Here is a 144179-nt window from a genome sequence, read left to right as displayed (position 1 = left end):
TTGTTGAAGGGTCATTGGCACTGAAAAAGGGACAATTTACCTCATTTATCATCCATGTTTTAGTATCAGTGTGTGTGTGTGTGAGCAGATGTACTAGTGATGCCCGTGAAACCAACCACTGCAAAAGAGCAGGTGACCACCCCCCGCGCCTTTGCCTACCAGTTGAAGAGTGCTCAGAACAAGGTCCTTCATTTCAGCCTCCACTGAGGTCCTGTTCATGATACTACTCATGCAAGGAACGTGGTTGCGCGCCCACGTGCTGACTCTGGGGAGGCCACCAAAATACCACCCACATACACTACAACACTGCTTGATATACTGAAGCCTCAGTAGTGCTTGAGGCTGTGCTTGGTCCATCGTACGACTCACATGAAAACCCCTGTGCTCCTTCTGCTAAGGATCCTGATACCAACGTGCATGCCAAGGTGCATTCAGGTTTCCTAAAGCTGAGCGGTGAAATGCCCATGGCCTGAAAAGTCTTAAAGGCCACAGCAGTAGAGATGAGGAGAGGACCTAAATTTTGTTTAGATACCTAAAATGGGCCCTGTTGGTGTTTCCATGTAAACTCTCATTGAAGTTGTCTTGGAGATCAAAGGCAAAAGGCAGACTGGGGTTCCTCTATCTTTGAAGGTGCTTAAAACAAGGAGGGAACCCCCTTATTTTAAAGGGAGGGCAGAAGATAATTTGAAGGACATTCACTAGAAATCCGGGGAGGTCCCTGAAGAGAGCAGAGTTCCTCTCAGGGCTCCTCCTGCTTTCTGGTACTGCCATAGCTCCCTCTCCCCCCTCCTCACTGCGTTGTGCCTGGTGCATTTGCATCAGAAGGGGAAGACTGAACCGACAAACAAGCTCAACCCCACAGGCTGGCTGAGCTCCCCATGCCCCTGCCAAACAGCATCTGTAGAAATAGGAAGGGTCGTCGTCCTTTCAGCCTTTCTGTGTTCAGCCCATTAAAGGAGGACTTGAGCCTCTGCAGGGTTAAGTTCACTTATGGCCTTTTCAGAGACCCCTACAGCACAGCCTAGCTCTGGGTGTGAATGAGCATAATGCACAAGGGAGGAAAATTTGGTCGTAAGAAAAGCTTGGACCTATTCCCATTCACTGTAGATATGATCTAGGTCTAGCTTTCGAGGCATGGGAGATACAAAGCATTGAGTATAACTATGTTCCTTGCTGTAGCTGATTATTTAAATTTTGAACTGGTGGTCTGAAGCTCTTTTTAACATCATTTCAACATTAATTACAAATGAACTGCAGTACTATGTGGTCTCTTTGTAACAAAATCTGTGAATCCACATTTTACAGGTCTGCTTCTTCTAAGGGAAGGCAGAAAACAGTACAGTCTGCAGACGAGGTACTGGAAGTAATTTTTCAAAATGTAAAGCTTACTGCATTAGGTATTTCTATCAGCTGCAATGCAGTTGCTCCTCAACATCAGCCCCACACCCGGTGGTTAGAATTTGCAGGGCTAAGCCACACCGTATTAACTGTACAGTCTCGTGATGACTAATAGCGGCACGAGAATGAAATATTACTCATCTGGTCCAAAATCTGCTCTCCCTGGGACATGTATGGCAGAAACAATAGTGGGAGTTGGCTCTTTTTTTCTGTGACTTGTTCAGTGCTTGTGCCAAGTCCCCTGGAAAGCTCACTACAGGCTTCAGTGTGTGAAAAGAACAGCGTTGACAGGCAAAAGTCAGGTCTGATTTTCATACCACAGGATAGTGACTCTGGTGGGGTTATGTCCAGGTAAAAATGCCTTTCTATTTCATTCAAAGGGTGCTGCTCCAGAGGCAAAATCACTGTGGAGTTTGGTCCAGCATCTTTCTTGTTTATAAGTCTGGCAGGGATGTACAGCTCTTACAGTCTTGGGGTGGACCCAGCTTTCGAACTGAGCTGATGTTGCTGTGTTGCCCGGCACAGAGGCCAGGAGTATGCTGGTTTCTTGAAGGCTTAGAAGTTTCCTCTCTTCATATTTTCCACTGACTGATTCTGTATTCCCCAGAGACTCCTTGTTAACAGCACAGACCATCGCCAAAAATTAAAAATAAGAAAGGAGGGGACATGGGGGCAGAGGAGGGATGAGAATAACAAGACATACCTGCAGCAGTCCTTGCCATATATTCCCTCTGTGTCCCACCGACAGTGTCATGCAGAAGGGAAATTGTTCTATCAGTGACTATGTTAGATTCATGACCCCACCACAACCTTGAATTGGCCTTTAGTTGTCGCTGATGGGAACTGAAGAACAGCTCCTGTCGACATGATTGCTGCTCTCCAATGAATCAGAACACGCAGGGCACAGAGCAGCACATTAAACTAGCAACAGAAATATATCACTGTACTTTTATATAGATGTATTGCTTTTGCCCAGGCATATAAATGATTGGGCTATCCACTTATTTTTTTTCCAAGGACTATAAATTAAAAATAAGCTAAGGGTTTTGAAATTATGTTCTCCCTCCCTCTTTCCCCCCTCCCCTTCTCTCTCTTTTTCTTTTAAGCTGGGTAGCTATTTTAGGTCTACAGTAAAACATTTTAAAGGTAATCTTACTGCCTATGTCTACTTGACCATCCTTTTTCTAAAAGAAATCTACTCCAGCAGTTCTGGCTCTAGTAAGTTAACACTTCAGTGTGATCACAATAACTGTATGTACCCCTGTGCTTCTTTAGCTGCTAATGAACACGTACAAGGCTGTATTTTTTAATTTAGTAAGACAAGTATCTCAAATGGCAAAATCTATGTATGTCATGTGCGTTTTTTCCCTAACAAATATTTCATAAAATAAGATTATTTCAATATACCTTGACCAAAGGTCACTTTGACTTGAAAGTTAATTTGATGTACAGGTGCGTAATTTAATGTAGCGTCTCAAAAATCGAAATGTTTCATCATTAAACTGCATTTAATTTTTGCAACTTTCTCTGCTCACTGATGGAATCACCTTTCTAAACCATCCATTTAATTCAGAGGTGATACCACCAAACTTGCAGAGATTGGGGTATGTTTTGTCCATTGCACGTTTCCAGCTCTTTGCAAACGATTTATCGCTTACAGTTTTGCAGCCAGATGTAGAAGGAATAAGCACGCTTTTTCCCTTGCATTCTTGCCCCATCTTAGGTTTTTCTGGGATGAAATGCAGAATAAGAAACCATCCAGGAGTCCATTTTTTTTTATGGGCTGAGGCTGGGGCAGGCATATATCACTGTGCTTGTTCCAGTGGAAGGCAAGCAGCCCTGCAGGTGAGCTTTGGAAACCCTTGCACGTGCGAGCAGCCCGTGGTCGTGTAAGTGGAACAACTGACTTTCATGAGGCAAATTTTTCCTACAAGAATCTGTGGGGTTGAGACTGCCAGATCACCTTCTGCTAGGTTGGGTTTTTTTAATGTGTTATAACAAGACCTTTACTTTTTTAACTTTACTTTTCTTGGACTGGCTGCTAAAGAAGTTTGGTGTTAACCACCTGTCTGTGTGTCAAATAAAACGAACTTGCCATCCACTAACATGTGACCTGGGACCTGGTCAAAGAAAATAAATGAGCTGGTTACAGCTATTTCCCCTCAACAGAGTCATAAACACTGTAATAGCAATTCCTATGTATCTTTTCACCAAGCTTTGGATGATTGAATCTCTAGCGTACACCATTTGCTATCAAAATTAGTAAGGTATAACAAAAAACTGGATGCATTATTATCTTTTTAAGACTGGTAATTTTCAGATCTAATTATAATATGGTCATTTGACATTTTGAAGCTTTTAGCCAAGCACTGTCCAGGACAGCAATGCTTCACCACACCATGGTCTTGACAATATTTAAAAATTAAGTCCTTTTTGGTCTTCTAAGCAGCAAGCATAGTCTCAAGAAACACAGATTTAAAGGCTTCTTAGTGGGAGTGTGGGGAAGTGCAAAAAAATACCCTTACCATCTAACTGCCTAGGAGGTAACCAGACATCGCTCCTCCTGCTCTGTTGCCACCTAGCCACTGTGCTTTAATTCCTTAGGTGTTTGAGTGCCTCCCAATAAATCTTTCTAAATGCTGTTGGCATAGCCAGAGTTTTCTGAAATCTTCAGAGCGCTGTGCACATCAGTACCTAGCCTGTGCTGAAATCCTGTCAAGACCTACAATTAACCCAGGGATTACTGGCTAATGGGTGGAGGGGAGTAGCTCCTCATCATTGTTTCTCAAGGAAGGGAAATGCAGTTGTAGGAGAAAGGATTTATAGCAATTATCTACATGGAGACAAATGCTTCGCTCACTTTGAAGCAAAGCACTGAGATGGGGACTCCACCAACCTTTGCTGGCCAGTTCAGGCAGTTCTGGCCACCTCTCCATGCCTCCGTGCTTTCTTCCTAAATGCGGGACCAGTGAGGCCAGCTGTCAGGCCTGGACTCCACTCTCGTGGTGCCACCAGCTAGCCAGACCAGTCTCCCTGTGGATTGAGTCCCTTTCAGAGCCTAGCTGAAAGCCTGTCCATGTCTGCATTCTTATGTTAACGGATGCTGACAATAGATTATTATTTAAAAAAAAAACCTTTCTATTTCAAGAAAAAAAATACTTCATTTGTGGCTGAAGGACTGCCCCAAAGCATCTGCTTCTCTCCCCAGTACACCAGCCATTTGCTCTGTGGCCGTAGGAAAGCCAAGTTGTTGGTATTTCTTTACTGAGCTGGGGAATTAGGAAGTTTTGGGCTCTCTAATAGCTTTATCACATACTAATTGTTTACAAATTAACTTTTGAGCATGACTGGTGCTAAATTCTAGACCTAATGAAGTTACATGTCTGAGGGTTCGCTCCTAAGCTGCTTTAGGCTGCAAGAATAAGTCTATTTTCATTCCATTCTCCCGTCAGGCTCAGAGAGGGACTGCTGGCTGCAAGGGCACTTTTCCCTCTCTGTGTCCATTGGTGGGGTGCAGTGGGGACAAAGCCAAGGGCTGGCTTTTGCTCTTTACCCAGAAAGGGACGATTTCTTGCTGAGCTGGGGACCAGCTGAGGAGTTTCCCTCTGGAGGAGGGAGCACTAAGACTAAGACTAAGGCTGTGGGGCCAGAGGGTGTTTGCCAGATGCAGGGGGAGCACACCCACGTGTTGTTTTCTTTGTTAAAATATTAAGTAATTCTCTAATCTGGTCTTAAAATGCAAGGGAGAAGCTTTCTTGAGCAGCCATGGAAAAGAAAGAAAATGAGAAACCATCAAAACTGTCTCAAAGTGGGGCAGTGGTAGCCAGTGAGCAGCACGGCTCCAAAGCAAGGTGCTCTGTGCCCAGAACTACTTACATCCAACTGTAACTCAAATCTTGCCCCTGATCTTAAGCAAGGTGAAGTTTAAGCTGTCTTGTAACCGCCAGTCCCCAAACCCAGATAAACCTAAAATACTTCCACCCAATAAGTACAGCTGGCACTTGAAGGACACATAGAAAGTCATTACTGAAAGGTGCTAACTTTTCTGATAATAAATGAGTTTTCTGGATTCTTGAATGCTTTGTCAGCTCAGACAGGAGATTGTTTTATAGCACAGGTCTGGCGTGCTCTTTGCTTATTGATGTTATGAATGTCCATGATTTTATTTAGGGTTTAGGTTATCACCAGATGTTGAGATTATAGAAGGAAAAAAAAAATCTTGCAATGTCCTCGCCTGATCTACTCAACTGTTCCTCCAGCAGCTCACATGAAGGGGAAGGTTGACAAATTTCTGATATCAAACCCAGCTGTCAGAACAACACGGGGTAATAGCTGTCCTTGTCAACCGCGCCAATTAATTCACCAGCGTGTCAATGTGGGTATAATTGATAGACTCCACAATCTGGCTGAGTAATGAAAGTTGAAAGCATTACTAAGACCATTTCACCTCCTCAGAGATCTCATAATCTAACCTGAGCTGTCAGCACTGCAGTGAGGGGGTGCTTAAAAGTAAAACCCGAACCAACGGTTTTCTGCAATAGTAAATAGAGGTTTCACACAAATCTTCATTTTAGGGTAGAAAAACTATGTGAAAAGAAAGAATATGAAAAAATGGCACCATATTTTGGAGTGATGATTTTATCCAAATACTCCCTAAAGTGGAATAGAAAATATAATTAGAGGAATTGTTTCTCTGTGAGAATCTGTGTATTCTGGAGGTCTTTCTTTTAATGAGTGAGTTGTTTTTAGAAGAAAACGTGACCATTGTCTTAAAAGCTGTGGCTGTGGGAAGGCAGTATCAACTCAGCAGGCTCATTAACATAATCCTTTGTCTGATTGAGAAATGTTTGTTAAGAACTTCTGAAATAATTTTTTTTTTTAATTGCTATTAGAGTTCCTGGAGTGCTGCGCTTACTCGTCCACTCCAATATAGACTTTGTTTTAAATAAATGGTTTGAGGTCTTCTGGCTTTAGAGGGTGGTTTTTATATTAGCCACTCATTTTATTTTTTAAGAAAAAGACAAAAAGCTTTCTTCTTCATTACCACAGCACAGGATAAAAGTGGTAGGACCTACAACCAGACCTACCACAGTGGCATGTGCAAGCCAGAACAGCTCTGTGAAGTCAGCTCTGCCAGCAGATGAGTACTCATACCTGTGGACTCAACATCATCATAATAAAATACGGAATAAAATCTTCAGGGATAAATCCAAAAGCCATACACACTAGTAAGAGAATAGCATGAAAAAGAAGGACCGACGTTCCCCAAAAACCTGAGCAGAACAGGTGCTGCCCTGTTGTGTGTTTGAACCAGACCTTTGCTCCTGCCCCTGTGGACGGAAAGGAGGGATGGCGGCATCCCATCTCACAGCCTCCCCTAACATACAGCCAGACATTCAGTGCAGGAATGTATAATGTACTTGGATTCCCCAGGGGAACAAAGAGGTACATTCCTATATCGACCCATGAAATTTGTCTCGCCCCATTCAGCACTCAGCTGGGCTATTGCAACTGGGGATACTGCAAATGTATCTGGACTCATCAGCATCATTTAAATGCACCTGAGAAATACCTGCTGGCTATAAAGAGCAGAGGGCAAAGTCAAGCCTGCTTCTCTGCACACAGGGGTGGCACAAAGCATGCCGAGGAACCCTGGGGAGGGAACTAAGCCACCTGGGATTTTAATGCATGTTCTGAGGGAGTCTGAAATAAGAAAATGGAGATTCTAAGAGAATTACTATGGCATTTTATGGGGAGGGACTGTAGTATTGGCTTTTCATGCAGTCCAAGAGATGATTGAAAAACATTACAACCACAGGCAATGATGAGAAAAGCAAGTGAAAAAGGGCTGTCGATGCTGGGTAGCTCTGCTTTCCTGCTTCCTAGGATTTATGTACTTATGGATGAATTTAATACTTGGTGATCAAAAGAGTTCAAATAGTGGTTGTATTAATGATTTCAGCACAACCTCTAAATCCCAGGATGGCAGTAGAAATCTTCAGCTTGGTCTTAATCTTCTGACACTTTTTATTAAAAGCTAAATTAAGTGCTGTTGCCTTATGATAAAGCAGCTTGCAAGAGTCTGAACTGTGGTATTGTCACTGTAGTGTATGTACACTCTGTGCTCTGATCTCAATTTCTAGTCAGACAGACTAGATCTTTCCAAACAGTGAATTACTGAAGGGAAAAATCTCCTGGTTTATATACTTTTGGCTTTTTTGTTGTTACTTGGTTAATTCTCACCTGGTCTTTTTATCTTGACTCTGAGTTTGCAGAGTCATGCACATTATTGCCTTCGTTTGTCAGTGTGTATTACTGTTGCATATGTCCCAGAACAGAAGAAGAGCCAAAGTCATTCCATCTATGCAGTCTATTTTGACTCCTGATTGCCACTCCTCCTTCCTGTTTTCCCGGTAACGTTTCGTATCTGTTAAAGATACCTACAGGGCTTCCAGCTCATACAAGTGTTATGCACCTTCTAACAAAGACCTGCTTTATTCTGGAGTTTAGGACACCTGTGATCTATGTTTTGTGGCCAAGGAAATATTAATATGCCTCAAAGAAATATGAGAATCACCTCACCACTACTCCTCTTCTCTTACTCCCACCTGACCCCTAAAGTATATTGATCCTGGATGTGCTTGTTTTCTTGAGCCAATACGAATAGAGTGTGTCTGAATCAGGGATGGAAATAAGCGATACTTGAAGCCATGCTCAACCTCGAGACAGTTTATTCTGGCTTTATCATGTCAATCCCAAAGACTACTCAGTTTCTAAGTTAGGGATAGTCTTATCTGCTAATTAAAGGTAATGCCATCCCCAAAGACCAAAACTGTCAGTCCTAGTCTTCCTTTTGGAGCTATAAGGTATCATAAGATATGATACTGAGCGCGTTCAATGAAGGAGAGGGACGTTGGAGTTGACATGCTATTGCACTTCCCTCACCTATTGTATTATCAGGGCTGTTGTTAAGGACACGCCTATTGAAGAATCGGATGGTAATACAGAAGGTAGATAAAATAATTTTTGTAGTTCATAGTTTCTTCATCTTCCTTACATCAGAGGCCCCAGAACTGGACACAATATTATAGGTGTGGCCTAACAAGTGCCAAGGACAGGAGTCTGACCACTTCATCTACTGTCTGTGCTCTTCCTAACACAGCCCTGATGCTGTGGGCTGCCTTTGCTGCCACGGCACACTGCTGGTTCACGTTCAGCTCACTACCTTCCATGACCCACAGTTTTTTCAGCGTGGCTGCTCCCAGTCCTATCACAACATTAGTCCCTCCAAAGTACAGGACTTTGCATTTGTCCTTGCTGAATTTTGTAAGGTTTCTGTTGGCCTGTTCCTCCCATCTGCTTCTGTCCCTCTGAAACACTCCAAGATCTTTGGATCTAAAGTGAAATGCTAATGTTATTTTAATGTTCTCACATATGCTGTAAGGAAGGCAGGATGTTACACTGGCAGAGCCTATTTTCTAAAATGCACCTAGGATAGATCTAGAGAAGAAAAAAAAAAGGGGGGGGACAAAATACAGGGTATCTGTCCATGCCCCCCTACCCTGACCTGAGGTTATTTGATTACCCATTTGGTATAAGATATGTGGCAATAATATCTCCATGTTGTGGCCTTCAGCGAATGCAAGGTTTAAGACTTAAAGGAAAGACATCCATAAATTCTCCAAGTGATGAATAGCTGGCAGATTCATTTGAGTACTTTCTGCTACAGATGTTTAACATTTTTTTTCAAGGGCATATGCCAGAGAACAGAATAAGGAGACTCTTTCATCTGAATACTTGCATTTCTACTACAAAGCAGGGATGGTCATCGTGGGCCAGCAGAGCCAGAGCAGTTGCATGAGGTGCACCCAAGTCATGAAGAAGAAGAGTGGGAACACAACCGGGTTATGGTCTTGGCAGAAGCCTGACAGTAATGCGATGTGCTTTGCTGGGCAAGGTGGAAGATGCGACGTTCCCAGCTGGCAACTGCTGGTAACTTAATACTCCCAGATGGAGGCTGAGGGCGATGTGATATTCCCAGCTGGTAGCCAAGGTCTGTCTCAGTGCGTTCCCTTTCGTACATGTGGCTTCTCTATACAATGAGAAGGGGTGGGCGAAGTGTAATAAAGCAGCTGGTCTATTAGAAGATAAGCTTTGTGGAGAATAACACAAACATCCAGAATCCCCTTAATCTTAAACTTTATTACCCTAGATAATAGGCTTTGGTAATGACAACAATCAGCTGAAATGCAGAATTGTCTTGGTTCCCGCGGCACCTGCCGTGTCAGTCAGTCAAAAGCCATCTTCTGCCACACAAAAAGGTGGCTGCTTGGTACGAGCAAGCTAAAAGTTTTGTTTGTTTATTTTGAAAAGGCAAGGGAAAGCTGGGCATCCTCCCTTTGCAGATTTAAGCGTGCACTCTGAACCTGCTATAGGGGAAAGGCTACAGCAGTACGAAAGCCTGCTTGGTTTCTTTACCTCTGAGGAGCAGGAGGAAGGCACCTTTTGTCCACTGAAGCCCACTTGAAAGAGGAAGAGTTGTTATTCTTGCTCTGAATTAGGTCAAGTTTCCCAATATTCAACCAGCAATGAGAAAGGTAAATACCATGAAATCTTCCTGTAAAATCTTTATCTGTGTCATTTGCAACATCTCTGACACAAAATTAATTTAGTTAGCTGAGACAAAATTCAGAAGCACCATCTCTCATTCTCTTCTTGGTGGAAAACACAGCTCCCCAAAGCCCAATGCACATGTGCAATTCCCTCTCCTTTAAGTGGGCAGGTAGAGAGCTTTCAAATGAAAAGGCATTTTACTTTTTAAATGGCCTTGGCTGTATTAATTTTTCTGGGATTTTTAAAGTTAAATTTTTACCACAGTCCTACGATCAAAATATGAGGCAAAAAAAAATCCGCTTACCACAAGCTGTTCTTCTGTTTAGAGGTGTTTCAATACAAACTTTGGTTAAAAGAATATCTACAAAGTGACAGAGGGTAATTTTTATGTCATGAGAGCTAAGAGCAGTTCTAACAAAAAAGCCCGTGCCAATTATTTCAACTTTCTAGTGCCCTCTAATAACAATTGCAACAGGTAGTGCAGCAGAAGCTCACAGTGCAAGATACATAGGGTAGGAAAAGGGGCTAATTTAATCTAATGTTTATACAGGTACAGCTAGTATAGTTAAATAAGTCAACATGTTACAAATATTAAAGCTCGATCTAATGCATTAGATTCTGATTCTTCGTTTTGCCCACAAATTCAGGATCTTTCCCTTTTAACGTCTACTATTTCACTATGTCCTCTGACAAAAGCGATGACTGGAAGCTTTTTAAAAAAATAAATTGAAACCAGTAGTATATTTTGACTTGCAGAACTATAAACAGAAAGGGTACAGAAGGTGCATTGAAACCTGCATCACTCTCTGAAGACAGAAGTTAAACCCGAGGCGAGGCAGCAGCGATTGCCCCAGCAGCCTGCCAGCTGCACGCCGTGAGCGGTGGAAAACCATCGTCATGGCAGACCAGATGCTGTCATCCAAACTGGCTGGATAAGAACTGGGAGACAAGGAAACCTATACGAGGAGCTTAAGACCGCCTTAGCAGAGCTTTACAAGAAATGCTGCTTTGAGCCTCAGCTGAGTTGCCTTTGAAACTCATCATGCGGTCCAAGCAATTGGAGGGTTTCTGACCAGTTCACAAGCTTAATTGCCCTTGTGGCTCAGTGCGACTGAGACAAACTCTCCTTCTCCAGATGGTTCCACTTCTTCTGGTAGACGTGACGAAGACACCTCAGCTTCCTTTGCGATGCTGTATTGATTTTTTTGCAGTCTCTCTTTCCCTAAGGAATTGACTGCACTAGATCAAATTAAGAACAATCTGAACATTTAATGGGGCTTCTTCAATATGATGAAGTTTGATTGCTTGGAGTTGAAGTTCATGATAATTATTTATGCTGACAGCACCCTCACAGGCAAAAAAGACTGACCCTTTCCTGAAGGCCTCAGCCTCTCCATCAGTAAATTATTTTGATCCTGCTGTATTTACCTAGTACACATACTTCTAATTATTAAATATGAGAATGATGATGAGGGAAGAAAATAGGTTTCCACCAAAAGCTGGTATCAGAATTCTGATTTTGTTTCTATTCTCTGCTACCAAATAAAACTATTGTGTCTGACTCGCCTTAGCAGTACTGGAGCTTGCCTGCACTTTTGAGATTAGAGGCAAAACCTTTGACTCCCCTGGGTGCAGGATTAGGCCTGTACCTGCTCTTCTGCAGTTCCACAGTACCTACTAAAATCCATTCATGACAAGAATTGTGGCATTTCTGTATTGTCTGAGGTTTGTCCTGAGGATTGCCTATAATCACAACTCTTTGAGTTAATAAACAGGTTTATCTGCGAGCAGTATTTTTCATGAATGACAGAGAAGTTGAAAATAAACCTCTCTTGCAACTTCTTGAGCCCTGTTATTAAAAACCCTCTCAGTTGAATATAATGAAAACAGTCCTCAAAGTCTGTGTGTGCACGCACGTATCCCACAAAACCAGCTGCCTTAACACCTGTGGATGCTTGTCAATGCACAAAGCCTCATCACGCATCCATTTTTGGTGTATATGTACACACACACACAAAACTGAAAACATTACGATGTTGTATGTATACCTGCATATAAAAATACACACACATGTAAAGTAGCCCTCCACCTGCAGCTGCTATAAATGAAGCGGTTTAGCTCCTCAGCCCTCAGCAAAGTGTGCAAATTCATAGCAGCTGATGGTCTGCTTCAAAAAGTGCATGAGGTAAGTATGGAAAGAAGGCAGTTTTCTGACTTCGTTGTTGTTGTTTTTGAAATCTCTCCTCCCACCCCAAAACAACAGCTACAGCCATCCTACTTTTCTCTGGAGCATAACTGTCAAAATATAATGCATTTTGGGACAGCTCTGGCCTCACAAGTATTCCAGTCTTTTATAGCAGGGAGAAAAGCAATGAATATGGCTTTCACACAAGAATATAGTACTTGCCTAGGTTGTTGAATCCTCCTTCTGTGCTGGAGAGGATGGCTACAGTGCTCTGACGCAGCGTCATAAAATCATCGTCTTTCCTTTGAACAGCCAGCCCAGGATCCCTGCTGTCCCTGTCCCACTCTTTCTCCCTAGCACAGGCTTCTTTCTCTGTGCAAGTTCTTAGCATTACAGCTTTCAAGTGCAGGAACAGCCGCACTGTTTTCATTTGTGGTAACTTTATCTTGCCTATATCTTGGTTCATCCATTTTAGACTACATCAAAACAGATCTTGTCTCAGTAGGTTGCTCTGAAACCTAATGATGGCTTGCTCGATATCCCTGAGAGGGCAGGCAAAAGGAGGATGGGGCTTCCAACCTAGTACAGGTCAGGGTTTGCATTTGGGGAGGGAATCAGCTACTTAGAGCAGGGAGGGGTTTCTCAGCAGTATGGCTTGATGCAATTAAAGAAAAGGGTTCAAACCTGCTTCTCGTTTAAAAAAATAAAAATAGAAGGAGGAAGGCTGGGGGCCAGAAGGCAGCTGCTCTGCTTCTTTAAGTGAAGAGCCTGTGCAGGCTGCTCTCCTGAGCTGTTCAGGCCATTCACAGCCCTCCTGTAAGTTTTTCAATAATACTGAACTCTGGGTGACCCTCACAGGCAATAATTGCTTTAGCATAGGTTTGACAACAACAGCAAGAAACTCTCTAAAAATAAGCCCAAGCTTAAAATAAATTTCAACCCTGGAGACCTGCTTATGTAAAGAATCCAGTACATCTCCCGTGTTTTCCTTGATTAGCATCACAGTTCTTGGCAGTTTGAAAAATGACAGTTTTCAAGGGATTTCCAGTGCCTCCTGCTCCAGTTTCTAACCTGGCAGGGAGCCAGCCTGCTCTGACCATGGATGGCCCTTAAAGGGACCTCACAGCGCAGCATCCCTGCTCATTTACCCCAATATCGAGCGTATTTAAAGGTGGGATACAGAGCAAACCCAATCTAATCGCAGTGCCAGGGATAAATATCTTTCCTTGCTTTGTAGCTGTCTGTAACATAGTTTGTTTAAAACAGGTACGTCCTTACTGGTAATGCTGAGTACCCAAAAGCTGCCCACCAAAACCACACTAGTCACCCTTGTGTGAGAAGAATGAAACAACTTTCTTCCCCTCAGAAGGAAAAGGGGAAATTTTGACTGCAAGTGCTGAAGGAATTGTTTTTGAAGAGGTGCCCACAGGACATACGCAGAACAGAGGCCTGTCCGCTGTTCCAGAGCACTTTTAGATTTCCTGTTATAATGAACCACCTGGAAATTAGGCACTTATCCTGCTTTAAGGCAGTACATATACCTTGCTGCCACACCGAATCTGGGGGCCAGAAGTCCCAAATGTTCATTAAATTTGTTGGAAAGTAACTCTTCTTTCAGTAGGGAAGAAGAAAGTAGAAGCTTAAAGTAGATAAAATTTTTGTGCTTTTTCTGGCCCATTCACTGGTGGCACAAAAGGGAGTCCTCTCAAAGGCTGTGGACCCAGAGCCAGTGAAGTCAAAAGCTGTCAGCTGTACTGTATAGAGGACAGGATTAATTTTGATTCAGTGGGTAATGGAGAAGAGAACCAAATTATTATTCTCTGGCTCTTTTAAAGGACATTTTTCCCAGTTTGCTGGGCTGACTTCTTGCAGTTCACAATATGAACTATTGAAAGTTAGAAGGTACCTGTCCACCTTGCATAGCCTCCTCTTAGTAATGTTTTAGAGGATAGTATGTTAAGAAAAGGCTGTTAGGACACTGGAGAGGAACAACAGAAACATGCACGGAATTGCACATGGCAGTCAGTGAGTAATCCAAGCTCCTGTGTTTTATCCTCATAGGAAGACTGAAGTATTCCAAATTAAGAATTCAGGAGGCATGGTGGTGCTGGGCTGACAATTGGACTTGATGATCTTAAAGGTCTTCTCCAACCTCAATGATTCTATGATTTTATGAATTTGTATCAAGTTTCAATCTTCTATAGCAAACATATAGAAAATAAAATGTTTCAAGCTTTAAATACCAGTGGGTTCCAAGACATGGCACGTGAGGCAAGAGGAGACGTACTTTCTCTGCATGCTATTGTCTGCAAACTGGGTTTATTTTTCCTTTTCCCCTCCCCCTCTCAGATAAAAGCTAAAGGTAGGTCCCAATCGTAAACTGAAATACTCACCTGGCAGCAGATGTTCAGATATTCTAGGCAATCTTAATGCAGCACTTTCTCCTGTGACAAACCAGAGATCTGACTTCTGGGAAACATAAATATGAAGAAGCCTGCATCCTTCTCTTGTTTTCTGCTTAAATACACTTCTACTCTGTCATCACTGATGGGGTTAATTTTATCCAATGACTTTTGATGATACGAAATGGTGGACTTGGTGTTTTTTATGTGCCTGCATCCTAGAAAAAATTGGCTATATCAGCTCACTAAATAACAAAACTCATGAAATTGCTTATTTTAGTCATCATTTGAACTTGTAGTAATTATGCCTGTAATAGTAAAATGAGGTTTTAATGCTGATTAATGAAACTGCTAAGCTGTCAAGACTGCTAGTCACACTTATGGGTCTCTGGAGACTGTCCCCTAAAGTAGTTGCCATCGTATGTGTAATATGGCTTTTTTTGTAGGACCAGATGTGAAGCATATGGTGACCTATTACAGTAGGGATGAGCTGTAAGTCCTGGCAGAATTATATTGGACAAACCACCCAAATGGAAAGATAACGTCCAGTGATTATTATAGGATCATAGCAGCTTTCTAGAGTGTAAGATACAATGATGGGCTTGGGAAACTGCCTAGCTCAGTTAATCATTCCTGCTTGATAGAGTAATACCGATATTCTTTTATGCTTATTTATATCCTGGAAGAATACCATTCTGCTGTGCATGCCAACATACTATAAAACATATTGCTACCGCCTACCACTTGTTCTCGCTCCTGCCCATTTCAGGTAGCTGTTCCCATTGCTTTGGGGAAGTCCTGTGGGGTGGCGGGTGCAGGCAAGGGGAACCCGTGGTGGCTCCCCAGCGCTCAGCCTGACGGCTGGCAGGAGCAGACCGCAGGGGTACTGCTGCAGAGGAGGAAACGTGCTGTACGACTGAAAGGATACTGTACCTTCTAGACCACAAAGAAGTCAGCAGGAAAATAAGAATGAATTTTGAAATGAAACCCGCTGCTCTTTTATGCAGAGACACAACTGTAGCATAATCAGGCACAGTTTACTTGCTTATGGCCAGTTAGTTGCTGGGGAAGGGTCCTCGCTTGCAGGAAACTGGTGAGTGGCTGTGCTGAGCTCTGGGGGGCTGTCATGAGAGCGCTCATGTCCCCTGGCAGGAGGAATGAGGGCAAGAATCCTTTCTGAATAACCATATTTCCCCATACCCATTAACCTGATCATTATCCAATACTGTACTCAGTCTTCAGTATGTTGGCAGGTACTATCCAGAGCAGAATATAATGGACTGCTTTTCAGTTTTGCTACTGCCACTTTGTAATACTCTTTGGTATGATTCTGTCATTTTATGAACAGTTTAACCTATTTACTCATGTGTAAATGGACAATGGTTAAAGATTAGAGAGGCTTCATTTGCTATGAAGAGCTACTATCTTGTCTCAAAGGAAAAAGAACCAGTTGACCTAGATGGCAGGTCATATACTTCTTACTGCAGATGTATCGAATTATCATCACAGCGTTGGCCTATGTGTATAGTAAGAAATGGGCAATAGCACAGCTACATGCTGATTTTTAGAGGCCAGAAAAGTATGCAGAGCTACTTCAGTAACTAAATATACAAATTAATTTGCAGGATGATTCATAGGCACGTGCATTGTGCTTCATAATAATTTCTAAAATCAGTGTTACATTTGCTGCTGGTCAGACTTACTTGGGACAAAACGTTCTTGTTTGAATGTATATTTGGAGGAGGGAGCAAATTTTGTGTTATCTCCTTCTAAACATATTTCCAGTATTTCTTGCTTTGCCGTATTCTTGGGCTTTAAGACTGTTCCATCAGATAGAACTGCTCATCTTATAACCCATCAGGTCTTGTTGTTTTGTCAGTAATTTCATAATCCTGCATCCTGAACCCACACAAGTTGTATCACCAATTTCATAAAATCAGATCCATAGAAACGCTGGAACTACCTACCGCAATTCTGCAATCACACAAGGCTGATTTATTGCAGTAAAAGTCCTCTTCAAATTGTCTGGCAACAGAAAGTGGGGTATTTTCATTATATGGCCAAGATTTCTGTGACAAATAATGCTACCACAGCTTAACTGGCATTTATACAAATATTCGGGCCTGTAAATGATACTAGTGAAAGCCACAGCTACAGCTGGGTTTGTCTGCATACGGTTACTACACTCCAGATAGAGAATTTGTTCCTTGGAAAAGTCTGTTTTCATAGTAATGTAGTTACAAAGCAGTCTCTCAAGTGCCACTGTGTCGGGAAAGCACATCACAGACAGAAGGTAATGACTGCTGACACCAGACCAGCTTTCCTCTTGTTCCATATAAAAGCCAGCAAACTCTAAATCACCAGCGCAACCATGCTGCTTACCTGCCCACATTGTTCGAGCATGTCTTTACAGCAGGGAGCTAAATCTATCAAAACACAGTTTAAGAAAAAAATTTACTGCACAGCACATAGAGGTCCGAGTGGCTGGTCTGAAAAAAATTAAACTGGGATTAAGATTTCAACACAGCCACTTCCTGCCCAAGGAATCGTGCCATGTGAACTACTTCACAAAAAAAAAAAAAAAAAAAAAAAAGCCCACCACAAAAACCCAAACAAAACACCATACCAAAAAAACAAGAAACAAAAACCCCCGAAACCAACACCCCATGACCCCAAAACAAACCGGAAAAAATCTGAGGTGGGATGGTCTTAAAATTGTTCCTTCCTGGGCACTTTGGCACACACCCATGTAAGCTTTACCAGAAGGAGGAAGATTTCCGTAAACAAGTCACAAAATAGTGTTTGTCTAACATTTGCAGTAGTTATAGCCTACGTACTTAGGCCTGCAAATCCAGTATGTCTTTAGAGTACCCTTTCTGGTATCTATTGGTTATCATTGGGTCAAGTGATAGGTGTGATGTGAAATGCTTTGTGGGTTTTTAAATTATTTTGTTTCTCCGAGTTAGGGTTAGGAAGCTGGCTCATTCTCATTCTAAGATCTTTCTAAACAAGTAGCTGTGGGGAACTGAACAGCAGCAAGCTGTCAGATCAGGAAATAAGTATCAATCCTTAGTTTGGCCACAGGTCACTGGTGTGACTGTGGCTGATTAGCTTAATTTTTGTCTCATGGCTGCTCCAACAGTAAAAATAGCATAGTTCCTGGGTTTTAGCTTTTCCTGATTCTTGCTTGACTTGGGCTTCACAGTAAAGGGACTCTATTACCATGTTAGACACGTAACAGCAAGTCAGGAAGGTCTTAGCCTTGCCTGGAGTGCCACTGTCATGCAAGTGAGAGCCGCAGCTTTTCTGAGCGGTATTTTCATCGCCGATGGTTTGCTGTGGGGCATTATATTAAGAACAGTAAATTCTATCTGCAACTATCCACTGTGCTTAAGTCTAACTGGTAACTGTAGTAGCTCCAAAGTAATCTTGGAGAAACAGGTAAGATTTTTTGCATACGACGTGTCACAAAACTGGATTTTATTTTTTTAATGTACTTCTAGGTAACATAAGGTGATGGACTTAAATGCCACCAAAGTGATGGTGTGTCCAATAGGATTTTTCAAATGTTCCTGGCAATGTAAAGATACCTGAAAATCTTTCTCAGTGTGACAATAGAAACCCAAATCCAAGATAAAAATAAACCACTTGACTTTCATTTTAAGCCAATACAGCTATTGAATTTCAGTTTTATGTATAGTAAAATTGGTTATGAATAATAAGCCTATGTATTTTGTAGTTTTAAGTCTATGGTAAATTCAATAGCACTTGGTACAAGAAGTTGTTCTGTTGATTAGGAGACCTTGATCAATACAATTTAGCTCCTCTTAGGAACTGCCATTCTCCCAGCCTGAGTTGGGCTTAAGCCAGATGCCTTGTAGTGTCAATACAATGCTCAAATACGTTGCCTCCAAAATTCTCTAGATACCTCATAACACAAAGCCAATAACAATGTGGTGTTACTGATAGGGCTGTAGTCTGTATCTTACAGTAATGTAAAGATTTTGTACCTGATTCAGACCTTTTAAAGAATCTATGATAGTTACCATCTTCAGAGTTTGGACTAAGCTAATTCATCACTTTTCTGCCTGCTGAAGAAAAAACATAAGTGCAACATAAGATGCACTGTAACACTTTCTGATGATTGATAAAGGTTTTGCTGTTCGTCTAATAGAGATTGCTTGTTCTGTTACCAAGAGCTTGGTTTTACCTGTTCATCCTCCTTCTATTCTAGCTTAATTAAAAATGCAGGAATTGGCTTTGATTTTTGTTTTCTGTCTAGCTGGAAGTCTCCCCTGTCACAAGCCAGTGTTCCAGGATCCTGGGATGATTTTCATAGCAGCAGCTTTGTTCTTGGGGCAACAAAGGAATTGGTTTCTCCACCTATTGGCAAAGGCAAGTGTACAAAAAGGAAAACTGTAATTAAAGAGCTAGAACACTGCTCAGGAGATGCAGATTCGGTTCTTAGGATTGTGAGATCTCCTGAGAGATCTTGGACAAATTGGTCACTTTTCTATCCGTTAACTCAAGAGACTCCTTTTCTCCTACCTTTTCAGCACCCTCTCCCTCAGCCTGGGAGATTCCTTCTTATGTGCATGATGAGCTCCCAAACCACCAGATCCACGTTGACTTTGGACAATACTACCTACACCGACAGTTAACAAAAAAAAGTTACACTCTTCCTCCAATTGCAGTGACGCTCAGCAGCCAGAAAAGAAAAAATATTTAGCTGAAACCCTTACATGGCAGTGATAGTTGAAAATGCTTTTACTCAGTATGCAAAACACCTTAAATTTTTTGTGCTGTTCCTTTTCTAACAGTCCATCACTGAAAGCCCTTGGCAACAGGCTCACACGTTTGAGACACATTAATCGTAACGGTAGTACAAAAATACATATAAATGGATTTGAGGAAGACTTGTCTTTTATGACTTTAAGTCTATACTTTCAAGTCTATGTTTGAATATTTTGTAGTTTATCTAAACTCCTAGGACTCTTGCAGTCCTAACTCCTCAGTTCATAAAGCTCACAAGCACTATTGTACCACTGAGCCATGTACTTAGATAGATACTACCCACCTTTTGAGGCAGAGATGGATGTAGGCCACTCATTCAGCTATTCTAAATTGAGATACACATTTTTCTCAGACCCTCTTCCATTAATGTAAACCTTAGGTACAATACAAGTGACTAAATTGTGTGATAAGAATTGCAGGGAGATGCTGCCTAGAAGAAATGAAGGAATCCTCTGATTCTATTCTATAATCATCAAAAAGCAAATTGAGCCTGAGGAAAACTTCCTCAGAAAAATTCAGAGGCAAAACAAAATGAGATGTATCCTTATAGCCACATCCTAATTGAATCATTACAACACTGGCTGGCTCAGGCCAGAGATGGAGGTACAGAAAGTGGTAACTAGATGGGGAGAAAAATAAAACAATGTGGATGACTGAAAACCAACTTAATGCGCCAAACGCACTCAAGAGTTCTCTTGCATTTTCTCTTGATTAGGCTGACAGGAACTGAAGACTAGATGTTAAAACCCGACTTTGGTCTTCCACGTTGCACTTAGGCTGTGCTCTTTTATTACGGTCCCTTTCTTTGTGCTTCTTCTGTAGGTCAGACGGTGCTTTCACGGCTGGGACTTCCTGCAAAAGTGCACAGGGTGTCCTGCAAGGGCTGACAGCTGACACAGTTGTCCAAGCCTGATCATAACATTATTCTGAGTAGCACGTGAATGTAAATTAGCAATGACAATGGGGCATGAAAGTCTGGTTACTGCAAATGAGGAGTCTGCAAGGAAGTTAGGATCTATATCTCAAAATAGAGGAAAGACAAAGTACACTGCTTTGTGCTGCAGGCTTTGTTCCATGCAGCTTTTACAATGCATTTCTCTTTCCAATAAGAAGTTATCACGTTGGGCAGGGAAAATCAGGATCCCTGCCTGTCTATAACTGTTAGAAAATATCAAGTTAAAAAAAAAAAAGGTGGGGAGGAACAGAGGAGAAGGGGTGAAAAGAAAATTCCAGAAATGTAATTCAATCAGGTGTGGTCAAAAGCAAGGTCTGAAAGAAAGCCCTTGGGTCAATTTAACACAGCATGGAAGGCCTACAGAGTTTGGAAGTCTCTCTGCGACTTAAATTACAGATGGTTTCCAGGAGTTTCCTTAATAAAATTTGTCTAGGGAGAAAATATTGGTGTCAGTGAGGGGAAAAATCTGATTCACGGAAAATGGAAAAGAGAAAGGCAGCTTCAACCACGAGTTAGCCATCAATCTGTTTCTTAGACAGAGTCTTGGCAAAACCCATTCTCCTGGTAGAACTTGCCTGGAGTAGACCAGATTGATTTGACAGTCTCTTAGCCTAATAAATGCTTGACCTCAAGGTCTGCTGAATTCACTAAATTCACTATGCAGAGAGAATTGGGAACCAATCACCTCTGGGGAACATCAGGGGAGCAGCCCTCCCCTGATAAAGGCCTTGACTGCTTTCAGCCTTATCGAGATGACTAGATGAAAGCTGCTCTCAGAAGAAGAAAGGTTAATCGACTACGCTGCTGTTAATCAATCACTTGGAAAGATTCAGCACTTACAATAGGTAGGTCCCTCTTCCTGCCAAGAGGTTCTTGCATGTTAACCAGGGACCACCTCCTCCAGTCTGAAGGATGAGTAATAGACAGAAACACAATCCAGAGAGATGCCAGGTGTCTGATCCAAAGCCAGCCGAAGTCAATAGAAAGACTCCTGGTGAGTTCAATGGGCTTGGATCAGACTCCAGAGAAAGACTAATTATCCAAGGTTGATTCTGCATACAGATATCGAGCTACTTTTAGTAGTGAAGGATCCTTGAAGAGAAGCAGATTCATCACACTTTTGCCTCGCTGTGAAATCAAACTTCTTCAAATCGTACTGTGTCCCATTTACCCTGATTGTCAGAGGTGGCTGACATCCAGCAAAGGAAAATTACCTGCCTGTGATAGCAGACAGACACATATGCATTTCAAAATTTCTAAAGAGTACATAAAGAAAAAAGTGCCAAACTGCTAATGTTTTCCTGGCCTTTTTGTAATTGCCACTAGCCAAAATGATAGCTTTCTCAGAAGAGAAAAAGCTACATCAGTTTCTGAAAGGATGAAGGAAAATTGAGGGAATAAAATTAAAAAGAGATAAATTAAAAGACCCTGCCATGGAAAAGAACAAGCTCAGTGCTAAATAACCAGCAGCATGCAAGGTGAAGCTGACAGAGCCAGGGAGAAAAAGACAAACCATACAAGAGAAAAACGCATGCTCAGAAAGTACCCCTGAAGATTAGGTATTTCTCTAAATTAACAGCTGTATTCACCACCAACATCAGCTGTTGACAAACCAGCGACTGTGCTTGATGCTTGTCTAAATGGAAGTAGAGAGTCTTTGCCTGTTGTTACAAATCCAGGCCCTCCGCCCCAGCGCAGAACCCCTTGATAACACAGCTGCTGCACCTCACAGCCAAAAAGCTGCATGGTGAACAGTTGAAACCAAAAGATACACACCTTTAGGACACCTACAGCTACATGAACTGGTTTATAGTTTATTGCAGAGTCTGGTACAGACTTTTGCTTCTTCAAGGCCTCCCTTCTAGTATGTTCTCACTACCGGTCTTACCCAAGGCAGACTCCTGGTTGAACTTATGCCAGCCTTTACTAACCTGGCTCTCTCTGTCTGCTGCCAGAAGGCTTTGGGCTGCTCAAATCCTGGAACAAAGCTGCTGGCTTAGAGTTTCTGCTTTAGGAACAACCTGGGTTTCAGTAGAGGCAGATACCTGAAGTGAAGAATGACAGACTGGTGCCATGGACTGTACCTGTCCTAGCTCGTGGAGAGGCGCCAGATCCTTCAGAAGGCTGGAGAGCAATCCATATGCAGTGGCTATTCTCTGCTCGCCTGGAAGTTCATGGGCCTACAAAGCACCCCGGGCAACGGATAATTCCTCCTTATGCAGTGACAATAAGCAACAGATCAATGAAAGAGAATGATCGAAGGAACGCTATACCCATGATTTCTATGTGCTCCAAGAGAACGCTTTATATGAGGAAGGACAGCCATCTTACATGTAGCCATGTTCTTTGTCCCTAAACAGCTGTGGTTGCCAAAACCAATTCCCTAGTCTTCCCATTCCTGGCTGAAAAAAACCCCGGAAGACAGATCCTTCTACATCCAAAAGGAAGGACTGATACTTGGTGACCACTTTCCCTTTGGCTCAATTGATAAAATAAACAGCACTGCAAGCAAAGCAGGGCAGATATTAAAAGAGTGAAGGTCTATATCATAAGGAAACCTGACAAATTCCATATACAAAACAAGAACAAGATTTAAGAGGTACAGCAGCTTCCTTCCCAGAAAAGACTCTTGTATAGCAGCCTTATAAATCTGAAAATTCCAGCCTAACTCCATAGTTACCTGTAACGCGCATTGCATCAAAATACACAAGCAGCAGCCATCTAGGTAGCACTCTGCTGTAGGAGCCTAGAATTTGTTGTCTATAACCTTTGTATCAAAATAATGTCAACAGTTAACAACCTGCTAAGATAAATGGGAATACTCTGTGGCTCTCCAAGTCTTGTTTCATGTTACTGCAGATTAATGAAAACAGTGCATTACTTCTCATGTTTGAAACTGGATTTTCACAGCCATAACTTCTATTTTCAAACAAGATTCTGTCACTGTGTACTTAACTGTATTGCAGCAATACCAGCAGGTCCTGTTGTGTTTGCCATTCTATCGGCAAACACTGAACCTCACTCCCCTACAATTCTCTTGCCAGTGGTGGATCCTGCTGTAGCCACGAAACTGAGAAGAGATCCAGATAAGAAGTGATGTATTTCACCCATGACTATTCATTTCTTAACCCATAGTGGATGAGCATAAGGCACCTGCAGCTCAGTACTAATGACCAAGTGAGGAAGTACAAAGGTTACTGCCTAATCAATTTTTCCTCATGCTGTCTGGAATAGCATCCTACAAGCCTTAACTGCGCAAACTTGGTTGCACTGAATTGTAACAGCTGAAGACAAAATCTCTTCTGTCTAAAAGGAATGGAAAGATGGATGGCAGAGAAACGGAAGAAGTCTGAGTGCTTTATCGACCCAACTGACATGCTATGAATAGTAAGCAATAAAAATTTATTGAGAAGTAGAAAAGTTCTTACTTACCCTTACCACTGCCCCCCCAAATGCCACCGAAAAATGCAAAATTCCCTTAAACCACATATTTAAAAATCTTGCAATTTTATTTGCATATAAAGGCCGCTAGATATAATATCACAATAAATTTAAAGAAACAACTGCTTTTCTAAATTCCATTAACAATGTAACATAAAACAGAACAAAGCTCAATAGCATTTACAGTGGTAGAACAGAAATACCTATCTGCAACAATATTTTGTGCTAGCGAGATTGCATTTACACACAGTGCAAAATAAGAAAAAGGGAATAAAAAGACAAGAAGAATATTTAAATATAAAGGACAACTAAGCCTTATTTTAGTTAGGCTTGATTGTATCCATTTGACTCTATACATGCCTGAACTACGACAAAGATTTAACTCGGGCTCTTGAAGGCCTTGAGCACTTGGAAAATGTGTCACATCCTTCATAATTTAGATGTGCTGTACAGCATAATTTTGCAGATGCTATACTGGCAATATTAAATCCTAGCTTAGTTATAATGCACAAAAAATACATATATATATAAATTCATATTTAAAAGGAGTCCGCATTTACATTTTTTTTTTTACTGCATGAAATACCTGCTCTTTGCAGCTTTCACCCCCCAGTCTTTTAAAGCTAAAATAATTTAAAAACACACAATAAAAGGTAGATATCACATACAGGCTGTGGCTATCTATATCAGTCTTTAACGTATAAAGCAGGTAGAGACAAACAACCAAGAAGTCAGTTTTCCCCTTGCTGCACTCTACTGTTAATAGAAACAAGTTTCAGTACATGCACACAGATCAAGAGGTAAATGGACCCCAAAATATTGTTTGTGCTACTAAAAAAATTTTGATACAAATGGAGATGAAAAGCTAACACTTAGACCTACGGAAAAAGAAGACACTTAAAAAACCCCGATAATAACATAAGTTGTGCAAATTTGGGTGTTTTTAAATGCTGCCTATTTTTTAGCTTATAATATAATATTAAAATAAGGTCTCTCACTTATTAAAAGAAAGCTTGGCTGTCCTTTTGAGAACACTATAACAATTTACAATGGCAAATTTATTGAAAAACAAAATTCATTTTACAAATTCACAATGCTTTATTTAAAATGAATGCTGCATTTCCAAAAAGCACAACCTCTAACTTTTCTTCTCATTTCTTTTGTACCAGCAATTTACAAAAAAAACCCAAAAAAACCCAAAACCCACCCCAAAACAAAAGCCCCATTGTTCCCCCAAATTCTCCCCGCCCCCCATTTTGAAACAAACATGTAACAGAATGTAAGTTTTATAATTAGAAAATGGCAGTTTATAGACCTTCCCCAGTTCCAAATGTGCAGTAGTGCTTCATGATCCTTGAGGGGTTGGAAGGTCAAATATAATTGGAGGGTTGGTTGGTTGAAAGCTGACTGTACATGTTGAAGCATTGATGTACGTTGTGTAACCGTCTGTCATAATGCCGTAACCTGTAGGGAGAATGTGTCACGCTTACTGTAATATAAACAAACGATACTGCCTGTGGGCAGCTGCACTGAAAACTTGTTGTGGGATCAATGCTTTGGAATAAAATTGAATTAATCCCTTCAAAATGATACAAGCTCCTGAAAGCTGCCACAAAGGCTTGATTGAAAAAAAAATACAACATATGTATTTGAAATAAGAACTGAGACTTTTGTTTTATGCACAAACTTTTCCCCCCCTTGGAAAAATCTTTGTTGCAATTGGATACAGCAGAAACAGAGACAAAACCACGCGTGTAGTTTTGCTAATTACTTAATTAGTGAGCTGTGGTTTGCATGCCTGTAACGTCTGTCATAAGAAAATGACCAATCAGGAGCAAAAGATTCAGAAGTCACTTTGGTTTCACCTACAAAAGCCTCTCTTGGCAATGAACCGAAGCCGGTAGCTTTTCCCCATGCTAGCACTTATCCAGTTCCTCATCACAGGACTGCCAAGCTGGTGCTCATGCTGGCTCGTGAAACCTCAGAAATTCATTAGCAGGGTAAAAATAAACATACATACATATCTACTTTTATATATATGTTTGTATGTATGTATGTTATCTACCAGTGAAAATCATGACTAAGGAAAGGAATCTCCTGCTATAAACACAACAGAGCACTGGAGGTCAATGGATGACCCCTTGCTTAAGCAGAAAATTAAGGTGAAGGTTAAAGAGATGACTGCTTTTCATTACGAAGGGATCTTGATAACTTGTTCCCAAATAAAAAAAGCAAGAAGTAGCGAATATTAATCACAGGTTTTTCAGCATGCCAAGGACTTGACTCCTCAGTAACACTGTGGCATCAGTTTCAGGATGCTGAAGACTCTTCTCAGCCTTCTAAACGTCTGGCCAGCAATGCTCTTCCTCAGAGGGTGTCTGAGGAACCAGCAGCAATGCCGTTTCTCTGCTGGCCTCTACCTTCTCTCCCCACTTGCTGCACATCAGACATAACTCTGTACTTCTGGGCAAGTGGAGGAAACTATAGCGACCCATGAATTGAGTCATACCTGAGCCTTCATTCAACAAATGTGATGTGAGAAAATTAATGACAACAGAAGTACAGAAACACTGAGGAGGCAGAAGCTCTCCTCTTATGGACATTCTCTGAAGGATAAGAGGATAGGGGCGCTCCAGTGCCACCAGTGCAAAAGGCGAGAGAGCTTTGCCATTGTTTTCAGCTGACATTAACAAAAAGCTAACAAAGGAGCTAGAAAAAAATCTAGGAAGAATTTGGCACCAGATGTACTTTAAAAAAAAAAAAATAAATCAGAGTTTCATGGAGGAAGAGAACTTCCCATCACTAACCCACAGGGGAAAACTCTTTTTTCTTTTAAACCATTATAATACAGTACAGATCACCACTGTCTGAAAGCCAGGATAAATACAGCTACCCACAGTGTCTATCAGAAAGAATAATCACTTCAGAGTTGCTGCATTGTCCACCTGTATTACTTTATTTATTTAGACTGGCAATTTTGATTTAGATCATCTCATGGTGGAAAAAACCTTGTTTGTGGTTGTTCTTGCTTATCAACCAGGAAAAAATCCTGCATCACCAAAACATGTGTATAGCCTCCGTTGATTGAACGGAATGTGGTGCACATTCATCTCAGCTGGAGTTGAATGAGAATTAATTGCACTGTAAGGTAATACTCTTAACACTTGGCTATTTGTTTCTGTACAAGAAACAAGCTGTTCTGATGTCCTCAGCGTTAGCAGTAAACATGATTTTAACTTTTTTGTCAGTGTTCTTCTAAGAATGTATTTGAATGTTCACTTTTAATATCTGCTACCACCTTTCCGATCAGATTTAAAGTGGTTCCTTGGCGCTTTCTCATAATAATCTTGTACATTAAAATACCTTCCTCTCCCATTACTTAACACTATTACAACCAGGATTTTCAGCGTCCAATGTACCTAATAAAGGCCATAGACAGTTTACATGTTTTAGCTGGAAGTCTTGCTGCATTTGCTTATTCTTAATATGCAAGGATTAATATTTATACAAAATATACAATCTTTTCCTGGATGCATTAAAAGCCTGCTATTCATGCCGCTATACTTCGGGTCATGTCAATATTTCGATAATAAACTCTTTATTTACAGATACCAGGCATGAAACTCATGGCATGAAGTCACGAGGGCTTCAGAGAAACCAACACCGCTAGTTGAGAAAGCTGTCCTTTTTTATTTTTCTTTTATGAAGTCCTCCAAATCTTTAAGCCTATGGAGAACCTAATTAGAGTCAATGGAGAAACCTCCAGGGGAGACAATATAAAGCATTTAATGTGTAATTTTGAGTTCTAGGGTCACATAGTCTTATACACTCTCTCAGGCAGAAATCCTAGTGTTTGTCTCTCAGCCACATGAAAGCTACAAAATTGTATTAAATATTTAAGTATCTCCAAAATGGATTTAATCTCTCAGTCTCTTCCACTGCCACAAACTAAGCTTATTAGTTTCTGAAGCTTCACACTCTGCCTCATCTGGTACTGACAGTGGCGAAATCTCTCTTCTAAAATATGAGACTGTTGGAAGGTAACATACACTGTACAAACTGTATTGCAGGATGCTTTTAGAAATGTATACAAAGTGAATTCTGACCCAAGATACCCTCCCTTTCCGATTTTCCTTATACGCTGAGGGAGGTGAGCTGAGAGAGCAAGTCATCTTCGATTTTGTTTTTTCCCTAGCACCCTTCCTGGCCTCTATGCTTAGAATAATGAGGATAATTTTCATTTTGCCTTGCAAGTGTGGGGAATGTCATCTGTTTCTCTAACCAAGTTTGTCAAAATTTGAATTGCTCTCAAATAACCTGTATAGAACAACCTTTGCACAGTCAAAGATGTAGGTGGCTAAATGTAGCACACATTCTTGAAACAGTCTGTTTTAATTCCGGCATAAATCTACAGAGTGGTGTGCGTGCAATCGCTCCCCTCAATTCCCTACCTACTTGGGTCCAATACTCCATTATCCATCCTTTGCAATACACCACTGAAACACACTTGTTGGAAACCAGCCCGAGACTGAAGAGAGGAGTAGCACTGCTCCTTACCTTCATGAATCCCACCAAAGACATGGAGTTTGGGCCTTACTCGCCTCTGAACCGTGTTCAGCAGTTCCACACAACCCACTCTCTGCAGCTCCTTTGGAACCCAGTCTCGAAAACCTGAAGGCAAAAATGCAATCGATACTATTAATTTTCTCTATTCAGGTAAGGTTTCACGTCGTCTTTCAGGAAGTCATAATTCACAGAGGTTTATTACATTATCTGTAGTCGTAACCTCTCCATTAAAGCGCACAATGGCTTTTAAGAAATGTTTCACTGTCATTTTGTCTTCTGTAAGATTTCCTCCCTCCACCTGCATTAATATTTTTCTGGATGTGATTTGGTTTTTTAAACTATAGGTTTAAACTCATCTTCCACCTTGAAACCCTGGGACATTTATTCCCGGCACTGCTGCAGATTTTTCTTCCTTTGTTCCCTTGCTCTTAGAGCAGACAGCTTCCCAAGCCAGCTAGGTGGTTACTCCAGAAACAAAATACCTCTGAAAGATCAGCTGATCTATGACCCAATACCTCTGCCACCCCACAGGTTTAAAATACAGCCTCCCACAACTTCCAGAGGACCACAGTCTGCAAATGTCAGGTTACTTCTGAGTCCCCGTTCAGCAACAAGTAATGTAGCACAACAGCCTCCAACAAGCTGGTGCTGACTACACATTGCCGCTCAGTCCTACGGATAATATGGGAGAATGCAAAAAACCTGATGTCAGTTATTACAGAAGTCTGCTGCCTGGTCTAGCACCGATAAAGATCAGCAGGGCAATAAGAATGAGGAGGAGTAAGAGGGAAATCAGGAGCCACATCCAACCGTAGCACTGTTCTACTAACTTTAAAGTAATTACACCCAGTGCCAAGTTTATCCCAGGTAGTAAAAACATGTTGTGACATGAACTTGACTGAATTTTGGAGAGAACAAGGAGTCCAGTTACATCTCTAACTCCCTTAATATTTACATAATTTAAGAAGCAGCATTTTGTCAATATTATCATGCAGGCTGAGACTTAGACCTCCCTCTTTTAGGCACAGTACTAACACCTAATCAGTGTCTGTAGTTAAAATATGGTGCCTATCTTTTGAAATTGAACTTCATTTCCTCCATCAGAACCAAAATTTAAGTATGCTTATTCAATTAAAGCACTCATTAGTGTCTGCAGCATCACAGTATTTCTATATGAATCCAGTTCAGAGCAGATGGATTAGCAACCCATTTAAAATAGCACCCATGAAACATTATAAACACGCTTGTGGGGTTTTTTGCTTCTTTGGGAAAATAAACAGATTAAGAGAGTGCTATTCAAAGCGTTGGTTTTCAATATCTCTGGTGTGCTCCACTGTCAGTGCATGGTGTATCGCTGCTTTATCACAGCAGCACACTGGTAGCTCAAGTAAGATGAAAAAGAATTTGCAGATCGTCTTACAACATTCTCTAAGTAGTATAAAAAGAGTAAGCAGGATATAAAAGGAGCAGTAAGGACATTACTGGCCAAAAACTTTCTGGACTTCTTTTTTCCTTAGCTCTGCTTAGATTGCTGGCTCTTAATTGCGGTACAAAACATAAGCACGCATTAATTCCTGACTGAGAAGCTCTGTGAGAGCACTGAGCCAACCAGCCAGCATTTAAATGCTTTTATAATGGCACCTCGCAATTCTCGGAAGTTTTTCTTATGTTTGCTACCATCTCAAAAGTCAGTGACTTCATGTGATCGTGTGATGATCTGACCCCTTGGACTTCAAGACTTTAGTAAAACCCTGACAAAAATCACAGTCTACTAACAAAAATGGTAATGAAGAAGAGGCTGACACACTTTCTTATCCTGATAAGCCATATTTATAAAAGGCAGATGCTCAGTTGTTGTAAAACCAACTGAAACATTTAAAACATGGTCCTACACATGTTGGACTAGATGATCCCTGAGGTCCCTTCCAACCTGAGATTCTGTGATTCTGTACGCTGCTTATCACATGTGTCTTAAAGAAAAGCAGTAAATAATACATAATACTGTCTTGTGGGGTACAGGATAGGGAAAAACTTGTGAGAATTTTCAAACGGTTTTAGTGTGGGCTTTAATGACTTTACATATGACAAAACTGAGTACTCCTGCCTCTGCTGAATGATCATCTCAGTGTCTTTTTGAGACCAGCAGAACTTAGTTTAGAACTCAGAATTAAAATGGGGATCAGTGAATTACATTTACAAGGCAAGCAAAATTTAACTAAATGAAAATTAAAACTACAGCTACTTAATGAAAAAAAAACCCCACAAATTATGCATTCATAGACTGGTGCTCACCTGTCATTAGTTTGAGTAAAGAACAATTATCTGAGAACATAATTTTATTCCATCACAAATTTGCTATAAGCCAATTAATATCTTTAAAACTACTGTTACATATTCTAAGTTTACAAGGACATTATCAAGGAGAATATATAACTACATATTCCTGAACTCTTGACTGCATACTTTAAAACCTTAAGGAAGCATGTCATTGTAGTAGAAAAATGTTCTGAAAGTTTTACTCAATCTCTGAAAAATCATACAAGATTGGAAACTGTTTGTCAGATAAATACTGTTCCTAAATAAAATGTCAAACTGTAACAGCTATGGAGTCAGATCTTTGATCTTCCCTAGCTTGAGTTTAACAAAAAATGTAATGAAGAAAACACCTGGAGCTCATAAGATCTGCTAAGCCTAAGCATCACTTTACACTTCTTCCAAAAAGGCTTTTTTAAATTCACGAGTTAGGGTGCGATTGCAGTATAGCTTATAGAATCATTAATTTTGCTTATTTTGAAAGTAAAATTCTCATGAAAAAAAAAATCACACACAGCTATTGTTTCACTTACCAAGGGGAGGTCCATGTGTCATTAGTATATCAATTCCCTCAGGAATAAGGTTCCACTTGTCTAGCAAAGACTGACCTCTGGGTAGGTTAAAGCCCCATCCATTAAACCACGGTGTCCTTTGGGGGAAAATAAGATGAACTGCATCAGTGTAAAATAAAAATATCTTCCCTTCTCCAATTTTTCAGAATTAAAACAATGTCTGTGCTTCAGAGATTACTTGCAGACAGCCTTTTTGAAGGGGATGCCTCTAAAAACAGACTGATTCAAATAAATACATACACTAACCTACACATTTGAATTTAGATTAATATCCTATGCTCCTTTTGTACTTCAAGAGTATTCAGCCCTGCGGGCATTTACTCGCTAGAGAGAAAGGGAAAAAAGTTAAAATTACACAGTCTAAATCTAAAGCTTTTTTTCCAAAGTTTGGGGATGTTCAAACCTAAGTCCTTCCTTATGTTACCTACCAAAACAAGCAGAAATCTCAAAAAGTTGTTTGGAGGCAAGAGTCAGTTTCTCACAGGTCAGGGCAGGGCAGCTAGCGGGTAGCAGCTCAACGGGAAGGCTGTATGATCCTGCAGTTACAAGCACCCTCTGTATACCACGGTATTTCACTAAACTCAAATTTGCTTCTTTTAGCACTTTTAATATCAGAACATTGTCACATAACTTGGCTTTGAACTCCTGAGCCTCCTAGATGTCCTGATCATACAACGTTTAGCCTCACAGTGACTTTTTCAATAGATCTTATAGTTTAAAAATAATTTAGTATTTCTTAAGGAAAACTGAGATCCTCAGACTCCGCCATCATAGCACAGCACTGTCTGAGGCATTGGTTTATCCATCAACCCAGGCACACAGTAATGAAAAGCAGATCTTCCAGGAGTACTTTTTCGAGGTATAACAGCCATATTGCATCATTTTGATGCAGGAATAGTATAATAAAGCCCTTCATTATCAGGTAGGTACACAGAGCAATCTTAAGAGATACTGTAATATTTACATCCGTTACTAACAGCTTTTTATACAGCTGTGAGCAACGTACTATTTTTAAGAGTTTTCATCCATGTATGTGTTTCCTACAGCTCACGCAACAGATTTAGACTGGGTTGCTTCATTTTCCTGGTAGGATACTCCTCTCCTAGCCCTAGTCATTTGGGGACATCTTTCTCAGAGTTCAAGCTACTCTTGCAGTCTTCTGTGTACCGCAGTTCTGAAAATAAAAAATAAGGACAGGGGGGGAAAACCCAACCACAAAACAACCTTAAAGAAATGCATCCCTGTTGAAAAGAGAGAGATCATTTAGAGTCCTACATAATTTCATTATGTAATCTGCCTCCTGCACCCTCTAAATTATGCCTTTTCAGCCTCAAATATGCATTTAAGTGGAAATTTTCTGCTGAGTTTACATCTCTAATTTTTTTTTTGTAATTAAAATATTTTGTTTTCCAGAGACAATAATTTGACCAATGAAGATTATACTCAGCTATACGTACAATCTGAATTCCCGACAAGCAGCAGGATGGGGAGACAGCAGGCGCTGCTAATGTAGGAACAGGAAGGTCACTGGTACCTTTAACAAATAATAGACATAGCCCATGCAGCCCTACTGAACTAACACTTATACTACACACACATAGGAACTTGTTCAACCTAGCAGACTTCCTGGATGCTGGATGAACGCTAACAAAAGATGGGGAAAATTAGATGTTAGCTAAACATTTTATGTGAGCTACGGGTTCCTAATGTGCACAACAATGAAACTTCACCTCTCACTGCTGGCTTACTCCGCACCCACTGAAGCACTTTTAAAAGTTCATACGCTGTGAAGTAAGGTCAACGTACCTCACAGGGGGTTTGTACGTAACTGAATTAAAACCGAAGCATGTGTCTTAGCTTCAACTAAATCACAAGTGTTTCTGCTTTTCTATAATTGACCTTTCTGAAACACATATCTAAATTTCCTTTCCTATAATGCTCCTAGGTTTTAGCATATCAAGATTAACGTAACCTTCAGGGCTGCAGCAGTTAGAAGTTAAAATATGGTTTGGCTAAACATTCAGCTGCTTAAAAAAACAAACACACAGCGCATAGGTTGAACTTTTCACTGTCAATTAATGATTCTTTCCCCACTTGCATTTCTCCTGCAGATAATACTGTAGTCATTACACCATAGTTAAACCTGAAATGTGAAACCACATCTGTGATCTCTCTGGAGCTCTTTGGAGACTACAGCCACAGAAAAACCTGGACTTGTCTGCAGGTTTTTTATTTTATTTTCTTCTGAAGCACTGGGGGAGGAGGAGGAGGGGAACCTGAGCTCCAATATATTCTTCATTCACCAGCCTCTGTAATTAGCTGTGACTAACAGGCACCACATGGGAATCCACTTGTAAGAAAATTTTGGAGAAACCTTCCCCATTATGCAGCGTGTGCACAAAAAAGACAGTCAAGTACTGCTTTAATATACTAAATATTTTCATACGAAATGAATAAATTGGGGAGAAGAGAGGGCATGACTGGAAAAACACCTGGATTACAGATTTAGGTTTCAGATGTTTAAAACATGACCCTGTACTGCCTATTGAATGAGAGCACTGTGCTCTGACAAGGCAAGCCGAGAGTCACCGGCCCCTGCCTCTCTGAGGCAGTTCAGGCCTTGCCAGAAAGCCAAGCAGAAGGAGGACATGTTCAGAACACCACCAGTAAGGAAAAATGGCTTTATGGCACAGATTCAGGTTTAGATGAGATCACAGGGAAGGTCATCCGATGTTTGCACTACGCTGTGTTGCAGTGCAGACAAAATGGAGTTGATGTACTGTGAATCCCGTGAGAGGACTGATGAATAGCTGTTTACCCCCAGCAAACCTTAAATGCATGCAGGAAACACAAAATAGGTAGGTAGCATCCTATCAAGGGATATCAGATAGGAATATTTCACTCCTATTAGTGCCCTGTTTTGCATACGTAAGGGTTAAACAGAGTTGCTCTCAACTTCTAAATAATTTAGAAGAAAAAAAACTATGCATGCAGTTATGTGCCTTCTGCAACATCTTCTCGAGCTCATTACTTCCTGGGAGAAACTATGTCACATCTAGGAAGAGGTGTCTATAATGAACTCTTGCTGCACCCATCTGTGGTAAGTTGCAATCAGGTGCAAATAATTAGTGAAGGCTACTTGGTCATTAGTAACTGTATTTAAGATCTGACATATTTTTCTTTCTTATACAGTTCTAAGTAAAAGATTTCAATTAGCTCCTAAAAACATTAATAGTATACTTCATTTTTAAGTAGCTGGCAAGAAAAGAAAGCAATCAGCTGTTGAATAATGCCACAAGGGAGTCGTAGATGTAAAAACCACAGGGATTAGTAATGAGAGATTACAAATGATTTTGTCATTTTATGTTTGACAGACCAGAACACTTCCTCATACATGATGCACACGGTGTGACACAGGTCCCACTTGCCCGGTGTGTCAGCCCACGTCCGGGAGAACCTAATTGAGCCTCTGCTTGTCAGAACCACGCTGCACTTCACAGCATCCTTCACGTGCCATCAAACAGTCATGATAATTCTTGATCCCCAGCTCACCTGACAGCTCAGCCCTCCCCTGACTGCAAAGCTTCCTTATCATTTAGGGAGAGCAGTTATGCTGGCACCAGATGTGACACAGGGAATATCCTCATGAAAGGCAGACACCTGGCCCATCGTTCCGTTCTTCATTTCTACACAGGAATCCCCACAGATCCCCCTCCACCTGGCATTTTGGAAGTTACATTTTCTATAATTAAAGGAATGCTTATGCAGTAGGCTGCATATTACCTTCACACCTTGTGCTGCAAGAGGCACGGACACCGCTTGACATAATACCAAGAAGGAGGGGATCCTAAGCTTCGTGACAAGACTCACCCTCCTTTTGGAGGTTCATTTCGAGAACCCCCGGCAAGACACACAAACCCATCTGCTTTTAAAGGCAGAGAGCTGCCCCTTCAGCAGATGACTGGATCACCCTTCTCCCAGGTAACTTTGTATGGTTTTACTATTTTACTATTACATTAAAAAAAAATACAAGCACAGTGACGGAGCATTATTTTATGACACAAAATCACAACCGCTCCCCTTTGTGCATTCACCTCAGAAGCAACACCGTCACACAGGGAAACAGCAGACACAAGGCCATGGCCAAGTTCACTCAGGTGATACAGGAATTTCAACTCCTAGAATTTTAACATTTTAAAGGATGGTATCTCCTACTACCTACTTTCATCTCTTCTCTGGCTCATTGATTTAATTACCTGATCCTCAGAGTTCAACAACTCAAAAGGTAAATGTACAATGAGACCTTCTAGATTCCACCCGTAAATCCATTTATTTCAACAGTTACTTCTAAACAGGATTAGAAAAAATTAATACATGAGATTAAAACCCATGAGGTAATTAATTTTTAAGGCTACACAGTCTTTTAGGAAAGCTTCAATTTTACCCTTAATCCAATGAGTAGAGTGCACAGGAGGCAAAAAACTCAGCCTGTTTCCTTCCACAGGACAACAGCCGAAGGGGTGTCTAAAAGGCATCGCTGCAGGAAGCACTGCTACACAGCTAGTAACGATAATGAAATGCTCCTTATTTTTGTCAGCATTCAAACTGCACACGCAGACCTAGCTCACGAGGGAGAGAGACAGTTCCATTAGCAGAACAAAAACGGTGGGCTGGACATCGATACGCACTCCTAGACTTGTTCAGTTACAGGACTCGCCTACAAACATATCCCCAAAGTACCTGTTACAGTCCTAGACGAAAGCTGCAGCAGTGCAGCGGAGCAGCAGAGAACAAACTGCAGAAGTGGTTAAAAAAAAAAAAAAAAGGAAAGGAAAAAAAAGGCCTTTGTGCACAGAAAAGAAAAGCCTTTCATTCCTCCTCCCTCCGCCCCAAACGCCACGCACAAATGTTTGCCAGGACAGAGCTGCACACACGTGCCCGTCTCCATTCAGTCAATGGACAGAGCGTGGCCACTGGGAATACACAAAACGGGACTGTAGCGTGGGGCAAGGGAGAAGGGCGCGGGAGAAGAGTGCGTGTAATCATGGAAACAAAAGGCTGAGCAGGGCAAGTGCACAATGTATCAGGGAAGCACATTTTACAAGATAAGAGCTTCTGTAAAGACTCTGAAACTTGCCTTCAGTGCTACAAAAGCTTTTTTTTGTTAAGCTCGTTCTTACAGTGAATATTCAGATGCTCTTTCATAATATAACAGCCACCAGGAAGTCTTAAAGTCTAAACAATTTCCTAAATGTGCTCGTTATATGTGATGTTGTGATATCAGTAAAAGGCACAGTCTGGTGGCTCGAGCTGTATTTCATTCCCACTAGCACTTACCTGCTGTGCCCTCAGTGTCCCATTTAGAAAGTGAGGACAGTAATACACAACCAAAAGAAGCATCACGGGGTCTGGTTCCTTGGGATTTTGCTTACCCTGCATCTTTAAACAGCTGAAGCTCTCATGAAAGTGGGTTACCAGTACTGTGATTACGTTAGCCATGTTACTGTATGTATCTCCTTATTACTGACCCGCACAGAAGTCAGCAAGTCTCTCAAACGTAGCTCTGCTATTTTTACGATGTTACAAAACCAGCTGCTGGTAATTTTTTTGGTAGGACTCCTCTCTCTTGCAACTCACATAACTACAACCTCTAAACACTTGCTGCTTGTCTAAATGACAAAGTATTTGAGAAACGCAACCCCCACACATCCAACCTGATTGGAGAGGAAGAGTCCACACAATGTCTCTTCTCTACGAAGCAGTCCTCCACAATGAAAAAGTTGCAGCAACCACCTCATCACCACAGGCTAGTGTGACCTGGTATACACCTTGTTCTCGGTTTCTACCTCAGGTTGTACAAACTGGTCAATGGAGATTTTAGCTTAGATGCCTGTCAGACAGAGACCCGTGGTTAGATTTCTAGTGGTAAGAGAGAAAAAGCTAGGACCTTAACTGCTGCCATTCAGCACGTTCCATGGATGTGCTGATCTGGGCCGGATTATTGCCTAAAACAGGGACAGATACAGGAGTAAGTGCAGCTTTAGCCATCCATATGGCTGGAAAACTACGTGAAGAGAATTCCCTTATGCATCTTGCAGTTCTTCCCACTCTCTGCGCATCTCTGCCTTTGCTGCTCCCAGGCTGCCCCAGCTTTTATTGACAGGTAACCAAGCTCTGGTCCCCAAATCTAAAGTCTGCTGCCCCTGTGGAGACATTTCAGTGCTTGGTTTCTCTGATGGCCCATACCAACCAAAGGCATCTTCTATCCTGTGTCTGGAATGATTAGTGCTGAGTTTTGGAGGAGGAACATAAGACATCCGCTCAGTTCACATGTTTTGTGTTAACAATACCAGCACACTACAGACCGTATTTAAGACCACATCTCACCTTCTCTGGAGAAGATGTATTTAGAATAAAAGAAAACAGAAGGAAGTTGTGTAAAGAAAAGCATAACAACATGCCAGGGTTTAAGAAACTTGAGGCCAGAGGAGAAGACAGGCAGGAGGTTAAAATGCCAGCGATGTCATGGAGGATCACAAGACACGGAGGACAACAGGACGCACAGCACAGGACTCCCTGAGGACAGGGAGAACAAATACACAACAAAGCAGAGGTGGGGATGACACCAGGAAGCCAGTGGATACTGGAAAGGAGAGGAAAGGAGTATATGAATTTTTAAAGTTTATGACTCAGACAACCTTTCCTTAAGTGTCTGAATTGCTCAAAGAGGAAATTTCCTCCAAATCTTCTGAGGTTTTCCAATCCCTAACTGTATTGCAATTATTTTATTTAGGGCTTTACTTAATGAGATCTGGGAGATATTTTAATATCCCCAAAATATGAAAATAATTCAAACTTGACTCAAGGGCTAATTTCATTCTACTTTTAAAAAGAACAGAATTACAAAGGCCTACTAACACAAGCAAGTATTAGACCTTGCATATTTCTGTGCTGCATATGGTTGAGGATGCCTTGAAGGATAGACCTGATTTAAGCTAGCATCAGCCTCAGCTGGGTCCATACAGTAAGTACACTGTGTTTCCCCGCACGGCAATGGGAGCACCGTGGCAGTACCTCAGGCCTACAAAGTACCATGCTGGCCTCATTTACAGAACCTCTTCTCGTTCTAGCATGGGCATATCCTCCCCTTCATTCCCATACCGCATCCTCTGCAGAGTACATGCACCTTTGGGATGCTGCAGGATTGAAAAGAGCTTGAACTCCTCAAATTGTTATGGCAGAATTTTGCGGTCTTTGTAGAAACATAGAGAATCATAGAATATCTGTCTGGAGGAAGGAGTTCTTGGCCTAAGACCTCACCACAACATAAACAGAATGTCCATTCTGAGAGACAGGCTTAGATGCTTGGTTTCTACTAGTAAACATGATCATAATATCCTAGTTGTATTACATCCTAAATTAATTTTCTACATGCCTCTTCTTAACCATGCAGGAAATGCGAATTGACAAAGCTTCCACCCCAGGTGGATCTGGAAGAGGGTTTTATTAGCAGCCCTGTTTCTGCAATGACAACACAAATTAAAGCAGAGCAAAAGCAAAAGGGAAGTAAAGACCTCTCCAACACACACATATTTGTGCATATTTCTTATTCACCTGGGGAGCATGTGTGCCTGTGACGCATAAGAAAGCAAAATCTGTACAGATGTAATCGCATCCCGTAGCTTCCGTTGAACAGTTTATATATTTCTAAAAGTAGCGTTTGGAAAATACTGATGATGGCTACCCTTCGAAAAGTAGCTTGCTTCTTCTATGAACTGTGAAACAAATGTTGCCACACAGAAGGTAGTATAACAAATAAAACACTCAAAAGTAGTTACGCCTGCCTGCCCTATTGGTAAATTTGGTTCTTGTTCCTAAGAAACAGCATCTAGAAACGTCATGTTTTTGAATGCTACTTAAAACAGAATTCTTCACCATCTCTGTAGTTCCTCTGAGAGGCTACACTGGTCAGAGGACAACATGATTGCTTATTCATTAATAAATGCCTAAGCCACAAACTAGAGGAATCCCAGATACATGTTTTTATGTAGTGTTTCGGCACCTTTACATAACTATGCATCTGCACCCATACTGCTCTTCATATATGTAACTTAATGACATCAACGTGAAAGGTGAGTCTTCCCCAAGATGATTAATTTTGGCTGGGGACTCCCTGAGAGCCGCCGAGCCAACGTACCCATTTGTTGCTGCCGAGAAAGGCCACAGCCCCTCGATACCGCTGTCATCAGTCCTTGTACTAGCTCCAGTTCTTGCAGGCCCTATCACTTTTAAGTCCTGACTAACAAATGAGGGAGAACGCTAGATGATGTCACTACTTCTAGAAGCCATGGAGCAAAACCCAGCCACAGATGATGGAGGAAAAGGCAATAATTGGGCTAACCTGAAAGAAAGTAACTTTTCTCAGTCTGTTGTTCTCTGAAGACAATCCTCTGTAAACAAGAGACTTGCCATTTTATACTTAGAGGAATACCTACTAGATACCACGTCTATGTTTTGAGCCACTTAGGAATGAAACCCAGTACTCAATCTCTCACAGTAAAACTGGTTAGTAGTACGCACCTAAAAAGGACTCCAAGTTATAAAGTAAGTGGGCTTACATCAGAGCCAAATTTAGCTCTTGTTTTTGCATTGCTTTAGAGCTTTCCATATAGCACACCTCCATGCTCTAGCACATGGAATCAAGAAGCAAAGATTTTGGTCTTTGTGCCTTTATGTTCGGGATACCTGGGTTGCCCTTGCTTTTCCTGATCTAATTACGAAGCTAACAAACCAGTCTGTTGTTTCTGAAAATTTAAGAAATGACGAAAAGAAAAAAAAAAAAAAAAAAAGGACTAAGCACAAACCTGCATCACAGGAATTCAAAGGCTTTCAAAAACTCTTTTCAAGTACAAGTAACAATGAATTCAGCCTCAGAACAGTCTAGATGGAGCGCTGTTCAGAGGTACTGTGTAGAACTAGATTGACTACATCAAGAACAAATTTGTCAGAATATATGCCTAAGTGACTTGCTTAAAGTGAATCAGATGGTAGACACAGAATGCCACCCTCCATGATTTTCACTATTAGTCTTTAACAGTAAGTCAATTATCTTTATCTACTCCAATGACTTAAATCAGTCACTGAGATTGCTTATTGCCAGATGGTGCTGTTTATCTATAAATACCATCACTATTTTTATTTATGTTTTGCTCAAAATGCTGCTTAACATTCTTCAAGAAGAAACTGAAACTTTCCAGAATACCTGGTAGGAAAACCAAACAAGTTGCACATGTATTAGGCTTCCATGTACACATACCCCATGATATTTAACTGTAGGAACTTGTAACATAATCTTCTGAAAATTTACAGAAAAGAATGGAAACAGTTAGTTATAATTAGGTCACAGGATGCTCCCAGCACTTCTTGTTTGTTTGAAGTCTGTGCTACCTTCCGTTTCAGCTTATTCTTGAAGCTGGATGTCAAGTCGCTTACCCTCGCTAACCAGATGAAAACAGCCAAAACAAAGAGTTTCCAGTGTCACAACACATGCTTATTTGGCATTCAAGTAAAGTTTAATATATCATGGCTTGACTTTTAGCAATAATACTGGTTTACTATTTAATTTTAAGTTTTAGGAAATGTCATTTATTGAAAAGATATGCAGATTTGCTGAATTTTCTTCATTTATTACAGCCTTTGCTTTGTGCATAAATTTAACATCTGGCCTACTCAAAATTTCACCTTTACTGAAAACTGTGATCCCACTTTGGAATCTGCAGGAAGGGAAAGTTAGCAATTCCTGTCCAATCTTCATCCAAAAACATTGCTACTTAATTTGTCAAATTCTGTCAACGAAGAAACTAAAAAAAAGTCATCTAGGGAAAGGGGTGATCACAGATCTCCAAATGCATATCACACCTCCTTCTCAGCTCAGGAAACCTCAGGAGACTTGTATTCAAACAAAGTTAACACGTAGAAAAATCCTATACCCAGTATTACATGCCTACAATGTGTGAGAGAGAGTGTGTGTGTATATATATATATACACACATATGTATAAAAATACATTTATCTCCAGTTGCTCTGCCTGTGGCAAAGAGTCCAACAAATAACTTGAAGAAATGGCACAATGCACTCCCCAACCAATGAAAACTCCAACTGCTGTAGCACTCAGGCATGACCCTAGTAATATAAGCTAACATTGTAAGGTTATTACCTGGAGGAGCTGTCTTATGTATGAGCCAATTTAGCAAATCAATTCAAGTAATACAGTTACATGATCAACAGATGAACACAAAGGAAAAGAAAAAGACACAAGACGCTGAGAAAAAAAACTACGAGAGTCATAAAAGAAGCAGAAGCTGCTTAAAAGACTGTAGAGAGCGTTTGGCGTCACAGAGGTAAAAGGAGAATTATTTTAATTGAAAAGGATCTGTTTAAGCATGGGTCACTCACTTTTGTTGGCTTCAAGATCATTAAACAAGGAACTCGGATTACATGCAGGTCAATTTACACAACATTTAATTTTAGGCTCACCCACCTTCATGTTGTCCCTTCAAAGAGGTTTGTGGGAGATGCAGATTACCACAGACTGAATGAGAGTTAATTTGACTCTTCTGGTAAAAAAAAACCTAACATGAAAACTTTAATTAGAAACCAATGTAGCAGAATTTTTACCTCAGTATCAGTGACTCCACCTGATCAACAAAATGCTATTCATGTTCTTTCCAGTTCTCACCTTGGTGGATTTTGACCTGCACACCTCTCCAAGGCAACACATGCAACACCTAATTCCCCTCAAGAGACTGTTGACGGAACCTAATCAAGTGCAAGCAAGCAGCAGGGAAAAAAAAAAAAAGGTAAATAAGTTGTCTTTCTTATCAACCACCAGTCAAAACTCCAGGTTTTATGGAAAGCTGAGTTGCCTCATAGTTGAATTGCAGTGTAGGTCCAAAACATCTGTGTAGCTGCCTGACCAAACTGCTTCTCCTGGAACTGCAAAGCATCAGCCCCAGTCAGGGGCACAGTCCAGCAAGCAACGTGCTGGCAAGATCAGATGGTTCTGGTGCTGCAAATGCTGTGCTATAGGTTCACAATTACATATTCATCCCTTGGGATCATATACATTTATATTTTAAAAAAATACACTTGCAAAGACAAGTTGTGAGCTCATATTCCAAGTTCTCACCTGAAGTAAATTTTTTACTGATGAGTTACAAGCCTGTGAACTAGTGGTTTATAATAGAAAGGCAGACTGACATTTAGAGTGGCACTAGAATAATGGCTTTATATTAGTATTTTATGGGAGGCTGAATAACCACAGAGTTAACATACCGTATTTTCTGGCAATAAAAAAATCTGTTGAAAACAAAAGGTCATTTTATTTGATAATGTAAACGAATTAGATTTGTATTGTATGGTCAAGAGAGTAAAGGAAAGATTAATTTTTATAGGAGAAGCCAATATATCAGGATGGCTAGGATTGGTTTGGTTTTAATTCTTTAACCATGTTGTAAAGCCTGCGGTTCATAACCCGCAGCCATATATTGCTGTACCCTGTAGGTTTTAATACAAGCCCCGGACTTCAGTCTGATCTGATAAAAATCTGAAACTTGCAGTAGGCCATTATGTGGGCAAACTATTCATTTTATATTCACCTCCTTGTCGTGTCAGTGCAGAGGTCATCTAAAGAGGGGGCCTAATTAATCAAGCTGTCAGAGCCAATGAGGAGGAGCATGTTAATAGGACTTTTATTTCACCCAGGAAAGCAGTGGTCTGACAGAAACCAGAAAATATGGCCTTGATGTTGCTGTTTATTAGCAATGCTGAGATCAGTGGTAATAGGTGCCAAGCAGCCTACGTTTGATAAAGCACTGAATGTCAAGAACCTGTACCAACTAGAAATTAGACTGACAAGAGGGAAGAATCTCAGCATATTGATAGCTACCAGAGAGCAGGTATGGTTTGGATGTGATCACAAAACCAGAGCCTGCACAGGATGCATTCTTGTTTCTTCAAAAGTAAAGGGGAAAAAAACAAACAAAAAAACACCCCCCCACCCCCCCAAAAAAAACCCAACCAAAAAACCAAAACGAAACCAACCCCCTACCCCCAAATACCAAAACCCACCAGCCATTTTCCTGCACTGAAAGGTGAGGCTGTGCAATACTTAACTCCATTTGGCATATATAGGCAAACACAGCGTCACTAGCACAGAAAAGCCATGAGTTTGGTACTACAGTGCTGAAAAAGGATTGCCTTGATGGGATCCCGTGGTGGCATAAGGCCAGCACACCAGCATGGCCCTACATCTCCGTTATCCCTTGAGAGAACTGGCAGGATTGTGAATGGTCTAAGACTAGTTTAACAGCTGACACTAACTGATCCAGATCAATGCAGATGCTGCACCAGATGAAGGAAGCACGGCACAGGTAGCAGTTAGGTCTGTGCACCTCTTGACTGTGTTCGATTGGGCACTCAACGAGTAACACCCTGGCCCCACAAAACACAATGATAATGCTAAAATAAGTGCGGTGAAGATTTAATTTCTTACCCAAAGCCTTTCCACAAAATAGATGTTCTTAACACAAAGTGCATGCCCATAGTAAAGAAGAAAACAAGCATATCTAAAAGGGACTGAGTGGGAGATACAAGAGATGCTCACAGTTTTTGAAGGGCACTGGACTCATTTTAGCAGCAGCCACGGCATTTGCTGTGTGGGTGATATATGTAAAATTTTAAATTAATTATTTTAGTAATGCACCCCTACATGATTTCTCAGTCTGCAATGTATTTTATACTTCAGGCCATGGTAGGCTTTATAATTAACTACTTTCTGAAGCCATTTTAATTAATTTTTTTTCCCCAACACCATTATTTCCAAATGAATAGAGAGCTAACATTAAATAGCCTTCTAAATAGAGAGCTGCAGGAATCTACTCTTGTAGGATAAAGCACTCAGAATCACCCCCCTAGCAATGCGCCCGGAAAGGTTTAAGCAGAGAATGTAGCAGCTGAAAGGAAACGTGCTGCCAAAGGGGAACGTTGGACACTGATGGGGCATGCAGGTCCCTGGCTAAGTCGAAATCGTTCTCGGTGGAAGAGGAAAGCTGCTGTGCTTATGGCTGCTGCCATGGATCCAAATATCCTCATCCTGAATGATTTTTTTTTTCTTCCCTGAGAATACTCCATTGTCTGGATCTTCCTCTTAAAGGCAGCGATACTAAAATTGGAATCAAATGATGCAGAACTGGGTTCTGTGCCTCTCACTTGGGTGAGTCAGGCTGCCAGGCAGCCGCGCTCCATCCCAGGGCTCGCAGCAGGCTGTCGGAAAGGCAAGAGCCCAGGGTACTCCTTCCTTCTACGCTGTGGACAGCTGTCCCTTGCGAGCCGACTAGCACAATTTGATATACAAAAACTAGAGAGACTTGCAGTGAGGTGTTTATCTGTCACCCATCTTGACCGGAGGTTAGAACACTCAGCACTGAAGTGTACAACATTATCAATATTTGGCAGCAAAACCACTTGGAAAACCTCCTGCCTCTCTCCCGAGCCTTCCCTGCTCCTCCATGCCACAGGCACCGCTCCCTTCTGGTAGTACTGGTGAGACTGAGATGGGGTCACTGACTTCACCAGTGTTTAAAAAAAAAAACACCTGGAAGAGCTTTTCAGTTATTTGGTTTTACAGGATTACAATCTTCAACAGCACAAACAAGGGACTGGAGAGTGGCAGCACTAGGCTGAGGACTGGTTATCCAGGGCAGGGACTGCTTCCCTGATGGCAAACTCACTTAAAGCTTTACCATCAAACGACAGCTTTACAGAAAACAACGCACCCCCCTACTGTAAAAGAAATGAAGAATAATTAAGACACTCTTTCCTTCCTAATCTTCTGCTGTTGACAATGTCCTTTTGAATAGTTAAAATTACATTTATTTCCCCTTACAGTTTCATACTTTCTAATTTAAGCAACATAAGGCACGTCCCCTATATGTCACAGAAAAGATGTCAGATTGAAAATAAATGTAGAAAGCTAAAATGTGGTCCAAATGACTACCTTTTGGAGCTTTAGATGGCTGTTTTCACAGCTACAAGAAAAATAAACGTTGGTGGGTAAAATCTTAATGGTTATGAGCCTCATTTTCACATTGCTCAGTGGCAGCAGTGGTAAAAACATGTATTAATGTCAGTTCACCATTAGCATATGAAGTGGCACAAAAATTTGGAAATATGTTAAGTATCTTTTTAAAAAGTAACGAAGAGGATTTTTCTGCCATTGGCAATATATTACTTAGCCATTAACATAGTATATTATTAGTGTTAGGATTTTATTACCTAGATTATACTATTATGGGGGGGGGGAGGTTTGAATTTTTTATAACGTCACACCTTCATTTACTATCACTGTGCAGTCAGAGTATGACCTTCCTCAAAGGCTTTGTGAAAGTGTAGTCTTTAAATTGCTTGCCTAACTTCATGGACGTATTGCTCTTATTTTGAAACAAAATAAAACTGCATGTTAATCCCAATGACATTGCTATAGGAACCTTATTTACAGTATGATAAAAAAGCAGTCCTTTCTTAGAACCTCATTAAATCTAAGCCTCATTTAACTACTAGGACATTTTTACAATGGGTTTACTGACATACTATGATAAATGTCTGTATAACATTCTTCAACAATAGCCCCGACTACAGCCATAACCACAATGTGTATAAATACCGCATCAGTTTTAACAATGTGTTGTGTCCTGAATAGTAGGAAGTGAAGTAACACTAAACACATTTTTACTAACCCCCACATCTCCAGACCTGCGTTTGCTCTAGTTTTTTTGATTGGTTTCTGTTTTGGATTGGGGGCTGCTTTGTTTTGTCTTCTCAGGGAAAAGAAACATTCCCCTTAAAATGATGAGAATTAAGATGCTAAACTTTTAAATATTACAGGATCCCTTTGAAATTTTGACCTAGGCAGAAAGGTTTCCTGAAATTTGATTCTTTAGAGATAAAAGGGTTGGCAGCAGGATGAAAGCAGCCCTACCCTTTTTTCCATGTCAGAGAAATGAATGGAACGGCTTATGAATACATGTAACTCACCCATTCAGGAGCCACACTGGTGCCTATTTGTCCTGAAATATCAGTGTTAAGTTACTGTGCAAAGCAAAATAACTGTTAGCCAGCAAGAACTCAATCCACAAGAACAACGAGGGACAGAACAAGTTTTTTTAGAGACTTAACAGACTTCAAACTTCAAGGTAATCCAAGGAATTAAAAAGATATTTCTGTGGGAATAATGCTTTCAAAACACCTTTATAAACGGCGAGCCATTGCAACTTACTCTTGCAAGGAACCGAGATCAGGAGTACCAGAATTGTACGACAAACTAAAACTGAACAGGCTCAACTGCCTTCCTGTTCATGGCTGGCCTCTGATTTAATTTCACATCAAATGATATCGCAAAGCTGGACATGGTAAACCTACAGTATTTTCACTGGAGACTAGGGTCTGACATTCTGTCTAAATGAAATTTCCCAGTTGTCCCAAGCACTTTTTATCTTATTTCCATGCTAGCAGTTTGAAATGTCACTATGTATTGCCACAATGACAGATAAGCAAAGGCACAAGAAAGCAACAGAGCTGGTTTCTCCAACGAACCATGCCTGGCAAGCATGAAAATTTACTTTTGCCCCTGGCTCCTGGTCCACTCCCAGGTATTGTTGCTAACAGAGGTAAGCTCGTCAGTGTGACTTCATGCAGGCTGAAATACAGAGCAGTGGTTAAGAAAACTTGGTATGTATGTACGTACATAAATACGTACTTAAAAAGCACCACTAAGGGTCACATCTTGGAAATATTTCTTTTACTTTACTACCACAAGTTATCTCACTAAGGTTAATGAGAGACTGACAGCAACAAACCCCCTGTAATACAGAAGATTGAGCCATGTGGCCATAATACATATTTTATATGTATTAATAGAGCAAGGCTTGGATGGTATCAATTAAAAAAGAAAAAAGACGACATCCTTCAGAAAACTTTCGCACACAAGATGACGCCTCCTGCTCACTGGGATTTCAGAACCTGCAGACTTCCTTTCAGTGACAGTGTGGAGAAGACCATGGTAATATTTATCATTACTCTAGCTGATGTGAGTGTTTCTATTAACTACAATGAATTGTTCTAAGGATCAAACTCTGAACTTAAGTTTCTTTTTTCTAAATCTCTTGCTGTAATGAAATAACAATCTTCTGCCTTTAAAAGGCAACTTCTTTATATAGCCTTGCTCATGTCATAGAGCTGGTAACCACTAAAAGAAAAATAGGTGGGCTTATATTATCAATTAACACCTAAAGATTGCTTACTCACTCTCTCTTCCATTTGAGTAAGTGCTCACTCTGAATAACGCTCCTGTGTACCTCGCCTCAATGAGACAGGAAGACTTGCCACTCATGGCAATGACTTTCTGAGCAATGCTAAAAAAGGAGCAGGGAGCATTTGTATGCCGCAACCTCCATCTAGGAACATCCAGCGCCCGTAGCAGTGTGTGTGAAATGCTGGTCTCAATGAAGTCAATATTCAAAATTTCACCCATGATTTATTTTTCAATAAGTCATCTCTCACTGTTCTGCTCTTTGATATTGCCCTGCTTCTGAAAGCACAGAGATATGAAAAGGTGCATTTCTATTAGCAACATCCACTTTAAAACTTCACATTCTACCCTCTTTATAAGGCCCTGCTGCCATCCATTCTCTGATACAAGCTGTTATTCAGTCTTCACTAGCCTTTATCCTCAGAAGAAATCATTTTGACTATCACAATACCTTCTGTGTAACAAAAAACAGAGGTCACCATGGTCTCTCTTATAAGCATTAGGAAACAAACTTTTGAGTAGTAGAGGTAGGGTAAAAATAGGGTTCTGCACCACGTTTTGGCTAGATTCCCCTGAAGATGTAAACCTATACAACTATTTTCTTTAGCAGTACACAACTGTGGCCCCAAATGATGAGAATCTTCCATGACTTAGATGATAGGAGTGAGATATACTCTATTTTGGGGATATATTTTCAGAGCTCAATAGGGGAAGCAGCTGAAAACTTACTCTTCCAGCAATGCAGGTTACCTGCCCCCAGGAGACCCATAGCTCAGGCCATTTCCTTAGCTTACCATTCCTTTACTACAGCTAGAAGATAGAAGGGGGAAGGGAAGCAGAAGACCGTGGGCAGTGACTTCAGTTAATTCAATACTGAAGTGGCTAAAAAACTTCCTCAGAAAGTCCTCCTCATTCAGGGGACACAAATTAAATACTGTTTAAAAAAAGAATAATCAAACAAAAAACCCTAGAGGAATAGCCTCACCATCCCCTACAGGGAAGGCCAGTAAGTCTATGCATGCGTGTGCACACACACACGTAATATATTCCATATATTTTTTTTTCCTATATATTGGTATCTGAACGAGATATGCTACAGTACATGCTACGCCATTACAATAAAGTAAAAAAGTGCACAGAAAATGAGCATGATTTTGCATGTTAGATTGACATACTTGCATATCAAAACACATGAGTCCTTATCAAACTTTGTTCATCAAATGTTAGAGCAGTTCAACTTCTGCCTGTAAACAAGACTTTTTAAAAGGGAGGGCAGTATTTACCTTTGTTTCAATGTTTAATTGCTTAACTGCAACTTGTATTCAGATAGATGAATTAGCAAAGCATGCATAATACAAGCAATTGCTGGCTGTCATAAGCAGTTTTCCACAATGCTTAACATTTTTCAGTGTCTCAATCACTGTCACGATATCCTTACTGAAGTCTACCCCTGCTGTAGCTTTATTTCTTACAATGCATTGGGAACAAATATGACCTGTTATTATTAGGTACAGTGAATGCATGTCTATTAATACTAGAGTCCTTGTCAGCTAAATTTAGCCATTCAAAAGTCAAATGTTTGGTACAAGCTAGTTTGCTGGGCTCCTTTATAGACAATGGAGAGGGCCAAGCCTTTGCAAAGTGTAATTCAACTTGTCCACAGGCTGATGTTTAAAGCAGCTGGGATGGATTGCAGGTGCTGCTTTAACAAAAAAAAAAGTTGCTTAGGAACACTTGCTTAGCTTTAACTCTCAGCTTTTAAATAATAATAACAATTACAATAATAGCAATAAAAAATAATAATACTTTAAAAAACCAAACCTCCAAACCTAAAACCAACAAAAAATAATTACTGCACCTTAAGGAACATGATGCATTATATAAAATAAAGCTTCCACAAAAGAACTGTGAGAAAGGTGTTTGTTCACATGAGCATGCATGTATATACACAGCATATAAAATCTGACACCTAAAAAATATATATGCCAACTTCTGGCAATATTGAAAACCCTTCAGCATGTTTCTTCTCTGGAAGTGCAATGCTTATAAGGCGGTAACTGTGATACTGCTTTTAAGCTATTTTAGTAAGGGCCCTTGACAAGCTTCACATAAAATATTCAGCTTTGATGCTTTCAAGTCCACCCAATTTAACTTAAGAAGCTCTACGTTTTCAGCCCACATTATAAATAGGGTTATTATAAAGGTGGTGTGTGGATTAGATGCTTTCCCTTATCCTTCCCATCTGCCTTTCTAAAGTGTAATAGTATTGGACTGCATCACAATTTAAATTTTAAAAAATTTAAAATTAAAACAAATTTCTTTTTAGAATTAAAATTATTTAGTGACACTTTTAATAGCTTTAAAGAAATTTGCAAGAATTTAACATACTGTTTCAAACAGTTATGTTTACATCTCCAAAAGTAGCAGTACAGCTGAAAAGCAGTTGGAATTATAAGGGTCCTCTATTTAGTCCTCTAGTATGAAACTATACTGGTCATGCCTTCTATTGGGAAGGCTTTTTGTCTTCTGAACTAACTTTTAAAATGAAATCCTGCATTTACAGAACTGAGGAGCCAATGCTACTGATTTCAGAGGGAGCTGGCTTTCATCCCTAATCTTTTATTTTCATCTGCATAACGAACTGATACCTGCTGAGTGTAAGGAAGTTCTTAAAATAATACGCTGAAATGTTGGAATACATCTACACTGTGGAAAACACAGAACCCCCATAACTTTTCAGACTACAGCTGCAATGAAGGACTCTCTGCAGCCACAAGGCAAAAGCCATTTTCAAATTTTTACAGGCCTGGAGACTTAAATATGTTTTTCTAAGTTATTAAGATGTCAAAGCTGGCATCAAGATGGAGATATGGTTGAGCCTGTATGCTGTATGTCATAATGTAAATCCTTAATCAGGCGGAATTCCAAGTACAGTATTTAAATTTTCCTCATCTGTTTTCTAAGAACTTTGGGATCAAGCAAATAATTTAAAGCCTACTGAGATCAGTGGAAAAAACCCCACTGGCTTCAATAAGCTTTGGGTCAGACTCAGAGGACCACAGTCAGAAAGTTATCTAGGACCTAAAAATGCATCTATTGAGTTTTCCAATAAACCGATACAGCCTTTCTGCAGATGCTGAAGATGCTTTTATGACCGAGTGCTTTCAACATGGATTTTTCAGATTCTCAGTTAAACTACACCAGTTTTGCCAGCTCAGCATCAAAACTTCTAGTTATCTTAGATTTCCTCTCAACTTTTCTACGTTCCTATCCTGAACTATAGTTATCAGACATTTTCTTTGTTCTTTGTAAATCTGGTGCCTCTTTTTCACTCTCCACTCCTTCCCCCCCCCATTTGGTACACTTGGGATTTTATCTTTTTACAATAAACCTTAGTGATAAAATAGAGACTAATGACATTTTTAACTTCTACTCGTGTTATGCAAAGATATTTTAACTCCTGTTGAACTCAAGCTATAGGAAAGGGTGACTTCAAACTGGACTTGATCCATTATATGGTCACTGAGATATTTGCTATAAATATTTCAGATGGTAATTCTATTCTTCCCAAAGAGAAAATGACTTAATTATCAGGGCCTTTTGCTCACACCATTCATGGAAACAGATATACTTTTTTAGCATATTTAAAGATACTGAATTATGAAAACCAGTTCACATAGGGTAACTATCGGAGATAATTATTTGATAGTTCATTATGATTACTACAGTAGATTTATTTATAATAAGTGCCGTGTTTTAGAACATGGTGCCATAATCAGACACTACCTCATAGCCAAAAAAGCCTTATTTGGCACTAGCAGATTGGAAATCTCTGAAACCTGCTAGTCCAATCCTGCTAAAATCCAGACACTTCTCTTTGCTCTCTCAATATTGCATGGCCACTGCAATCAATTTCCTTGTCCAAAGCCACCCAGGTCAGTCTGCTGTTTTACAAGAGCTATGTATGCACATAGGCAAATATGATTTGCCATTTTCTGTGTTTTATAATCTACCATTTACCCTTTAAGCTTATGTTTACCAAAGCCTCTATAAAATATCTTATTTTAGCTGGAAAGTATCAGGCATACAATGCGAGGTTTATACAGTAATTTCTGCTTGACTGCAAAACATACCAAAACAGAGTGAGTCCCTATCTGTCTTGAGGGGGTACAATGGTCCCCCGTCTTCTCACCCCAGATTTGACAGTGATTCACAGGGACTGAAATGTCATCTCCCACTGAAATGAGAAGTTTGCCCATTGATTTAAACTGTATCAAGATTTAATTCCCGGTGACTAGCAGCAAGATATTTACTGCAGACTTATTGTAAAACATATTTCATTAATGATACTGATACTAAAATGTTGGAAATGCATGAAGGTGGAATCAGAAGGACTGGACCAAATGTTCACTGTAGTCAATGGAAAGATGAAGTGAGCTCTTGATCATACCTTGCTTATAAAGCACCACCCTCTTTAGAGCTAGCAAAATTTTACACAAAGGATTAGAGGCATGTTATTGATTTGTCTATATAAAATCCCCATAGAATCAAAATGTAGAAGAGTAGATACAAATGGTGAAAACACAGTGAGGAAGCAGGAAGAGAAGAAAGACCGTGTTTCCACAAACACGCACAGTTTCTGACATGCATTCAGGGGAGCCGCTTGCAGCAAATGAAATTTTTCACACCCAAATTTGCAGGATGGACTCCTCTGCTTACTTTCAGCAGCGTCACTGCATATTTGAGAAATCAAGCATAGAAACCACAGTCTGTAAGCTTCCTTGCTTCAACAGTAGCTTTCCAATCCTGAACGGTTACACGTGCCGTGTATCTGACCGGGAGCCACAGAGCAGCAGCATGAGATGGATTTTCTGCTCAGAGCCTGGGGAGCTCCCCGTGCTGCTCGGCTACCTTGAGGGCGGCTGTTTTAAAGAATCACCACGCTAATGAAAAAACCTAGTTTCTGGAACAGAATATGAGCACAAGTGGTTCCTATACCTTCACCAAGTTTGCCCTTGTCAGGTTTTGCTGGAGTAAAATGACTTCACCTAAAATATTACCTTCAGAGTGGCATGAGGAAAGTCCAATATAATTGGAAGTAGAAGTATTACATGAAAGCTGTGATATGAAAGTCACAACCCCCTCTGCCCCCACTATTTATTCCAACTAGAATGACCTCCTTTGCTCACACTGATCTTTACCTCCTTGTGATTTAAAGAGGGGAAAAAAAAGTCAGAGCAACTTTTGAATTAACTTTCGTAGCATGCCTCCAGAAACAATTAATATTTCTTGAACGGCTAGTTAAGAACAGCAACAAAAGAAAAACCTATATTATTGTAACTGCAGAGTTTCTCATTGAACTACAGCTTATTCCTCAAACAATAAGATTTTATTGCTCTTGTTGTAAGGCCAGCTGCTACGAAATTATAATTATCTAAGATTTTTAATGCACAATTCAGCATGACGCTTCTGTATGAAAGGGCAGTGCTTTCCAGAGGTAGGCTGAAAACCACAAGGAACTTCCTTTACAGAAACGAAAAAGGCAAACAAGGAAATCTGCGAGACACCCCTGGGAAAGGCCTACCTGCCGTGCTTGCTTGCTCTCAGCCCTGATGGACTGAATCCAGCAGGCTTTGTGAAGAGCACTACAGCTTTCCAGAACTTGCAGCTGTACCCAAGTTCACCAAGTTCATCTCAGTTTGCGTTAGGTGTGTTCCAGAAAGCATCACACAACCCCAGAAGTACAGAAATACTGAAGTTTAGCTTACTACGTATGCAGTTTTAGTTTGCAATAAGCGGGATTGCTTTTTATTAGTTGTTCCTAGTTTTCACTATTCACGATGGAAGAATGCTGATGTTTTCACTCTTTTGTCGCTTGTGAAAGTCATTCAGTCTCCAAAAATATTTCTGACTTTACTGATTGGTTGCTTTCTTGTGCAATTTATTTTAAATAAGTTTCCATGAGAAAGGATATTTTGGAATACACAATTAGAATAATTATCAACTAAAATTAAAATAAAAACATGGTGGAATGCCATTCAAAATCTTCAGCACATTGTTAGCATAAACTCCTCATATTGTGTAACTGAACATAAACCCAAGTTTCATAAGCAGCTGCAACCCCTAGCACATTAAGGGGAAGGAAGAAAAAAAAAAGTACTAAGTAGAAAAGTAGCTTGACGCGTGGCTTCTCTGGTCTCTTCAGCAAGTTTATAACAGACTTGCAGCAGAAATTATTAAGATTCACAACAACAAACGGTGGTGGTGGTGAGAAAAACTTGTATTTCTGATTTAATTGACATGCATTTTTATTTTGGGTTTTTACATAATGAATTCCAGTTTATATTAAGTACATTACTACTGTCTTGGACAGCTGATTATTATTAGCATTTACCATCAATCTATAACTACCCACATGAAGTCTACACTTACAATAATGTATTAAAATCATTAATATCCTAAAAAGTAAGCAGTGTGTAATTGCTCCTAAAGTTAAAAGTCAAGCCACTGAACACTCAGAAGTCCCCAAATAAGCTCTGAGAATCACAGTTTACTGAAAACTTTTTTTTTTAACAGGATTAGTCTCTGCTTTTGGAGAACATAATATATATTTTTATTTTAGCTCATACAAGTAGTTCATATTAATGTTTAATTAAAATGAAAAAAAACCACCTAAAATAAAATAGACTTAGAATCATAAAAGCAAAGGTGCTACCTGCAACATAGGACTAAAACCTAAGAATGAAAGACTAAGTCCATTATCTCTCCAATCTTGAAAGACTAGCTTGACCAGGAACAATAGGTCAGTTTAAAAACTGAGACAAAGGTAATACTTAGTCTTAGAAGATAAAATTTGCTGTAATGAACCTACTTTGCCTTTATTTAGAAGTTCTAAGGTAGTTTTATTCTGGTAAACCATTCACTGAGTTCAATCATAAATTAATTCTACTTTGCATCCAAAGACAGCCTCAATTAATGACAGAAGAGTTTAAAAAGCATAATTCATCACTTCATAACCAGAAAATTTTGAAGTACGTCTGCCAAAAATGTGAAGTGTAAAAATGTAAAATAAAATGTAATTACTCTAATGTATATTAAGCTATGCTGTTATTTAAATAAGAGTAAGTGGCATACCGTCCAAAGTTAACAAGAATGAAACATTGCCAATCAGCGACAATCAGCTTTCTTCAAATAAATAATCACTCATAGATTTTTTTAAGAAGTACAAAAGCGAAAACAAGAGCAAAGCCAATTACAAAAATCACTTAGACTTAAACTAGCCCACCCTGGAAAAGATGAAACACTCTCTTTTCCAAATGGGTAACTCGGCAAACATGGTAACACTTATTTTCCGTCTGCTCCTGAGGTCTTCCCATAAGTAACCCTGTCTAGCTAATCTTTCTGCAGCTCCTTTACAGTGCCATCCAATGCTCCACTTCCCACAGCATGCCCTCGCTCTGCACCTTGCCCCTGTTTATCTACCTTATCAGCTCAGGAAGAAATTTCTGCAAAACTCTTCCTCTGGTCACTGATATCTCTGGGAACCAAACCCATTAAGATATTTCTGACCCCTACTCATGCTATTTTAACTGTCTGAGGTACAGGAAGGAACTGATAAAAATAGGATTACAATGCCCTTACAGATGAACTAGCAGGAGGCTTGATTGTGATTGATGCCTGAATAAATATACAATAACAGGCCCTACATTTCAACACTGCTTTTGATAGAAGGTAAGAAGACGTGTCTGTTTTCACCGCCTGGACTGCAGGGACTCTCTTCTCAAATACCTGGGAAGTGCCTTTGATTGAAGATTGAGTCTTCTGTTTTTAGTCTGATTTTAAATACAGAGCAGGGCGTGGTTATTAGTAGGTAGAAATGAGTCTTAGCATTATTTTGTGAGGTACAAAGGTGCCCTTCTTCCCACAGGTGCTTATGTGTGGCCCACCCTCAAGTTCAAACGAAGGTCTAAATTCCTTTGAAGTCTAAATGTCTTACCCACAGATACTTAGTGCCAAGGTGGGTCTATTGGAAAAATAAGCAACATCCTAACAGCCCTGTGGAAAACAAACAGGCTGGACTCGGAGTTTGGGGTGGGGAGAGGAGGGCTGGGATTGTGCGGGTCTTTGACAACTCATCGCTTCCTTGGGAGAAGTTCTCAACAGGCGTTCGGGTACAGACATAGTCTGGGGAACAGTTTCTATAGTAATGGCACATTTGCCAGCCCATCGCCTGGTTCAGGTAGCGGCAGGTGAGCACAGCATTTCCAGCAATTTCAGATGGTTTTACCCGACTCCATTCTACCGCAGCACAGCCTGAAGCTTGTCTGCATTCTTTTAATCTTTCTTAATAAACTCATTTTTAATGAGTGATGCATTTACCATCCCAAAGAGAAATTTCAGGAAGTAAGCTCAGTGCACACTTTTTATTAACCTTCCTCCTTTTGGAAAAGAGGGCTTCAAGTGTCCTGAAATCACACGTTATCAGTTCCCACTTCAAGTAACACAGCTATCTCTTCCACTTCAACAGTATCTCAAATACGCCCCTTCTTATCCTGAAGAAAATAGACACCTACTTAAGCTTTCCAGTGCCATGATCCAGCCAAGTACTTAAGCAAGTACACAAACTTCAAGCAGGCAAACAGTCCCACTGGCTCCTTTGAAATCATTCATCAAAGTACGTCTGTGTCTTCTCAGTACCTTGCTGGATCATCTCGCTAAAAATAAGTTAATAGTAATACTTGGCACAGTCACAGTGCTTCAAATGCTGAAACTACTGTCCAAATGGCAAGCAGTGAGAAACGCATATAAATATTACAAGCCTCATTTTGTAGATGAAGAAATTAAGGCATAGAAACCAGTGCCTCGCTATTCCCCAAACAGTGAGTGTCAGAGCTAGGACTCCCCTTCCCTGTTCCCTCACCCATATGCTCCATCCTTTGGGCAACCACGTGTCTCTCAACTGGAAGCACAGTCAGCATATGCAGCAGCTGCCTAGCAGTCTGCAGGTCCGAAAACAAACCTTAAAAATTCAGTTCCACCGATTGCTGCAGGCTGCAGTAAACAATATAGATGAAATACTATAATTAAAAAGTCATATCATTAAACTGTGATACATACCGGCACAGTATCATTCAAGAAGCAGTAGAAGGACCAGATCTCCTTGAAGATACATGGTCTCTACTTGTGTGATAACTGTGCTAATTATTAATTTCAAAGGCATTTCTGACATGCATATGCGACCAACTCTCACAAACTATGGACACCTGTCTAGAGCACTCTCTCCTTTATACCAAGAACCCATGACCCAACAGTTCGCCTCCTGAAGAAACCAATGCATTTATTGTATCTTCTTACCCTCTCATCTTTCTGAAATATGCCTGAATTAAAATTATTTCACAGTGGTCCCCTGTGTGAAACTGCCTTTCACATACATGCATAAACGCAAATCACATGGCCTTCTGATGGGAGGGTACAGGAACTTCCTAATGCATTTCTCTTCAAGGTTCAACACACTAAGAACATAACACCAGCTAAGTAACGCTGTTTAAAAATCTATCACAGCCACTTTCCATTACCTGCTTTATACAGAAAGCACTTAAACTCAAATTGGATATGCTTAAGTTTACAGAAGTACAGAGATACACACTGAACCTGTCAGTCCATCTCTCACTATTCATTATTAGCAGATCTTACTGAAGTACTAATTCTCTTCCAAAATCATCATTCAACAAGGCAGTAAATCCCATTTTAGCATACCCAATACTAGATCAAAACCCCAAATGAAAACACTGCAGCAGCAACATGCAAAGTATTTACCCAGTATAAACTTGACTGGTTCAAAATCTGGAGCACAGCTACCGCAGTACCTGTGTCCCCCTTGCAGTCAGCACACCCCCCCGATTCTATGCTCTGGGGAATGAATCGGAAACCCAGCTGACTTGGAGGAAGTCTGTATTAACAGGTAATATGGCAGAGCTCAGACCCAGTGTTACTGATTGTAGAACTGAGATTATGTTGTCTGTCTCCCAGCCTCCTTTCCCTTCCCCAGTTCCAGTGGGATTTAAGTGCTTGCAGGGCAACATCAAAATCACTCTCAAGTCACTTAACACAGCATCTCACTGCTTAGTTGCCACTGGAGAAGTCGCCCTCTTCAGCGGGGAGAAGCAAGAAGTCCCAGCTCAGAGCGGTCAGCGATGTACGAGCACCACGCATGCCATGAGTGACCCTTCATTCAGACTGCAATGCTCCCCAGCCCCAACCAACCAAAGGTAACAAGCGCTCTGCTTTTATGTTACTATAGCTCCAGATTACCACAGCCGTAAGTCAGGGCTGTGACCCATATTTTAATACCTCTTCTTCTCCCGGTTATGATGATTCAGTTGTGATTTGAACAGCATGCCATTCCAACCAAGCTGTGACAAATAAACACTACACTCTATAATGTAAAAATCAACTCTTGCACTGAGCTTGTAAAATCAAGGCAAAAATATGTAGAAGAAGCAGAAATTTCCCAAGTTTGTTTTTATTCAACTGCTGATGACACAACTTGCTATTCAAGTTCATATAGATGCATATAATGTAAATGAAAGAAGTCAGGAAGAAAAAGATCTTTCCTATTGCAATTTTAAATATCTTTGAATTTGAATGAAATAGAAATTCAGTGGGCTACTAACCTAACGATACCCCCACGCTGCACAGCAAGAAAAGCACTTAAACTGTGCTGAACTTAAGCACACAGACGAATCTTTAAAATTTCCACAGGAATGAAAGTGTGCACTTAAAATTAAGGCAAGAGTTTACTATTGCTTTTGCAAACAGGTGAACAAAATTTCAGACAGATCTATACATATATATATATATATATAAAATACATAAAATTACAAAATTACAAAGCTCTGCCCACAATGACTGCTGACAAACAAGCAATAAATAATTCAAAGCTTGAAATATTAACAGAAAAATACTATCTGGAGTACTTCTGTTTTTAAAAACAGATCCTGGAGAAGCAGTGAGAAACGTGGTGCTGATCTGTACACCGTGAATTAAGAAGTGATACTGAGATTTATCTCCTAGTAAGTCTAAATTCAGCACAGAATAAAATTACGGTGTAATTGGGGTGGGGGGTGGAGGAGGTGTAATTGCTGTAAGAAAGGAGAATTATAGCTACTCAGCTGCTAAGATTTCAAAGTGCTCCAAAATCATAGCTCCATTTCACCACATTTAATTTTTGTAAATATATTAAATTCAGTCAAGTCAGTAGATGAAAATAGTACAGTAGACTGTAACGTCCCAGACTTCGGCAAAATGTGATACGATCCCTTTTCAAAACCCTAAGGTTGGCTTGCCTGTGAGGACTATCTCACAGACGAACAGTGGCTAAAGGGCTATAAACAAATAGATTGCAGCAGCACAAGGGAGGTGCTAGTGGATTGCCACAGGGACTGCTATTAGGATCAGTTTTATTTAACATCTTTATTAATGAACTGGAAGAATGGGTAAACAGTACATTAATTAAATTCACAGATTCCAATACAGTGAGAGGTGTTAAAACATGACAGTGGGGAAAGAAATTATGCCAAAAGAGGTTAGAAACACTGAGAGAAGTAAGAAAACAGGACTCCTTCTGAAAGAAATGCAGGCTAATACATCTGAGAAGACTTTAAAAACATAAATAATAAGTGAAAGCAAGAAACCCAAAAGCCATTAAGCTAAAACAAAAGACCTAAGGGCAGCAGCTGACAGCAAATTATGAAAAGCTTGCAACACGAGTGGAGAAAAAGAAAAAATGATCTGGGATACACACATGGATGTATCACAAGACATCAAAAAAACACTGTGATGCACGTCTGGACTTTCTGCAGAAGCAATGAAACATACGGTCACCATACTGCACCAGTTAGCCAAGTATTTCTACTCAACCATACAGCACATTAGAGACATCCATGCAGAGTACCGGGGTTTGGTTCTTAGCCTCTTCTGAAGATTTCATTTAATTAAAAAATAAAAAAGCCACAAAAAACAACCAACAAAAACGCCAAACCAGACAAAATCACCAACAAGAACCCAAACAAAAAAAACACCCACAAACACACCACACCAACCAAAAAACAACACCCAGAAATATCAATTAAATAAAAAACAAACCTCACGAGAAATAAGAAAGCGCAAAAGAGAAAAACTTGAAAGGATTACAAAGATTGACTATGTAATTAAATGGACACAGGGTCTGAAAGATACAAGAATATAAACATCTCGAAAGGTACAAGAAACCTTTAGGCTCATCTCACCAAGTATGGTACAATATGGTTTGTTTTTGTTTGTTTGTTTGTTTTAACGAAATGCACACAGGAGGAATATAAGCAGAGTATTAGTTCCCATTTGTGACACCTATTACACTATGGAACAATCTCAAAAGGAATTAACTAAAACTCCTTCATTCACTAAGATTGCCCAAAACATTCAAAAATAAAGCACAGGAGATGATCCTGCGATGGCAAAATCTTTGGTCTTTTCCATCTCTAACTTCACTGATTCTGTAAGAGACAATAAGCAGAGAGACAACCCTCTGCAAAATTAAATCACTGGGAATCAACCGGAGAATGAAAATTAAATCACAGTAAAGTATTTTCTTCTTTGTAAGCATTAGCATTAATCACATGCAAAAGTAAAATATTAGTTAATTTGATTCTCTGTGCCTTCCAGACTCTGGTCGAAATGAATCAATGCAGGAAGAGTGATTTCTCAGATAACATGGGAAATGACAAGGAGGGAGGAAAAAAGAAGAAAGAAGGAAAAAAAACAGCAGGAATAGCTGGTGAAAATGAAATGACCAAAAGGGGACTAGAAAAAAAAACACGTTGGGGGGATATTTCTTCTGACTTCCTAATAAGAACAAGATATGTAAAATTTCACAGTGGTGGCTTTGAAACAACATAATCCAAAGACAGCTAGAATTGGAAACAAAATTACCTTGGACAGTACAAACTATTACTAATTTGCTTAAGTGACTGTTTTTACTAGTCTGCAACGCTCTGGAAAATGGCTTTACTACATGGGACCTTCAAACGGTTAGCCCTCTGTAGCACCTTGGGTTTGCTGCAGGGAGAGGGTGGCGATAACCCAGAACCCCAGCTCCTCCTCAACCAACACAATAATGAGCGGGCACAATGAATTTGCAAGGCATGATACATCTGGGGACCCCTTCTTAATTGCTGTTAAACAGGTTACTTGGCTGTGCAAAAGCGGCTCACTCAGCTATTCGTGTCAGGATCACGTCAGCGATAAGGCACCACACCGAAGGCATTACCTCTGCACTGCGTCAGGCGAGGGAGGGAGGTGTCACGCTGGCATTTAACTCTGTTCTTTAGGCCATGGAAGGTCAAACTGGACAAACCACAGCCTAATGAAGCAGTCTGCAGTTGGGGGCGAGGCAGCACAAAGCCTTTCAAATCAGCGGTTAAACGACGGCACAGAGCAGTAAGAGACCAGTTCTCAGCCTAGCCAGCAAGAACTCAGGTTTGGACTTCACTAGAAGTCAAGACTGGGCCAGTTTTGCAAAGGCTGGTAATTTAAGGTTGTGCACTAGAGAAATTGAGGCATGGACAGAAAAAAAACGGACATGAGCACTGTGAGAGGCAAGCACAGCAGCTGAGAGAAACCCCGCTGCCTCAGGGCCAGGGTTTTTTTCCAGACAGCAGCCTAAGTTCTTTAGTTCAGTGACAGACTTTATTGAGCTGGCAAAGAAATACATAATCAACATAACAAAAAGTAAAAAAAAAAATAGAACCAAAGGAACAGTATAGAAAAAAATAACTAGGGGTCTGGTTTGTTTCTTCTGATACGTTTTAAAAATAGATACTGTCCTCCTACAGGGAGGAAATACTGTATTTAATTAGAAGCATAAATCATTATGCTTTTATAGTTAGTAATATCTTCTATAATAAAACTAGATTAGTTTCTCACTACATATGCTGTTTATTGTTCAAATTTTACGATAAGTTCTAATAATGGAAGCATTACAGAACAGTTCAGTTTGGGTTTTCTTTGTTTATATTCCACAAACTCTTAGACTATTTTCTGTTATATATATACACACATCAGCAGAAATCTGTCTGGCTTTCTATCTACTGCAGAAGAATACACACTATTTTAAAAGATCCTCTGAATGTTATGGGGATAGATTTATCTTTAAAACTCTGTAAAAGAGTTTAAACTTAGGCCCCTATTTGTGATCAAAGCCTGAATTTTAATCCTCACATTTAAAGATGGGGCAAGTTCTCATTCAGAACACACCTACCAAGCAGTACTGCTGTGACAGGATCTGTCCTGCAGCTGCCAGTTAGCTCTCTATCAACATGGAGCCACAAATGTCACTAGCTTAAGCGATTTTCTATAGGACTGCAATTTTTTCCCTCTTTCTATTTTCCCCATCGTACAGCAACACAATCAAGATGTAAACAGAAAGAAAGCGCAGCAGACACATCACTGATTTCATTGCCATTTAAACCATCCCTAGCAGCTCTGTGCCTTGGACTGATGAGGAAAGCACATTAAGCACTTGCAACAGAACATCCAAGTAGACCTGTTTTGCAGCCTGATTAATAGAAACAACCTCTAAGGACTAATCACAAGTCGAGCCCTGTTTTGTAGATTAATAGAACAAAGGCACAAGAGAATAGGGAAGGTTGCAGGACTGGAATATAAATAAGAAAAGGTGTAGACTCTAGGTGGTTTGACTGCTAGTAATTATAAGCTAAAGGCACATCCTTATGGCAAGGTCTCGCTGTTCTGTGCTCCAGCGGCTCACTTCCAGATGGACGATCAGCCTCTGCATCTCTGAATATTTTCTGTATTTTGACTCCAAAATTTACGAAACAAAATCTTTCTTTGAAACAAAACATACTTTCGTCTCACACTTTAAGTATCACCTAAATTGCTGTTGATACTAGATGATTATAAAATTAGCAGGAGCTATACTTTTCACTTATACATACATGGATCAGCAAGCACAATATTGGCATATAATGAATGACTGTTACTCAAAACACTGCTGCCACTGCAATACGGTAGCAGGTGCTAAGACCCAGCAGAGATCCCACATACCCCATATGACCCCGCGAGGAGTGAGACTCCTGCCATGCCATCCTGGGCAGAGGATTTTCCTGGCCCTGAGCTGGAGTCCACCTCATGAGGAAAAGGTACTCAGCCAAAGAAAACTCCTACAAATAAATCCCTCTGAAATGAAATGGAAGATAACATACATTTTTTCATTACCTGGAGTTCTGCTGATGTTCAACACAATTAGGAGTTATGCATGTACAATGTGGAGCGTCTACACAAATACCGTAAGGAAAATGATGGAACTTTTTCATGCCTCTGAGGAAAACTACTTCTCTGTTTTCGAAAGTATTCCATTTGATTGGCTATAATCTTCAGGTTAGGCAACTGAAGACGTTCTTCCTTAAAATGGTATTTTCTAGGTTTCTCAACAAATACAAAACCTGTGTTATATTCACAAGCAGCAGTGGGAGACAAACTTACTCAGAACTTAAAAAAAAAAAACAAATTCAGATATCCACAAACCTGAGGATTACAGCATATTGGGGCATCCCATATTAAAAGGGGAAACACTTTAGGACTATAGCTTTCAGATTAGCAGTTAGTTTGCCTTTCTCCTCCATTTTCCTGCAATAGAGGACATGGAAATGTCCCAAGCAGTCCAGATGGAACACTAAGAGAGGTGTTAAAGAGAACACCTTTCTTGCAGTCCTTTTTTATTACATTCCTGGTTTTGGAAACAAGATGCATTAAAATCTGTGCCAGGAAAAAGAGACTGAAAGATTCATCCTTCCTTCTTACATAAAGCTTTCTTTACCTAAAATTTAAGCTGATACACAATCCCTAAGTATATTCTCAGGGTACAAACTTGTAAACCTTACTCAAGAGGGCAATACAGCTAGCAGCTGCAAACATCAGCTTTTGCCAGTAAGATACACTAATTCACATGCGAACAGAAATAACCTGGATTTTTTTTTAAGAACCTGACCACACAACTTTTTGTCAGTCTTACCCATCCAACACATGCTGCTGAAGCATCAAAACAGAAGGTGAGAGCTCTCCAGAAGCAGAGGACAGACAAGCTGGCAGATCTGCAGATACAATACTCAAGTACTCACAAAATAAATACGATGACACGTGTCAGATTATTTCAAATCACCATGAGCTCATTTTCTAGAAGGCATTATTTCCTTTGTCAAACTAGCCACAGGCACAGGGTTTCCAAGCACGACATGCATGTCAGTATGTAAGGCAAACAGTGAAGCACATATTAAAGGACACTCTGTTTAGCATTTATCTAAAACGCTGAAGAGGAGGAACACAGAATGGACTTACTAGGTGGTAACTTGCATAATTTTCTCCGAGGTATACTGTGCACACAGGCCCTAAAATGATATCATTGTCTGTGCAAAATTATCTGCAAGGCATCGCAGCTTGTGAGGCCTTCTGTACTTAAGGGTGTATGCAACTCAGTCACATCTATGAAGGCAGGATGATAAGCTGTTGACATCTTGCTTGTAAACCACTGCTTAAGCCTTCTCTCCGTGCACGTATACAAACATAGCTCTCAGCCATATTAAGATTTTGATCTTTAACTAGTAGAGTCAGAAATGTCAGCAAGCCTTATACTTCAGGATACACGCAAACCATAATATACACTAGCACCTAAACATTTTAGAGGTGGTTATAAATACCTGGCGGTCTTCATTGATTTTCAACTGAATCCATGAATGTTGACCAATTCTGCAGTAAGGTGCCAGATATATTCTACTGAACAGATTCTCATGAGAATCTGATGAATGTAGCTGTCACTCTTGACCTTTATGTCTATGCTCTGATTCACGACCACTGTTCTCTTATTTGAAGTTCTTGTGCAATTTTTGCTTTATTTCATAGCCTCTGTGAATTACTTTAAGCATTTCATACACATGTCAGGGTAAAGTTAGCATTCTGATCAATATCTATTAGATAAATATGACCCAAATCATCTTGAAAACAGTCATGAGAAATCTTATCCTTCACTGGGAGCTAACAAAATTTAGTCACTTGCTACTTGACTTACTTCTTGTATTAAATCCAAATGCAGTTTTTCAAACTTAATTTCTCTTCCATTTCTGTTGCATTTTATCACCATCACATCAGGTGAGCTTTATCATCAGCTATCAGCTCTACCTGAAGCCGTGTCAATTCTTCCAAGTCTTTTCCTGTTTGTCCTAAATAAAAGAACTATGAAACAAACCACCTGCAGACTGCACCTGTTTCACATTCCTGACAGGGCACAGGACAAGACCCACCTACACCCCTGTCACCCCCCACCCCAATCTCATTCATTTCACTGCATCTTGTAAAGACACTTGAGGATGTCATAAAATATTTTCGATTGGAAGGGACCTTTAGAGGCCACCTAGTCCAACCCCCCTGCAGTGAGCAAGGACATCTTCAATGAGATCGGGTTGCTCAGAGCCCCGTCCAACCTGACCTTGAATGTTTCCAGGGATGGGGCATCTACCACCTCTCTGGGCAACCTGTTCCAGTGTTTCAACACTCTCGGAGTAAAAAATTTTTTCTTATATTTGGTCCAAATCTACTCTCCTTTCGTTTAAAAACATCACCCCTTGTCCTATCACAACATGCCTTGCTAAAGAGATTGCCCTCATCCTTCCTGTAGGCCCTGTTCGAGTACTGAATGGCCACAATAAGGTCTCCCCAGAGCCTTTTTTTCTCCGAGCTGAACAACCCCAACTCTCTCAGCCTGTCCCCACAGGAGAGGTGCTCCAGCCCTCAGATCATTTTTGTGGCCTCCTCTGGACTCGCTCCAACAGCTCCATGTCCTTCCTGTGCTCAGGGCTCCAGAGCTGGACACAGTGCTGCAGGGGGTCTCACCAGGGCAGAGCAGAGGGGCAGAATCACCTCCCTTGACCTGCTGCCCATGCTTCTTCTCATGAAGCCCAGGATACAGTTGGCATTCTGGGCTGCGAGCGCACATTGTTGCCTCACGTCCAGCTTTTCATTCACTGGTACCCCCAAGCCCTTTTCTGCAGGGCTGCTCTCACTCTCTTCTTCCCCAGCCTGTATTGATACCAGGGGGTTGCTCCAGCCAAGGGTCAGGACCTTGCATTTGGCCTTGTTGAACCTCATGAGGTCCTCACAGGCCCACCTCTCCAGCTTGTCTAGATGAAATCCCATCCTTCTGGTGTGTCAACGCACTGCCTAGCTTGGTGTCACCTGCAAACTTGCTGTTTTTCCAATTACAACTTACTTCAGCAAAGCTCTTAATATGTGTATCTGTATTTAAGCGATAGTTATATACTTAATCAAAACTTATTACTAATCTCACTGAGTCAGTGAAACTACCCATGTCCCAAACTTGTCACATTTGGGGGGGGGGGGGGGGGAAGAAAAGGGGGGGAAGCGGGGGTGGGGAACGGGGAAGACAGCTAGCTTTTAAAAGTAAACAGAACAACTTTTTACTTAGAAGTGAATCTGATATCAAAGAGACTGAAGAAAAACCAGTGACCCTTCCAACAAGCCAAAAAATGTAAACAAACCGCTGCAATTCTAGGCCAAGGGGAATACATTCTTCGATCCTAAAATGAGAGACTTGAAGGACAAATGCCAAGAAAAATGAAACAGAAGTCTGCACCTTTAAACACAGCCACGCTACAGTGGTGGTGTGTTTGTTTAACACACAGACAGAAGACTTCAGTCTTTGCCAATACTTTTCTCAGTTGCTGATTTCTACTGCATAAACGCCGGAATTCCTGAAAAACTGGTACAACACCAACAGTCTTGGCCAGTCTCCCCTGGTTTCCTCACTGCTAAAGAGCAATGAAGAACTTTATTGCTGAGTAGTCCAATTTCTATTCCTCCCTTTTGTAGGCACAAGCTAATTGCCAGCTAAGACTATGAAAATAAAAGAAATGAGATCCATTCCAACCCATGAGTATATCTGAATCCTATCATGTGAGTTGCCAATTGGTTTTCCAGTCCTCACGCTCAATATCTGCTGTTAATTTGCTTGCTATTTCAAGAACTTGAAGACTGTCAGCAAAATCCATGATGCATTACAAAACTTATAATTGAAAAGAAAAAAAAAAATCATCTGATGCTTTTCTGACAGGATAAACAAAGTCTGAAAACACTGATCAGAAGGGAGACGTACTAACTTAAGCGCTATTTGTATTAATATGATTGCAAAGGAAGCAGCGAAAGAAACAGTTACAGAAATAGGTTCAAACTTACGCAAAACCATTTGATGAAACGCCCAAATTTTCCACTGGGCTAAGAAGAGAAGAAAAAAATTGCACAAAACATTATTTTTAAAGGAGATAACTGTACCTGTCTATACTTTCTTAAGGCTGCATTGTCTATGCCAATTAAAATTTTGCTTCTGAAAAAGAGTTAAGGCACTTCCTCTAGAGTTACTAAAAAAATCAAATGAAAGCCTTGGCTTTGCAGAGGTGAGCGATAGCGATCCGTTTGTTCTTGACCTCTGGATCACCCTACAGATCAAATTCTTGGACATAAGAAAAACCTACTAGTATTCATTAAAAGCAACTGGGAGGCCAGCTTTGTGCTTCTGTTCTTGAGACCTGAACAAGCTACAACTTGACAAATGTGCAGGATATTGCTGAACAATGCTGCTGTTCCTGTCAGAAGGGAAGAGCTTTATTCCGGGCTTCATTCAGGATGAATTGATTTTCATCACAATGATGCAAATCACAGATTTCAGTCATTATTTAAATAATCAATTATAATCTTTTATGTTTGTGCTTTCCAGTTATTTCCAAAAAGTTGATTGCATTAACCATTAAAATGCATTGGTTTATATTGAATTAGCTTTTATATTAAACATTTTCTTCCCCAAAAAAGGTTCATCTATCTATAGTTATGTAGAGAAATATATTATGTTGACCATCTTGAGTCTTCAGTTTTAGTTTTCATTCTGCTAAATATGGGTGGAATTTGCCCATATATTTTAACAGCTAGAAATACTGGAAATGATCGCTTTATTAGATTAAATTATACTTATGGCTTGTGATATTTTTTGTGGAATTTTTACGGAGAACAGAATTTTAAACCCATAAATAAGCCCACTGCCTCATTGTTCATCAAACGAACTACCATAAATTTCTATACACACAAAATAAAGGTTATCAGAATACTTTTTCATTTCAGCTATCTTTGTCTTTCTAACAAACCAAAAAAGCTACCTGTAGAGCTGAGCAGCAGAACAAAATAAAACAGAGAAACATATTCTCCCTGAACAATTATTTCTGTCAAAACGTGGTTTAAACAAATTCTGGCTCCAGCTAACTGCAGTTCTCTGGTGGTTTGAATGCTTTTAAAGCTTCATTAGAAAACAGACATTGCTAGAATACTTGTATTCAAACATCTATAACATTATAGTAAATTCAGTCCTTAGCACGGATGAACAGTTTCAAATATAATTTTAAAAACACACGCATTTTAAAATAACGTTTGAATTTAAATAAAACTTATATGTATTCACTTATACATATTCAGCGCCTAAAGCTGCAGTAGAGAGAGACTGTCTGTCTTTACACGTTTACAGATGCATCAGTATGAGTTATGGTTACACATATTTTACAAAGGGAGTTTCAAGATTTAAAAATTCATCTATCCATTACTGTTTGCATTTTTTGTCCTGGTTGGGAAGTAGCCTCAACCTCAAGTTTCCAAAGGAGAAAATGTTTCCATTGGAATCTTTAAGAGTTTTGACTGCATGAACTATCAATTATTTTCCCACCAAACAAGCCAGGTTCATAGGGCAAAGTCAAAAGGAAGAGAAAGGAGGGAAATGTTTTTGTGTTATCTATAGACCAAATGGAAAATCTTCAGCCATTTTGCTCCTTCGAGGTACATCAAAGAATCCTATTTAAGGTGTGAAAATGTCAGTTACATTCTCTACCTCTGAAAACGAGCAGAACTCTGAGCGTGATTCATGTCCCACCCTTGCTCTTTTCTCTTTTAGGGGCTGATAACTCTGTTTTCAACTCCCCTCCAGCTAACGCCATTTAATACTCTCAGAACCATCAGGCTAAATTCAAATTTTCTGCTCCTTAGAGGCTGTTGATATGCACCACCGCACGTTCCAATTGCAAATACACACGAATGCTCCCGTGTATTGTAAGTTATTTTCTACATACAAATTCTACTAAATTGTAAGTTAGGAGGCACTACTTGAATTCTCTTAGGTCTTTAGAAAGCTTTCAGATGTACCCTGAGTAATAACATGTAATGAATATGGACTGATATTTCTTTTCTGTAGTTACACTGAGTTGGCAATTTACATTTTCTAAATAGATAGATGACTTATAGCCAGTTTTCCCAGTCTTCTGGCAATTACTTCTTAGAAACCCCTGACAGGCTGGAACCTCCAGAATCACAGCTGTTATTCTTGGTTTGATCCCTCTTTTTAAATTAAAACCAATAGCTTTATCAGCAAATGAGAATTTTTTTTTTCCCTCTGGAAATACTTACAAAAATGCACATAAATTGAACATGCCAACTTATCTCATTTTAAGGTTGGAGCATCTTCTGGGTTAATGACCAGTGTTCCACTTCTGTGACAGAACTAATTGGGGGAAGGAGGCCATAAATACATACAAAACTCCCACAAACTCTCTTCCTTTGGGGTAATCTGAAGATTTATAGTAGTAGAGTGAGATGTGATTGGAGGGGAAGGAGAAAAAAAGTAAGAAGTGCTAACAGGCTTGTCTGATCGTTCTGTCTCAGTTGCCAGGCACAGAACAGATTTGGAACAGATTTTTCCAGTATCTGATGTGACTTTTCCTTCCTCTCAAAGACCAACTACAATGCAGGAAAGTAGCTGAATTTTCACATGGTGGGGTCGGGGGGAAGAGAAAAGACTATTCTACAAACACAGACTAGCTGGTTTAAAAAGCTGTACTCAAAACAATAGTCTCAACTCCGCATCATCAGCTGCCCCAAACATGCTTTGACAACAGTTTTTCACAGTTGAACGCAAATGAAACCTCCTTCAAGAGAGAAGTCTGCACTTTGTTGGAACTCAGCATGCTTTTCCAGCAATCTAGCTTTATTTCCCGTTGATCACTAATGGGAAAAATCCAGTTATCAGTGGATAACTGATGGAGTGGGAGGAATAATTAACATTTGTCTTCTATGACTAGGTCAGAACAGGTGTGCCATTCACTTGTTATGGTTAAAACAACTCATTTCCGTGATGTGGCATCCCTTAATACTTCAGAACAAACGTTCTGAATCCATGTATATCTGCAAAATGAGAGAACTTCTAAATGCAGCCAGAGACAAAAGGGTGACAGATTGCCATTATGGATTCGGGAAGCAAAGGAGCGGGGCGGGGGCGAAGAAGATCACTACATTTTGCCAGTACATATAAATGTAAATGTAAAGCTCTCTCTTCCCCAGAGATACTTTTCCCCAGACTTGGATGGGGAAAAGGATCTCCTCCAGATCTCTCCAGCATCTCTGTAGTAAGCGGAGTTCAGATAAATCTGCACCAAATAAATCTGAAAAGATGTCTAAGTTTCGTAATCATTGGATGCCTGCAGAACACAAGCCCCGAGTCTGAGACATACATATGAAAGATATTGAACACAATCTTAATCTGAGCAGCTAACCTTCCAGCTCACACAGCTGCTCACCTTGCAGCAAGTCTCAAATGCACCTCATACTACCCAAGGCCTTTCTGTGCCATTTTCTTCTGTGACTTATGTGCTGCTATACAGAAAATATTACTTTCAAATATCTTTAAGACATGATTCCTAACCTGAATTAAGATCATCTCTCCCAATTAGCTGATACTGCAGGACTTAGAGTTGGTTTTTTTGGTGGTGGTTTTTTTTTTTTTCAAGCTAAGCGATGTCAGTCTGATTTTAACTACTAGCTAAAGGCTATGACTTTTAAATTAAAAAATTAATACCCTAAGTCAAGAATGTGAGGTACAGAGCTACAGCACTGTTATCTAGCCAGCACTGGCCAAAGCATCAACACGTGCGTTGTATGAATCACCAAGGCCTGCGGGCCAAGTGAGCAGTCCAAGAGATGAGATGAAGGGGGAAATTTCTAATGTCTGTGTACGTTTGCCCCATTCTTTGGCTCAGCCCCTGCCATTCCCGCTTCCTCTCCTACTTTCACCTTCAAAGCAAGCTTGACTTCAGACAGATAAGCGTATAATAAACCCTTCTTATAGGTGTGCATAAATTAACATCTAAGTACTTCAGCTGACAATTGAGAATGCCAGTTAGTGTAACGATTACCACCATCACCAAAGTTCAGGTTTCTGGTACAGCCTCAAAGGACTGTGGCGGCTGTTAGCATAAGGACTTAAAACAAGTGTCACCCAAGACTCCACAGAGAGGTATCAGGCATCACAACTAAACAACATGTAGAGAAGAAAACAAGGAAGAGTCTCCTTAGTACAAAACTGGACAGCAATTTTTCCTGCATATGCTTGGCACAGGGGTGAAATGAAATCAAAACTGGCTTGAAATTTGATTTTCACAACTTTACAAGCAAAAGAAAACAATGCCTAGAAGTGATCAGAAATAACACTTAAAGCGCCTGCTGCCTTGAACCTTGTGCTGTGTGGGTGTTAAACACAACCAACGCTAATCTATTAGCACAGCAGACAAGTACCTAAACAGCATACAGTATAATGGAGCTTCCTTCTCTAATACACACTAAGATACCACTGCAGTTAACCCACAAGCACAGAGTGGATATCGAGTCCACAATTTTTAAAGTGCATTCAGCAGGCAGAACAGAAACAATTATAAAATTCTTTTTCTCTTATTTCACACACCGGGCTAAATATAGCCTATTTATCCACAAAAAATGTGGCGCAATTGTTTCAGAGTGGTTTACAGCTAAGTTCGATACTGTTTTGCAGGGCAATGCAACAAAGCAGCTTCATGCATTTTCAGCAGGAATGATTCCTGCTGTGGTTCAAGTAATAAACAGCAAAGAAAGTTTAAATTGAGACTTACCATGGGGCACCGTATATTCGGAATCCTTTAACTGTTATCTCTGAATCTTGTAAGTAAATACTATTTGTCAGGAGGGACTGAACATTGTCAAAGTCCTCTGGTTTCAATTTGGACACAGAGGGAAAGCGGTAGTAATCTTGTTTAACAAGGTCTGCCATGAATTCCTTATCAAATGTCAGTTCATGATTCCCAGCAATCACTATTTTATATTCATATGGTAGGTTTCCTGAAATAACAAAAAAGAGGACTTAATTAGCACGTTTTCCTCCCACACCAGCATTGCCGGCACAATAAGTAGACAGCTAGCAGTGACAGAATGAAAAACCCAAGATCTGTGTGCATCTCCATGTTGATCTGAAGTTATTAACGCTGCTTCTCTTCCATTGAATGAAACTGTGTTAAAATGTAAAGTAATACAAAAGTCACATAAAGCAATGTTATAATAAAAAGCATTAAACGAAACAAGCTGGTAGGCACCAAACCAGCTCCAAAGGTGGCATTAACCACTACTGCTCCCTTGCTCTCAGCTGATGGCACAGTGATTTAGATTAGCCTAAGATGTGACTCTGAGTCCTACCACATCATTCATGGGACTGGGCCAGAGTCAGCAGTCCTGAGTCCTAATCCACAGGCGTGACCTGCAGTAAGATACCTCGGGGGTCTGAGTGGGAAGGTAGAGCAGGGACTGCAGAATGTCTCACAAGTATGTCGCAAGGGTACCAGGCGTGGGGTACTGAATTAGGCTGCTGGTGCTGTTGGTTTTTATTATGCCATTATTTGGATGAATTCGTATGGAACCCAAAACATTTAAGAAGTGACATTTACTCCCAGACCTACCTAGCCTGTTCTCCAAAGCGCCAATTAACTTGCAATGGACTTAAACTTTTTTTTAATCAGTATTATCATTAGTTGTATTAGTATTCACTTTATGGTAGTATCTCATTTCTGTAAGCAGTGCACATGTAGAAGAAACCATGAAACTCAAGCAAATAAGACATAAGGTAGGAAAAAGGAAATGTGGTTAATTCATTTACCATGAGGGTCAGAGATAAAGACTACAGGCTTGATCACCTGAAGTCAGGGCAATTATTTCCATTGTTTGCAATGAGGCATGGATCAGGCCCACAGACCAGATTTTTGGAGTTCAGAGACAGATTTTTCAAGCACTTGATACCAACAACCAGTGACAGACCTACCAAATAAAAATACTAGGTGCTGAGCTCCCTTAAAAATATGGTCCCACACTATGGTGTCTTCACAGAGGTTAGGTTCTTTTACAAAATCTGTCCCACTGTGACTTGCCAAAAATCACACATAAGTTTGCATCAAAGCTAAAACCAGACTCACACGTCCCTTCTACTACCTTCACCATACACCTGATATCCTAGTCTTATACCAAATCATTCATTTTGGAGTATATTCCTAATAATAATTTAGAAAAGGTTGGGTTTGGTTTTGTTTTTTCCCATAAAGGCAGCAAAATGTAAGTGGACATCTACATATCCACCTCCCAGTTCTGGTACTCCCAACATCTGCCTCAAGGAACACAGAATCAGATAGCATGTATTTCTCATGAATACAGTTCTCCTAAATAGATGCAGCTCTGCTAGTTTAAAACTAATTTTTCAACTTTGAAAACTGTTTGGGTTTGTGGTTTTTTTGAAAAGTATCTTTCAAAGTAACACTGTAAGTATTTACAAGATGATTAACTTTACCCTAAATAAGACTTAAGGGGAATCAGTCAAAATCCTCTGCTTTTCAATATTTACAGCAGGGAAACAGGAATTACACAAGATATGTATATAAACATCATCTTTGCAAAGCTAGTTAATTCTGGATAGAGAAACAAAAGTCTATAAATCCCCCCCAAAAAAACAGGCAGACATCTTCATAGACACCTCACATCTGAGCAAAATGCAGATCATGCATATTCATAACTCTCTGCAGTGCTGCATTAGATTAAAAGCTGGGGGAGATGCAATAAATGCTCCTCTACAGTTTATGCCTCACTCTCTTCCCTCCCCTTCCCCATCTATGCTACATACTGCTCTGCAATTAATTTTTATTTAAAAACTCGATGTGGCAGGTACCTACAATTCCTGCTTCCCATGACTCCTGGGCACAAGGTAGAATTGCTATTTTCTCCTCTCCGGAAACATAAAAGATACCAGTGGCATGAAATTTGATACACTTGTCATAACTATCATTCCCCCAAAACAAGCTGGATGTGATTAAATTCCAAGAAGTAGGGTGGTGAAGATTTCTGCCAAGTTATCAACATTTGCCAGTTTTCGCAGAGAAAGCTTCTCATCTTACTGGATAAATGTTCAGGTTTTACACTTTCTCCCATGTATTTTGATAGATTTTAGTATCAGCACATTTTGCTGCTATTATGTTCAATTCAGTGTGGAACATTTTGCTTGAAGTCAATGTGTTTTTTTTCTTGACACTTTGAAAAAGAGGGCTTAATTTGAAGAAACACAGGACACAAAAAGCCAAACCAATGGTGGCATCAGTGATAATTAAAACATACAAATCTAACATTGTACATGTTATATAAGCACCTGAAATCAGTAGGGAAAACCAAATAGTATGACTAAGGAGAGGCTCTACTTGGTCAGTTCTTGAGAGCCAGGAAGGCACCGGGGAGCCGAGGGCCCCTGGGAGAGAACAGCCTCTCCTCGGTGCCACTGAGGAGCTCAGGACACGGCCCTGCCAATGAAACCCAAGGACCAGCATCTTGGGGATGAGGTGAAACAGGCCCTGGAGGAGGAACCCCACAGGGACCATAGTTTGCCAACATCTACCTGTAAGCTGTAGCTCCGCGGTACTGCACACCCACAGCCTGCGAGCCGGGGAGCAGCCAGTGCTGGCTGTGGCTGTCAGGGCTGCAGACCCAGGTCCCCCATCCAGCAGTGAGACGAGATGTGTGTCACTCCATATTTGTACATACTTTAATATTTACCATAGAATGGACACCAAGGTCCCCGACCTTGTAACGAGCCACATTTTGCTTTCCTTTTCTGGAGCTGGCTCTGTAAGTAGCAAGAAGCAACACCGCTCATCAACATGCAAACACATCAAAAGCCAGGCCCAAGCAAAGGGGAGCACAGCATGAGGACATCTCATCCATTTCTCTCCTCTTCCCTGAGGAAAGACGGCACAGCACTAATCACAGTAATAAATTACCTGCAATCACATTAGCTATTTATTCATTGCCTTCAGGTCTTCCCTTTCCGAATGGCCCTGTGGCAGTACGCAGCATTCATTCTCTCTGATACAATTTATGAAATATTTTGGCGTGTTTTCTTTTGCCAGTCCTGCCCTTTGTCCATAATCTGCTGACCTTCTGCATATATACATCTGTGCTGTCCATAGAGACGCACAATACACAGGTTGAAAGGCATTTCCTCATTATCCTTCACTAAGTTTTTGTCAGCTACATTTGGCCTTTATTACCCTAATTTCCTAACTTAAATTTTCCATCATGCACCAGTAATAGTATTCATTCTAGTTTATACTGTGATTCTGGAAAACAGACAGAAGTATCACTTTTCAAACAAGGAAAAGAGTTTGATCTCTTTGCTGGGATGCGCACTTCAGAAACCCCAATTATCACCTCCCAGGGTAATAACTGAGTTTAAATTAAAAATACTTAAATATTTAACAGGTGAGATCAAAAGGCTAAAGTTACAGCTACTAAAAATGATTAGGGCACCGAGTCTGCAAAGTAGAATCTCTTATACTGGACTATTTGAAATCCTATATATTTGTGTGTATACACACACAGGGTGTGAATTCTAGATGTGTTTATATTATTTTGGCTAAGATGTTTTTCAGCACCTGCTGTCAACAGCAGAAGCAAGGGTACAATGTAACCATTGATCAAGAAAACAAACACTGTAGTTAGACAGGTTGTTGGAAGACAAAAGGTCAGTATCACTCTCTTGCTCAAATAAAAGTAAAGATAGTTAACTGTGAATAACTTGTAAAAATTGAATTGTTTATAGTAAATACATTGTTCTGGGAGCCTCAGACGACTTCTGTGACTTCTTGTTTAACAAGTCAACCCTTAAGCTACAGTCCCACATACCTTTGTCCGCCAAGGTATTTCATCCTCCCTCGTCTGCCACCACAAGGATTTGGCAGCTGCAGAGCACAGTGGATCAGGAAACTGATCCAGCTGAAAACCGATTTAGCAAAAAAGGAATGAGGCTCTGTGAATGCTGGTACGGCAGGACCAACTTCTTTTGGTGGCTGCAACCACTTTAAAGCGTTAGCTGAGCAACTGACTGACTTTTAATACACCTGCTACACAGAATAAGGGGGGGAAGGTGGGAAGGGCGGGGGGTTGTTGGGTTTTTTTAACCTAAGTAAGTAGGTGTTCCAGTGGTTTTTTAAGTTCACCTTAAGTACCTGATCCTGGAGTCCTTAATCTGTTGAACAACTGTTCCCATTTTAATGGCATGCTTCATACAAGTACAATTTAGTCACACAACCCAAGTTCTGTAGAGCTGCCAGACATGAAAAGGAGTCTGTCTGGCAATGAATGTTTAACTGCTGAGTCCCTATAAAAATAGAAAATCATTATTTTTTGACTACTGTTACCTACAAAATTCACAGGGAAGTAGGGGACTAAGAAATAATGTGCTACTAGCTGTCTATATAGTGGTAGAAACCTGTATTTACACAAAAATGCTACGCAAGTGCTTTTGATGTGAAGCTCCAAATATGCATACACAGGCATTAACTATTCAAACCACACTTCCACGAAACGTGAAGCATTTTCATGCCCATGTCATAGCCTCCTAGACCCTTTGGACGTATGTTGAGAAACTGGTTGAGAAACCTTGAAGTACAAATCATAGTCCCTTCAAAAAGAGGGAAAATCTGTACAAGTGAGATGCCTGTGCAAGTGAATCATTTCCTATTTATGGTAGTTCATATACTCTTAAAAAATGCAAAACTGGTCATGGAGCATTCACCTATAATCAACTACACACACGTCCAGAGATAAACACTGAAGGTGCAGATTTTGTGTCGTTCCTACAGACCTCCAGCCCTCACAGCAGTACAGGTTGCTATCATGTGCCTGGCCACAGCTGCCCAAGCTGTCCACCAACGGGCAGCAGGCGAGGGCAACCAGCAGAACTTGCTGCTGCTCATCAGCTCTGTAACTCTTCATCAAGGTTTCTCATGGAGAGCCCACTCTCTCTTCCCAGCATTTACAGCACAACCGCAACACACAAAGGCCCTTTTCAGCTTTTTGAAAGACAGAGTACCTCAAAGGCTCATTTCTCCGTCACAAAGGAGTTAAGGCTGTGTAAGAACAGTTACATAGACTCAAACTTTCAAATGATAAGCTGGGCTTCTCACATCAACAATCAACTGCAGGTACTAAGATCCAAAACTGGGTAGGAAAAACCAAACATCATCTCTAGTATTATAAGATTGACCAACTGACTGTGAAAGTATCCTGGCTGTTTTAATCAAACACCCTTCACCAGAAGTCCTCAATGGAATACCTAATACTGATGTCAACCAACATACCAGCTGAAAGCATAACCCATTTATTTCTACGCATTTTACCTCTCTGTGTCTGTAGGAATCCACAGAATGAAATAACTAAAAACAAAAAAGCAGGCAAATAAAAGATGGAGCATGCACAAAACCAGAACATGCTTCTAAAGAAGTACAAAGAGCTGAAGTACAAGATCTCTCAAAATCTTCTCGATGAAAAGTATTCTACCAGCTTTTTAAACTATAACCAGTTCAGATGTTTTGTTTCGTTTTTCTTTCCCCTCCAAAAGAAAATTTTGGAGAAAGAAGAATACAGCAAAACACACATGGGCAACGCAGCCAAGAAGGGTAGATGAATGAAAGTTTAACTGTTTTGCCTTTATGCAAAGAAAACATCAGACCACAGCACAGGGAGAAGCAAAGGCTGAGACCCTTGAATTCCTGTGATAAATCTAAAGCTTGTATATTAAAGCTGCCTTTTGTTGAAAACACTGTTAGACACAACAAAACAGAAATGTTAGGTAAGTGCAAGCTCTGCCTCTGACCTTTCACTCTGTAACCGTCAGGCTTCATTAATTTTCACAAGGCCTGACAGCTCTAGCGTTAATACTCACACTTGCGGATCGAGCCACACAGCAGGTTCAGACTGCTACCTTCTCCTCTGAAACTCATGCATTAGGATTTCTTCCATGCTGGCAATGGAAAACCAAGTCTAAGAAACATTAAACACAAAAAACTACGTTACAATAATGCCGAGGTTGAGTCATAAACCCATGAAAGCAAGGAAGCATTGAGTGACTCTTGCCTCAGCACCTATAACTCAGCTATGTAGTGCCAAGGTACTGCAGCAAATGCAGTCCTCTCCGAGCGACTGCAGGTACAGGTGCTACTTAACCTATAAGGGCACTTAGGAGAAGTCTGATACTGCAGAATCAGCGGAACCTAATACCAAGTGCACCCACTTGTTCTCTCTCCCAGAGGTAAATAAAGTGAATTTCGCACAACACTGGGCTGTAACATCGCCCAGTGCAGTATGAACCGTATACAGCAAAACCTAGTTAACACAGGGTCTGATTTAGTGATGCTTTGACATTGGTAACAATTCCTTGCTTTTATGTATTTATGTCTCAACCATAACATTATTCTAATGTAACTGTTTGTGATTAATATCCTTCTCCTCTCTGTTAAAAGAAAAAATGTAGCACAACATAAGCGACAATCTTTTGCGTTTTACTTCAGCATTCCGTGTCTTCCTTAGGATTACTCTGACACCACATGTGTTGGGTTTTGATCTCCAAGTTGGTTTGAATTTACTGAGCTACTGTTATTGAAACATTTTTTCGTGAAACACGGAAAGCTTCACTGAAGTTTTATCAATTAATAACTGACATTTATTTGTTTTGAAACAGACAGAATGTGAAGTTTTTGTTTAGTCTAACCTCAAAAACAAAAAAGCCTCCGGATTTTGCAGCTCACAGCACTGCCAACTTTAGGTGTAAAATGACCCCAAATCGACTTTAAAATTATGAAATTTGAAACAGAAGGAGCACAGATTTCTCTACTTGCTAGTCCCTGCAAATGCCTTTTCTTCTGGCTTGTAATTATGTAACCTAAAAGATGGAGCTTTAAAGAAAAAAAAAAATCACCTAAATTAAATTAAAAATTTAAAAAAGCTGACAGCTACGACATTTCCCTTTAAATTTAGCAAACTCTGAAAATAACACCCTCCCTGGAAATCACAATAGCCTTATTTTTCCCTTTCATTTTAAAAAAATGCTTCTTGCAGAAACGGTATTTCCCGCTACTCTTTCCTTTCCCGTAGCAAAGCAATACATAAAGGACTACCACGCCTGCTTTGGTGCGATGTGTGCACTTTCAAAGAGATCCTCTAAGTGGAAGAGCATTCATTTGGGAAAATATATAAGCTTTTCAGGCAAGAATATCTTTTATCTGGCAGAGCTGAAGGGTGTTCCTCTAAACAGAATTACTGCGTAATTACATTTATAATGAGATTTGCATCTAAGCCCCTGTAGTTCAAGGTCTATAGTGCGTGTATACTGCAAATACATAGATATATGTTAATTTTGCCCAACAGAATTTTACATTTTCTCTTGTCATCAAGATCTTAATATACCGGGGCTGACAAGTTTTAGACAAATTTCAGCTCAGTGTGGTTTCGAATGGCTCAGATCTTGAACTCTGAGTACCAAGGCTGTGCATGGGAACATAAACTCTGCCTTCCCAGTGCCAGTAGGGCTAAGTAGAAATGTTCTCCTTGAACTTGATTAAGACTAAATTGAAAAGGAACATTTTTGGTTACTATTACATTAGGCTAAAATATAGAAATGAACCCTAATACTATCTAAATCTAATAAGAAAAAGCCATCTCTATTTCAAAATTTTCAAAGCATTCCCTATAAATGCATCACAGATCAATTTACATGGTACTTTTGCCAATAAGCAAAACGAAATCACAGGTTCCAATTGGCTTAACTCATATTGGAAAGTGCGAAAGCAAATGCTAGAAAATGCAATTACTGCAAACAAACTCCATTTTCTCCACTCAGGAGGGAATTTCAGGGAACGTTTTATTGCCCTCAAATAATATTTCTAAAGGCATCAATACACAATTCTATTTTCTTTTCTGAGTCCCCCCACACTATATAACCTAATCCTCTATAAAGAAACTCACCAGATTTTGAAATAATATATTGGTTGTTGATATTACCTTGTGCACGCACATACCGTATCAATTTAAATGATTTTTCTCCATGAATCTTAAGAATATAAAAACCAGCAGTCACTGTGTGACACAAACGGATCTGGACCTACTTCCCATAGCACACCCTTTTGTCTCTGTAATTTACAATCCCAATTAAGTCTTTTTTTTTCTAAAATAAATGAATAAAAGCCATCAAAAAGGAGGTCATCTTGAGAAACAATTATACAGAAAGTAATTAAGCTAATCATAATTATCACAGACAATGTCTTGATATTTTCATGTACATATATTTTCACACTGCAAAAGGCCAGCAAACGCTAAGGACAAGATTTTCCATGCAAAGTAAAATCTTTATTTAAAAGAGAAGCAAGTCTGAATATCAATTCTTCCCTACTTACTGAAGGAAAACTTACTGAAAGAAATTAGAATTATGAGTACAGGACCCAGATCTAGATCCTGCCCCAAATTTTTCTGCCTTATTGACAGGGTCCTTTATGTGAGCAAACCTTTTCTGGCCACAGGACTGAAACACACATCTCTATCAGGGTACTCCCAAAATCTACCTACCTATCTTCAGATAAACAAGTCAATCAATCAGGAAACACATATAATCACAAAAAAACATTCTCCTGTTTCTCTCCTCTCTGAACTTGCTCCCATTGCTTGTTTTCTCACTTTTAAATGCAAGTTTCTAAGGCTTACACTGCACCAAGCAGTAGGCAGACGCCTCCCTCTATCTCATACCCTGGTAAAGCCTAGCCAATAGTTCTGGGAAAATCCCTCCAAATGCCTCCTTTTTCCTGTATCCTAGGAAGACGATCAGGGTGTTTCTTGTGAGAAGGAAAATCTCAACTACATAAACAAGAAACTTCTGATAACTATTTTAATCTTCTTTCTAAAATACAGCATATTTTACGTAACTTCTCAATTGCCATACATGGAACTGAAATCCTTCCTTTCAAAACTGTCATTTTTTTAGTACGTTATCGGTAAACTACAAAACATACTGTGGCTCAGCCTTAACTGACTACCAGTACTAATGTAATGTGGATAAAATACCATAATGATACAGGAAAATATAATAAGCAAGGACAGCAAGAACAATCACAAGGAAAATAAAGTGAAAGGAGAAAGAAGAAATAAGATAAATTATTTTTTTAAATATCCCAAAGGTTTTAAAAGCATAGACTGCTGTCTAAAAGCAGGACATCAGCTTTTTAATAACCTTGAGAATGTAACATTTGCCAGTGTGCTAAAGCAATTAGCTGCTTTTGAAATTTTACCCTGTGGTCATGTTTTGTGCTTTTACTTGTAAACACTTAAGGATAAGCAGCAAGTTTAATATTCAAAGGTGGTTTTGAACATATTTTCGGGTGGCGATGCTGATGTTTGTTGGGAATTGTTTATTCCTTTTCTAAGTCAGAAGAGGAGAAATCTAAAACCTGAAGTAAAGTCCATTTCTAGAAGCAGCCCAACATGCATCTGACAGGACTATGTACTGTATTTCAGAAGTGCCTCCACAGTCCTTACCTGAAATCTTTCTTTTTAAAGTACAGAGAGAACGCAAACAGAAATTACAGTCAACTAAAAATATTCAGACAGGTCTTTATGAACCTCCAGTATTGTTTTCTGAATCCCACGTTTAAATTTATTATTCTAAATAAACCTAAACATTCCATTATAGTCTTTCAAGATGAACTCAGATACCAGGAATCTCCTGAGCCCTGTAAGGAAATTCCTTTTAATAACGCAGCCCACAGAGAGGTTTCTTAGCTACTAAAGACGACAACCAAATCACTCCAGCTGTATCATGTTATTACAAGGAACTGAATTCCTCTTATACAGGTTTGGGTTTTTTTTTCCCCTAGCCATCTAGAGTTGCCTGGGCAGAATGGCACATAGCCTCACATACCTTCCTTGTAAGTTTAAGCATATATAGTAACCCCAGACACTAAAAAGAGAGAGAGAGAAGGAAACTTAAAGCCTGGTAGAGGTCTAGAGCGATAACTATGGAAATTTGCACCAGTGATTTCTGAGTTCTGAATCTTGCTTTCTTGCCACTTCCTCTCTTCTCCTGGCTTTGCAGAATCTCAGTTACCAAATTATTTATGTTACAGCATCCCGGGACCTCATGACAGAGAGTTCAGACTGAAGTTTTTTAAAAATCCAAGGTGCCGGTCCTTTGCATTTTAGTGGGCAAGCGTATGCATTGAAACACCTCGTAATTGTCCTTCCAAAGAAGGAAGGACAAAACAGCTGAATGAAGAAGAGTGTATGTAATCTAAACTCCATTCTGCACTACAAAGAGTTTGAGTGCTTTATTTGTGGCGGAATTCAGGTGAAACTCTTATCTTTCCTATCCTTGTTGCTACAACTACATAGGTCCTTCACTACAGCCACCTCTGCTCCTTTTAAGGACAGTGTTAAGCAGCAAGCCTCCTAAGGTATTGAAATGTTAAATGGATAGGTGAGATTTATGGTACTTGTATCTGTGCATTTGAATTTACAGTAATATTTTCATAAGGTGCTGCAAAATCTGTATGATGCAGCATCTGTAGTTTCCTTTTGTGTACAGAAGTACACTGAGGATTCTGGTACATGAATAAACATTTCTCTGTAATTAAATGCTATCATTAACTGTTGGGGCATGCAGCATTTGCAACTTTTCATCTCGTGTGCTTTCTGCAGAGTAGGGTCTCTCTTGACTTACCCATTTTAGCCATAATTTCTAGACTTAAAAAAAAAAAAGAAAAAAGGATGAAAAAATTGTCGTAAAAAGGCATGATATGCAGACATCAAGTTTTGCTGAATAAAGCGACAACTATAGTTAATCAGAGGTGGTCATTAAGACAATGAACTAAGAGAACAGCTATTTCAGTCGCTTACACAAGGGTAACAGTTTAATTCTTATTTATACTCCTTTTTGCTAAGGTTTTGCCCTTTCACCTCAAAGGCAAGCATCATTGTTTTTACAGCTGGCTTCACGGAAGCATTTGTTTATGAATGGCTGTATTGCTTCCACTATAACCACACACACATCCTCTCTAGTAACTCACTCAAATGCCAGGACCCATTTTAACATAGATGGCCGGAGCTGTCAGTCACCGTGCCACAGCCAGCGGCTCTTCCTTCCCTCCGTCCCCAGGGGCAGCCCAGGCGACTGCCGCAGTAGGGCATCCCTTCAGCCATCCTTGCTCAGGCAATCCCTCCCCACCTTCCACGCTCCAGCTAATGGCACAGGATTATAATTTACAACCAGGAGACTGCAAATGGCCAGTGGCTTTCCCTACAGCCTGGGAGCTACTTCACATGGGGTTTTATGAGGGGATGCTAGTTCGGGAACTTTACTCTCGGGACCACCAGTATGGCTAGAGCTACATTATTTCATTCCCAGCGACCACCGAAGCTTGCAGCAGGGACAGAGGAGAGCAGAAGGAACGAAGTCCTTCCCCACAATGTTCAGAAGACATCTCCTGCACAAAAATGCAGGAAACTTCACGGTTGCCTTGCAGCTTTTCTGCTCATCTCTCAGGAGTGAAGTCAAATGCCAAATGCTGCTTAGGGAGTGGGGAGCCTTAAGAGTAACGTACAGGGGAGAGCAGCTCAGGTAAAAGTAAGGAAGTGCGGGTAATTTTTTTATCATTTGCAGCTGTGTTTTAAACTAAAACTCTCCATGTTGGCTAGTTACACCAAAAATATTTAATGGCAGCATTCAGGAGAAAAGGAGCTATTGCACTCTGCCCAGCCTGTAATATTAAAGATTCTGATTCATTAGAAAAGATGTACATAATTCTGGGGTCTTTAAGGTTCACTTATCACCAGTTACAGGAAAATCCAAGTACAGAGTGTTTCTGAGCACCCATTTCTTAATTTCTTTAACTTGGGAAGAAATGAAACCCTGGATGAAGCACATGAATCTCCCCTACTTTATAGCCCTGTGCTCTCATTTGTCTCTCTCCTTTGTAGCCCCCATGTCTCACCCCCCCACACCCCCCATTGGTTGCTATTTTGTTCTCTTCTGTGTTGGCTTTGCATCTTCTTACTTCTCTCGTTACATTGCTGTCCCCTGTCGTGCTTTGTTCCTTCCCTACTAAATGTACCATCAATAGTAAGCGATGGTTTGGTAACCATCTCCTCACAGCTGGGGTACAGGATGAGAAGGGAAGTGAGGCACTGAAGTGACCCGAGCCTCGACATGATCCCAAGACCTGAGAAATCAATTCCCAAAGCTGTGGAAGGACACGCATGCGAGCCGAGTGCTGGGACCAGCCCAGTGCCACGGGATGTGGCAGCAGAGCAGGTCCTCCCAGCCTTGTACCAGGGTCACCAAGAGAAGATGCTCCCTATGGGTCTTGTAAGCACCCTACGGAGCAAGCACTGCTATTCACACTGTTATGCTCAGGATCACAAAGCAGGACAAAAAAGACAAATTCCTTGAGCTCTGGAAGAAGAGGTTCTCTTCTCCTTTTTCTCCCCACCAGTGGTACCAGAGTGCCCACGAATGTAATACCCATCCTCTGAAATCGATATACTCCCTAAACAGAGTCAATAAAGACTTCAAGTTCTTCTAACAGGCGCAACGGGGGTGGATGGGAGAGGTGGAGTTGCACGCATCTTTACTTTGCAGCCCTTTTGTGCCAAGACACATCGCTCCCAATACATAAGATGCATGCGGAATTTGTCAGAGCTCAAATACTCAGCTTCAACCCACTGCAACAAGAGGGTTAATTAACGAGCTATGCAGGCTGGTTATAGCCAGCAAGAAGCAACTACCTATTTTTCTTTAACAAAAAAAGAAGTCAGTAATTCTTGGAACATTTATTAACCCCCTAGTATAGGCAATTACTGTAAGATAAAGGTCTGCCAGTCTTGCATTAACATAAAGTGCTGTATGTTGCTTTTCTACAGCATAGTAATGTCCACAACAGTGTGAATAAATGCTAACATTTGAGTTTTAAGCTTGATTCAACACCCCACCCCCCCAGTCTAACATTTTTAGCAGATCTTCACTCTCAGTGGCTGGCCATGAAAAAAAAAAACCCAAACCATTTTATACAAGCTAAAAAAAAAAATGCATGATGGCATTTCACTGAGATACAGTTTTGTAGCTCAGTTTAAGGTAATCTCATGCATTTCCTAACACACAGAACTGAAAAGAGGAAGGGGCTGGGAAGCACAAAACCCAAAGATCATTCTTGCTGTCTGCTCAGTTCTGTAGTTGCATACAACATTTAAAAAAAAAACCCAACACAATAGTGGTGATTTAAAAAAAAAAAAAAAAAAGCTTTGTAATAGACAGGACACTGCCAACCAGCTCTAAATTGAATTACACAGCCTGCTAATCTTTATGATGAAATAAAATTTCTTTGAACACTACACATTACACTAAAATCTGCAGTGCTTTCTCACCCCAGCCCCAACCTCTCCCTGCTCAAAGCAACTCCTCCACCCCGAAACCATTGTTCTTTCCAAGCAGGAATTTGATGCTCTACTAACAGAGACACTTTTTATTTTAATTAGGTATTGTTAATACGGTGTACATGATGTGAAAATTTAGGAGAGAGGCATTTTTGCACTTTGTATTTCCGATGCAAAATTTAATTTGTAAGTGACAAAATAAATCAATGGTGTACAAAGAATACGTACTTTGCTTTGCATTAAAATCATTCTCATGATACACAGCTGCAGCGGCAATGCCGGAGGAAGAATCTGATGACAATATCTATAAAACTTTCTATTTGGGTGGTATTGCTTATTTCATGTTTGGTCAATACACCCAGCATAAATCTTTGTTCTGTTATAAAGTGGATTTGCAGGAAAGAGGGAATTGAAAGGAAGAATTATTTTGGTTATTTTATAAATTTGTTTTGGTTATGGTTTGTTATTTGAAACCTGATCACCTCCCCCTTTAAGACAACAGCAGTCCAGGGAAGCAGATCCAAGAAATGACTGAGCAATTATTGTGATTGAAAGTCCTGTCCAAGAGTTGTGCAATACTTTCCAGTGCTCGCTGGCTCCTTTCTTTCATTGAAAACTACCAAATGAATACGTTGGGTTTAAACATATAAAGAGCCACTCAATCCCAAACATTATTCTCTTTGAAAGCACATTTCACATGAGCCAAGTGTTGTAATGGCTGTCAAATAACACCTTAATGTCTGGTTTGACTGAACATAGCAGGTAGTACACAACTTGTATAGAGAATTTTACACTGTATCTCTAGTAAATTAGTGACTATGGTTCGGGGAAAAAACTCAGAGAGTAAAAACAGTTTCTTGTGAAATTTCTTCATGAAAAGTTGGCAGGAATAACAAGAGCAAAACAAGAAAAAACTGATCAGATATGAATAAACTTACGCTGCTTCTCATGGACAAATTCCACTTTAATCCGTCGAAGTTTTACTACCTTAACGCTCATTTCTATACAATTTCTTGTATTTTACCTTTTAAGTTATACTTCTAGGGTTCTCTTTTCCACAAAGCATCTAGTGTCTGACTCTGAGCAGAGGATAAATATGAAGAAGCAACTATAATAACCATTGCACGAAAATATTATTTTTTTCCACTGGGTTTTTTTTCCAATTCTGTTTTCACATTTCATTGTAGATTGCTACATCAGGAAAACATTATCCAGCTTATTACTATAAACCCCCATGGCTATTTTTTCCCCACTATTTTGTAAGTACAGTAAAATGAAATATTCAAATTATTTTTGTGATCCTGAGAAGAAAAAACATTAAAATTAGTATTAATAGATCTCAAACAGGTGTACGCAAATAACAGCTGAGCACTGATGATTCATTTAGTCAAGCTATATGGGAATTTAAAACTAAGTACAAATGAGATTTTAAGTTAAAGTTAGAACAAAAGCAAGGAAATATTCTTAAGTAGCGATACTGCAATAAATCCTAAATAAACTTGGAAGAAGCTTTTAAAGTCTTTATCATAAAGACAGAGTGAGACACACAACCCAGAGAACTAAATAAAAAAAAACCCACCAAACCAAAAAAACTTGAACACTCTAGATTTCATCTTATAAATCTGGGGGTTTTTTAAAATGACATTGCACCAACATATTCCAACCTCATAATGTTCAGCACCTATTAGCAACTTGAATGAATAAGCAAGTAGACGCAAAAAATCTGTCTGTGTGCGCTTGCCAGTGCACCTTCAGGTCTCCATTATATTCCAGTTCTGACCACCTCTGAAATAGGCAGGCGATATGGTGGGGATCCTGCAAATCACATGAAACTCCTAGCAGAATCAGAGGGAGAGCAGAATGCCAACACCAATGGAAGAGTCAACTGTCTTCAGCAACCAGCTCAACCTCTTCTTAAAATAAGCGTATCTCATTCCGTTGTCTGAAGACTAAAGAAGCTCCTCTCCAGAGCCAGTCGCAAAAGATATAGCTGTTTTGAAAATTAGACTAATAGATTTTCCAGGGAGTTGCTTCCCTCTCCCAGAACAGCTGTGCAAAACTCATACATACATACAGGATTAAAGCTACCTCAGCATTTTCTTTCACTTGCAGTGAACGCAATTTTTTTCAAGTGCGAAGAGTTTTGTTCATCAAAATGGTATTTTATGTTTAGTCAATTATTCATTCTAGCTATAACAAGGAGAGCAATATAGGGTTCAAAAAATGCTCCAGATGGTAAAACACAAATCAGAAATAAATCCGTTTATAAAAATGGGAAAAGATTTGTTTTCATTGCCATAATTTTACTTTAAAATATTCATAAGCTTCCTTCTGGTTCTAAATTAGTTCAGAATACTTTGAGCTATAATCCCTTTGAATTTGGAGAAATTTAGAGCTTATTGGTTTGTTTTTATAAAAAACTGTCACATCAGATGCTAAAATAATTCATATCAGAAACACATTTTTTTGGAGCAAAAGTTCTCAAGAACAAATACTTCATCACAACGAAACTGTTTTCAGTGTACATTCACAAAAGGAACACACTCACATAAAACCCTAAATGAAATATGCCTGGGGAGCAGATGAAGCCTAGATAAAATGAGAGAATAACTGAGCCAGACCAGAGAGACTGAGAAAGGACACAAGAGGAATGTGACCCTGAATTTTTAAACAGTGATAAGAAAAGAGCTCGATCTTACTATTACACTATTTTGTTACAGTTCATTTTTTTCACATTATACTATCTTCAAGATCAAACACTATTTTGGCAGGCGTCTGCCTTACAGTTTTGAACACAATTTCAAGTTTCTACTGTACTAATTCAGAAATCTAAGTGTACACTGGAACCACATGTCTGTCCACACCTCCGAGAGCAACACCACATTTCCAGTGCTCTTCCCATTTTGTCATCAATTCCATGTAACAGCCAGCAATTCCAAGCTGGAGTTACTATTTTCCATAACTAAACAATCACACAAAAGTGAACTTTAAAAGAACTGATGATATGTTTCTGAGGACCACACCACATATGCATACTGTAACAAGAAAACCTCCACATTAAAATAGTATAATAATTCTTTTCTTCTCACTTTAAGTAACACGAGAGGAGAACTACACCAGAGAAAAAAGGCTCAATTTTTATTTTAGCATTATCAACAATGTTTTCACTAAAGGCAAGAATATATTACAGGTAAAGAAATATTTCTTCCAGTACAAATTCATACGTATTTGGCCACTAAACCGTTCACCAAGTTCCTCAAGACATTATCCCACAGAAATGAGAAGACACATGCATTGAAAACAAAAGCAAGACATGAAAGAAAAAACATTAAGCAGCCAAGTTGCTAAATCCCAGAACAACTCAGAAAACACCTAGCTAAATTCTACTCTCAGTTCCACAGACATTAACCAGCAGTAATTTCACCTACTGGATTTATTCATTTCTACCACTGCCTAGTTTGTCCAGTAACGTGCCTTATATTAGGAATCTTGCATGGAAGAAACACCCCAACCAAAAATGAACACAGTAAGAGATAACCACTAGACCAAAAAAGAACAAAACTGGCTATTTGAGAAAAATTACTCAACCGATGCAAATTGTGCATATCCTTACTTGTGTGAATAATCAGTCCCATACTAATTGAGCACAATAAACATATCGTCACTCATTAAAGATCTATCTGCCTGAATTTATCTTTGCTTTCTCTTCAGTTCTTATGAGTTATTCAATCATTTCCCATCACACGGAAAAGGAAATACTGCACTATGAAGACAGAGCTATAATTAGATATTCCTGTATTTCATTTCCCATAGATGACTGAATGAGAATGGATGGGAAAAATATGAACAGTGATAATAATAGTATGTTGAAACATTCAGTAATAAATATATTGGTCATAGAACAACGTCTCAATTCTTCCTCAGCATATAATGCTGTGTTTACTGCAAGGTCAGTTAAGTTACTATAAGAGATTTTTAATGAAAACAATTATAAATTTAAAATAACTGTGTTTAAAGCATTTAACAGTCACTAAGGTCAAGTGATTACAGCAGTTACAGGACCCAGGGGACATGTTCACACCAAAACAAAAGTGAATGAATTACCTCAGCCAGTGTATGTAGTCACTAAGTGACCACAGAGGTTATTCAATGCATGAGCCCAGATGACTTTCATGCAAAACCAATAATGAAATTTATCAGCCAAAGCGAAAAATGCGTAAGAATTAGTAAAAGTTGCAGGAAGGGCTGAGAGCTAGAAAGAGCAGGAAAGAAGGCATGGAAAGCATGTTCCATTATTTGACTGCAGAGATGAGGAAGAAGGATAAATGTTAGTGAAATGGATGGGCATGATGCTGAACGTTCTGCTCAGGTGAGATACCTGAAGAGTTGCAAAGGGATGCAAGACCCACAAAACATGAAATTGCAGGGCTGACAGAAGTGCTTTCAGTCCTGTATAACTCTGGCATATGTAACACCCAGTGAAATACAAACGATGCAGGGGTTCAGAATAATAATCTTTTAACTCTTGCCTTGGCTTTACAGCCAAGAAAATTATGCATAGTTATTTTGTTTTAGTTATCTCATCATATAATCCTAGTGGAGATGAGGTCCTGTTGTTTTACCACAAAGCAGGTAAAAAGCTGTAGAATGAAGTCTGGCTTTGATCTCACTTCTCTCCCTCAAGGTATAAACAATACAAATGTTTTGTCTTCGTTACTGCTTTACAACACCATTGCGAGTGGAGAAAACCACACACACAAAAGATATGAAAACCCCCTTCTACAAGGACAACGCTCTATTTGACAGGGGTTCTCAGCACATCACTTTGGAATAAGGTTCCTGCCAACTACGATGAAAAAAGATGCCTCCCACTATATGGCAGAAGAAAAAGGAATCCTGCTTGCTTCTGCCTGCTACCGGTATGTATTTTTTGAACTATTATGTGTCATCACTTCACAACCTTGAAGGTATTAATCTTCACAATATGCATAGTAAATAGCATATGATTACTCTCATTTTGCAGATAGGAGCCTGAAATAAAGTGGCAAAAAGGTAAGCCTGACTTCATAGTGTTTTGATTCCAGATGAGGAGAGGAGAGCACTGGAGCAAGTATTCACCAACGCAACAAGATTCCACAGAGAAATCAATTTGCTCCCTCACCTTATGCCAGAAACCTAACAACTGGCTTCGTCATCTATATGAAAACGCAAGTGGACTCTGTGCATGTAAAAAAAAAAACCAACAACAATCCAAAAAACACCACACACAACAAAAAAAAACAGCCCACCAACCAAACAAAAAATTATGTTTTCTCTGTACCTGAAATACAAAAGTCTGACCAAAGCCGGTGGGTCCTCACACAGTCAAAGCTTCCAATTTCAGTGACACTGACTGCTAAAGAATGCAAAACCTGCTTTCTCAGATAAATACTATACTGAATTCTACAAGAACTATATATATGCTAAGAAAGCCCCATGGTAAATTACTGAGGCTGGAACAAAACCTATTCAACGGGTTACAATTCGTCAGTTGCAAATGTTAAACCAAAGATCTATGTGATGAAATAACGTCATGAAACACCTGTTACACACAAGCAATGCCAAGTGGCTGCCCATACTGTAAGATTCCCCACAAAAGGGTGAAAACACACTAGCAGCTCACTTGTTTTGGCTTTCAGCAGTACTGAGTGAGCGTTTTCAAGTGCCAAGCACTGGGCATGGGCTCTGGCCATATCAAAACACCGCTTGTGAAATGACCCAAAGTCCAAAGAAGAGCTGTGGTAACCAGACACTGCTCTTCGCAGCGCGATCAAGGTAGACACCGGAGGCGTACGGTCTCCAGAAAGCAATTCCTCTTCTGCAACTGCCTGGCATCTGTAACAACTGAACCAGCTTCTCCAGGAGGGCTTAGGCTTGGTGGGACCCACACCACCCACTCCCAGTGAAGCTGTGCAGCCTCGAACTGCCCTTGCCTTGCTTGCCCCTCCTCCTCACAACAGTAACATTTGCAGGTTATCACAAAGAACACTCAGAAGTTGAGGAAGACGATTCCTACTGTGTCTCTTCTCTCAGCCTGTGTACATAGCCACCTACTTCTAACACTTCTTACTTCCCAGTCCCTGCAATTACACTCCTAGAAAAAGGGTAGTTGTGAGTCCGTAAAATCTAGTGCTTCTTTCCAGCAATAAGAATGATAAAATTACATTACAGTAATATGGCAGTATCTGGAAGCCCCAGTCCCACATACACAGCAATAGAGAAGGAAAAACATTATTTAAAATTGGGCTGTGGAAATCAGGAGGTCAGAAGGAAGATAAGAAGAATAGTATGGAGAAATACAAAGAAGGGTGAAAAGATGGAGAATGTGGAAGCTCTTCTATTTAAAAAATCCTTTTGTAAATCCAAATGTTCTTTACTTATCTCTTGAAGGGTCAGCCAAGGAACTCCAATGGAATAAAATGATACTGTTAAAGGCATGTAGAGATGTGGCCATCATACAGCAGGCGAGAGAGAGTGCAGGGATGGAGGTAAAGCATGATGACAAAGCTATGCTTTCAAAGGCTTTTATATAATGCTGTAAATTCATTCTAACATTTCTTGAAGATCAGCTGCTTAAGTCACCTTCACCTCTGACTGTTTGTAATGCAAGTGACGACGTGGCAGTACACAGCCAGCCTACTAGTGGCATTTGTAACAGAAGCATCCTGCACAAGTTCCCCTCCTTCATTTTGGTCTTCTGCTGTTGCAACTTAATTGCCCTCATCTGTAGCAACACACTATTCAAGGCACTGCTATCAACTGCAGCAGAATACAAAAGGCATTCTACCGAAGAGGCACCGAGTGCCTGCGTTCAAATTTGAAATGCCAGTTAACTCAAAGGGGAAAATCATGCGAATGCCACCCCCAAAAAATTCTCCTCTTCCAAACAGTATTATTGATTTTGCTCTCCTATGTGGTGGGAAGCAGGACTTTCATCATTTCCAAGGATGTTTTAACTTTCAGCACTGCTTTCAATTAAGGTAAACCCAAAATGCAGCAAGCAATAGTTTTGGCTGTGGACTTAAAACCCCACCAGCGTCAACTAACAAGACGCTGTATACATTCGTATGAGGTGCCACCACCCCCTCAGCGCACACAGAAGGCTACGTAGTCCTTGCTGTGGAATGACAGTATATTCTCCCCCAGGATAATGCAGGAATACACTAAAGTCTCTAAATTTGACTTAATTAACAGAATCATACTGAGGCTAGAAACAGCACATCACATGAGGACAAGTGAAGCAAGGGTAGGGGGGATTTTCAAGTGCTCTAATTCAATTAGGAGGCAGTGACTGACACTTGGACAGGAGAGGTTAATTGGGGTCACCAAAACGCAGTAATTCCTTACCTAACCAGTCATTAAACTTCTTAACCTCTGAGGGCAGCCCCAGTTCGGTGAAATCGCCCGTGTGGAGAAGGATGTCCCCATAAGGCATCTGGATGCCATCTGTTCTGGAGTGTGTGTCTGAGACGCAGACAAATCGCGTGTGGCCCGCTGGTTTTGGAGTGTCATATGGGATAGGGTCGACCCTAAAGCAGACACATAAAGATCTCGTAACAGTTACAAGGTTAAAGCCCTCACATCTATTATTTCAGATATCAACACAGCTCTATTTCTACATAAGCGTGCATGCACACACATACACATCCATTTACACACACCATGCTGAAAGAAATGACTCTGTAATGCAACACCGACAAGAATCCAGAAGGCACCAGAATGCTTCTTAAATACTTACCTGGTAGGAAAGGAAGATTAAAAAAATACACAAGATATGGCCAGTTTCTGATACTAAAGTTAATTTAAACATTGGAAAAAATTTATTTGAGAGACACTGAATTCAGATATATTTTTTCCATCATCTGCCTTACACATGAACAAGTGCACAGGCCATTAAATAACAGGTCTCGCAGGTGGGCCAGCAACAGGCTCTCACTTGAGCTGAGCAGCTTAGCTTGTGATTTTGTTCAAGGGCACAGGCACTCCTACAGATTCCAGCAGGAATATTTGTTTACACATAATCAGGTACATTCAGGAGTGCTTCGATGAAGCCTGGAAATTGCAGGACTGAGCCTAATGACAACTTCTTGCCCTCGTACAAACTCCTGAGCTCATCTTCCCAAACTATAGTCGGGAACTGATGTGGTAGAGCACTAAGCAACCATAGATAAAACATTTTTTTTTTTTCTATAGCCAATGATGTTAAAACTTTAGTTCAGCTGGTTATTTGCAAGCTACATTTGTGACCCAGCAAAGAACTTTGGTTTTGAGGTGTTTTGGGTTTTTTGTTTTTTAAATTTAAGCAGAACAGAGAAAAATAATAGGGAAGAGAAATGCTTTATGCACACTTGGTGGTTAGGCATTCTAATTTGTAACAAAATAAAATACAAAAGGCAACCCACTGCCTACTTTCTCTGCAGTTACCATAATTTGATTTTGCTCAATTTAACTCAACATTTGAACAGCACAGCATCTTGATTAACACCACAGAAAACCCCATACCAACTCCACAAAACTTCAACCCATTGCACTGATGTGCAACTTCGAACATGGTTAGAGCTTCGCTTCAGCTAGAAATTTTGAGGTACATAGGAGTTATGTCAGAAAAATACTCCACTAGGAGTCCACCAGAGCAGTGAAACCAAGCTCTAAGTATTTTAAAGCACCCAAAATAATGCTGTTCTAAGACTTATTGGGACAAACTGGCAAAACATTCAAAAATCGGTGCCTAAAAGTAAAAAGAAAATTAAAAAGGTTTTATTAATTTTGCTCTCCACACTGAGAATAAAAACATGAAACTAGCACACATCACTGTGAATCTGTTTTCCATAAATCCCAGTAGCTGTAATGAGATGTACAGTCAGTAACAGAACATAAAGCACAAATCCTACAAAAATATAGAATTTTGAAGTATTCTGTTATTTATTGAACTATGTTTATTATTTTTAGTAAACTAAATTAGTATTCAGTACTTACGATACACTGAACTGGGTGAGAACTTCCACCAGTGTCTTTTAATCTCAGCTCCCTACATAAGTGAGAAAGACCAAAAGCATCCGCCACAGAGCAATGGCAGCTCCCTACATTGGGGAGTTTACAGTGGTTCAAGAAATCAAACCACGTATGGATATGTCCTGGTCTCTGATGGAAAAATGTCCACGTGAACGCACTTCCTAACAAGATTTTACTGAGTCTTTTAGATTTGGTAGAATGTTTACTAACAGCCAAAATTTTAGCATGGGGGGTGGTGGGGGAGGAAATATTATTTGTTAGACTGCATTTTCCTAGGTACTATAAATATTTCCAATCAAGCTGTATTTACTGTAAACATACAACATTTGGTTGCCATGGTCCACTGAATTAATTTGCAATATTCAATATTTACAAGATCATGTTTACTTTAATTTGCTCTTTACTTTAAAACCAGATTTTACTGCAGGCTGGACTGGATGGAAATGGCAGTTGGGGGATAATATTTTTTGGTTTTGGTATTGCACCTCCTATTCCACCCAAAGCACCAGATACGATTAGTCCAGTCATACAACTGGTTACCACTACGGAAATCCACTGCAAAAATTTGAACTCTGACAATCAATGGATTCTTCTCTGCCAGGGTCAGAAATTAATAAGGTTACTATTACAGAGGAAAAATTCATTTACCCATTAAATCACACTGGCAAGCTGGGCAGAACTGTAATTACAGGCCATAGTGCTTTTGTCTTTGGTGTCTTCCAATTACTGAAGGTAAGCTGAAACTTTTTTAATAGTATGTCACACACAGTAAACACGGGGGTCTCTGAATCAACATTTCCACACTTCTAAGTATGTTCACTCCAGACAACACAAAAAATGAACACCTACTTTCATCAGTACCCCGTACCTTGTTCAGGATGTCTCTGCTTGAGCTACGACCAGCACAGCCTGCCTCTGGGGAGTCCAATTTTGTTTGCACACAGCAGCTATGCTTCTGCTGTTCTCTGCAGTTTGTTTCCAAACAAACCCTGTTTTGCTTTAGGCAATTCCTATTAGACTATGACACCAAAATCTGGTTTAGGATTTTTCTATTCATGCAATGACTGACTTACAGAAAATTCTATAATCAAAATCCATTAAGTTCGTGACCCTTCTTTCTCTTCTTTACAAACACTGCGATGTTGCCAAGTAACCTTTTTTCTATATCTTAGCTTAATTTCTTCTCTTATTCAGTAGTACTTGCCTACTAAGTATTTGAAAGTGAGATACTGAAGGTTATTGTATTGTGTTCAGCCCATCCATTTATCTTACTCAAAACAGTCCTTCAATAGAAACTTAATAAAAGTGTTATTGCCAGTCCTAAAGGCTCAAGTTTCCTTTTCATCCACAGCTACAGTATGGCAGACTAATGCCAGATTTTTCTGTGTCACTACGTCGTGAGAGGATTTGCCTCTGAATTTGTGCGATCAGCTACCGCAGTAGGCAAGGCATTAACCTTCCACAGCTTTTGGCAAGACACCGCTCGCTGGCAGGCTTCTACCTGGGCTGTGAACGTCATCCCTTCTTCTGGTGGTCTGGTCACCTCACAACCCAACACTGGGGATGACAGACAGGAATTTCTAAAAGCTCTGTAATAGTTATGCACCTGACCCTCACTGCAATTCAGCAGGAGATAAAATAATTATTTCAGCCCTGCCCACCTCCAGCTCTCCAACATATTCTTTACCATTTCCTCCAAGCACAGTGTATCCAGCTAACTTTGACACTCTCCATCACCACCACCACTTTATTCTTCAGTCTTCTTGAGCTGGCAGACTAGAACATTTTACAGACTTGTTCACTGCATTTGGAAAAGCATGCTCATGGAGAGATGCAGTAAATGTGATTCCAGAAAAATCTAAATGGTGATACGTTAGGATTAATACAGCAATCAGGAAGTGGAAAACAACCTAAAAAAACAGCCAGGTATCAAAACAAACGAAGATTTTGTTAGTAAATTATTTTGGGCATCTAACTTACTTTACAGACAGCTGTTAATAGGTACTTATCTAGAAAATCAGGCACTTAAGCGTTTTTTCAAAAGTTTACGTGAGACCCAGATTGAAATCCCACAAGGCAGTTGAGCAATGACTGCTTTCTAAGACCATGACAGTAATGTAAGATCTGTCACATTTAATGCATTTATGACGAGGCTTTAGGAATCAGAAGGGACAATGTAATCTTCATACACTCCTGTAAGGACTTTATCAGATAGTTACTTGGCTTTGCTAAACTGCCCTTACCACCAGTTGTTCTCATTTAGAGAAAGAGTCCCTTAGGTACAAACCTCAAATATATAGTTCCTCACGCATTGCTGCAGCTGAATCAAACAACATAAACCAGGCTCCAATTTGGCTTGCTCAGCTATCACTAATCGGTATTTTCCTCCAAAACCACGGTTACCATGGCACTTCCAAGACAGCGGGGCCGGTAGGCAAGCAAGCCGAGCGCTGCCCCGTGCCCTGCCGGCTGCGTGCACGGCCGCCCGCGCGCGGTGTTGGCTGGGCTGCTGGCACCCAGTGATGCTCCCGGGCACCACACGGGCTTGGAGTTTTACGCTGCCCTCATCCATCAGGCAGCAAATTCTGTCATGGCTTTACGTTTTAAAAGCTGAGATTAAATAATTAAACAACAATCAGCAAGTTATCAAAGGGATTTTGAGAGTGAGGTAGGAGGGCTGAATTCAGAAACTCAGAGGAGGGAAACGCTGGGCCTTTCACATGCACAGAGGCAAAGGACTTGATTTAGGATGTCACACTGGAACAGACGCATTCGCTGTGTATTTCAGCCCAAGCTTATGCTAGTTACTCATAATGATGTCTTATAAATCAGCAGTGTTAGCAAGTACCTCCAAGAGACATAGCTGCAGGCAGAATTACACTGGGATCCTGTTTTTAAAGAAAATTTAGAAAAGACACAAGCACCATTTTTCTGAAAGAAATAAAGTTTTGATTCCAAAGGATAATTCTGCACGGGTGAGTTCAAATGCTGAAAATACAGGGATCTGGCTGGGTTAGCCAGTCCCCGGGAACGCCTGTGCTTAGAGAGCTGAATCCACAGCCTTTTCACTTCCCTGCTCTCTTGGGTTTTGAGATATGCAGACCCCAAATCCCCTCTCATAGAACAATTCCCAAGAAACCAATTCATCCATGAAAACGAAATAAAAATCTTAAACATTAAGCCAGGAAGAATTTCCAGTTCCTAAAGTGGAATAAATCACTCTGATGAATGCAGCACCTATGCTGGACAAAACATTTACAGATGCTGAAAATCATCACCCCCCCCAAATGCTACAACTCAAACCGGCACTGTTGCTGCTTACAGTCCACTACTTTTTAAGCTGTTTCTGTCAGCTCTGCTACAGGTGAACAAGCCAGCGGTCAGCGCAGAAGAGCGCGTAATTTTACTCTTTCCCGGGCTCACCAGATGCACGAACAGTCCCACGACATACGGGCCCATGTCCTTCGCAGACTTTGTCGTGATGTAGGCTGTCTTTTCACCTCTTAATAATTTCTCCACTGGGTTTTATCTGTGACTGAATTTGTGGGTTTGGTTTTTATGACCACTAAATTAGTATTCATTATAGATCCATTTAAGCACAGACTTCAAGTCTGTGTACCACATAAAATCTCTGTGTGTTGTTGCATTTACTCTACTGTTTTGGAACTCAATTGGAGACATGCTACGTAGTAACTATTCTATATTAAAAACATATCTGTATTACTAGCTTAAAAAGAACAACACCTACTCATACTTGCTATGAATAGTCAGAGTTTTATTTATTTGCAGTTCATCTTCCTCTTGCAAAACCTTCATACTCTTCCTGCTAGCTCTATTTTCGAAATTTGTAAACCAAATACTTTTTCAAAGAGCCAGTTGGCTTGGTATATTTATTTTACGATTCAAACACAAACATTTTCTGCAAAAACACTTTAAAAAGCTTGTTTCTAAGTGCTGTTAGTTCCCCCTCCTCTGCTAAGGCAACAGAAGATAATTTTATTGAAACTGGAAAACAAGAGCAATATTTTCTACATCTTCATCTTTTTCTTTCTTTGAATTCATACCTCTGCCTCTACACATGCTCCTTCTGGCATGGGAAGGAGAAGAGAATAATGGGAATTCTGTGAAAACTCCTGGCCTACTGTACTGAAAGTATTTGTTACTGTAGCCAATATAACTTTGTTATATTGTGATATTTGTTATTGCTCTTAGAGCCAGTCACAAGTCCTGGGACTGGGTGATCATGTGAGACCTGTGCCTTCACTATTTTTGTCAAAACATATCAACAGATCTCTCAAGTTGAAGAAAAATGCATGACGTGCATCCATATGCCTGCAGATGTTCAAGAAATTGAATGAAAATAAAGATGTGTAATTGTTCTGATTTTTTTAAAAAATCCCAGGACAGTTATGCCAACTTCATCATTTTAGAGCCAGCTTTTAATGTCACAGACCAGAAGGACTACATCAAAATCAAACTGTAAATGTGTGTATTCTTTGAAACAAAAATTTAACATCTGAATTTAAAATCTGCAACTCATAACGTTAACGTAAGTCTTAAAATGTGGTGTCCTTTAGTTTAGTTGATCAAGCTGATATGAACATGGGCACATTACTAAAAGACTTCATACACTATCAGATTAAAAACCAAAATTGTAGCATCAAGTAAGCGCGGAGCAGACACAGTGCCCGTTCTCCATTAGAGCTTACTCAGAATCTTTTGAGCTGCTTCACTCTCCCAAAGCTACACAGGAGCAAGCTTTCTGTGTCTGTGTTGCTCTCCAACTGCATCTCCCACAGCTGCTGGGATGCGGTTCCCCAAATTTGTAAGGCATCTTGGAAGATCCAGGCATTTTCTTGTTTCCCCTCTACTGAAGCACTCTTATTTCTCACAATTATCACCATGACAGCACCCATCTCATAGAATCTCAGAATCATTAAGGTTGGAAAAAACCTCTAGCATCATCAGCTGTAGATCCCAATCCTAAGGAGGACTCTACAGTAAGATGGCCCAGTAATAGAAACTTATAAAAAGGAAAACATAGTACATGCCTGGAAAAGGGGGAGGCAGTGAAGGAGAATACCACACACACCCAGGCGTCAGCAACCATTCTCATTTTCTTGCTTAAGAAATTATAGTGCCCATGAGTAAAGCCAGACACCACAGGTTACCGTGGCTTTCCTCAGCCAACAGGGTAGCAAACAAACTGGAGAAAAACACAGGTGGGGTGGTGGAAGGAAACCCAGTAGGGCAAACACTCTGGTAACAGCACGCCACAGATGGTTGCTTCAGCCTCACGCCCGCTGCCAGAGAGGAGGCAAAAGCCAGCGCACCAGGTAAGAAAACAACTGCAAATCAGCAACCTCCAAGGGGCCACCTCGGCACCTCTGCCTCCCCTCCCAGGAGCTCCTTTCCCACACCCGCCTCGTATTAGAGAGCTCACTGGTGGCCCCTCCGTGGCTAACGTAGGAGATGTGGAAGCTCAGTATGTCTCTCGCTCCTGCCTGTTGTGCAGAAGACGAACCTCCAGACTCACTGTGCCAACACCCCTAGGTAAGGAGCTGCGGGCCTGAAAATTCACACTAGTCAGTCAGGAATTATTATCACTCCATAACTTGAATTTAAAAATTCCAGACAAAACAGGCCTTTTATAAATAATTTTGAAGCTGTAGTGACTACTTCATAAAATGGTTTGGTAAAAGATTTAACTTCTCAGTATTTATAACTGATTTCCTGATTTTGAAAGGGAAACTACAAAAACTTTGATGAAGGGGACAGACAGGTTATCTGGTCATGTTGTACCCTCCAATGAAAGGTGCGCTGTCTGCAAATTCTTACAGTGTAAATTCAGCACATCATATGAATATCCAGACATCCCCAGCCAGAAAAATATATACGTGCACATACACAGAGCTGACTTTGTGATAACAACACATGCGGAATGACACAAAGCCAAATACTAATTTCCTCTCAATAAACACAATGAATGTCAAAATACAGCATTGCTTTAGTTGGCCGCTGTCAGCCATTAATTGTTTAAATCATACACATTAGTGCTTTTGTTAACTTGACTCCATCTTCCAGTATGGTCAAACACCAAGAAAACATCTGGTTTCTTCTCTGACTAAAAATAAAGGGATGCAAATACCTTTCAACACTTTCACCGGTAAATCTTATTTATACAAGCACACGTATCTATGAACAGACTACCCCAAATTAGCTAGAAAGCCACACCTCTTCTGGAAACCTCCATGAACATGTGTCACCCATCAAAACCTTAAAAATAGTTCTGGAAACTGTAAAACAGAGGTCTGATATTTATTTCAGAAATTGCATTAATTGTGTCTCGGTGCAATGTGGAAAAAAAAAAATAAATTACATTTACAAACCCACAGGAGGATTCAATGCACCACTCAGCAGCTTACTGCTAACATTTCCAACAATTATAGCTGCAGGGAAATGATGGATCTTTTTATTACAGGTTTTGGAGCTGTTTTACTTCCAGTGAGATTTATGAGATTAAACAGAGAAGACCTATATTATCCACTGTCATCATTTGGGCAAACTTAAGAAAACCCTCCTGTATAAGGAATTTATAATAATACATCTTCTCAGCCCAACATAAACCTCAACTAATTAAGAGTGCAAACTCTGCTAATCCCAGATTCTGGTCAGTAATAAAACTGACCGGAAAGAGGTAAAATCCAGATTTTTCTATGGTGTTCTTTGGGGGCAAATAGTCACCTGGTCTTTTTTCTGAAGTACCTAACCTCTTTTGATATTAATGGAAATTCAGAAACTGAATTGCTTGAGCACTTTTGAAAATCCTATTAATCATCCCTTTGCAAATGAGATTTCTTTTTAGTCGGTGAAATACCTTCTAAAATTTGGGTGTAAGTGGCTTTCCAAAGGTTAGGGAAGCAAAACAGTACCACTGAAAACAGTATCAACAGTAGTATCAGCACCACTCGAAGTTCTAGGCAAAAGTTCCTCCTTTAAATAAAATAGTAAATTGCCATTTTTATGCCAGTATGGTTTCAATTAAAAGTGATCAAGAAGCACTTTTCCCACATTCTTTCATTGTTGTTGTTGGGGGACTGCTATAAATTATGCCTTACCCCCACCCCAAAAGAACTCATTTGCTGCACCTGCTAGGATGGTATATCAATAGCTCTCTACACCAAAGGCACATTTTTATGTCCCTACTATATGCTCTACAAACACCAACTCATTAGATATACCCAAAGTATAATCTGGCATCCCAAACCCCAAAGAAGAGAGACTTTAGATCCAATTTTAATTTAAGAACAAAGAGATTTGAAAAATTCACATTCTTCTATCTTAGCAAGAATGAGGCTAAATTAATGTGTGGTATCCCTGCAATTATTCCAACTGCATGAGTCACAAAATGGGGCAACTTATTTCTAGGGTGCAAACCACAAATAAGGCTTTAGCCCTTGCTTCAATAGTAAAACAGTTTTTCAAATTATAATGCAAAACCACCCCAAAAACCAAAAAGAAGCAGGTCTCCAGGAGAGATTAAATTTAACTGGTTTCTCTCTAACTTGACACATCAAAAATGCCATCTTTCTCAGAAATTAGCACGATTTAGGTCAGAGGGACAGATGTAGAAAACTAATGAGAGGACTTATAATCACTAGGTTCTATCAGGAAAAAAAAAGAAAAAGAATTGTCTAAGAGAATTACTGCAGTATATACTGCATTTCTTATGCCCATTTGTACTAAGAATGAAGTCTGGAGTGTCCTAAAATATAGAGAATTCGTAAGCATAACTCAGTATTTCTTCCTGGAAGTGATAAATTCAGCAATAGACAATAACTCTTACGTAATAAGGCAACTGGACAACTGGGCTTGAAGGCGTACAAAATTTTGAGGAGAACTGATTATATTGCAGATTTTGCTATGAAATCTAAAAATCTATCTCCATGTTTCAGAAACAAATACTTGGTGTTTAGACACCCACAGGACTGAGCCTATGATGTTTGCTGAGAAAGACCTGAGGTTGGTTCTGATTTTTTTCCCCCTCAATGCATATTTGGTCTGAAGTAGAGTAACTATTTGAAATTTCACTGACTTCCATCTCAGGAAATAAAAGTGTTGTTCTTTAACCCACAAGCTAACTGTACAGTGCAAGTAAGAAACTCTGCACTTAGCCTTTTCAATCATTTTACTTTCTGACCTGACGGTATCACCCTCTCCAGGGATGGAACGCGATTCAACCTCCATACAAGCAAAGTGTTAGCCCTCCCCTAAACAAAATGCTAATCATGAGTGTCTCTGCTGCTCTGCCTTATGATTTGACTTCCAAAGGGGTGATAGAACCGAGTCCAAAAAACCTGTTCAAAGGAAGGACAACTCATGCTGGGCAAATGTCACCAGTTCCCATTTTTAAGTTAAAGGGCACAGAGCGCCGTCAACGTGCCTACAAAATTGTCACTGATGTTCGTAGGAGATCAGTGAACAGACGGAGTGGAACATATAACTCAAATCAGAAGAAATTTCCTAGTATTCATGTAGCATCAGACACTATTTTAAGGAAGTAAATTGGCAGGCACTGTACGTTACCTACAAAATCCATTTGTGGATCTGAACCACTACAGAAATCTGCCTCCATTAGGATGTATAGGTCGTATTGCATCTAAGCTCTAACAAACTTTTTGAAGATATTAGTAATAAAATGTTTCCCATCAAAATCCGAGCATCTAACAACACTATTTTCCTACTAGATAAAACTCTTCATAATAGCTATGCTGTCTTGAAAGGCCTTTTCCCACTCAGTCTCATGTATATGAATTATTTCAGCCCTTGTCAGAGGTTTCAGCTTCTAGGTCCTCTTAAGGTTTAAGAAGCTTTCTGCAAGGAAGATGACAAAATACAGAAGAGCTAAATTGCTGTCTAAAGTTAAGTCCTTGTTTTTAATAGGAGCAGAGACAGGAAATTATTAGCTAGCTTCTACCAACACCAAAATACAGGTTCCTACTCAGCATCCAGGTAACTGAAAAGCTCAGTACATGATAATGGTTGATTGAAATTAAGCTTTCATGTTACATAGTCACGCAGCTGGCCTAGCATTTCTATACTCCTAGTAATTCTATTGCCACAAATTTTGACACCAGTCAACTTGAAGTCTAGATTTAGACTGGTGAGAGATCTGAAGTCTCAGGATGGATAAAAAATTATATATTTATTTTGTGTAATTTTCTTTCAAGTAGGGGAAAAAATACCAGAACCAAGTTCTGCTCTTAGATATGCTCTCAACCCTTCACAGAAACTTTGCTGGGGACACAGAAACATAAAAGTCAACTTTGGGCATCTACTGGAGAGAATTTTGCACTTTTATCTTCCTATCCTTTATCTTTCTAGTGCAATTGTCTTTGTTACAGCTAACATCGTTTCCCTGACATACATGTCTAACATGAAACCCAGTCGCAGACAGAACTGGATTCAGTCAACAAAACGCTGCAATTCCTTGGTGACTGGATTGGAGAGGGCTGTAGTGTGCTGTACCATAGATACTGAAAGCAGGTTCTTTTATTTGTAAAAGATTGTGCCAAATACATTCCCAGCTAAAAAGATTATACCAGATAGCTTTCTCCCTCTTTTCTCTCTCTCTCCAGTATTAAACAACTTATGACAAGGAAACTGCAGGTCAAATAGTATGCATTCCACAATATTTCAAGATACAAACATTAGTTTGAGGGAGAAAAAGCCTGGTAGACAAAGCTATAGCAGGGGGAGAAATAAAATCTCATGTCTGAGATATGTCTGCACACATGTAGCTTCAGCTGGAGATACTCCTTAGAAATGCACAATTCATTCCAACTTACTTTCTTCCCCTCCTTTATTTTCTTTTTCAAATCTCACTCGTTATTTGGTGTTCTCATACACTTTCTCCTAAGCAACGAGTACTTACATGCTAGAGGCTGCTGAACTCAGCACCAACACCTTCTTACAGAACGTTAAAAAAAATCTTATGGATAAAAACCAGCACTGAATGTTTTCGTTGCACCATCACTATAACTTGTCTGTGGCATTTATTTGACACACATCTTTAGACAATAAATATTATGAGAAGCACTGCTACATACACGATCAGGAGGTTCTATCAATAATGTAGTTAATAGGCAGAGGGTTTGTGGGCAACCACAGTGTTATAGGTTATCTAAGAGCACTTTCAGTCTGCTTCTAGTTCTATCATAAAATTAATGACTTGTAAGTCCTCAGTGGGAGTATCTGGGACATTCATATTATCAGAATTGTTACCGACTTGTGCAGTTAGCAATTATTCTTACTGTGTTGAACTATTTACTTCCAAATATGTATCCCCAAAAAACAAATAAACCCAAAAATGAATTATAGTCAAGATAGAAATCTACCTCGGGGATACTTTTAGAAAACTCAGTTTAAAAATGCATTTACTTTGGCTTCTATGCCAGTAACAAAGGCAGGGGAAGAGAGGGAAGAAAAACAGAATCATTTTGATTTCATTATTATCTACAAGTCAATTCCAAAGCCAAATAAGCTGAAACCCCTCAATATGCAGTTTCTACATGTGAATAGTAGTAAGGTATTATCACGTATGACTCAGAGGTTGTCACTAATTGTACAAACCTATTTAGTAATCACTTAATATGCAACAAAACACAAGACCTTGAAAGCTTTGAACTCTAGCTGCTTTCCAAATCCTTACGTTGCACGCTATCAAAATTTTAGTTCACGTGGCAGATGCAGAAGTGCACTGCAGAAAGTAATTTCTACGCCAAGTACAAAAACCAAATGTTTTCAAGCTTTGAAATTTAGAGGGAGAATATCACCCTGAAAAGCTCCAGGAAGGAGGTAAACAAGCTGCACCACATAACATTTTATGATACAAAATGAGATGTAGGCAATGTAATTTCACTTACGTGATTCAGTTACAAACCATGCAAATGCAATCTCACTGATTACACTTCAAAACAAAAGAGGGAATTTCATTACTTCAACCAATGCACTAGACATGTAAAAATTATGAAACATCCTATCTGCAGCAGAACAAATAGAAACCATCATTTCACATTTAGATGGGAACAACCAAGGTGGGTGAAATTCATCCTGTTGTGGTGGGTAAGGCATTAACTGAATAATGCAACATTTAAGCTCACATAGTCAGTGGTACGTAAGGTCTCATGCAGAGAGATTAATTCCACCAAACTTGTCATTAATAATCTAAAGACAAAGAAATAGCTCAGATCCCCCAAACCATGAGTTACAAAAACCCAAGCAACAACAAAAGTAATAAAAAAAAAAACACAACACACCAACCCCACACCCTTTTTTCATGCAAAATAATCTTTTTCATTGTTTTTATCTATCTTCTGGTTTCTTCAGGCTTGAGAATACGAGAAAGTTACTCGAAGTAAGACAGGCTGCGTGAATTCAAAGTGCCATAGCTTTTCCTATATGACTCCCCAGGGAGTCTATTTATTAGCCACAGTCCTGTTTTCTGATTTAGCTTAAGCACTTTTCCTAGAGAATATGAGTGTCCACACCAAGAGGAATTTCAGAGTACCAGCTGCAGAACAGCCTTTTCTGTAGGAACTATCTGAATCAGTTTCCCTATATATATACACACACACAGACACACACACAGACACACACACAGACACACACACAGACACACACACAGACACACACACAGACACACACACAGACACACACACAGACACACACACAGACACACACACAGACACACACACAGACACACACACAGACACACACACAGACACACACACAGACACACACACAGACACACACACAGACACACACACAGACACACACACAGAGTCCTGGTTTCCATCTGCATACTAGTCTTAGTACTTAAAAGGAAAAGAAACTTAAATATTTCTAATATGTATTCCGATAATAAAACCTTAACGAAAGTTTCAGCTACTTGCAAATTCACAACAGAACTCACAAACTGGCAAAACCAAAATCCATAAATATATGGAATATCAGGGTGCACTCATTGTCAGCTACACTAACTTGGGTGGGTTGTTGTTCTGGGGTTTTTTGGAGTTTTTTTTTGTTTTTTAACAATCAAAAACCATTTTTGCTTTGACCAAGAATATGTATAAAATTGCACCCACCTATCCATCCACAATAATTTTTCTCCGCATGTAAATGAAATGCCAATTCTTTTCACTTGTTTTTCATTATGGAGCCGGGAAAGATACCTTCCAGAGACAGACTACGACAGAATTCCACAGCAGCTTTGCAAGGCTAAGGGGAATTGCAAAGTTAAAAAAAAAAAATGTTTCTATGTTTTCAGAAAAAAAAATTATTACTAAACATTCTGTAAAAGATAGTAACTAAAACTTTCCAGCATCTTTAACAGGCTTGTAACTACTAGGGTATTTTCCAAGTATGGAAATGGGCTAATTCACTAAATTGCTCAAGGAGAAAAAAAAAACAAAACAAAAAACCCCCACAACTTTTAAAACCTGGGAACAGCTGTCTTAGACATTTCTTCCTTTACATCTGGACCCATTTGTTTTTCAGTTTTCTTTACATTTCTGCATTCTGGCATTGCCACTGAAATGTCCAGTTGGACAGCATGAAGGGCTTGTGCTTGTGCTTATTGAAGTCAATAAAGTCAGAGTTCACAGTGCCCGTAATGGTACGGGAATGTGAGCTAAGTGAAACTATTTTGTTCACATCAATATTTTAACAGTCATCTATATTAAACAAAATCAGCAGTTAAGATTCTTAGTTCTTTGACTAAAGTGACTAATTTCCTGCAACCTTTTTCCTCCTTCCTCCCTCCAAACTTTCTGGCAATCAAGAACAGACTTACAGACTGTTTCATAACAAATGCTGCCCTTAAGGGCAAAACTGGCAAGATACTTCAGTCTGTTCCAGAAATCCCGTCTGCAATTGATTATTCCATCTAGTTCTACTCTACTGGTTTACTTTGGCCTATAAAATCCTGAGCTCCTTCGTCTCCTGCTGACTGTGAAGACTTGAGACTAACTATACCCCTAAAGGGCAAAACTGGCTCTTTCTAGACTTAATAGGCTCTGGTCAATCTGCCTTCTGGAAAACTGATTGCTCTAAACTCTTCCTCAAGAACGGCTTTGTCTGCAGGCTACTGTAGAAACCAAATGGTAACATGGCTCAGAAACTTTCCAATAGCAACTACTTTGGCATAATAATACCTCTAGCACTTGCTTTTTTCCATTTGTATTACCCATAGTAACAAGGACCACGTCTATTTCTCTCCTTGTCAAGTAACATTGTTAGATTTTTTTTTTTAATAATTATCACCTTTAACTGATAAAGAGAATATCATGCAGTTTCAAAGAGCTATGCTCATCCCACCCACTCAAATGACATTTTCTTGTCTGAAACATCACAATCTCCCCAAAGGCCATCTCTCTCACCAAAGAAATACCTTGCTGTTACTATGATTTGATACCTGTATACCCTTTACACTGTGTCACCAAGATAGCAATAAATACAACTTAGTTTAACAAGCACTGGTGTACGTGTTTTGTGAAACAGCTAATTAAAGTGGCTGACAACCACTTCCATATAGCTCAATGACATTCACTGCGCCACGATACCCTTCTTTATAAGCCACTCTCCCCCTGTGCAGACACACATGATCCAGTAAGTCACTCTGTCCTTGACCTTTGCTGAATAACCATGCCCAGAGAATAGGCCAAATTACAGACTTGCCACTGAGCTATTTCTCAGCGTGAGGCGACCTGCCAGGTGTACGTACCATCAGGCCCAAGACCCCACTCAGTAAGCAGGGGTATGCTTAGCTGTGCTCGACTCAGACAAGCCAACTACCCGAAGGGAATCTAACCTCACAGGAATTTAACAAGGTCTCTGACTCGTGGCATGTGCCACTCACTTTTCAGTTCCCAGCCTGATGGCAAATATGCAATTCCAATCCAAGCGTGATGGGTACATGCTTATATGTGGAGGGACAACTGCAGTATGGTACAAAGGGAATTCAGCCCTGGGGCATTAAGTATGGCCTGCCACCAGTTTAACAAGATGTCAGAGCTGTACGTTGAGGATAATACAATGTTCAGCCGCTTTTATATTTTGAAGTAAGTGCAGGGAACTGCTGTTGACGGCATAAACTGCGCTGTGATTTTTCACACCACTAAGCAAAACAGAGGAAACTTAACCACGAAGACCTGTGCCTCCCGGATTTTCCCTGACAGTTCTCAGCCTGCGAATCTCTCTCTCATGAGGGTCCCACCAAGCTCTGACTCACGGGAGATAACAATTCCTACCAGAAAGCCTATCAAGATTGTTGCCTTCACCATCCATCCTATTCACAGATCGGGCAAGGGCCACTATTTGCGGGTTAACAGTGTAAAATACACGAGCACAGCCTTGGCTCCCCTTAAAAGTCCCAGTGTAAAGGCGAGTCATGTGCTGTTTCATGGGTGCTTGTCAGGAAAAAGGGATAAAAGGACTTCTTTGACTCCCACTATACTGGGAGGCTACAGACAGGTGGCTGGTCACATCCTCCCAACCACCCCCCATCTGCAGGCATGTTTTCAGCCAAAACTTTTCCCAATCCCACTCACAGTGCAGCTGCACTGTCTTGAGCCAGCACTACAAGTCAAGACTTCAGGCATCCCAGCCCAGAAGGGAGTATTCACAGGACAGCCGCGCAGCCATTCTCCTGCGCCCGCCCTGCCGCTGCTCGCGGCGTGCCTGCTGACTTGCACTAGCCCTGGAAGTTGTGTGGCCCCTCCACAAGCTGATTCACCTCACCAGATGGGCAGGTGAGTACAAGCACAAGTGAAGCAACAGGAGCACTGGGGCACAGCAGGAATGAAGGCAGTGGCTTGTGCCTTTCAGCAAAAGCTACGTGTTGGATCTACACGGCAATTTTCCTAAATGTTAAGTGGGTTTTTTTCTTCCTGTTAAAACAAAAATAAGAAACTCCTTAGCCTAATGAGAGTTTTCTCTATTTCCAGACACAGTTTCATCTTGCATCCTATGTTTGACTTCTAGATGACTCCTTTTGTTATAGACAGTATTAGGCTTGGATGGGAAACAGACTTCCTAAACAGACAAATTAAGAGCAAACACACACCATGAATGAAGAAAGAAAAGCAATTAACTTTAATATATCGAGATAAGAAGAGCCGTAACTGAAGGTTTTTATTGTGCTATGGGGCTGTATTTCACAACTTTCTCCACACTTTTCTTTCCCAGCACCTCAGTCCTAACAATCCATGCTTTCTTGTTACCTTTTGTTTTTTTTAATATACCTTCCTTGAACAAAACATTATCCTTGCATGGCCTCATGCATTTATTTGAGCTTTAAAAGCAGCAAGTGACCATGCTGTATATAAAAAACAGAGTTATGCTCTGCTCAGTTTTACAGACTTTGCTTTTTTCTTCTTTGCTTTCCCACAACCACTTTGGTTTTTCCTGAGGGACACACTGACATGAATGCCGCATTAACTGCCAGCTCTACGAGAGCATCATTTCAATCACCCATTACAACTAAGAATCAGACCTCTAAAGTCCAATGGCCAGACGCTGTTTCATGCCCTTCCAGTAACCCTGCGGCATGGCTATCACTGCCACTTCTTATCTTATCGCCATTTCAGACATTGCCCGCTATGGTCAGACAAAGAGCCAGACCTAAACAATGATGTTAAATGAAGACTTCCTTCTCAAACGCAGTCTTGAACTTCTAATGAAGCTGATCACTCCTTAGCGAGATAACAAACCATGTCAGGGTTTTACAGGCTTTAAAACTGAAGTCAAGAGAAAGTCAAAAGGAAGCAAGCTCCCAGAGAATGGTACAGCTATTACTGCATGTAAACATCTCTCTGGGAAACAGGTAAGCATCAACTATATATGCATATGCACATACATGTAGAAACAAATACACACCATGTGGGTTTTTTCGATTCCTTCATTTTTTAATCACAGAAAAAAAAAGATCTGTCAAATTCTCCTCTGTTACACCTCGTGAACAGGGGGTGAGGGGGGGAAAATGTAAAGGAAGACTTTTTGCTCATTAGATTTTAAAAGGCAGCTGAAGTGGCTGGGAGTTTTCCAGAGTAAAGAACTCAACATTTTTTAATTTCATTAAAATTCAGACAACTCTGCACAAGAAAGTGATGCCAGTTAGAGAAATTATTTTTGCAATGTTTTTATAACAGTAAAAGATCTGATATATATGAAACAAAACCAAAAAACTAAATCCAGGAAGGAGCAAGACTTTTGCTTCCATAGCTGTTCTCTGGCTGCTTGCTGTAAAGAGTATAAGCTTTTTTACCAGCATAATCTGTGTCCTCATTAGGTGGATCTGTTAACATGATTAACATCAGAACTATACCAGCAAACTTCACTAAAATAGATTTGGCCTATGTTCAGCCTAACTGCCCTTTCTTCCAGGGGAACCACAGGTAGGAGCTCTAAATGCGGATTAAAGGTTTTCAAGGAGAGAAGGAACATCCTGTCCAAGGCTCCACTTGGCAAAGACCATCCTTCATTCACCCCATCCCGTTCGCGCAGATTTCAGTGGGACCATGCTGACTGCCCGCAGCTTCCCAGATGCCTCAGCACCAGGGAAGGTCCAGAGGCACTACCCCGCAGTTCACAACGGGGTACTTCTTTTCAATCCTTGCACCAACCAGTGCCTTGCATCGTCATTCGCTGTGGCAAGACCAGCAGGACAGTTGGCAGCTTGGCACTCTCCACGCTTTAAAGCGCTACTCTGGCCCTGCAGAAAGTCAAATTCGCCCTGATCTCCACAGGCGCACTTGGGCCCTTCAGGATGTAGAAATTATCTGATTATTCTTGTAGCTTTGAACAACAGAGGGAAATTCTTTACGTCTTGTTTGGAAATTACACAAAAGTCTCACGTGTGTTCGTTCTAGCTTTACAATTCACCTACACACTGAACTCTAAACCATCCGACACCGCAAAACACATAAACTAACAACTTCATAGCTACGTCTCATGAAGTAGTTCTGCAAACGAACTGCAGAGTCAGCCATACATCAACCACAAGGCCATTACCAACCAGTGCGGGTATACAGTTTGATAACCTCGCCTTCCGGCAGCAGTACTAGCCTCTGCAGCTCCCAGTCCCCTCTCGCTGTGGCTGGTTCCTGCTCCAGCAGTCTCCCCTCTTGTGCCAGTGCAACTGCCTGCAGGGACAGATGGTGAACAGGACCGGAGAACTGAACTGGGCTACACGGAGTTTCTTTCCCTCTCACTCCAGGGGATTATTCTGAATTCCCAATTATGTCACACATACAACACAGACACATGTGGGAGAACAGTGGAGCAAAGCAGTGAGGTCTATTTAAGTTGGCAGTACCACCACCCCAATAAAACAGGGGGCAAAAAAGCCCTCATAAAAACACGGCTTCACACACTCATTGTCATTATGAATTTAACAAGCAGTGGCTTAAACCAGCTCCCAAACCACAGTGGATGTTACAAGGGATGTTAGTTTCAGCAGCTTAAAGCAGCTCCAGGTTGCAGGTCTTTGTGAAACCACAGTGCAAATCAGACTGCTGACCAGTTCAGGAGTTTAACATCACCTCTGAGGGCAGTGGTGAACCTTGATTAGGTGTGCAAGTGAATGCTTTCCTAACCTGGTTTCTTCATCAGTGATTAAGCCATATAAAAAAAGGCAGAAATACCAGAAGGAAAAAAGCTTTTAAAATATTTTGCCCTTTTTAGCAATATAGCTCCGTTTAGGAAAACATTCCACAGCATCTTACTGTTTCTGCAAGGGTAATGAAGACTTAAAAATCTTGACCCCACTGCAACTTGCGACAAAACTTCCACGCACAGGGATTGAGCTTCACTATTTCAAAACACCTCCCCAGCAACAATTACAAACAGGCCTTTTAAATGTATATGACAGGGTATGGCGCCCAGTGAAAGCACTGGTTACTGAAATTCTACCCTCTTATTACTTTCATAAACATAAGGTCACGCGCTGCAGAGCAGCATCACAGAAAGCTCCTTCAAGATTCACTCCAAAAGTCAGGAGCAGCCACCTTCTTACTAAGCACGGAGAGCAGAAGTATGAGAAAGCAAGTAAAAGCTGTCAATACAGGGAGTTGCCTATATGCTATTCCTCTGCAAAAACATAAGCACTGTAGAACCTTAAAAGTCCTTTTCAGACATTGTGTCACTACTAACAGCTAATAAAACAGGAAATTTTAAGTCAAATAGTATATTAGCCAAAACAACACCAATAAATAGCAAAGTTACAGGGTTTAACATAAAAATGAAAAACACTAGTGAAACATAGTGGAGTTTGTTCATACCACGTGCAGTCTAGAATCATGCATAATGTAACAGCGAAACCGCTAACAGCAGGCTCACAGAAGATAATTTACACTTGTTTTTATGGACGTGAGGAACTGATCTTTGAAGTTGTCCCTAATGAGATTCTGCTTGGCCCTAACAGCACCCTGAGAGAATGTGCTAGTTTTCTCCCCTGCATCCGGTGCATATTTATAATGCAGAATCCAGACCTATTTAAATTGCACATGTGGACCAGTTCCCCCCCCATGCCATTGCAAAGTCAGATTCTCACAGTTGGGGAAATACCTACTAAAATGTCTCAATTTACCTTCAAGTCTTTTTGTAATTACCCACACCACCTTTACTAATTACCAAAAGATACATGGGGATTAACGAATAAGGTTTCTTTTTCCTTTTACAGTTGAACTCCTAACTTCATTGAGCTGCCAGGTCACTGGCAGCTCTATCACACACTGCAGAAGACATGTCCAAAATACAGTCATACGGCTCCTAAAAGAAAACAGAAGTGTAGCTCCGTAATCAAAGGGAAGACTTTATTTCAAAAACACAGGAAGCAGCATTCGCGAGACAAATAGAAAATGTTTTTTGCTGTGCCCTATGTAGTCATTGCATTAATATAATATCCACCTGTTTTTAAAAGCCCGCAGTAACCACAATGCCTACCACAACTAGGAGATACCGTGGTACAACCACTGCAAATTGGCAATGGGTGAAACATTATGTTCATGGAGAACAGACCTCAACTCCGTCATGCTTAAACACAAAGTCACATCTGTAGTCAAATGTATAGCAACACAACCCTTCTACAGTACTGGACCAAAAATGACTGCAAAAGTTAGGTAAACATTCAAACATATTTGTTTAAATGATGGTACGTGAGTACTCGGAGCACTGCTGCCAGTAAGTGTCATTACCCGCTCTGAGCCAGGGTATTGGCCCAAGTTTGGCAACAAATTAAATAAGGACAGCCTAGGTTTTACTCTCTCTTCCATACTTCTCCCAGATACAGCCACCCATACACCATTGTTCTTGACTATCACTGTTTCAAGTCAAAGTGTTCCAGTCAACTAGAGCTGGTTTTCATTTAGGGTAATACACTGAAGCACAAACTAAGGCAGCTCAGGCAGTGTTTTCATGCATCATCCAACTGTTCCTTCTGCAGGATAAGAGCATTCAGGAGCATGCTAAAATCAGAACACTGGGGATGGCAACTCCAGCAGCCATCAGTTATAGCCAATACATACCATACTGAAGTTATACCATCACCAAGCCAACAGTTTAACTCTTAGTTCTCTGCCTTTTTCTGCTTGGAAAATAGAGCAAAAAAATTCCATTAATTCTTTGAACATACTTGTCAGCCCTGTCATGCCCTAGGAACGTACAGTATATTGTTTAAGATTAGATGACTCGGGGAATAGATAGCAGGATACCCGATTTTTCGTTTAGAACACTCTGTCTAATCTGACCCTAAACCAACAGAAACTCTACCCCCTGACAGCTGTTTAGTGCCTTAAAAAAACCACAAAGGACTCTGCTTTAGTTCCTATAAAGACATCCATGTAACAAAGACCACCACGGCAACTGGTGTGCTCTGAAGAAACTCTAGTTTGAATGGAGGCAGAGACTAATCTACCCTCCCGGCTCCACGCGAAGTCCCTACAGGTAAGAGAAGACAGTCATTTGTGGGGAACTTATGAGAGAAGCTGTAACAGTAACTACAATAGCTCTGTGTGCATATGTGGAGAAAGAGAATTTGTTCCCAGTGCACTGACACTACTCACAAGCACACTAAGCCCAACAGAAGAAAAATTGTAAAGAATAAAAAAGGGGGGAAAAAAAAGTGTGCCTTTGAAGCTGCTAGGTTCCGGGCACAGCACTGAAAGGTTCAAATGACCTTGCCTCAGTATGTTAACGTACAACCTCTTGGTCAGCATGGCCAGATTCCCTTGTGAACAACTACAAGGCATAAGACTGGAAGCTCAAAATCTAAAAAAGCTTTTGTTAGGAAAATAATAAAACACATACAAACCTGAAAGACAGACTCCGATACTACTGCTGCAGCAATAACGCGCTATACATTACTGCTACGCTTCATGCTAGAGCAAGATTGCCTTTAAACACATATGCAGACACTAAAATTGTAACAAGTGAAATACAGCTGCAGGTGCAAGGTGTGCTAAGAATTATACATCAGGCCAACACCTTATCTCTGGTTATTTCTGGGTATTTGAGATCATTTATCCATTTCTCATCTTCCATTTATTCTATATTAGTCACCTCCAGTACATTTCTCCTGCATTTTATTGGACAAGCATCCGGACCCTAAAGAAATGGCATTGCCTCTTTACAATTTACAAACAGATATCCAGAAAACTGCCACTTCTTGTACCAAACCTTCTACAGATCCCCATTTAATTTGAACTAATAAAAAAAAAAAAAACCAAACACCACCACCGCCTACCAACTTCCTGACTCTGTGTGTTTCAGTTTACTTTTAACTCTGCACTGAATCATAGAACCATGGAATGGTTTGGTTGGAAGGGACCTTTAGTCTAATCTAGATCTAGTCCAACCCCCTGCAGTGAGCTGGGACATCCCCAACCAGATCAGGTTGCTCAGAGCCCCGTCCAGCCTGACCTGGAATGTTTCCAGGGATGGGGCATCGACCGCCTCTCTGGGCAACCTGGGCCAGTGTTTCATCACCCTCAGGGTAAAAAATTTTTTCCTTATATCCAGTCCAAATCTACTGATTTAGAATAAAATTATGAATAAAATTATTCATAAAAGGTCTTTCTCATTCTGTAAGATGATGTCTTTAAAACTTGCTGAGAGAAATACTGACTGGAAATAGTGACTCCTGCATTTCACAGTATTAAATGATGGTACAGAGACTATCAAGGAAGCCAGGTGATCCAAAGTTAATTTTCAACTTAAATAAATATTCCTCTTGACAATCTACACTGAATGCAAGGGTTCTTCTCAGGAAAATATGCTCTGTATAAATCATATCCAAGATGAATGAGCCTGAAAACAAAACCAAACCCCCCCTAAACATAGACCATTCCTTGAAACCAATACCAGGATTTCCTTTCTCCTCTGGCTCAGAGAAAATGAATGTTCTACTCACATACATTTTAAAAACAACCTGTTTTCTTGAAGGCATAGAATTTATGGTAATAGATAAGTAACAACTAATGATGAAAACTCCAAGAATTAAAGGTCTTCATTTTGTTGCCAAGATGTGCATCACGTTGAGAGAAACTGTACGTGTGATCCCTCCATTAACACAGCGGTGCTCTCACAAAGCAGCAATGCAAAGCAGCCGAGCACAACACCGCCACAGGTCACAGTGAAGAGGGGGGGAAAAAAAAAGAAAAAAAAAATCATATACCACCCCTAGAGGATTGTCATCATGATTTTAATTATCATCATCATTTTAATTCTCAGAGGGCGTCTGAAACTCATAATATTTGATCTGTGCAGCCTCATTATATTGACAACATTTGTAGCTGAAACACTGTCTTAAGAACTTCGTGCAAACAATTAAAATACCCTCCAAAAAGATCTAAGAAGTTGCAATGTGAGTCATAACCCTCCTTCAGTAACCCAAAGAGGATGTCCTAAGGGGAAACTTTCAAGGTGTAGAATAACAACGAGAGCAGAACAAAATTTGTTCTTCTTGTAAATATGCCTTCCTTTCAAAGCTGCAAACAGCACTGTTTAACAAACAAAAAATGACAAAAATCAAACTAATGTCAAGAAAGATATAATCAAAATGAAAACAATTTAAACAAAAAACACTTTCAAGTAATTTCAAAGATTACACCTGAGTTGTATATAATTTTTATGTATAATTATGTATTTATTTAGGTTTCATTTATTCACTCCTTTCCACCAGAAGGAGAAGCGAATGCCTGGCTGACTTGAAATTTACAAAATAAACAAACCATAAAGATGAGATTGCCCTCTTCTTTAATATCTGTTAATTATCATAATCTAATCTTAGATGTTCATCGTTAACAACCAGAGAAAAGGAGTTCCTGTAAGAATCAGAGCTTAAAATTGAGGGAGCCACTTAATCTGGCATGTCTAAGTGACAGATCCTGTCCCACTGGAAGCAGTAAGAGTGTCACTAATCACTGCATTTAACAAGTATAGGACAAGGCTCCTATTTATTAAATATGCTGGACCACATGAAATTTTAATTCTGAACAATTCTTTTCCCAAAAACTACTACTTCACCATTCACAGGAAAGAAAACAACCCTTTGGTAATTCTGCTGGCCAAAAGTGAATGTGCTTTAAGAAACAAAGAAACCCGGAGTAATTAAAAAGTAATGACTTTTTTCTTTGTGCTCTCTATATAAAAGGAGCATGAGGGAAGATATACTGGACTAGCACCTTTTCCTTCCCATAAAATGATACAATAGCTAAACATTTAGGAGTAATGTGCTGACCCTGATGCTCCCAGTCACTACACTCAATTCCTCATACCAGAGAAATTGTAAACGTGGTAAATAGCAAGTTTCCTGGCTCACAAACACATCAGATAAAGTCCCTCTATCGTACTCCTTTCTCCTTCCCTCCCCCATTCTCTCTCCATCTGCTGCCCTCCTGGGAAAGGAGTGCTACACTTAATGGCTGTGTGCTTTTAAGTCTAATGTGCTGGATATAAGTTAATGCCCAGTACAGTAAGTGGGGACTGTGCTGCGAGGAAGCCTCCAGTACTGTGTTTTCCTCATCAACATCCAGTGGAATCTCTGTAGCCCTAATCTCAAGCAGCATGCTAAGAGAGGGTCTAGGAATATGAAATCCACAACCTGTGACAAAAACAGATCTTGCAAGACACCATACAGCATAATCATTTTAAAAAAATCTTTTGCTAAAAACAGGAGAGAGTTGGGATTTTCTTACCTGTCTCTCCCCTCAACATAATGATTTAAATTTAGAAAATACACCCATTGTAAAATAGGGCGTATAAAAATAGGGGCAGGCATTTCCCTGTTAGTGGAGAGTACACAAGTGCACTCTGTTGACAGCATGCTGATCTACAAGACAAGAGAAAGAAGTCATATGGGCTTGATCCATCAGTTGTGAAGAGGATGACCATATGTGGGGATTACAGGTTGGCTGACCTGCTCTCTAGCCATCCTCTCTGCCCCCACCCTGAAAGCTTCAGCAGCCCGATGCCACACCAACCCTCATCCACCAGCATTTTGTTTCAGCCAACCTTCGTGCAGCAGATCCTGCAGCATAGATACAGCTTATGTAAACATACAGGTTTATGGAGGTGAAGACCAAGCAGAATGGTCAACTCTTCATGAGACAAATAAAATGACTGCAACTCCAGGTACCTGAAGTTTATCACCTGGGATCCGGACTGGCAATTTTGTGCTCTAACCAATTGATACTGCTCCGGGTATGTTAACAGCTACTGTACATGTTACTGAGTACAAGATTATCACATGCTGTCTTTTTGTTTGAAAAAGGCATCAAAATAAAAATCACTAAATGAAGTCTAGTCACATTTACTACAGGAGAAAACTGGTTTGACTTCAGTGTTTCAAATGCATACATGTTCTGGCCACAACTTCCTCATTTTATAATTAAAACCAACCACACACAGTATCACAAAACCTGCCCTCTGCCACATAAGACCTAAAAATGGCAATCTTAATGGCCCACATCAAAAGTGCAAGTAAATGGGCAAGACCTGAATTTCCAAATCACATCAAACAACAAGATCTTTATGTCTTCAGAAACACCTTCTATAAAATATATGCAGACATGCTTACCTCCTTCCTCCATTTTGCACTGCTTTGCATGTGCACATCACAGAAAAGACCAGAAAGCCAGTACCAGGCCTTCTGCAAGCAGAAACAATAACAATGAAGTCCATGAAACTACAACTGCATATGCCAAGTATGATTCAAACCACTGGAAAAAAGAAACCATTGCTTCAGGAAACAAAACTCACAACCTGATGGAACTGTCTCTTGGGACTTGGAAAAACCTGGCATGAAATAAGAGATGAACGATTTTACCGTGCAAGACCAAGGGAACCTCCTACCCAACACTGGCACTCCACTCTCTCTGCTAGCACTCATCACTTGGGGCAATGCAGGTAAACCCAATGCCAAACTTTATCTTCAAAGAAGTAACTTTACAACCTTATGTTTTAAAGAAATCTCCCTGCCTCACTGTATTTCTGCTATGCCTAAGCATATATACTTATTTTCTCAAGTTATGCCATGACATTTTACAGAATGCAAAACCAAAGCTCTTCAAATGTTATCTTGGGAAAAAATGCCGACTCTCCATTTCTGAATTTTTCCATAGATACTTGTGCTATCTAATTTCACAGTTGAAATCAAGCCACCCCCGGTAACTCAATATCAGAAATGTAAACTCAAAAAGTTACCACGCAACATTCAGTATAAAAAAAAATAATTTAAAAAAAAAAAATATCAATGTTCATCACCAAAACCTGACCACTTCTCAAATAGCCCTACATCAAACATATGTTAAATTACTATACGCAGCTTGCAGGACTTGCCTTTCGCTTAGTTGTCCAACGAGATATTTAAACAAGGATTTGTAAAATGAAAGATGATGATGTGTGGTAGGTAGGTGTGGCACTTCCCTTGGGCTTGGAATAGCCGCTTGTCATTGGGAACACACTCTCTCATCACTGCTGGCAGGGAAGACCAGCTTCATTCTGCCACTAGGAGCAAACCATGAGCCAAACACTGTTCTACGATGGAATCTGCCATGTGGGGCCTGCAAACTGTGTAAAATATTAACTCCCTGTTTGGAAATCTATGCTCTAGAAGTTGTTTCACAAGATAGATTACACTCTCACCCTTCAAGCATTAAACAAAAGCAAGAGTCCGCTCCTTCCACAACAATATCCCTACTGCCCTGATATTTAAAAAAAAAAAGAAAGTACAAGCCTCCAGTGACAGTACATCATCCTGATTGTAGTGTACATCCATCTTTTTTGTCTAATTACTGCAGAGCGAAGAACTGTCTTGGCGAGCAGTCTCCCTTCAGCACAAGGTACCGTGGTAGGGACCACTGCTGCAAGAAGCGCTCCTGGTCAGATCCCATCACACACCTCACGTAAGATACGAAAACACTGTATATGGTACATGAAACCATAAGTCAACTGTCCCTCAGTATGACTGACCATTAAATGAACTACATAGCTAACACTGCAATGGAGAATCAGATCACACAAAGAAAATTTCCATTTTTAGCGCTCAGCTACTGAAATGGGGCCTTACAATTGAAGTACTTGTTACCAGAAAGCTTCTTTATGTGATTAATATGGCATAAAAGAACATTAACGTACACGTGCATAAAAACCAAACTATTTTCTTTCCTCTCCCTCTCAGTGTTTACCACAGGGGCAAGACTGACTCTATAAGGTGCTGTCAATGAAGAAGTAAGGCGAAGAAACGTCCATCTCCTGCCACCCTTGCCATTGGTGGATCCACAAGCTCATTGCTCCCTCACCTGTGCTGGCCACCCCCGTAACCCACTGCTGGTGAGGCTACACCGAGAAAGAGATGACTGAAAGTAGCTGATTGTTAAAAAAAAAACAAAAACCAATGAATGGACATTTTTAACCCAGACCATTTCAGCGGTATGATCTATACAGCAGCCTCACAAGAGACTCTGCCAACATTAGAGGTGGCAAAGCGTGTGGCACAGGAGCAGGAATGAGCAGCTGGGGAGCGGCAGGTTCGGCGCTGAAGTCCACGTATGAAAAGCTTCCCCCCCTTCCAGCCCTGCACATAAACCTACAGGCACAGCTCTTTCCATTCCGACAACCAGCAGTAACCGCACAAGGCCGGTACCTCACACTGAGGGGCTGACGGATTGAGTCTGATAGGTATGGAGGCTGCTCTGGCAGCCTGCTCGCACTAGCACTAGAGCTAAAGGGGTTTATCACCAATTTAAACCAGACCTGGCTTCCATCTTAGGACAGGGCAATCTGGAAATATAGCAACTAATTGGGTGATGGTGACAAAAAAATTATTTTAAACCTGTCCTACACTTATAACAATAATAATAATAATAATGGCACTTTTATAGCATCAGCCTTCCAGGGATGTCACAGCATTTTTTTAAAGGCAGGTTGGTATTATTCCTTTTTACAATGGCAAAAACAGATTAAGTTTCTGACCTACCTTTTTCAAGCAAGTTTAGCATATTATGACTACACTGCACAGACACAATACAAGAAGCCTAAATTTGAGTATTAATACAAAACTGCAATCCCTGAGCCCTATATCACCACTGTATGAACATGTCACTTCCAGCATGCTCCCCTCAAGCACCTCAAAAGGCTTTAAATATAAGCGTGTCCTCATGAAAAATCTTTACTCTCATTTTACATCTAAGATTTAAGTTTAGAACTTATTTTATGCTTAGATTTGGAAAAATCAGTAACTTAAAATTGTTAAGATCAGCAGAAATCTTTCATTATTTAAACTCATACAGACATAGGCACACACTCCAATAAAAGTTTTCTTAACGACAGTTACAATTCACATCTTTGCAACTTGGCTTCCATTGTTCTACTGCAGGAGAATCAGAAAATGCAATCAGTTAATGGCCCTCTTCTTGAGTGGGGACTATTTATTTTGGGACAGCTTTAAGGATTCTCACCTACAGCTGTTGGCCTCCCCACGCTGCTGCAGGGAGAGCTCAGCTGCTTTCGGGGCAGCTGCTGAAGGGCTACTGCCATTGGCTTAAGAAAAACAGGGTTTTTTTTACTTAACTCACTGGTTTGTAAACTGCTGCGTTTCAGTAGCCACCCATGCCACTGAGGGACCAGCGAGGGAAAGGAGAATAAAATCGCACGATTGTGAGACATGACCCCAGTAAAAATCCTGGTGTCCAGAAGTAAAGCTCAAGTTTTAACTACACTCTCTCAATGTACTCATGGTTTCACGATTAGACTGCAGATGTAACTTGCTTGTTTCAGGGAGTACAGGGGTTTTTTTCCAATTTATTTCGAAAAATAAGTAGTGAAAAGGAACTTAGGTGGTCTTAAGCTACGTATGCTTCTGTAAGTGTTATTAATGGACAGAGCAACAATTTCCACCAAAACTATGATCCTCTATCACATCATTGTCAACTGAAGTAGCTCGCCCACTCACGCTAGGTACAGCTAACTAGCTTAATCCTGAATCTCCGTATTCTCTCAACCGATATTACTACATGTACAAACTCCGCTATTGTGTAAATGTCAAATGAGTCCGTATTCTACTAATGCCAACTCTTTCCCCCTCCCCCTAAAGATCACATGCCCTAAATGAAACAAGTTGAGAATATTACAAATCAAATGCATGATTTCCCACTAATCTCAGTGGGAGTTTATAAAATCCATTAAATGCAGGATGGTTTCCCCAAGAAAAAAAAATATGCAAGATCCTATTTCTCAAGGTTAGCAGTCTAATAAGATCTCTGGGTTTTAACAATTTATGGCTTCATCACAGTTGAAAGTTTTTCCTTCTGTAATTATACAGCCATATTTTTATATTAATATTGTTACTATATATACACATTTACCCACATTCATACATTTAAATACTTTATTCAACTATATAGGTCTACTAATATAAAACTCTGTTTATACTCTTTGTTTTAAAATAAGAATATACACATGGGGAATTACTCCAGTACAGAAAAGGCAGTAAAATTATATAGTTACAGGTTGTTCAAGGTACCTCCTGGTATGCCTGAACTCATTCAGAAGACACTTGCTCTGGTACAGAAACCTTTATCTTTCTTATTCCCCTACTACTGAGTTTAAACCATACTGGAGTTCTAACATGTACTCCAAGTACCCTAAAAACAAGCCACCAAGGCATCCTGGTGAGACTGGAGGAAAGCTAATGAACTCCTCTAAAAGGCTCAGCCTCCAGTAGCTCAGGCTACAGCCAGTTCATCTCCACAAAACTCCCTCATCCTCACCAGCTGAGCTGTCAAAACAGGCATTTTCCCCCTGAAAGTAAATGGGATGTTGTAACCAAAGAGGAAGATTCCTTCCTCTGGGTAAAACCTAAGTAAATAATCTTCCATTGGGGTTTGTCCCATTTTTCTTCCCAGCTCCTTTTCATTGGTCTGCAGAAAAAAAAACAGGTGAGACGGGAAGGTTCCACAGAACAGTGCCTCAGTAATTCCTGTTAAATTAAAATGGTTTAAAGACCCACTGTGGTGGCTGCTGTAAAGCTGCAGAGGTAAAAGAAAAAAAAACTTAAAAAAAAAGAGAGAGAACACCCTAAGCACATGATGAATATACCTGAAGAATTCAACTGTCTTCTAAGTTTAGCCATTTTTACTTTTTTCCTAATGTTTGCTCACGATAGTAGACATTTTCTTTATCCCCTCTACTTTGAGGCTGTGGTTGCACAGGATGAAGCAGCTTCAAGCATACCTGCCCCAGGCTGCCAGCTCTTCCCATGTGAGCCCATCCTGTTCCCAGGCTGCATCCTACTGCTGCTCACTGGTATCGCCGGCACCACTGACCATAGCCTCTTACAGAACACCTCAAGGGTCTGAAGAGGGTTACAAGCTTGTTTTTAAATAAACAAAACAACCCCAACTTATAATACTTGGCAGCACTACACCGAAGGAGCAAGAAGCATTTGCCTCTTGAAGTCACAATACCTGACAAAAAAATAGGAAAGTACAAAGACTTTCAGAAGAATAACATTAAGAAGCAAAGGCAGGTACATTATAATTGTTATTATTTTGCAGTTGCCCTTTAAAGCAGGGACCTAAGGTGATGCAGTTAATTAAAACTAACTGAAAGTAAACATGGCTTGTACAAGGCATTCAAATACAAACACTTTATAACAACCTCAGAAAATAAGTGAAACCTGCAGGTGGGTGCACTGCTTCAAGATGACAAAATATTTAACATGGTATCCCTTTATCCAAAATAATCATACAGTAAAAGTTGTCTTTAGAACACCTGTCCAAACATTAATTAGTTGAGAAATAAAATACAAAGACTGGACAAACTGATCCAAAAGTCGTACTATACCAGAGCCCAAGTAACTGACAAAACTGCTGTCACAGCCAGCCTAAGCAAAGGGAGCCTTAATACACTGTTATTTACCCACTAGTACACTTAAACAGATTCATTAACTAGAGCTGGTGTAAAAATACATCTAATGATGATAAAAGAGAACTGTATCCCTGCTGATCAAGCTACACGACACTCATGTGAAAGGCACAAAATGAAAGCGGGAGGAGGCGCGCAGGACACGTGTCCCACGGAACAGGCTGTGTAACGCCAGTAGCACCTCAACCACCAGGTTTACGCTGGCAACATTCCACAGGCTCTCCATTAACTCTGTGTGAGAGTCATGCCCAAAGAATTCTGGAACCAGAAATGGCTCAGTATACGCCAAGAATCCGGTTCTCACCTTTGCATGTGAAGTCGCATATCCATAAAGAAATTACTTCTAAAAAGATTATTTCCTTTAGGAAAGAACATTGTCCTTAAGCTGCACCCAGCTACTGATTTACGGTACGCAGCAGGACCCTGTAGCAATATATTGCCCTGCTAGTCACATACATGTTGTAGCGCTCAGTTCCTGTCTTGCTTTACTCATTTTTCATCATCCCATGACTTTTTAAAGAAATTTTTCACTAGAGAAGAAAAAAAATCTCCTCAAACTCCCTCTTTAAGCAAATGCATGCATTATTCTAAGATAGCAAAAAAGAAAAGCAGCATGTAAAACCAAATCAAATCAAACAATCCTGGCAGCTGACGCAACGTGGCACTAGCAAAGATACAATATGGTAAAAAGATCACAGCTTCTTTGTTAATACTGCTTTTACCGATTTTCTGCTCATGTTTCTTGCTCGATGATACCCTCTTTCAGAAATACGCATGCGTCCATTACAAGACATTGAGAAGACAACTAAGGACCCCCTCTGAAGCTACCACATGCTCTGGTCTCTCCTCCCCAGAAATAAATCTATGGCTCTTATCACACAAACCTGCGGCCATAGTCATACCTTCGCCTCCTTGATCTCCTCTGCCCACAACTGTAGACACCTGGTACCATCCTGTCATTTTTTTCTTCAACAGGTTTTCTAAAGCCCATCATTTGCTATCCAGACCTATACCTGCACTCACCTCTTGCACTGCAACGTTGTTTTCTTTGCTTCCATTTTAAGTCTGAGACTAATCCCTTTCCAATTTTTCTAAATTTTTATCTCCCTTTTACTGCACCACACCCTTTCTTGAAACCAAATTTTAAGAAAGCTGCAGTATTTCAGTTAAAAACCCCTGAAAACACTGTCACTATATTGTACTTCATAGTTTCAATATTTAAATTATACAATCTCTCCAAACAAGCAAGATAATCTTTTAAAACATTTGTCAATATAATTTAAGAGATACACGAATTATTGGGGAAGTAGCTGTATAAATGTTTGTGAGTTTTTGAAACGTAGCGTAATTTTTACCGTGTTGAATGCCACACTTGGTCCTAAAAATCAGTCCCCACTGAAATGAATGTCAGTAAGGGGTTCTTGGAAACTGCTTTCTAAATTTCTTTTGGTTGTTCTGAATTCATTCTCTGCCTAGAATTTACACTTAAAGTCAGTCAGGAAGTGCAGTCTGGAGTGCAAAACATGCAATGGAAATTTGTTGACAAAAGGTCTGCAAGTGAATCGAGATATGGAAATACTTCCAGAAGAGTTACATCATCATTGCAGTAATTAAATCAAATGTAATTAACAGAAACTTCTTCCACCTTGAAAAGTCACATGCATGACAGACACTTTTCAGCATCCTTCCTCAAGCTGCATTTAGGAAGATTGTAACCACATGAAATCCTATTAGAAGGTGCTGAACTCCTACATTGTGACTCTTCCGGCAGGCTTCTACATAACAAAAATGCAATGAAGTACCGTACAACTTTTCCCCCCTTATTATGCAAAATCCTTATCAAATTCAATAGTGTGACATCGTTCAAAATCCTGACTAACAATGGCACGCAGGAGGTCAAGAGATGTCGTCTTTGTTTTAGTTTCACGTTTTTTTCAGTCTATTAATGTTAAAAGAAAAAGAACCTTCACAGAAATAACCGATAAAGATCAAACCTAACTGAACAATGGGAAGGAAATTCAGAGTTAAAGCTGGCACTTAGCTCTGGAGGCGAGCCATTGAGCCCGGGCACCGTGCGGCAGAACGCTCCCGCGGGCCGCACAATGCCCAGGGATAACAAGGTGAGGCAAGAAGCCTCCAGCTCCCCGCTTCCCAGGCTTTTGTCCGGGTAGGTTGGGGCCAGGGAGGCCGTTTTATCGCCGTAGATGTGCTTCTCGGGAGGAAGTGCCGGGCAGCCCCCGACTCCTTTGTGCTGCGGGTTGCGAGTGGAATGCGGCATGCGGCACGCGCTCCACCCGCAACCGGGAGGACAAAGGATTCAGTGACTGGGGGGGACGGGGGACGGACACAATTAGTCCCAATTAGGCCTATTTCACAGCTGAGTGTAAGGGCTGGGGGAAGGGAGAAAATTTTAAAGCGTTGGGTCCCTCAGGCGAGTTCAAGCGAGATCAGTAAAGTGACAAGTTTCAGAAAATGTACCCTATTAGTCACGATTGGGGCAAGTCCCACCCAGCCGGTGGCACTGCGCCTCAGGCGGAGAGGGTCATCTCCAGGAGGTGATGGAGCCGTGCTTCTCAACCCCGCCTCGTAAGCAATCCGATACCCGTTTTGCCTGTTAGCTAACGTGACTGACCAATTTCTCCTGTCTTCAACCCAGTCCTTCAGCAGCAGTTCTCAGTCACAGCGCACACGCAGACACACACGCAGGCACCCGCACCAAGGCAACCTCAGGAATACTCACATATGCACATGCGGAGGCTGGAACCTGCTCTGATTAATGTTGTAGTGCGTGGAACGCCTGCGTTGGGTTGGAGCTGTATTCATCCACAGTTATGGTAACTTTGCCTTGTGAAGGAATTCCATGAGCCATCCTTCCTCCTTATGGACATGAGCAGCTCACAACTTCCCAAGGCCAGGAGCGGGGTAGGGCATCGTGTTCCAGGCAGCTCCCGACTCCAAGCAGCTCATCAACTCCGCAGCCCTCTGCAGGACAGAAAGCACACGCTGCTATAAACTCAAAGGAGATGTAAACATACACAGGTATATTACTCCATCCTCTCCTGATTTCCATTCAAAGACCTTTTTCTATATTTTGACGTACCCATCACCCAATTCTCTAAGCATTACTATTCACAATTTTTTCTTAATTACCTCATCATTTAACTCCATCATCATTAAATACATCCACAGGATGAATGCTTAAGGCTTTATCTTCTGGGCAAGGGGAATCTGTGCTGAAAGCTCCACTTAAATACTCCACATTTACTATTCTTTATTTTAATAACATCTTGTGCTAATTGCAACCATGAAAATTCAGGACCCAGTTTTCCTGAAGGACAAATGGCTTTCCGCAAATACGCACACTTGTTTTCAAGGCCCTGTTTTAGCTTTATGAAATGAGTTACATCTGAGGGACTTACGAGGAAGCTGATGCAAAGCAGAAAAATGCTGCAGTTGCATAGCAAAAGGTACACCCAAATACCTTTGAATCGAAGTATTTATCTGTCCAGAGAAAAGCCTGTATCTAGACAATGTTAACAAAATATCCACATTATAGTACACCAGCAATGCAACTGGTTTGGATTCATCACCAGACAGTAATGATTTATCTGACAGATTTAAGTGCGATTTTATGCATAAATATTTCTGCATAAAATAAAATACGCTCTTCCCCCTCTATGCATCTCTCGCTTCTTCAAAGTACTCTTAAACATATTTTGCATGAAGACTGGAAGCATACAAGCATCAGCCCAACAGCCAGACTTCCCAAACCTGATCTCTCTGGTGAGTTCCCTGCACAGAATCTGAGCTTCAATTTCTTCACTCGATAACCTGAGGATGCCTCAGCTGCCTGCCTTTCAGAAGGATTTTGTGAAAACGGATCAGCTGATGTTTGAAGAATACTTTCAAGATGAGCAGCTCTTTAAAAGCCCTGTTTATGAGGTGGACCCTCAGCTGGGGCACACTACCCGAGCTGCAAGGACTTACATGAAATCGCGATGCTTTGCATCAGTTGAACCCCCCCACCTTTAGTTGCCACATGCAATAGTGGATTTGTCTATACCGTATCTGGTGTGTAATTCCCAAAAATAAATGAGCACTTACTGGGAAGACAAAGAACTAGAAAAGAGAAGAGAATGACTTGAGCCCTGAGCATCAAACTAAGCAATATTTCTCCACTGTGATTTTCCTGGACTACCCTCAGCTCCCAGATAGAAATGTGTTTGCCATGTGTAATGTTAAACATTTGGAATCTTTGATTTGTATTTAAAATATATTTTTAATACAAAGACTAATTTCCAGTTTGGCACGAAGCACAAAAAAAAATGCCCTGCAAATGGCAGATGGCCTGCTATAGGCCATTTATTTTATTATTTTACAACCTCAGGCCTATGTAGGCTTCCATATGTTAGTTGGGTTAAGACATTCCGCAACTTTCATTCCAGTAATTGGGTTCTATTCTTCATCTTCTTTGTTATTGGAGGGTGGAAAAAAATAAAAAGACAAAGATGAAACTAAACCATAAACTTCCCATTTGAAGACTGAGTCACTAGTGAGACAGTACATCTCCACAACTAAGGTTACGGCCTAGTCTTTGCACCAACCCCCTCTCATAAGAATAAGCGCAATAGTTTCAGGAGTAAAAACGAGCAAGGTGAGCTTGATTAAACCACATCTTTGCTGTGTTAGCCTTGATGTAAGATGCATGCAACAACTGCTCACGAATCTTAATGTAGTGGTTACCACACCAAGTTTGCAGCTGTTTCCTTAATTTCCCTTACAATTATATTTTAGTGTTATTTTGCATAACAGTAAAACACAACACCTGCTTCAAATTGCAGTCCTGATCCAAGTACTGTAATTCTTTTGAGATACCTACTACGAAGAGTGTGCAACACAGAGCTGCATAATTGCCCTGCACTGAAAAGTAAATAAAAATGAAAACATCTTCCTGTTAGAGAAATTACTATCGTTAAGAAGAATGGTAGCCATCAAAGCTCCCAGGAAAAAAAAAAAAAACACCTTAAGTTTTTCTTTTTCACAGCAAGAACTTTAGCATCTGAATAAATTAAGTAGTGCGAAAATTACATGCCTAATGTTATTTTTTCGCAATTAAAAGCTACAATATAAAACAGCACGTTAAACCAACAACAAAAATATGCTTGGGCTTTCAGAAAATCACACTATTTTCAGCAATCTAGCATAAGAAAGGTCAGTACATTAGATTTCATATTATAGTTCACTCACAGGAAAAAAAAAATCCAATTTGCTCATGAGAGAGAATTATACATAAAGATAATAAGCATTTTTACAAGGTTTATAACAATCCATGTTACAGAAAGAAATTACAACTAACTGGCATAAAACAAATGATAAGAGGATACTTGAATAGCTGTATTAAATACTTTAAAGTTGACTTTTGGTAAGATTATAAGTATATAAACCGCAATTGCTTCCTATTGTCCCAATCTTTAACCTTAAGAATGAATCTGTACACTTAAATTAAGACAAAGTCGAACAAAGCATCCTTTTAAAATGAAATTCAACAACAAATGCCAGACTGGGAAAAAAAAGTAAAATTTGAAGCTGGCTTCCATGTCAGTTCTCTAATTTCCATTTAGGGCTCCACAGAGTACTACAGCTCACCTACCAAAAGTACCTAGTTATTACCTTCTTTACCATGAACTTCTCTGAAGGAAAAATCAAAAAGGAGCTGAACGCTTCAAAACTTTAAACACATTTATTTTAGGCCCAAGATTAAAAAAAAAAAAAGGCTACTTTGAATCGCTACCGCTCCTCTTTCTCCAACTGCAATCCCTCTTTGAAGATTACATAGAGGAGATGAGTACAAAAGCATAAAAATTGCATTATTTTTCACATCTGTCAAGTAAAACAACGCGCTGTACCTTCCGAGCCTCCTGTGGCAGTTTTAAGTTAAGAATTACTAAATGAAAAACCTAAATGAAATTTTTTTTTTTTTAGCATTTTCCCAAATACAGCTGTTATCCTGGGAACAACCCTTTTCCAGCGTGGATTTGTTCCGACAGCGAGACGGGAGACGTGCTATGGTACGCCTCGGCTCGGTTTCACAGGTATAAACCGGCACTTTTGCATGAAAGGGCTGACACAAACTGGCGCGCAGCTGATTTCAAATCAGCGTACAACTCCAGCGTCCAAAAACTATCGCAGAACGTGCCCAGATAAGTCATTTTAAAACGCAACGTTACATTTCCCGGGGAGCTACACCAGAAGCTCTACGTATGCACACGCAGATGCAGGCACGCCAACAACGCATCTCCCCCAAATCAAATATTTACGCCTTCCTCATCTGAATTTCAGAAATTTGCCTCCTGGCTGGTCTCGCGCTGCAAAAGAAAATCGTGAAAGGCGGGAGACGGAAAGGGTTAATCCCGTGTCAACACCTTCTGTTGATACATCCACTATCCCGACACTGTTACAGCAACAAAACACGTTGCACCCACCCGCTATAACACCCCCCTCCCCCCCCCCCCCCCCACTCATCGCCCCCCGCCCCAGGGACCATTTAGCAGCTGCCCCCGCGATGCCGCGCTGCAGTTTGCGGCCAAGTCTGGGCTCCCGCCGACCCGCCGGCTCCCAGGCGGAGGCACCGGGGGGCCGGACCCCGACTGCCCCCCGCCGCCGCCGACCCCCAGTACCTGGCCCCCGCCGCCCCCCGGGCCGCCCCGGCCGCGGCCCCGCGGGGCGCCGGGCTCGCCCCCCCGGTGATTGATGGCTCCGGGCGGCCAATGGCTCCGGCGCGGCCCCGTCCCGGCGTGTGCCGCAGCCCCCGCCCCGCGCCCCCTGCCCTGCCCTGCCCTGCCCCCCCCGCCACCGAGGGGGCATTGCTGCAGTTTTTGTGCCATACGCGCCACGGCGCCCGAAGTTCACATCCCGCCGCCCCCCCCCCCCCCCCGCAACTGCCACAGCGCCGATATGGTTTTTATTTGGGGGGTGAGGGGGGGAAGGATGCTCGGGGGAGGGATGCAATAAACTCCACAGCGAGCCGCGGAGGAGCGCGGCGGGAGGGGGGGAGATGCCCGCTGCTTTTTATCCCGGCAGTGCCAACTGCGCCGTGCCCCCCCGCACCCCCGGAAGGTTTCCAAGTGCTTGAGGCCTCCGGGATCAGGGTTTCAAAGCGGGTTCTCCCGCCGGCGAAACGGAGCGGGGAAACTCCGCCGGGGAGCGGCGAAGGAACCCGCTTTACCCCTCCGTACTTTTGCGGCGTATGTCCCCCCCCCCCCCCTTCCCCTCGCACCCACCCACCCCCCCGGGTCCCTCCGCGCCGGCGGCCCCGTCCCCCGCCGGCTGCTCGGCGCTGCCGCTGGCCCCAGCCAGCACAAAGCTCCCCGGCCTACCCTCCCGGCCCCGCCGCGGCGCCCCCCGCCCCGACCCCGAGCAGGAGCCGGCACACCGCCTCCCGCCCCCGGGGCCGCTTGCAGCGCTGCAAACCGGCCCCCCACCCCAGCCCCGCCACCCCGGCCCAGGAGCAAGGCGGCGGCGGCGGAGGGCAGCGGGGGCACGGCCTGGGAGAGGAGGGCAGGGCAGGCTCGCTTAGCGCCGCCGAAACAGCCGCCTCGGCTGCGGGGAAGCGCCGCCGCACCGACCCGACCCAGCGGTCTCGGGGCGGTCACGCCGGGGGAGGCAAGGAGAGCAGGCGGCCAGTTTTATCCTTATTATTGTTTGTAGAAGGCTGGCCCCGGCGCCGCCGCCGGAGCTCCTGCCCGCCTGCTGCCCCCCCCTCCCCCCCCGCCGCCGCTCTCGTCCATGACACGGCACCTCTAACCCGCCGCTTTGTGCGCCGCTGCCCCCCGCCGGCCCCCCCCGGCGGGCAGGCACCGACCCGGGGCCGCTCACCTTCCCTCCGCCGCGGGCGGGTCGGGGATGCCTTCAGCGCGGGCAGCGGGGCCGCTCCATGGGGCTGCGGGGGCGCGGCCGGGGCAGAGCCTGCGCCCGACCCCGCCGCGGTGCCCGGCGGCGACGGCGGCCTCGGCCCGGCTCCGGGTGTGGGTCCGGCTGCGGGTGTGGGTCCGGCTGTGGGTCCGGGGCGGCGGCGAGGGCGGCGCGGTGCAGTGAGCGGGACTGCCACTGGGGTCAGGGAGCAGGCACCAGGAAACACGGCGGCCACGGAGCGCTGCTCGCACACGCACACACACACACACGCACAGCTCCTCCCGCTGCCTCGCACTTCACCCCCCCGGGCAGGGAGGGAGGGAGGAATCGCTGCTGCATTTCCCAAGTGCGGCACAGCCTCCCCCCGCCGAGCCGGCGGGAGAGGCCGGCGGGAGCAGGGCTCCGCAGCCCGGCCGGGCTCGGGGGGGGACCGGCAGCCCCAGCCCCGGAGGAGCGGGGAGGGCAGCGCCCGGGGGGCCGCGGCCGCCCCCCCGGCTCGCACCGCTCACCCGCAGCCGGCCCGGCACCGCGCGTCGCCGCTCGGCTCGCCCTCTGCCTAAATAAATGATCAAATAAATAAATAACAACAATTTTAAACCCAAAATCCTGGAAACATGTTTTCACATCTCCCCGCACCTTTCATCATCAGGTATGAACGCAGCGCTGTGCGCCTTCGGTAGATGAGCTAACCTCAGCAACCAGAAAAAACAACATAAAGGAACGGCACTGTAGGGTTAGCCTTTGAGGCTGCACGTTATCTTGGGGTAATTGGGGCTTTCCTATGGAGAGATAGAATCAGGGAGGTTGCTGTTGTCTTTTTTGGTTTGTTTTTTATTTTTTGGTCTTTTTTATCCAAAATCCACAGCAATTGTGTCAACAGCCACAACAGTAACAAAGTAGAGATTAGAGGCGTTTGTTGTTTTATTTTCAAGACAGCAAACGGGGGGGGACTTCCACAGTCAAACACTTACAATGGGGAGAAAAAAAAGAAACAAAAAAGAAGAAAAGGAAAAAAATCCAAATTATTCCGAATAATCGAGCTGACAGAAAACAAAACCTCCGAACAGGCCCCTAACAGTAAGTTGTGTCCTACATATTTTAAATAAGTAATTTTGACTCCGGCCAACCTTTGGATATGCATGGCAACTAGGCAGGTTTTCCTTTGTTGCTGAAAACAATGAGAAGGGTCCCCAGTATTGCCAGACAGAAATCCACTAGGATGGATTGTCCTCTTTAGAAACATGGCAAATTAAGAAAAATCAACCCAAAAAAAGATCAAACGGTGGAAGTTTTTTCCAAATGCAATATTAGACCTTTCAGTCTGATTTTTTTTCACTGTTGTTATTTTCCCTTTCAATAGAAGTAAGCACTGTGAACCGCCAAAGGGAAATTCCTGTTTCAGACAAAATGGCCCACAGATGAGTCGTCCTCCCCACCAAATCAAAGCAACATTTCCGGGCAATCTTTGCCTGGAATGGAGTCTGAGGCCATAGTTTCACAAATATCATTAGCTGACTTACTCTGATGCTGCTGTAAAATAAGCAACCCAGCATTCAGCCCGCTTACCCCACTCCTGTCCCTGCGCTAGCCCTCGTGTGAGAACTGGGAACCCTACCCGGGAAACCAACCCCATTAGCACCAGGGAAAAGTGGTCTGGTTTGGGTGGATCAGTCTCCCCGCCCCATCCGCTTCATAACTGCACAAATGCTTCTGCTGGAACAAGGCAGGGGGCGAGGTGAGCACCTGGGGACACAAAGAGGACAGGATAGCTTCACTGGTACCACTGCCAGCTTAAATATAAAAGCATGGGTGAAAGGGTGAGGAGAAGCGGGTTTGATCCCGAACCTGCAGCATCCCTTCTCTGCAGTAGCAGGACTTCTCCTGTATTTGTGTCCTTCATACCACACCTGGAGCCCCCAAGCACTGCAAAAATGAGCTTCTAGCACAGAGGCAGAAACAGGGTGGAAGCCTGGGTAGGTGACTGGACTGGAAATTAGAAAGCCCAAAGACCTTCCCTCTGATACCTTGTATGGTGAGAGGCAAATCAGGCATTACCCAGGCACCTCAGTGTCCTAGTACTGAGGTAAGCATTTACCTAATTCACTAGTCTGTGTATAAAGCAAGAGATGTGGCCTAAAAGTTAGCAGTACTTGGGGTTTGCTTATAGGAATCCACACTGGGACCTGATCCTAAGGTCACATCTTTTTCACAATACTAATGCTCAGCAACGACAGCAAGCTATAATACAGTCATCGGAGCACTGTTTTTAATATATGACTTGACAAACTCTGAAACATTTTCTGTCAAGAGCATATAACGAAACTCTTCCTTTTTACAAACTCCTTGGTTTCTGTTTCCCTGAGAACAGTATGCTTTCCAAAGATATACCCACTTTAGAAACATGCTGGCCCTGGACTTGCTCAAAGAAGAAAAAAAATATTTTTCTTAAATTGATTAGGGGGTTTTCTGAGGAAAAGAGTTGCATGTTGTGGCCTTTCTTCTCTAATTCACGGAGCAGCATCAAAATGTACAGAAAAAGAAAACATCTTTATTTTGGCTGGAACGTGTATTTATTAATACACACTTGACAAGAGGATCTCGGATAAATTTGAAAACTTAAATACTAAACAAGCCATTTATTGTGAGTGTCACAGGAGTGATTTTGCTAGTTGGATGAAATTCAAAACAGTGAAGAAGCAGTTTTTGCTAACTTTAATACTTCCTATTCGTAAAGTTAAGTGTATGTTATATATGAAACCTTAGTCATGTTCCGAGTTTGTGTTGGATTTTGTTTTTTTATTTTTACAAACCCAAAGTGAGTATCATCAAATGAACAGATGTAGCAGACACATGTTAAAAATTATAAAACACAAAAGTATCACAAAAAGCATACAGAGTCTTCAAAATCCATTATGTCATCTCTAACACACCTCATAGGTACCTGTGCTGGTTTTGGCTGGGATAGAGTTAAATTTCTTCATAGTACCTGGTAGGGGGTACGGGGTAGGGGGCTGTGTTTGGGGTTTATGATGAAAACAGTGCTGATAACCCAGGGATGTTTCAGTTACTGCTGAGCAGGGCTGACACAGAGCCAAGGCCTTTCCTGCCCCTCACCCCACCCCACCAGCGAGCAGGCTGGGGGGGCACAAGGAGCTGGGAGGGGGCACAGCCGGGAGACCTGACCCCAACTGACCCCAGGGATGTCCCACACCGTATGGCGGCATGCTCAGCATATAAAGGTGGGGGAAGAAGAAGGAATGACGGGACGTTCAGAGTGATGGCGTTTGTCTCCCCAAGTCACCGTTACGTGTGACAGAGCCCGGCTTTGCTGGAGACGGCTGAACTCCTGCCTGCCCATGGGAAGGAGGGAATGAATTCCTTGTTTTGCTTTGCTTGAGTGCACGGCTTTTGCTTTACCTGTTAAACTGTCTTTATCTCAACCCAACAATTTTCTCATTTTTACTCTTACGATGCTCTCCCCCATCCCACTGAGGGGGAGTGAGTGAGCAGCTGTGTGGGGCTGAGTTGCCATCCAGGGTTAAACCACAACCATACCACTGTCTCCAGTTTCTGCCAAGCACAAGACAGAGCTAACAACTTCTGAGACACACATAGGGTACTCCAGAGTAGGCATGGACACCCACCTCACTTTGCTCTTTGCCTTGGGGAAAATCTTCCCTAAGTATCTGCAAAGCAATACAAGAAAGTATCATTTAAAGCCCACCTCTGAGAACTTATTCCTTAAATAATAAGATTTTTTGAGTGATCTTTTACACAGAAAGGAATTTTTAAAAACCCTAAAAACCTTTCCAACTGTATATCATGACAGTGGTCTGTGGTTACAATACTGTCCTGATACAGATCCTACCTGGTCAGGATGTACTGTGTCATACAGTGCATTACTTTGCCCCACAATTTGCTGCATGTTGCTTGTTGCGAGTAGTCTCAGACTTAGCTCAAGAATATGCCATCGTCTGACCAAAGGAGGGAAGACCTGATTACAAGGCCACGTCTCACCATATGAAACGATGAACAATGCTACTTCAAGGGTGTCTCCACCACTGCCCCGCTCTTCTGCCACTTCTGCTCCCATACTTCAGGGATGCAAACCGCACAAGAACAACAAATTCAGTTTTTAAAAAAGCCTCCTTCCAAAAAGGCAGAAAGAGGGTTGAGGCAGGTCACTTCCCCAGCCTATCCCACAGCACAGTCTCTTGCATGCTTAGGCAGGCGTGACAGAGAGTGCCACAGGCTGCAGTGCAGGACCAAGAGGAGAATAGAGTATGCTACAGTTTCAGGAAAAGTTAGGCCAGCGTTTCACGCTATCTTTTTCATTTGGACACAGTATCAGAGAGGTTTCATTTGTTTCAATACATGTATTCCCTGGATTTAAGACCAGAGCATCAAGGGTTCATGTTTGTACTGCAGACAGAATTCCGTGTCAGCCTGCAGAGCCTGGCTGGGGCTTGCTGGTACCCTACTAGACAATGCATATTTTGATTTGTTAACATTTTAAGAAAGTAGAGTTTGATCCAGTGGACAACCACTGGTAGCAATCTACACTGAAAGTCACTGGACTCACCATATTCTAATATAGACCACTGCGATTCTGCCAAAAACTATACCTTAACAGGCTTCTTCCCCTCATTAAAGTAGACACTCTCCAGTAACTATGGACAGAAGACAACAGGGGAAAACTGCATTAGCTTAGGCTTCGGCCCCACTGTGCAGATACTACATTCCAAATTTGCAGAATATAGTTGGATAGATTAAAAGTTCTCCATTGCTTTCTTCCTCCATTTGTAGCCCGTAAGTCACAGAGCATTTGGTGTGCATGCTGGCCAACAACATGAAAACAACAGAAAAACACAGTATTAGATATAAAGGCCAAAAAAACAAAAAGAAAAAAAAAACCCCAGGATTCCAACGTTGAAGACACAAACTGTTTTTTTAGCTCTGGGAACTTCTTTCCCTTAAGAAAATCACAGAGTGGAACCAGCAGCTAATTACATCCTAATAAAAAAAAAAAAAAAAGCCTCTTGGCTTTTGATTTTTGTAATCTCCATGTTATGAATTTTTATCTGACTTTTTCTCTCACAGACACGGGCCCATACACTAACCTGTTCAACACTACAGCAAACATTACACCTTCAGGAAGGATCCACGGCCTCTCCATAGAAACGCACCAGCTTTTGGAGAAAAAGGACAATTCTCCAAAGGAAGCGAAACCTGAGCTTTCTGTCAGAATCTGCAGACAGAGAGGAGCATGTCACTATAATGCTGATAGAGCATCAGGTAAGACTACTGAAGGGAATACCACTAGTTGTCCTCTGGACATTCTTTTTATATTCGATGGACCAGAACACTGTCATAGGATAATGGTTGTCTGCTGCCTTGCCCCTATTACGTTAAATTAAATATTTGATTGGAACTTTCCTACTTGCCCTCCGTAGAAATAAAAAGTGACGCAAAAAAGTGGTAGGAGAGTCATTTGCCCTTCTAAAATCTCCCAGTGTAACTGCTAGTCAAGGTACCCAGAGAAGAAACCATTCCTATTAATTTTTGTTCTTGTCATTTTGAACATTCCATCAAATATTCTGTTTTCAAAATTGAGAAGGATGTATGGGTGATTTATTCTTCCATAACAGAACAGGCAGTGACTTCAGTTTTGTACATACATAAAGATGCAAGCACTGTTTGATACACAGCAGTGACTGAAAAGACATTACTGCAGGACCCCCCAGACACTGGAGGCTCAGGGCGTGCTACCAGGAGAGGTTTTTGGTGGTCACCTTCTGGTCAGTGAGCTGTGGCAGGGAATACGCAACTGTAAGAGTAATGTGAGGTGCTCAAACATCCTATTTACTGCATATCAATTTACCTGTTTAGGAGAAGGTAGGTGGCTTTTTCCTCAAGTGATCATTTTATCACTTAACTTTTCTACAGTGCATTGAGTCAAAGCCAACGCATGAGAAAACCTTCAGTTTAATTCAGCTGCAGTTCAGGCACTCAGAGATCATTGTACCAAATAATTCCAAAACTTGAAGGTCTGTCAGGAAACAGGCATTTAGTACTACAGTAAAGAGTATGACAAACCCCTCTTCTCCTTGACCTTTGACTTACTCAACAACCCCCTCCCCTCTTCATCCCATAGATTATCTCATCCTGTGGCAGACTCTGTCCACACTACATTTCTGTTCCTGGGTGTAAGATGAACTGTGTCCCATGAGTTTTGAGAAGTCATAGTGATATCAGAAAGCTTCCTGTCTACACTCTCCCTCTACCCATGCCCTTCTGACTTTAGAGAGAAGATTCAGTGAAGTGGTTCTATATCACGTTGGGTGCATTCTGCAAATGACAGACTCCACAAACTGAATTCCTGCAGACAGAGGAAAATTCTTCTCTCTATCCCTGAGAAGAGGCCCCATTGCACTGAAAGTTATGTATGAAATTCTCAACATCAGTCAAAATTCCACTTGGAAAGCAAACTGCAAAATTGGAATAGATCTTAGCTCACAGTGCAAGTAAAGTAATTTACATGGTGGTGCCAGAGCGAGAATATTTCTCCTATGCTTGAAGATTTTAATTTTTTTTAGAAGACTACAGATTTAATGGCAATTCATCTGATGATGATGATGACTGTTGTCAACAGTTACTCAGAGTTAACCTCTTTACATCTAAACAAATAGAGCTTCACTTCATGCCTTGCATAATTAACTCTGTGCTTTTGACAGACATAAAGAACCATGGTCTCCAGCACATCTACATCTAGTTCCAGTTTATGGATTCCAAATTACCTTTGGGTGAAGAACATGGTCCCTTTGTAGAAAATTGTAGGGAACTGTAGGAGGAACATAATGGAAAGCCTTTAAAGGGGTCAGGCGTTGCAACGTGGAGATCTTTCCAATTTGAGCATGAAGTTAAGAACAAGACTCCCTAAAGGAAGGAAAAGACTTTCGCGGTCATTCCCAGGAGCCTTGTCACTTTGCATGTCCCCAGTAACACTGCTGATCTGAAGGTACATGTAAACCTAGAGCCTGAAGCCAAAATCTTTATTTTATGTTAACTACCATAATTATCAAACTCTGATGTACAGAAAATACAGTTCAGATGCTTATGAATCTTCCCATTCTGTGGTAAAAGAGCAAAGCCTGAATTCACATGCAGTGCTTTCTTATGTAAGACAGGCTTCTGGAAACATATGGGTAAAATCTTATGGTATAATCTCTAGTTAATGTTAACTTTTATCCCTTGATTGGATGTTTTAAAGTCAATATCCCATAGCAGTTATTATCTAGCTTTTTAATGCATCCAGGCTGAAAACACTTGCTAAGAACAGAGGAATTCTACACTCTTTGTCTCAGACACCCTAGGAAAAAAAATCCTGTATTCCAGTTATTGTGTAGCGCTTGAGTTCAGTGTTTGCAAACCGGTCCCTGCGTGTCTTTGAGGCATATGGAAATTGATGATGAAAGTGTCTAGTATAACTAGAAGTATAATTTGATGAAAACTGAAGCAGTGAACTGTGAGAAACTGCTAAATCAGTGTCATCAAACTCTGCTTGAAAAATAATGAAACAGAAATACTGCCAGGACACGAGAAATGCAGGGCGAGGACTGTAAAACCAGAGAGTAAATAGAAAAATTAAGGAAACATATAAGATGTTATTTTAATTGTTATTTTTGAAACACATGCCCAAAATACAACACAACATCCCTGTCCAAATTCACTTTATGGAGACAGTGACATCATGTCTCCTCCAAATTGTTCAAGCTCAAATCTTGGCACAAGCTCTTCCAATAGAACACCATGTCTGGCCCTGGCACTCTCGCCTCTCTACCCATAACCATGTGCAGAATAAGAACAGCACCGTGGCCAATGCAAATCCTAGTTATAGCTCAAGTCCCTTGGGGCAATAGAAAAAAACCAAAATAGAAAACGTATTACAGTTTTAAAGCAATAATATTGCTAAGGAAAAGAAAAAAAATGTAACCTCAGAAGTAAGATGACATTTATTGCCTAAAAGTTAACAATTCCTGAAGCTGTAAAAGTACTCTATAAATAAGACCTGAAGATGGCAGTGAAAAGATCCTGATATTGCTTTATTCATACATTTTGAATGAAAACAAAACAAACTCGAATAGAAATCTGAGAGCAAGGGGACAAAGGAAGAAGATATTGTATGTTTTGAGGGTTTGCCGACAGCAGTAAAGACACTCAAATTACTGGAAAAACCATTAATGATTCTACTGAGTTGTACCCATGTTTTGAGATAGCAACATGTGTATGTACGCTCAAGAAAGGGATATAAGCTTGCATATTCAAAGACTTGCCAGAAAATTTTTATAAAAAGATCACAGGGAGACAGACACAGCTGGAAAAATTGGAGCAGGGGCTCCAATTTTCATGCCAGTGTTACACCTAATGCAAAGGGAATGCAGATGATGGACTGCAAGCTATATGTTATTCCTCCTGCCACTTGGCAGTGTGCTTGTAGAGCTGAACAAGAACTGGGAAGTAACAAAAAAAGCCCCGAACAAACCACAAGGCAAAATAGAACAAAAGGACCCAGAAATGATAGAAAGTGTGCTAATGTAAATTAAAATATTTATGTCGGGACATTTATTACAGTCACACCAACATTTGCACGTACAAAAGGCAATCATCAAGATCAAGCAGTCGATAACAAGCACCAATTTCTCTAAAGTGTAGTCTGATTTGGAAATTTAACTAAACTATACCCACAGTCTTACCATGGCATGCACATAGCAGAAACCACAAAACGGAAAATATCTATAAACAAACACCTCTTGAAGGTCCTATATCATGCTTGAAAAGAATGATAATGAGAAGTTTCTGCACATGGATTTATCCAGATTAATTATCAATAAACCTAATTAGAAAGGAGTGCGAACAAATATCTAGACTTCCTTCTGTTAGGGAATATACAGATAGGAGGCTTAGTAGAAAAAGGGTAAGTGGAATCTTGAGAGGATTTTCTGGTAATACATTCAAGTTTCTAAACTAATCTAGGCATCATTTCCATGGGGTTTGATATCATCTTTCCCCATGAGGTGATCTCAAAGCCTATGTGTTAAGAAGTCATTTTCTCTGTCAGTTACTGTTAACCAAAACTATGCACTTGAGAAGCCTTCTATCAATGTTTCCTCCCGCCCCCCCCCTTAGACCTACTGACCACAAATCCATCTTTTGTGATGTTAATATTGCAAATTCAAAACTGTGATCTTATTGTTAAAAATGCCTTCTAAAAGAAAACCAGTTTATAAAATCAGTTTGTAATTCTCAGAATTTAACCAGGGTACCTTTCTGACCACTTAGGGTTCCCGTGGATTCCTGCTGTGCGTTCAGATTTGCACAGAGCATAACCTTTGACAGTAGCTGAGAGAAGCAGAGTCACAGTGTCTGCGGCACCCTCATTGTCATAGTGACCTGTTCAGTGAGATGTCTCACCTCTGGAAAGAAGTGAAACGGGAGAAAATTCAAAATACAAAAATGGCAATGCAAAAAACAAAGGAAAAAGTAGGGGTTCAGATCCCGGCTTTCCACAAGCCCAGTGGCATACCTAGTCTGGGGCCAAGCCTGCAAAACTCTATAGCTTCTGAAACAAACCCAGACACAAAACTTCCCCAGATTAGCTGATGTCTCTACCCAGATGTAAGATAAACTAATAGTCTGACAATGACTCTTTCCCATTCAGAACAAGCTGTTAACCTTAAGAAGGTCAAAATCCAGAGTAAGCCTGGACAAATGTATATTTAAGCTTCTGCCCGAGCTTTAGACTAAAGGCAATACTTTATGTTGTTGGGTCAGAGAGCAGAAGCTACAAAATCACCCTCAGCCCCCTGAAATCATTGGCTTCACTTCTAGCTAAACTGATGAAACTGAAAGGAGCAGATGTTCTGCCCTGCCGTGAGATCAGAACCTTATATTTGAGATGAGACATTAGCTGTTGATATGAAACCTTTTCTTTTTAAGTTATATGGTTTTTAGCCAGCTATTTCATATGCAAAAACTATTAAACCATACTATTTCATCCACTGGTGTTTGTTTCTTCCTATTCTGTCAAGTTTAGCCTATCATAAAGCACTCTGTAAGCTTAAAAAGAAAATTTACCACATATGGGAGTTCTACAATGGGTAAATTACTTCTTCATATCTGGGGGTCTCTATTAAAATAAATAGTGTGAGCCAATGAACAGTAAAGGAAGAGATCGCCCCTGTCAGTCCACACTTTAGTACTTTCAGTTCAGAATCTGAAAGCTATGCACCCTCATGTTTCTTTGAAACATTCACTTATCTTCCGATGGATTTTCATCAGTGTGCTCCTTTCCACGTATTTGCCGCATCAGGATGCTACACTTACCTACATTCAATACCGCCAAATTAGCAAAGCAAAAAATCAATGATTAAAGCCCACAAGCCACAAGATTGCCATAATCTGCAAACTGCTTAATTTCCTTATTTTAATACCTTGTTCTTGTTACATCGTTGTAAGAGTCCCTATGCCGTTATTCTATATTTGTATCAGAATGTGCGTATGTACAGCATGTGCACTTAGAGAAAACTTCCGTGGCGTTGCAGCTGAATGAGTCCAGTGCTGGTGTCCCAGAGGTCAGTGTGACCCAAGCACTGCACCGACTTGGAGCTCCACCAACTTTGGTATATATATCTTTTGATAGATTGTGAACTCCAAGGTTTTGGACTCTGGGTTCTGCACACGTTGTAATGCAAAATTTATTTCTTTGTGTGACTCATAGGAAAAAGAGTCAGGCTCTTGGGATTTTAGAAGTCTGGGTTTAAAAATGGAAACAACAGGAAAATATGCTCCTATACTGTCCAAGAACTGATCCAATAGCTGCTGTCTTAAAATACCTCTGGTCATACTGATATTGATTTATTACTATTGTTTTGTACTTCCCTAAGAGGAATGACAGGATGAGAGTCATCGGATCAGATATTCCATCTGACTTATCAAATGGCAATGTTTTGTAATGACAAACTGCCGTTAGATAAGAGGAGTTGGAAGGGCTCAAAGATACTATAAGCTAGGTACACACTCTATAGACTAAAATTTCTTTTAAACACAAGGCTGAAGCACAGGCTTCTCAAAGAGCCAAAGGCTCCATTCAGGCCCAGCACAAGCACGCTTTTTCAGTTGTCGTCAGTAGGACTGTAGCAGGGTTTTGAGAAAGATGAATTTGATCCAATTCTGGTGCCTAAAAGGCAACCCTCCCAGCATCAGCATTATTCTATCACAAACCAGAGCTCAACCTCAGGTTTCTTTCCTCCTACCAGATCCCACTATTTTCAGAGACCATTTGGGATTTTCAAGGAACGCCGGATCCGTTTCCTTTCAGATGCTAACCAAATATTTAAAAGCTAGACTTGCTCCTACTGGAAGAGGTATGAGCTTTGCCATTAGTTTAAACTGACGTGAGATCAAGTTGCAGACTTACAAACCTGAACCTATTAGACTTTTTATTTTTTAGCTTGGAGTTTTATATACAAGAAGGCCACTTCAAAAGCAAACCCAAATGTAATGGACTTGCAATTTAAGACTCCCTAACGCTGGCAGAGCAGAGTAAAGGTGTCCCTCTGTAACAGAGGATGTTGATAATGGTGTCATCTAGGCTGCATGAATCTGTACAGATTCTCTTTTAAACAGCAGCTGGTGCTAAATTCAAAATTCTTATTTGTGAGTTAAAGACAGACTCCACCAGCACTCAATGATTTATGCTGCCTGCTCCAGGAGCCACGCAGCTTCAGGAATTATTTTTTGTTGAACTCCTCTTCACACATGAGTTTGAAAGTCTCATCCAACAGATATCAAGGGAATCCCAGCCAGCAGTTCATCGGTACACAGCCTCCTTTACTGAAGCCAGAATTTGCATTTTCTGTTTTGAGAAAAGACAACTGTGAAGTAGTGGACCTAGATATGTTTTATTAACAAAGGGATCCATGCCCAATAACCCACCTGTCGCTATCCTTAATTTTGTGTCTCATAACACTTATTTGGTACAGAAGGATGATACATGCTACATTTTAAATATCTACACTAAAAATGAATATTAGAAAATCCTATACTGTATTTTGCCTGTCAGAGGTCATCAGAAGCTGTATTTCAAGAAAACTGAAGGCATTAGATGTAGTTTGCCCAGTAGATTAATACTAAGCTGTGAACTTTCATCCTCTGCAGCAAGATTTCCATCCAACTGACATAGAACTGACATGCAGTAACACTTACAACCAGGGGGATCCAATTTAGACGGAGTTCAAATGGTTTCAAGCTACTCATAGGTCACAGAGGTAAAGTATGCATAAGAGAGCTGGCTTTAATCAGAAGATTTTCAGTAATGTCACACCAGAAGTGATAGGCCACA

The 144179-nt window shown here is 40.8% G+C and overlaps 1 protein-coding gene across 1 annotated transcript; it reads right to left on the bottom strand.

Moving 5' to 3' along the window:
* Positions 1–23734: 23734 nt before the first annotated feature.
* On the bottom strand, positions 23735–126846 carry MPPED2 (metallophosphoesterase domain containing 2). The gene is given in 7 exon segments (XM_075094924.1): positions 23735–25252; positions 28346–28459; positions 31201–31316; positions 71677–71902; positions 92723–92904; positions 126609–126658; positions 126660–126846. Coding segments are annotated over 7 exon segments (885 nt in total). The 5' UTR covers positions 126738–126846; the 3' UTR covers positions 23735–25133.
* Positions 126847–144179: the final 17333 nt, after the last annotated feature.

This window comes from Phalacrocorax aristotelis, chromosome 5 (assembly GCF_949628215.1).
Source record: "Phalacrocorax aristotelis chromosome 5, bGulAri2.1, whole genome shotgun sequence".
NCBI lineage: Eukaryota > Metazoa > Chordata > Aves > Suliformes > Phalacrocoracidae > Phalacrocorax > Phalacrocorax aristotelis.
Note: the sequence above shows the minus strand (reverse complement) of the source record. Positions and strands in the feature narration are given on the sequence as shown.